Here is a 144,179-nt window from a genome sequence, read left to right as displayed (position 1 = left end):
TTCTGATATCTCACAAGACAGATAAATTTCAAATTATGTTTCGTATTTTAATTCCTAATCATGCCTTCTTCCAGTCTATGAGGACATGTAACAATTGTCATACAGCATTTTGTATGGTTTACATGAGTTAAAACAAAATTGGAAAGGAATTGTTAAGTAAATGCTGATAACTTTGTACTGTTACGCTTTTGAAAAGTTCTGAATCATAGACCATGAAATTAAATGTTAGTTGATTGATACATATTCATGTTATATTTAATAAGCTGATTAAAACAGCACCTTTGTATCTACAATCTTAATTCTTTCCTTCCCACTACTTAAACTGCCGAAATATTTAGTTAATTTTCCTTCAAAAAAGTCACAGTGTGTAGAGAGTAGATAAGGTATACTAAATGGAAAGTTGGACCGCATATTGTTAGTTAAGCAATATGTAAGATGAACATTAGAAAATAATCCCCCATGTGGTATGACTCTGAATCAGAGAGACCTAGGCACAAGAGCCACAGTGGAAAATCATTTTATTTTGTGCATTTGCAGTTGTTTTACAGAGTTTTTATTGATTCAAATGAGTGAGTAGGATTTTTCACTTTTTTTTTAAATTAAGGAAACAGAATTTTGCATTTAGCATTATATGATAATTTGAAATGAGTGTATGTACCCTTATTCTTTTTTTTTTTTGAAGATTTATTTATTTATTTTAGAGAGAGTGGTATAAGTGGGATGAGGGGAGAGGGAGAGAGAATCCCAGCAGACTCCCTACTGAGCGCAGAGCCAGACTTGGGGCTCAGTCTCACGACCCCGAGATCACAACCTGAGCCAAAATTAAGAGTCACCCTTAATCGTCTGAACCATGTAGGTGCCCCTGTGTGCCCTTTTTCTTAAAAAAAAAAAAAAAAAAGCGAGAGAGAACAAAAACGTGAGGAAATCGCAGTGTGGCATTATTTTAAAGGTTTTCTGCTCATGTATTGTTCAGCACAATCAGAAGAAAAGAGTTCTGGTCAGCCATAGTTGGGTAACACCCAGTGGGTGAAAGCAGGGGAGACTTGCAAGTCCATCTGCCAAAGGAACCTGCTGAGTGGAAGGAGATGGTCAGGAGAGGGCCATGTGTTTGTGGGCACAGTTTGCGGAGCACTTTGTTCTGTTTAATAATTGAGGGATAAAATGAGTTCTTCGGTTTTGGCCACTGTGATGGGAAATTTGAGTTTCTGGAGCTAAAATGCACGAGGAAGAACTGAGTGAGAACTGGTATTCATTGCCTGTCTTGTATCAGGGGAGTGTTAAGTGTGTGTTGCTTCATGTAATCCATTCTGCAACCCTTAAAACTGGTAAATTAAACCCCATTTACCAGGTGAAGACAGTGAGGCTAGGGTCGGTATACTAATGTCTTCGAGATCCATCAGTTATAAATTGGCACAGGATGGCGAATTAAAGCTCAGATTTGCCTAATTCTGAGATCTCTGTTCTTTCTACTTACCATGCTGCTTCTCAAGATATTTTATTTAGTTCAAGTGATTTGCTTGCTTTATGGGCATTAACTAATTTGACACATTTATCTGAACCTTGGGTTGTTAATAGAATTGCCAGATTTTTTTTTTTAAAGATTTTATTTGTGGGCGCCTGGGTGGCTCAGTTGGTTAAGCGACTGCCTTCGGCTCAGGTCATGATCCTGGAGTCCCGGGATCGAGTCCCGCATCGGGCTTCCTGCTCGGCAGGGGGTCTGCTTCTCCCTCCGACCCTCCCCCCTCTCATTTGCTCTCTCTCATTCTCTCTCTCAAATAAATAAATAAAAGATTTTATTTATTTATTTGAGAGAGTGCTCGAGCAGGGGGAGGGGCAGAGGGAGAGAGAGAAAACCCCAAGCCGAATCCCCGCTGAGCACAGATCCTGACTCAGGGCTTGATCTCTCAGGACCCTGAGATCATGACCTGAGCCAAAACCAAGAGTCCGATGCTTCACCGACTTTTCCATCCAGGAGCCCCTTGAGTTGTCAGATTTAACTTTATAAAGAAAAATGTAAGTTAAGTTTACATTTCCAATAAACGATAATTTTTTTAGTGTGTGTTCCAAATAGCATATGGAACACACAGTAAACATTTATTCATTATTTATCTGAAATTCAAATTTAACTTGGCATCCTGTATTTTATCTGGCAATCTTAATTAAGAAAACACTGGCATTAAGAGTTAAATGTTTACACAGCACTTTAGAATTATCGTTTTAAGCGATCTCTCAAATTGGTGTATTGAGGTTCTTTTTCAGGGGGAGAGTGCTGATCGTTGCGGCTCTCACTGGACTGCATTCCTTAGGAGCATATACATCAAGTAGCACCTAGAGATGTGGGTGATCATCAGACATGTCCCCACCCTCCTGTTTTGGTTACTTTTGTCTGTCTGTCCAGTCTGGGTGCTTCAGAGCTCACCGATGTGCCAGTTATACAAATAATTGCTACTGCTTATGAGACTTTACTGTTTCAGGCACTGTTCTCTTCACGTATTAAATCCATTACTGCTCTCAGCCACTTTATGACAAAAGTCCTATTATTACCCTTATGTCACAGATGAGAAAACTGAGGCAGGAGAGAGTCCAAGTAATGTGTTGGTGGCAGGGCTGGGCTTGAACCCAAGCTCTGGACTCGGACTTGTAACCACTATTTACTATTGTTTCTGGAAGGTAATACTTCTGAAACCACAGGCAGAGCTTCTAGGAAGAAGGTCTTCTAAGTGTTTCCGTGTTAGATGCCATCCACTTTAGTATGATTAATCATATAAAACATTTTATGAACTATCTTGCAAAAGTAGACACCTCACCACACTGTTTCCCATCCTTTTTTCCTTCTGGTCTATCCTTATTGAAATGGATGTTCCTGTCCTTAAATACTACTTGAGTATATGAGATGGTGAGTGGTTTTCCTCATTGCTGCATATTTTACAATTAGCAAGTCATTTAGAAGCAGTATTTTCCAGCTTTTAAATGGTTTCTTTTAGAAACTCATAATTTGCCCCACATTTGCCCTGACCGTAAGGCTAAATAGCCTCATATCCTAAGAGTAACTCCTCGAAGGAAGTCACTTTTACTTTTACTTCTAATGGTTTCTTTCATATTATAGACACTTTTCATTTTTTCAGACCACTAAGCCCTGTTTGGGGAAGACGTAGTAGGCCTAAAGTGTCCTACTCGGTGTGAATTGATGCTCATGGATGGAGTCCTTAACAAGGGAGGGAAGTAACTTTAGCCCAGATTTAGAAATTATTGTGGAGGTTGATCTCACAATGGCAGGTGTCAAATATCGAGGTATGCACGTCTTTTAAAGGGCATTTAGAAAAGCAATATAGTAAGGGGTCACAATTGGACATTATACATACAGCTGCAGGGTGAACAAAACCCCAGCTGTCCTAACGGTAATGCAGATGGCTTCCGTGGTGTGGGATAGAATTTCCAGTGAGGGCATCTTACACGGGTTCAAAAAGTGCTGTATCTCAAACAGCTTCGTGGACGTGAAGCTGATATGCTTTGAAAACTATTAGATGACACTGAATCACCTGGGAAAAAGGTGAGGTGATTCTGGAAACCTGAGTTCAGAAGCATTTATAGGATTCAGCAGGCTTCTAGGTTTCCAAAGACTCACAGGTCTTTGGAAAACCTCAGCTTCATCTTTGAGTCTCTCTCTCGTCTCTCGGGAGCTTCAGTAAGTTAGCATCTTCTCTTCATTTTGCCTCCTTGGTGTCATAAACGTTTTCCAGCAGAATTTTTGCAGTGGCCTCATTTCCTGTTTTCTACTTTACCATCTTCGTCTATCCTTTACACTCACAGAACACTCATTTTTGAAAGCACAGATCAAAAGACCTTAACTTCCTTCCTCCTAGATTTTCAGCAAGAATCAAAAACAGTTTAGAAGATTTTCGGTGATCTGACCCCCACTTCTGTTTTTATTGCTCTCTGTACTCCCAGCGTGTAAGCTGCCACGCAGCCATACCCACCTGCCTTCTCCCTGAAACTGACACAGACCTTTGTGGTTTTGTGTGTTTTCCACATGCTCTTCCTTCTGTTTGGGAACTACCACCTTTTTCCTCTATCCAGATGATGGCTATTCTAAGAATCTCTCTTCTGTCCTCCTGGTAGGAATCCACCACTTCTATATTCCCACGGCATTTCGCTCATATTTCCACTGTGGAATCTGTTTTCATTGATTAGCTTTATTGCTTTGCCTTATTAGAGGCTTGGTTTGTGTTTGAATGAATAAACTGGAACAAGACGTTGGTGAAAACTCTTTCACAGTTTATCAGGGCAGGGGGAAACAAGCTTGACTTATAATGGAAATGTTGGAATTAAAATTAATCAGCAGCGGATTTGAGTTATGATAATACCAGTTAAGATGGTGCGTGATACCTTAAGTGTAAGAGTGGCTATTGTAGTCAACTATGGAAGGATTTGACAAGTGATGGAAGAAACCTGTTGATCATATGTTGATAGACAATAACTTCATTACTAAAATAAAGAAGCTTTCTTATTTTATAAACCTTTATATTTGTTTCTTAATTTGAGACTATTATGTTAAAACAGAAGTAACCTGAAGCTTAAGTTATAGTTTTTACATGTTTATTATCTGGATATAATTATTTTTGATTCAAAATTTACTATGCTCTCTTAACATTCAGTACCTATTTAACTTTGAGTAGAATAAATGTAGCCATTAAAAAAATCATTATTGTAGCAGTTAAAATCACAACAGTGTAGCAATGATTTGAGGGGATGTGTGTTTTATTTATTTATTTTTTATTTATTTTTATTTATTTTTTAAAGATTTTATTTATTTATTTGAGAGAGAGAGAATGAGAGAGAGAAAGAGCACAACAGGGGGGAGCGGGAGAGGGAGAAGCAGACTCCCGCTGAGCAGGGAGTCCGATGCGGGACTCGATCCCGGGACTCCAGGATCATGACCTGAGCCGAAGGCAGTCGCTTAACAAACTGAGCCACCCAGGCGCCCCCGAGAGGATGTGTGTTTTAAATTATCTTAGGGCTGACAGAGCTTTTTTAAATATAAAATAGAACCTTAAGAGATAATGACCAAAGATTATTAGGTTAGCATCAGAACAGACAATGAATGCATTAGAGCTAATTGTGTATGTGTGCAATGTCTTTTCCTTTTGGTTTCATTTCCAGTTGGAGTAATAAATTTGTATTTATATTTCATATACCTTTTTTCCCCTATCCTTTTGGCCGTGCATTTCATTCATCTATCACATACTTACTGAATTCTTGATGGTGTAGGCTTCATACTAGGTGCTGGCTTCATGAGAATTCAATGCTTTGAAGTTCGGGTTATAGGTTCTCAAATTTGTAGGAATTGGGGCAGAAATACCTGGAGGTCCTCAGGCCCTTTGTATAAACATTTAAAAATTATAAATCAAACTGATACATTGCTAAATAAGGATAGGTCTTTTCATCCTGCCTTGAGAAATAGCACCATTATCAGGAAGGCCATGTGTGGGTTGAGATCGATCAGGCTCCAGTTCTCTACTGGAATGTGTTGGTGCATGTGGGAAGAGCCAGCCTATAGTAGCCCAGCCCTGTCTCCCAGAAATGGCCCTGTCCTAAACAAGGCCCTCCTTTGCAGACACTCCAGCACTCTTCCCACACCCCTGCAAACTGCATTCCCCCTGCCCATTGCTCAGGCTAGGGAGGTTACCACCTGCAGGTCGACTTCCCTATAGAAAAACCTATAGAAGGCCCTTGGTGGGCTCTAGAAACTGGCTTGAGGCTGTTTGAACACAGATTTCTGGGCCCTGGTACTCAGAAGGGCAGGTCAGGGCAAGTCAGGGCAGGCTCTGGTTGGGCAGGTTCTTTGCTTTGGGAATTTATTGTGTGAAAAGAATATGGTCAGAGGACAAATAGGAAGATCCCTCAAGTGACCAGGGCTCAGGAAGGGATCCCCTTGCCCAAGTGCTAAATTGGTGCTGTGTATGCTCTTGAACCAAATAAAACTGAGTGTTCCTTGAGAGGATCAGAGTGCCACAAAGTCTTTAGATTTTGAAGCAAGATCAAGAGTCAAATTTTAAAAAATAGTGTTTTGTCAGTGAACAATTACGAGGTGCTTAATTGTTCACAAGCATTAAAAATAAGCATTGGGTTGTCAACTTTATTAGGCTTTATATTTTAAAACTTAAAATTTTTTATGATAAAATAGTGATAGCAAACTTGGAGTTATGCCTGCTTTAAAGAACTTCTAATTATGTATTCTTTGTTTTAGATATTTCCCCACTTACTTAAAAATGGTGACTAGCTGTTTTATGGGTTGAAGTGTTGTTAGAGGGGAAAAAGAGTAAATGGAAAGGTATTCTTCGTGCTATTCTAGCCCTGGTTCAATTTCCAAGTGTATTCAAGGGAAAGAAAAAGGCTGTGAATTGACCACTTAAGTAAATCAGTTTGCAACTCAATGTCCTAGGATTATTAAATCCAGAGGTAGGAATATAATTTTATGTCACAAAAAATCATCCCATACAACTTTTCATAAAATACTGTCTTTCTGATTGGTCTTATGTTAATATACAATTGTAGTTTTACAGTAATTGAGGAAAAGAAAGAGCCAATTCAGTGTAAAAGGGAATACTTGATTATTGTATAAGAGCAATAAAAGCTAATTTACTGTTATATTACTCAATATTGAAAGCTGCAAGAGGCTATCTTTTAGTTCATTCTTCATTAATTGTGTTATATTTTAGTGATATTAGTATCTATTATAGATGAGTTTTATGGAAGGCTTTTAAGTTGACATCTCAGCATGTATTTTGGCTCACGTAAATATCTTTGACATATTTTCTGCATGATTGTTGAAGGGCAAATGAAGTGTTGAAGGCAACATGGATTAATCAGTCACTGTGATTTCTTTATGAAAACTCCTATGATAAACTATTCTTTGAAAGGGTCTTAGCTAATAACAAATTATAACTGATGAAAACAAGTAATTGTACTTAAAAAAGAAAAAAAAAAAAACTGTTACTTATTCAGCTTCATAAAGACAGTTTCTTCTAAATTTGCTTTCTATGCTAGATTACTAGAGTTTTATTATTAAATTAATTTTGGAGTCATTCCATTGTTAATAGCTCTTTTCTTTTATTGAGTTAATAGCCAAATAATTAGGGCTTAGTTTTGACCTTTGTTAAAATTTAGGTAAAACACCTATGTGTGATGTCTTAAAGACAATAATTTGCACAGAGCCATTTCAGGAATTTACATGGTCCTCACTGCACATGTATAATAAGAGCATGATGCAGAAGGAGAGGTCACTTCCAAACATTTGATTTTAGCTCAGTCTTGCAATATGGAGGTAGATACATGTTAAATTAAATATTATAATGGTCCTTGGTAAAATAAATTCTCCCCACAGTGCAATCTTTGTTTTTCGGATGGTAATAACCCTGATTTTTTCTAGGGCTAAATTAGTTTGCTAGGGTTGCCATCCCAAAGTACTACAGACTGGGTGGCTTAAGCAACAGAAATTTATTTCCTTACAGTTATGGAAGCTGCAAGTCCAAAATCAAGGTGTCAGCAGTGTTGGTTTCTTCTGAAGGCCTCTCATCTTGGCTTGCAGATAGCCCCCTGTCTTCGCATGGTCTTCCCTCTGTGTATGTCTGTGTCCTAATTGCTTTTTCTTGTAAGGACATATTGGATTAGGGCCCACCTTCATGACCTTATTATACCTTAATCACCTCTTGAAAGACCCTGTCTCCAGATACAGTTGCATTCTGAGGTATTGAGGTTTAGGATTTCAACATAGGAATTTTGAGGGGACACAATTCAGCCCTTAATAGGGGCATAGAATGAATTCTTTGCAAACCAAAGTTTTGGGTTACCAATATGTTTAAGATGTGGAACAGTTTATTTAAATGTTTTAAATAAATGTGCCCTTTTCAAAATTTAGTTGTTAGAAATATCTTTTATTTCCTCTTTTACCTGTTTTGATTGTAGAGATGGGGAAGGGTCCATTAAAGACTGATGAAGGTGATAATAATAATAGCAACTAACATTTATCAAGTCCTGTGTTATATCCTGGACTCTGGTCTGAGCACTTGATGTTTTTTTGTCTTGGATGTTGGCATGGTCAGCATTAGCAGCGAGTTGGAGCATGCTAGGGGTAGGTTGGCTTTTCTTTGCTTGTCCTTGGGAATCCAGATGTGGATCTTGGCTTTGCGGTCTGGGGCAGGAGTCCCAAGTTTGTACCTTTGCCAAGCAAGATGGGATTCTTTGCAAACCACTATTTCATGAGCTATCTTTGAATTTTCTATATAGATAGGCTTTTTATTTAAACATGGAAAAGTTAAACTATCCATGTAGTATTCTTTGGTGACTTTAAAAATAACTTAAAGGTGTCCCAGATCAAGAAAGTCCTCGTAAAGAATATTTTACACTGAATTCCTCTTTGGCTTCTGGCTTCATACCTGTCGCTTTGTACATGCTCACTAAATAACTATGGAATGAATGAATAGATTTTAGTTAAAGCAAAAGGGAGAAATACAGAGTGTCAGTGCCCTTTTCAGAAGCTCATATTTACATTGTCAAAATAGTTGCATTGTCTTCTCTGCCCTAGCACATTTTATTATCTTCCAGCTATTACAGTATATTTCAGATATTAATTATAAACAAAAGAACTAACCAGTTGACCCCTTAATAGTTTAGTCTCCCCACATGTTTGAGGTTTGGAAAAAATAGAGCAGTAGTTTAGCCTGGTTGTATAGAAACTCCTATCTCTCTATAAGATTTCATGGATAAGAGGTTGTTCTTTGGAAGGTCCACGTGGCCAATAGATAGCTGGGTATGATTTTGCCTCAGCAGCTCATCATGTTGCTTTAATGCTCTGCCAGATAGGGCTATGCTTGGACCTATGGGTCTTGTTAAAAATGTTTCTTTATAGGGATGGGGCACCTGGGTGGCTCAGTCAGTTAAGCGTCTGCCTTCAGCTCAGGTCATGATCCCAGGGTCCTGGATTCGAGTCCCGTGTCAGGCTCCCTGTTCAGCGGGGCATCTGCTTTTCTCCCTCTGCCTGCCACTCCCCCTGCTTGTGCTCTCTTTCTCTCTCTCTGTCAAATAAATAGAATCTTATAAAAAGATGTTTCTTTATAGTGAAATTGCAAATATCTTTAGATAAAACTTCCAGGATATTTGAGAAAAGTCTGAGAACTAAGTCCTCAGTATCTACAATTTTCTTTTGAAAAAGACTTGACATACATGTATACACTTGTGTTGTTTGATTAGTGTCAATTTGTGCTTCCAAAAAATGGAATAATTTACAGCCTTTGGAAACTAATGCCCGTTCTTGGCAGAATTCTACTTCTCTGTATTCATAATAGTGCTATTAATTACCTTACTGCTTTGCTGCTGACTTTTAGATATAGTTTATACTTTTCTTTTTCTTAATTTAACTTACTAAAATGGGTAGGGAGTTTCAGATGTGGTATGAAGGGATACAGTTTTCATTACATTATGAGTAGTACTGCCAGCTTGTTAACGCTGTTCAGATTTTTAGAATTAAAGCAAATTCCTTAAATTAGAGATAAATTATAAATAATTGAATTCAATACTATAATTACTAAGCATAAATAAATGCTTTTGGGCCTCAGGTCATTTTTCTCATTTTTTCCCTCATTTCTATCTGAATTTGTGCAGTTTTCAGAGTGTTTTGTCATCAGTGACTTTTTGAGTTTCGTATCCATTGAAATGGAATTTCACCACTTGAAACATTTCTGAAATTTTTAAATGTGTCTTAATATGAATGAAACATCTAAGGGTATCCAAAGGTGATGCAATGGAATGTGACTGAGTTGAAATCAGACATATGAATCAGACCTTTGTTGTATATTTGTGTCTTGATTTAGGTTGGTTGAAGACTTTTGATGACTACTTTAGAGAGATGACTCAGTATATTTTTAATAACATGGTCATCAAGCTGAAAGAAGACTCACGGAGAAAATTTATGTGGTCTGAGATTTCTTACCTTTCAAAGTGGTGGGATACTATAGATAAGCCGAAGAAGGATGCTGTTAAAAGGTTTGTTTTAAAACTGTTTTTTTGTTTGTTTTTTTGTTTTTGCAATTTGGTAATATTAAACATTAATTATACAGTGAAACAAGACTTGAATTTTTAGAAGGTAAAAATTCTTAGCCTTATATCTGAAACTAAAATATTTCTTCACATCCTTTTTTCCCTGATTCTAGTTCATCTCTGAAAAAGTGACTTGAAACTTTTCTGTTGAAGTCCTTATGTTCCAACTTTGTCCCGGAGATTGAATTATTAGGTCAAAGGGGCTTAATATTTTAAATGGTTTTTGAAGCATATAATCAAAGTGACCCTTGGAAAGATTGTTTCAGAGTATTCTTCTATCTTCCATATAGAATTGTACCAATGTCTCTGCCTAGTTGGCCACCAGTATAATTTTTTTCTAAAACTTTGACCAATTCGATGGTTGAAATATTTTAATTTGGATTTTTGATTACTGATAATGTTGCATATTTTCTCAGTGTGGTATGATGAGAGAATCTGTTCCCTATGTGTCCCTCCCTTCTGCTCCCAAGAGTTTAAGGATTATCATAGCATGAATTGCTTTCTTTTATTTATTTAATATCACATATATAGCACTTACTGTTTTAATGCCTGTTCTGAGCACTTCACAAATGATAACTGATAATCCTCGCAGCAGTCCTGTGAAGTAGGTACAATGACTGTCCTCGTTTTACAGATAAAGACACTGGTTGTCCGGGGTCACCCAGCTGGGACGCGCCTCGCTGGCGTGCCATCCGGGGCCGCCTGTCCAGCCCCACAGGCTCTTCCCTCCCATGCTGTGCTCTGCTGCTGCCCTAAGATGTAAATTGTCTGGTTTTTTTCCTACTTATTTGAAGTGCCATCTTTGTTGTATTTAAATATGCATTGATTTCTGGGTTTTCTGACCTCTTTCATGGACTTTTCTGCTTGACTCTGATTGTCGTGGCTTTAAGATCTGTTTCATTAATGGGCAATTTAAATCTCCCTTTGTCTTTCTTTGCTGAAAAATTCTTTTAATGAGTGACCACTTAATTTTCCCAAGGAGCTTTAGAATTAATTTGTTAAATTCTTCCTACCGTATCAAAAAAGAAAAGGATTTTGATGGAAATTGACACAAACTAATTTAAAGATAATTTGGAGGGATTTGGTTTTCCATCATTATCCATCAGACTTTTTTTTTTCCTTGATAGGGCACAGCATTCAAAAACTTTGCTAGTGATACACACACACACGCACGCACACACACAGAAGAGATGGGAACCTAATAAAGATGCTGGTAGAGATTTATGTATGTTAGGTGGTTAGAAATAACATAAATGCTACAATAAAAGACCTGAAGTTTATACTTGTAGACGTGGATGTCAGAAAGAGTACAGATTTTGAGTTAGTGCAAAATGGTAGAAAGTGGGTTATCTGAAATCTGACAGGAAGTTTTTTGGCATATGTGGATGATTGTGAACACAGACAGTGAATTGAAGTAACTGGTAGACCTTGGAGGGTGTGTGTGTGTGTGTGTGTGTGTGTGTGTGTGTGTGTGTCTTGTGTATCCCTATGTGGCTGGGTTCAACTGGGTGCAGTTTTCTGCCTTCTTCACTTCTGTTTCTCAGGGACAAAATTTCACTTAAGCAATACAAAATTTGCTCCCTGATATAATCATTCACTTTGGAATAAATTTTTTTGAAACAAGCATTTATAGCAGAAATGACTATACCTATTTTTTTTTGCCACTGTTCCCCTGTCAGCTCCCTTTTATTTTTAGGGATTTTATTACTTTTTAAATTTAGTACATAAGGGTCTGTGCCCGATCTTTGCTTACTAGCTCATTCGGTCATGCATTCTGCAACTGCCCCAATGGATATCTCCAATGGGGCAAGAGCGACGAGGTTTGGACACTCATGAGCTGAGTATTTCTTTTTCTTGATCATAAATTCTAACTCTCACCACTGACAAATAATTATCTTTTCTCCTTTTAATAACTAAAATTACTATAACTACCACTCACTTGTAGTTTGTTTGGATTTGCCTGATCTCTGTGCCCTTTTTACATTAGAGGGAATTCATTTAGAACAGTAGTTCAAATGGTTAGGCCCTGGAATGAGGCTACCTGGGTTCAAATTCTGGCAACTCCCATCTATTGTGTGAACTTTGGGCAAATTATCTAACCTCTCTGTGTCTCATTTTCTTTGTCTAGTGAGGATAATATTGGGACCTTTTTATTTGGTTTTTATGAAGATTGAATGAATACAAATAAATGCTTAGCCCAATGCCTGGCATATTTTAAGTCCTTAATAAATATTAAAAGCTCTTGTTATTTTAGTTTTTGTCACTTTGAGTCTTTCTCTTGGACACTCAGTGTAGAACTTTAGTTCCGAAGTCATCCTTTTTTTTTTCTTTTAATAAAAGAATTTAACTGTAAAATATATGCTTTCTTTCTTTTTTTTTTTTTTTTTTTTTTTTTTTTTTTTTTTTTTAATTTTTTTATTCTTATGTTAATCCCCTTACATTACAACATTAGTTTTAGATGAAGTGTTCCATGATTCATTGTTTGTGCATAACACCCAGTGCTCCATGCAGAATGTGCCCTCCTAAATACCCACCACCAGGCTAACCCATCCTCCCACCCCCCTCCCCTCTAGAACCCTGTTTGTTTTTCAGAGTCCATCGTCTCTCATGGTTCGTCTACCCCTCCGATTTCCCCCGCTTCATTCTTCCCCTCCCGCTACCTTCTTCTTCTTCTTCTTTTTTTTTTTTTCTTAACATATATTGCATTATTTGTTTCAGAGGTACAGATCTGAGATTCAACAGTCTTGCACAATTCACAGCGCTTACCAGAGCACATACACTCCCCAGTGTCTATCACCCAGTCCCCCCATCCCTCCCACCCCACCCCCCACTCCAACAACACTCAGTTTGTTTCCTGCGATTAAGAATTCCTCATATCAGTGAGATCATATGATACATGTCTTTCTCTGTTTGACTTATTTCACTCAACATAATACCCTCCAGTTCCATCCACGTCGTTGCAAATGGCAAGATCTCATTCCTTTTGATGGCTGCATAATATTCCATTGAATATATATACCACATCTTCTTTATCCATTCATCTGTCGATGGACATCTTGGCTCTTTCCACAGTTTGGCTATTGTGGACATTGCTGCTATAAACATCGGGGTGCACGTAGCCCTTCGGATCCCTACTTTTGTATCTTTGGGGTAAATACCCAGTAGTGCAATTGCTGGATCATATGGTAGCTCTATTTTCAACTTTTTGAGGAACCTCCATACAGTTTTCCAGAGTGGCTGCACCAGCTTGCATTCCCACCAACAGTGGAGGAGGGTTCCCCTTTCTCCGCATCCCCGCCAACATCTGTCGTTTCCTGACTTGTTAATTTTAGCCATTCTGACTGGTGTGAGGTGATATCTCATTGAGGTTTTGATTTGGATTTCCCTGATGCCGAGCGATATTGAGCACTTTTTCATGTGTCTGTTGGCCATTTGGATGTCTTCTTTGGAAAAATGTCTGTTCATGTCTTCTGCCCATTTCTTAATTGGATTCTTTGTTCTTTGGGTGTTGAGTTTGATGAGTTCTTTATAGATTTTGGATACTAGCCCTTTATCTGATATGTCATTTGCAAATATCTTCTCCCATTCTGTCGGTTGTCTTTTGGTTTTGTTAACTGTTTCCTTTGCTTTGCAAAAGCTTCTTATCTTGATGAAGTCCCAATAGTTCATTTTTGCCCTTGCTTCCCTTGCCTTTGGCGATGTTTCTAGGAAGAAGTTGCTTCGGCTGAGGTCAAAGAGGTTGTTGCCTGTGTTCTCCTTTAGGATTTTGATGGACTCCTGTCTCACATTGAGGTCTTTCAACCATTTGGAGTCTATTTTTGTGTGTGGTGTAAGGAAGTGGTCCAGTTTCATTCTTCTGCATGTGTCTATCCAATTTTCCCAACACCATTTGTTGAAGAGACTGTCTTTGTTCCATTGGACATTCTTTCCTGCTTTGTCGAAGATTAGTTGACCATAGAGTTGAGGGTCCATTTCTGGGCTCTCTATTCTGTTCCATTGATCGATGTGTCTGTTTTTGTGCCAGTACCATGCTGTCTTGATGATGACAGCTTTGTAATAGAGCTTGAAGTCCGGAATTGTGATGCCACCGGCTTTGCTTTTCTTTTTCAATATTCCTCTGGCTATGCGGGGTCTTTTCTGGTTCCATACAAATTTTAGGATTATTTGTTCCATTTCTTTGAAAAAAGTGGGTGGTATTTTGATGGGGATTGCATTGAATGTGTAGATTGCTCTAGGTAGCATTGACATCTTCACAATATTTGTTCTTCCAATCCATGAGCATGGAACGTTTTTCCATTTCTTTGTGTCTTCCTCAATTTCTTTCATGAGTATTTTATAGTTTTCTGAGTACAGATCCTTTGTCTCTTTGGTTAGATTTATTCCTAGGTATCTTATGGTTTTGGGTGCAATTGTAAATGGGATCGACTCCTTAATTTCTCTTTCTTCTGTCTTGTTGTTGGTGTATAGGAATGCCACTGACTTCTGTGCATTGATTTTATATCCTGCCACTTTACTGAATTCCTGTATGAGTTCTAGCAGTTTTGGGGTGGAGTCTTTTGGGTTTTCCACATAAAGTATCATATCATCTGCAAAGAGTGAGAGTTTGACTTCTTCTTTGCCAATTTGGATGCCTTTGATTTCTTTTTGTTGTCTGATTGCTGTGGCTAGGACTTCCAATACTATGTTGAATAGCAGTGGTGATAGTGGACATCCCTGCCGCGTTCCTGACCTTAGGGGGAAAGCTCTCAGTTTTTCCCCATTGAGAATAATATTTGCTGTAGGTTTTTCATAGATGGCTTTTATGATATTGAGGTATGTACCCTCTATCCCTATACTCTGAAGAGTTTTGATCAAGAAAGGATGCTGTACTTTGTCAAAAGCTTTTTCGGCATCTATCGAGAGGATCATATGATTCTTGTTCTTTCCTTTGTTAATGTACTGTATCACATTGATTGATTTGCGGATGTTGAACCAACCTTGCAGCCCAGGGATAAATCCCACTTGGTCATGGTGAATAATCCTTTTAATGTACTGTTGGATCCTATTGGCTAGTATTTTGGTGAGAATTTTTGCATCCATGTTCATCAGGGATATTGGTCTGTAATTCTCCTTTTTGATGGGGTCTTTGTCTGGTTTGGGGATCAAGGTAATGCTGGCCTCATAAAATGAGTTTGGAAGTTTTCCTTCCGTTTCAATTTTTTGGAACAGTTTCAGAAGAATAGGTATTAATTCTTCTTGAAATGTTTGGTAGAATTCCCCTGGGAAGCCATCTGGCCCTGGGCTTTTGTTTTTTGGGAGATTTTTGATGACTGCTTCAATTTCCTTAGTGGTTATAGGTCTGTTCAGGTTTTCTATTTCATCCTGGTTCAGTTTTGGTAGTTGATACATCTCTAGGAATGCATCCATCTCTTCCAGGTTATCTAATTTGCTGGCATAGAGTTGCTCATAATATGTTCTTATAATTGTTTGTATTTCTTTGGTGTTGGTTGTGATCTCTCCTCTTTCATTCATGATTTTGTTGATTTGGGTCATTTCTCTTCTCTTTTTGATAAGTCTGGCCAGGGGTTTATCAATCTTGTTAATTCTTTCAAAGAACCAGCTCCTAGTTTCGTTGATCTGTTCTACTGTTCTTTTAGTTTCTATTTCATTGATTTCTGCTCTGATCTTTATGATTTCTCTTCTCCTGCTGGGTTTAGGCTTTATTTGCTGTTCTTTCTCCAGCTCCTTTAGGTGTAGGGTTAGGTTGTGTACTTGAGACCTTTCTTGTTTCTTGAGAAAGGCTTGTATTGCTATATACTTTCCTCTTAGGACTGCCTTTGCTGCATCCCAAAGATTTTGAACAGTTGTGTTTTCATTTTCATTAGTTTCCATGTATTTTTTTAATTCTTCTTTAATTTCCTGGTTGACCCATTCATTCTTCAGTAGGATGCTCTTTAGCCTCCATGTATTTGAGTTCTTTCCGACTTTCCTCTTGGGATTGAGTTCTAGTTTCAAAGCATTGTGGTCTGAAAATAGGCAGGGAATGATCCCAATCTTTTGGTACCGGTTGAGACCTGATTTATGACCTAGGATGTGGTCGATTCTGGAGAATGTTCCATGGGCAGTAGAGAAGAATGTGTATTCCGTTGCTTTGGGGTGGAATGTTCTGAATATGTCTGTGAAGTCCATTTGGTCCAGTGTGTCATTTAAAGTCTTTATTTCCTTGTTGATCTTTTGCTTAGATGATCTGTCCATTTCAGTGAGGGGGATGTTAAAGTCCCCCACTATTATTGTATTGTTGTTGATGTGTTTCTTTGCTTTTGTTATTAATTGCCTTATATAATTGGCTGCTCCCATGTTAGGGGCATAGATATTTACAATTGTTAGATCTTCTTGTTGGATAGATCCTTTAAGTATGATATAGTGTCCTTCCTCATCTCTTATTACAGTCTTTGGTTTAAAATCTAATTTGTCTGATATAAGGATTGCCACCCCAGCTTTCTTTTGGTGTCCATTAGCATGGTAAATGGTTTTCCACCCCCTCACTTTCAATCTGGGGGTGTCTTTGGGTCTAAAATGAGTCTCTTGCAGACAGCATATCGATGGATCTTGTTTTTTAATCCAGTCTGTTAGCCTGTGTCTTTTGATTGGGGCATTTAGCCCATTTACATTCAAGGTAACTATTGAAAGATAGGAATTTAGTGCCATTATATTGCCTGTAAGGTGACTGTTACCATATATTGTCTGTGTTCCTTTCTGGTCTATGTTGCTTTTAGGGTCTCTCTTTGCTTAGAGGACCCCTTTCAAGATTTCCTGTAGGGCTGGTTTTGTGTTTGCAAATTCCTTTAGTTTTTTTTTGTCCTGGAAACTTTTTATCTCTCCTTCAATTTTCAATGACAGCCTAGCTGGATAGAGTATTCTTGGCTGCATATTTTTCTCATTTAGTGCTCTGAATATATCCTGCCAGTCCTTTCTGGCCTGCCAGGTCTCTGTGGATAGGTCTGTTGCCAATCTAATGTTTCTACCATTGTAGGTTACATATCTCTTCTCCCGAGCTGCTTTCAGGATTTTCTCTTTGTCTGTGAGACTTGTAAGTTTTACTATTAGATGTCGGGGAGTTGACCTATTTTTATTGATTTTGAGAGGGGTTCTCTGTGCTTCCTGGATTTTCATGCCTGTTTCTTTCCCCAAATTAGGGAAGTTCTCTGCTATAATTTGCTCCATTATACCTTCTGCCCCCCTCTCTCTTTCTTCTTCTTCTGGGATCCCAATTATTCTAATGTTGTTTCGTCTTATGGTATCACTTATCTCTCGAATTCTGCCCTCATGATCCAGTAGTTGTTTATCTCTCTTTTTCTCAGCTTCTTTATTTTCCAGCATTTCATCTTCTATATTACTGATTCTCTCTTCTGCCTCATTTATTCTAGCAGTTAGTGCCCCCATTTTTGATTGCACCTCATTAATAGCCTTTTTGATTTCTACTTGGTTGGATTTTAGCTCTTTTACTTCTCCAGAAAGAGTTTCTCTAATAACTTCCATATTTTTTTCAAGCCCAGCTAGTATCTTTAAAGTGATGATTCTGAACTCTAGATCTGACATCGTACTAATGTCCGTATTGAGTAGGTCCCTGGCAGTCGGTACTGCCTCTTGTTCTTTTTGTTGAGGTGATTTTTTCCGTCTCGTCATTTTGTGCAGAGGAGAATAGATTAATGAGAGAACAAAATGCTAGCAGAGTAACCACGTCCCCAGAAAATATACTCTAAACAAATCAGAAAAGACCTGAAGCAGTGGGATAAGAAGGGGAAAGAGAGAAAAAAAAAAAAGAAAAAAAAAGAAAAAGATAAAGATAAAAACAACAACAAACAAAACAAAAGAACAACAACAAAAGAAAAACCAGAATGTGATCAAATATGATCTATATGGTATATAGATCAGTGCCACACACTAGATTTGGGGTGTGTTTTGGTCTTTTAGAAGAAAGTGTCTCCCAAAATTTTAAAGAAAGAAAAACTTATATATGTACAAAAATAAGGGTTGATATGATGAAGGGATGGAAAATGACTGTAAAAATGGAAATTATAAAAAATTTTATAAAAGGAATTGATAAGAAGTTGTTTGAAAAAAGAAAGAGGATTTAAAAAAAGAAAAAAGAAAAAAAAAAAGGGAGAGGATGTGATCAGGCAGGGGAATAGAGAACACCATATACTAGAGATTTAGGGTATATTTTAATCTGTTAGAAGAAACTATCTCAAAATTTTAAAGAGAGAACAACTTATATATATAAGCCAAAAATATGGGTAACTACTATGAAGGGATAGAATATGACTCTAAAAATGAAAAATAAAAATGTTTTTTTTTAAAAAAGGGATTGATAAGATGTTGTTTGAAAAAGGGAAAAAGAAAAATTCAAAAAGAAATAAAAAGACAAAAAGACAGTTAAAAAAAAAAATTAACTTTAAAAGACTAAGGAATCATGGTAAAAAAGCCGTGAATTCTATGTGCAGCATTCCCCTAGCGCTGGAGTTCTGCCGTTCTCATTGATCGGTAAACTTGGTCTTGGCTGCCTGTTCTTGCTGATCTTCTGGGGAGGGGCCTGTTGCCGTGGTTTCCAAATGTCTCTGCCGGAGGCGGAATTGCCCCGCCCTTGCCCCCTCCCGGCTAAGTCATCTGCTCAGGTTTGCTCTCCGGGGCTTTTGTTCCCTGCGAGCTTTCCGTACAGCTTTGGAGGCGGAGAGTGAAAATGGCGGCCTCCCAATCTCCGCCCCGGAGGAGCCGAGAACTCGGGCCCGCTCCTCAGTGAGCCCCCAGAGAAAAGCCGTCAGTCACTCCCGTCTCCCCGGTCTGCAGCTGCACTCCGTGCTCAACCGGCCTGCGACCACGCGTTTCTATCTCTGGCACCGGACCCGGTCTGGAGTCTCCAAACCCAGCAGATCCCTGCGGTGCACTCCCGCGCGGCTCCTCCCGGGGGAGGAAGGTGAGTCTCCCCGGATCGGCCGCTTGTTGGGTCCCTGCTGGAGGAGCAGGGGCCCGACTGTGCCGCGGATCACGGTCAATGGCAACCCCGAGCTGAGAGCCCGCGCCTGGGCTCCGCCTCTGCAGCCGGCTTCCCTGCTCCGATACCTGGGAGCTCTGCCACACTCGGGCACCCCCGGTCTTTCTGTGACCCCGAGGGTCCTGAGACCACACTGTCCCGGAGGGTTCCACCCCCCGCTGAGCCACCAGAGTGACGTCCCTCGGCGGAGCTGACTTTTAAAAGTTCCGATTTTGTGCTCCGCGGCTCTATCACTTGCCAGAAGCGGCCGACGGAGGCCCCTCCCCCGCCGTCTATCCTCCCGAATATCGCCTCGGATTCACTTCTCCGCACGTCCTACCTTCCAGAAAGTGGTCGCTTTTCTGCTGAGACAGTTGTTGCTCTTCTTTTCTTCGATCTCCTGTTGAGTTTGTAGGTGTTCAGAATGGTTTGATCCCTATCCAGCTGAATTCCTGAGAGGAGACGAAATCCAGGTCTCCTACTCCTCCGCCATCTTGCTCCGCCCCCCTATATGCTTTCTTTCTTAAAAAAGCTTTTTAATGTATGCTTCAGTGAAGATAACCTTCCCCTCCACTTCCCCGCTCAGACATTTTTAGGATTTTAAAAATTTTATCCATGAAATTCTAAATTTTGACCGTGTATCTAGGTATAACTTATTATTAAACTTTCCATCTGTCAATTCAAACATATCTTCGGCTTATGTGTTCTGCCTTTACTATATACTGTTTTTATTTTCTCTGGGGATTAAATTTTCTAGTTATTGAGTCTCACTTTTCCACATGCATTTTTGATTTCTTTGTTATATTTACTGTGTTTGGGAGATTTTTCTTAAGGGTTTTAAAGATTTTCTTAAAGATTTTTCTTAAGGGTTCTTTTTTTCCCCCACTTCAGATTCAGTTCTTTGAGGGTATGAAACATGTTCTTTTCTGGCTTTGGTTTTAACTGTTTTTGTTTGCTTGTTTGTTTTTTACCCCTCAGTTCTGCATTCTTTATATGGTACCCTGTAAGTCCAAGTATTTTTGTCCTTTTTATTCATCCTTGAACAATAACAGATGTATATACACCTAGAATTTGTCCCAAAACAGAGAGTGTAACTGGCCTCAATTCCTTCCTGTTCTAACTAAATACTTTGTTTCCTTGTTGTGGGTGTTAGTTCATATTGACTGGCCAGCGTCCATTCCCCCTGGTTTCCTTTTGGGAAATGGCCTCTCACACATGTCAGATCCTCCATCTTCCTGCCTCAGGTCAGACTGGCCAGCTATAACCTGAGCTCGGCTAATCAGTGTATTACTGCCCAGCATTCTGAGTCATTAGAAAGTGAAACGAGGGTGGACAAAAGGAAGCAAGGGAGGCAGACGTAGAGGGAAGGTTGCAGGTCATCCCTCACAGCCCTGGTGCATTCATAAGACTCTTCCTGTCCTGGGACATGGTCCCTGTGTCCCTGTAGCATGTCCTCTCATTTTCTTCCAGCCCTTCGTTAAGCTTGGACTTGTAGTCCTCAGTTTTGTGTGTCCAGGAGAGTCTCCCACTGCATTTCCTCTCTGGAGTCCGCAGGTGTTGTTGGCAAACAAGAAAGCTAGCTGATCTATTCCCCCTCAGATCCTTTGTTGGAGAGCTGGATTCTGAAAGATTGCATGAGCATCAGGGACCCAGCAGCTGGAGAATATGTCCCTGTCATGAAAAGGACGAGGGGAAGAGAGTAGCTGTGGCTGTGGGAAGATGGGGAGATTTATGAAGTGTTTGTTCTCTGCTGGGTGAAGCTGCGGAGGCCAGGATTAGCTTTCTCCATTCAGCTTTCTCTTTTGTGACGTGTAAGCCAAGTAAGAGCTTTGGCCTGTCTGAAGGTCCTGCTTCACAAGAGTATAGGAGACTAGAGTCCAGCTACCTCCGAAGGAAAGTGGGCTTGCTGCCTGCTGCTTTTCGTAAGGTGAGGCCATGCTTGTTTCCTCCCAGGATGGCTGCATTAGGGAGCTACCCTCTGCAGCAGTAGGGACCTTGGGGTTGAGAGGCTTCTCTGTAGGATGAGCTCTCAAAGAGCCCTCAGGTTGAAGTATGGAGATAGTGATTAGTGTCTGTCCCAAGATACAGCTTTGCTTCAGTCCTTGGCCCTCCAAATTAGGGGCTGTTGCCCAAATCTCTCAGAGTCCTTTCTCTTTATGATTTGAGACTCCATGTTGATTCTTCTTGTAGGATGATGGCAAGTTAGTACTTGAATTATTTTAGTTTCATCTATGTAGTATCTGTCAGAACCACCGCCAATTTTATAGCATGAGGATAGTCCCCTTCTCCTTATTCTAGCTGGGTGCATATCTCTCTCTCTTTTTCTGCTCTGTTGGCCATTTTACTTACGTTGAGCTGTATGAAATTGCCGGTATTTCACCATTTTTGATGTACAAAAATAGCAATTTCATGGGATTCAACCTAAGATTAAGGATAGAAAATGGTAAGATGTGGTAAGGAGTGGGAATACAAATGAGAATCTAATGCTCAATTCATTGTCTTAAACTTCTTTTGACAGATGCTCTTTTGGCAGTGGGAAATATTCTGGAATATAGGCCTGATCTTGATGATACCATTTTGCTTGAAGAAAATATTGTTTTTGTTTGTTTGTTCTTTTTGTTTTGTTTTGTTTTAAGATTTTATATTTATTTGAGGGAGAGATAGAGCACAAATGGAGGGGCAGAGGGAGAGGGACAAGCAGACCCCTCTGCTGAGTGGGGAGCCTGACAAGCTCAATCCCAGAACCCTGAGATCATGACCTGAACCAAAGTCAGACGCTTAACTGATTGAGCCACCTAGGAGTCCCAAAGAAAACATTGTTTTTTATAGCAAAGTTAAGGCAAATGAGTTTTGTTTCTGGTCAAGCTTTGTCAGAGTTTTCTCCCTTCTTGGCATCATCATACACTTTTATTCACTTATTACATTTATCTGTGGAATTAGGGTCATAGCATTTTTTCCCCTACTTACTTAAACATAACATTCTTAGTATTTCTTGCCTAAATGTATGTTTTGGGGAAAAATTAATAGATGTACAGGTGTGCTTTCAGTATTTAAAATTCTGAGCTTGTACTAAATGGTGTTAACTGATAGAATTTTTTTGACTGCTAGTATAATGCTTATGCAGTGGCTTATTTTTTCCTTTTTGAAGATGAGTCTATGGATTCTATGTCTGTACCTAAATTTGCAAGCTATCTATTGCAGAACAGAACCTGTTAATTCCAGCAGAGTTCCATGTAAGCTTTTATTGTCCCTGAAGAATACCAATTGATTGTGGGAACTTAACAGAAACATAACTCAAATGATCCCCATAATCTATTCTAGCAGTGACTTGTTTGATTCTCACCCCCTGTGGCAGCAGTCTTCAGCTCTATAAGCTTTTAAAAATGAGAATCTAGTTAACTAAAGGGAGATCCATGCAAACAACATCTAGCCTTTTGTGTGTGTGTGTGTGTGTGTGTGTGTGTGTGTGATTCAAAGTAATTTAATCAATTATAGTCATGGTGCCTACTTGTAACACATATCCAGTGGATTTAAAAGAAACTTCCTCCCATTAAATAATCAACACATTTTCTGTCTAGGCTTGTTTTATTTTTGAAAATGACTAGGATGTTAACATTCTTTTTACTTTTTAGGCTTCATATTTGAATATTCTTCAGCTAAATGCAGTTAAATACTGCATGATGTTTATAATACATCAAAATGTGAATCCTTATTCAGAATCAAGCAGCTGAAACATTAACCTTAGCATTTCTTTTGACTAGCACCCAGCATATTACATACTTATTTTTTTCCCTCTGGGCACTGAGACACTGAAACACTTTTTACGGTGCATGTGCTCTTGCTGTTGAGACTGGTGTTCAGTGAAGAAGCTTAATGAGTTGTTGGAACCTAGAACAGTTTGTGTTCACCGAAGTCTTGACCAGCTTCTGTGTGGACATTTTGGTATGAAATAAGGCTTCATATGTGTGTGGGGAGGAAAGGTATCATCAGTGAATGGTTATTGAAGTGATGGTTAATGAAAATATTTTATCTTCAACACATTGCTGGGTTTCATTGCTTTGCCAAGAATGCACAATCTTTTTTTTTTTTTTTTAAGATTATTTGTTTGAGAGAGAGCGCATGCATGAGAGAGAGAGCACTAGCTGGAAGGGGGAAGGGGCAGAAGGAGAGGGAGAAGCAGGCTCCCCGTTGAGCAGGGAGCCCAATGTGGGACTTGATCCCAGGACCCCAGGATCATGACTGAGCTGAAGGCAGATGTTTAACAGACTGAGCCACTCAGGTGCCCCAAGAATGGAAAATTTCTAATCTGTCATTCTCTTACATCTTTTTTCCTAGGTTTATATTTAAGTGAACCTTGTACCCTATTTTCTTAACTATCTGTTTGCTTATTGAAATCAGAGAAATGGGGGCACCTGGGTGGCTCAGTTCGTTAAGCGGCTGCCTTCGGCTCAGGTCATGATCCTGGAGTCCCGGGATCGAGCCCCGCATCCGGCTCCCTGCTCAGTGGAGAGCCTGCTTCTCCCTCTCCCTCTGCCTGCCACTCTGCCTACTTGTGCTCTCTCTCTATCCCTCTGTCAAATAAATAAATAAAATCTTTAAAAAAAAAAAGAAATCAGAGAAATGGTTGAGATCACTTTCTTAAATAATACAAATCCAAACTTATTGATGTGCATTTCAGGTTTCACTATAAAAATGTACTTTTAAAGTTCTCATACAGGTTAATTTATTATACATTTTATACGGTCAAATTTTATGGTACTTGACCGAAGGCTGCTGTGAAATTTGCAGAGCAATAAGAAGTTACAGTGTGTCTTGTGATGTTCAGAGCAAATTGCAGATTTGGACTGAGTTTAGAGGCTAAAGATACATAGCATTTAATCAAAGGAATCAAAGCAATTCGCCGGTGTCTAAAATAATCTTAGTTCTCATAGTTGAAGCAGCAGCATATGTGTATTTGAAGAAGTACGTATTTCATCCCACTTCCTCCACTCCCAGTTTATTTCCAATGAGGCAGCTTTGTGCAGCTTCCACCCCTCAGCCACTCCGGCTGCTGGCTTCTGTCTACCTCACGGATACTGGCACAAGCCACGAGGGACTTCTCAGCTGCTCCATCCACTGGATGTTGGCGCCGTCCCCCTGAAGGCTTTCTTTGCAGCGTCAACACTGACCACTTCACTGTCCTTGAAATTCTTTCTTTCTTGTCTTCTCTGACCCAGAGCTGTTTGTCTCCTGTTTCTCTTCCTGCCTTGCTGAGCATGCCTTTTTCATCCCCTCAGTTTCCTCCTCTGCTCACTTCCTCCATGTCCCTTTCTCGCCTGTGGGGTCGTACCCCTTGCTTCTCCTCTTCATCCTGCAGGCTCATCCACACTGTTATTTTAATTACTAGGTGTTTGGGCTGCTTCCAGATCTAGAGTGCCAACCTCAACTTCTTTTTCCCCTATTTAATGACAATAGTAACAGCTAACACTTCCTGAGTGCTTAACGTATACCAGGCATGTTGTAAGCACTTACATGTATTTATCCAGTCAGTCCTATAGCTTTCTTAGGAGTTAAGATGAGTTGAGTTTCCTTATGAGGAAACTGAGGCAGGGGTGTAAAGGAACACACCTAAGATTCTCCAGCTAGTGAATAGGTCATGAAGACCAGAGCCAGGCAGCCTGGCCCCAGAATCAGTGCTGTTAAGTATTGTGTGCTCTGCCTTTTCCATCTGCCATTCAGGCCAAATCCAGTCAGTCCCCTAAGCCTTGTCACTTACTCCTCTTTAGTATTTCTGTGCTCTGGACCCCAGTTCCAGGCCCATTACTCTGTGTTTCCTGCTATTATGAAAACCTCCAGCTGGTCTTCCTGTGTCTAGCTCTGTCTCTTCCAGGTGTCCTCCATTCCTCCCACAGAGTTAGGTTTCTAATGTATCATTCAGTCCATGTCACTTCTTGACTTTAAAACACTTCAGTGACGCTTCAGTGTCAAAAGGTACAGACCCATCTCTTGTCTGGCACACACTGGCTCTTGCTCTGATTCCTCCCTACTTGTCCATCCCTCCCTCTGATCACTTCCTGCCTCACAGTCTATTCTTAGCCCTGCTGAGCTGCGTGGGTGTCCTCAGACACATGTTATTTCTTGTTTAGGAATTTGCCCATGAGTTGAGCTTAGAATTTTTTTTTTCCTTTTGCGCAATGGATAATCTCAGTCTTATTTATTTTTCAAGACTCAGCTGAAATATTACCTTATTTCTGAAGCCTTCCCTTATTTACTCCATCATTCATTCAACAAATACTGTGCTAGACTCCGGGGATACAGGAGATGAGGAAGACAGACCTGATAGTAGCAAAAGAAACAGTCAACAAAACCAAAAGACAACCGACAGAATGGGAAAAGATATTTGCAAATGACATATCAGATAAAGGGCTAGTATCCAAAATGTATAAAGAACTTATCAAACTCAACACCCAACGAACAAATGATCCAGTCAAGAAATGGGCAGAAGACATGAACAGACATTTTTCCAAAGAAGATATCCAGATGGCCAACAGACACATGAAAAAATGCTCAACATTGCTTGGCAGCAGGGAAATCCAAATCAAAACCTCAATGAGATACCACCTCACACCAGTCAGAATGGCTAAAATTAACAAGTCAGGAAATGACAGATGTTGGCAGGGATGCGGAGAAAGTGGAACCCTCCTACACTGTTGGTGGGAATGCAAGCTGGTGCAGCCACTCTGGAAAACAGTATGGAGGTTCCTCAAAAAGTTGAAAATAGAGCTGCCTTATGACCCAGCAATTGCACTGTTGGGTATTTACCCCAAAGATACGAATGTAGGGATCCAAAGGGGTACGTGCACCCCAGTGTTTATAGCAGCAGTGTCCACAATAGCCAAACTGTGGCAAGAGCCAAGATGTCCATCGACAGATGAATGGATAAAGAAGTGGTGTATATATATACAATGGAATATTATGCAGCCATCAAAAGGAATGAGATCTTGCCATTCGCAATGACGTGGATGGAACTGGAGGGTATTATGCTAAGCGAAATAAGTCAATCAGAGAAAGATAATTATATGATCTCACTGATATGAGGAATTCTTAATCTCAGGAAACAAACTGAGGGTTGCTGGAGTAGTGGGGGGTGGGAGGGATGGAGTGGCTGGGTGATAGACATTGGGGATGTATGTGCTATGGTGAGTGCTGTGAATTGTGTAAGACTGTTGAATCACAGAGCTGTACCTCTAACAAATAATACATTGTATGTTTAAAAAAAAAAAAAAAGCAGGAAGGGAAAAATGAAGGGGGGAAACCGTAGGGGGAGATGAACCATGAGAGACTATGGACTCTGAGAAACAAACTGAGGGTTCTAGAGGGGAGGGGGGTGGGGGGATGTGTTAGCCTGGTGATGGGTATTAAAGAGGGCACGTACTAAATGGAGCACCGGGTGTTACATGCAAACAATGAATCATGGAACACTACATCAAAAACTAATGATGTAATTTTGGTGATTAACATAACATAATAAAATAAAAAATAAAAATAAAATAATAAAATAAGGGAAAAAAACTTAGTATCACAATAAAGTGTTTGCTTCTATGGAAGCAAGAAGGGTGTCTTGGGAGGCTTCCTGAAGCAGGTGGTATTCAGGCTGAAACCTGAAAGGGGTTATAATTAGCCAGTTACGTAGGGGGTGGGGAAGGAATTCCAGGTTATGAGAGCAGAATTGTGATTATGGGCCAGGGATTATTAGCAAGAGCTTGGCATGTTCAAACACCCAGAAGAAGTTTATGAGGCTTCAGCAGTGAGGAGGAAGGTGTGTGTGCTCGGGCTGGTTAATGTCTGGTCATCAAGGAGATGCAGATTATAACTACTACAAGATTCTATCCCAAACCCTTTAGAATAGCTACAATCAAAAAGCCTGACAACACCAAGAGTTGACAAGAATGTGCAGCAACTGGAACTCTCATATTGCTAGTGGGGATATAAAATGGGACAATTGCTTTCTGAAAAGCCACCAAAGTTTTCCAAAGTAACACATACATAATGAGACCTAGGAGCCCCCTGCTAGGAATTTACCTAAGAGAAATAAAAACATGCTCACAAAAAGACTTGTTTAGACATTTTCATGGTGATTTCACACTGGAAACAGTTCAAATGTCCATCAGCAAGATAATAGATGAAAAAAGGCATATTCGTGCAGTGGAATTACTGCTCAGCAGTGAAAAAGAATGAATTACTGAAATACATGGTAAGATGGATGAATCTAATAAACGTGTTAAGCAAAAAAAGCCTGACAGAATAATAAATATTGTGTAATTTTACTTGATGAAGTCTAAGAGTAGCTAAACCTATCTATTATGATAGAAATGAAGTAAGAATGTCTTTCTCTTTTGGAGCAATTGAGGCGGGAGATAATTGGAAAGGGGCATGAAGGAACTCTCTGAGTTAATGGAAATAGTCCATATCTTGTTTTTGGTGGTGATTACAGGGGTATAAACACTTGTCAAGACTGATCAAACCAAACACACGTGTATTGTGTGTTGATATCTCAAAAGTCCTTTAAATACAGTACAGCCATAAACATGATGATAGGTCTGTTTATTAACATGGAAAGGTGTGCACTGGTATAGTATTAAGTAAAAGAAGTTGGTCAAAAACTGTGCCTACCATAACCCCTTATGCATTTATAGCAAGATAGTGAATAAATTTTTGAATTTTATTCTTTATTCTCATATATATTTTGATTCATTATGAATGAGCATTTTATTAATTTGTTTTGGAAAATGATAGAATGAAGTAATATTCACTATACAGTGAAATATTTAAAGACGATCCTCTCTTTTTTTGTCTTCTTTTTTCTTTTTTTTTTAAAGATTTTATTTATTTATTTGAGACAGATTTCATTCTTTTTTATGGCTAATATTCCATTATGTATATATATATATATATACATATATATATATATATATATATATGACGGCTTTATCCATTAGTCAATGGACATTTAGGGTCTTTCCATAATTTGGCTGTTGTTGATAATAGTGCTGTAAACTTTGGGGTACATGTATCCCTTTGAATTAGTATTTTTGTATCCTTTGGGTAAATGCCTAGTGCAGTGCTGGGTTGTAGGGTAGTCCTATTTTTAACTTTTTGAGGATACTCCATACTGTTATGCAAACTGCACCAGTTTGCATGAAGAATATCCTCTTATTAAAACTTAACAGAAATGGGGGTCCTTGGGTGGCTCAGTCAGTTAAGCATCTGCCTTCGCCTCGGGTCATGATCCCAGGGTCCTGGGCCCGTGTCAGGCTTCCTGCTCAGTGGGGAGTCTGCTTCTCCCTCTCCCTCTCCCTCTTCCCCCGCTCATGCTCTCTACCCCCCTTCTCTCTCTCTCGCTCACATCAATAAAATCTTTTAAAAAAAAGATTAATTGAGCCATCTAATATTGGAAATATTCTTAAATAACATTTCATGATTATTTTATGCTATAGCTATGTTAGTTTTCAATGTTTAGGAGAAATCAGTATAATATTTATAGTTTAGAAAAAATTTTTCATTTAATTAATGTGTTAATGTAAGTCCCAAGTGTATAAAGGGTACACAGTGAAAGGTAAGAGATGAACCACTCTTGTCTCTTCGCCATCTAGTTCTTCCCACAGAATGCAGCTGCTGTGAACTCTATTACAGATATACAGGAAAACATATGTACATATACCTGTGTGCAAATACATGTTTATTATGCAAATGATAGCATGGCACGCACATTGTGCTGATCTTTTTCTGAATGAGTCTTTTTTTATTGTAAAATATTCATAACGTAAAACTTAGCATCTTACTGATTTTATTTGTACCATTTGATTGCATTAAGTACATTCACATTGCTGTGCAGTCATAACTATCATCTGTCTCTAGAACTTTTTCATGATCTCAAACTGTAACCGTACCTGTTACACAATAACTTGCCATTCACCTTCCCCGTCCTGCCTCTGGCATCACCATTCTACTTTCTGTTTCTGTAAGTTTGACTACTTTAGGTACCTCATATGAATGGAATAATACGTGTCTCGCTTTGATTTCACTTAGCACAAAGTCTTCAGGGTTCATCCATGCTGAAGCATGTATCAGAATTCCCTTCCTTTTTTAAGGCTGAATAATGATATTTTATTGCATGAATATACCACATTTTACTTATCCATTCATCCATCATTGGACATTTGGGTTGTTTCTATCTTTTGGCTATTGTGAATAATACTGCTGTGAACCTAGGTGTTCAAATATCTGTTCAAGTCCCAGCTTTTAATTCTTTTGTGTGTATATCCAGAAGTGGAATTGCTGGATATGTAGTAATTCTATGTTTGAATTTTTGCAGGACCCCTCATGTTTTCCACAGCAACTGTACCCCTTTACATTGCCACCCACAATGTTCAATAGCTCTGCATCCTTGACACCTATTTGCTGTTTTTTTTTTTTAATCTAATTTCCATCCTAATGGATATTGTACCATGCTTTTCAATCTTAATATATCTTGGAGAACCTTTCAGGAAAGAAGAGCCCTTCTTTTTAAAGACAGTATAAAAATCTATTTTTTTGACTCTTCCCAGTGGGTGACCATGTAGTTTTATTTCTGGTCTTTTGTGAATGCATGGAATGTATCTTTATATTTAGTGTGTATAATGCTTCTGTTTATTTTTATACTTTATTTTTTGACTTAATTTGAATGAACATGTATAAAAGTGTATATGCATTTTACAATTTGATAGTTACTGCCAGAAATGTGTAACAATACCGATTTCCATACATCTTTGACCTCATAGTATGTTACACAACTTTTTGATCTTTCCAATATGATAAATAAAAGTGACATCTTGAAGTTTTAATTTGCCTTTCCTTATGAGTGAGGCTAAATTTCTTTTCATTTTGGGGAGGCCATCATTTCTGAAATATATGCTGCATATTCTTTGTTCACTTGTCTTTTGAGTTATTGGTATCCTTTTTAATAGGAACCCTGAGTGTTAAATGGTGAGGAAACTAGGTGTGACTCCTGCCCTCACGGAGCTTACAGTCTATGGAGGGAGAAAGACAGTAAACATATAGTGTGTAATTAAGTTTTGTGATAAATGTTATAAAAGGAAAGTTTTGGGCTTTATGACAGATAACTGTATAGGTGGCTGAGCTTTAGACGAGATGTGGTGGCTAGGAAAGGCTCCAGGTGGATCCACAAGAGCCGGTGAGGCAGGTGTTGGGAGGGACAAGATGCCAGGCAGAGAGCGCGTGGACAGTGAAATGAAAGGAGTGTGGCTGGAATGAAGTGAGGAAGGAATGATGAGAGAACACATTTGCCATCTGTCCCTCACGTTCTAAATCTTTATATAATTTATTTTAGAAAGAGAGAATGTGTGAGCAGGGGGAGGGGCAGAAGAAGGGGGAGAGAGAGAGAATCTGTAGTAGACTCTGCACTGAGATCAGAGCCTGACCTGGGTCTCGATCTCGCCACCCTGAGATCATGACCTGAGCTGAAACCCAAGTCAGATGCTCAGCCAGCTGTGCCACCCAGGCGCCCCCTCGTGTACTATAGTTTTAAAGACAGGCGTCAACAATATTCAGAAGTATACGATGAATATCCCCAATTAGTATTCTGTGAGGGGTCTTAAAACAGGTTTTATTTTTGTTCTCATATATTAGGTACTTCCCATGAAAGGCGTATGAATCAGGCACATGATAAGCAAATGTTTTTAGGCTATTAATTGATTTGTTGGGAGCCTCCATCTTTTGAATTTTCCACGTAACTAAATTTTTATTTAAGAATGAATCCCTGTACATCATCTTATATTATTTCATATTTCCCCAGATGTGTGATTACAAATTCAATTCATTTTCTCATGTGAAATTAATTTGTGGTTCTTTGAAGCTGGCTAAATGATGCATTTTTTACTACTAAGTTATCTGTAACCATTTCCGCATTAGGGAAAAAAGCTCTTTGAGTCTATCTTTCTATGTGTGACCAAGTTCCAAATGTGTGATGAGTCTACAGAGGGGAAAAAGTGACACTCAGAGAAAATGATTTGCAGCTTCGTGTGGTCAGCAAGGACATTCTTAAGTGTAAATTCTGCATCTTAGGCAAATTGAGCTGTGACAGATATGCTAAGCCTAATTTTGATCGGTTATTTTGTTAAGCTTATTATACCAAATTCCTAGGCAATGAAATAGTAGAAACAGAAATGTGTAATGCTGTTACCAGTGGTTACAAGTCAGCCATTTGAAAAAGTGAAACAGGAGTGTTGTTAATGTTGAAGTTAATGCCTGGTTTCCTATTTTCTGTATGTCTATATTCTTCTCTTTCCCTCCCTTTCCCTGTCTTTTCACTTTTGTTTCTAGATCTCATGTTTATTAGGAAATACGAGGAAAAGTGTACATGCAAAAATTTTGCCAGAAGCCAGTCTCTTGGCAGAAACGATGAATAGATCCAATGGAGTGGGCATGTCTTTTTCGATTTTGTATTCCTCTGGGCCAGAGAAATAGCTCAGTTTTGCTTGTTGAGCACTAAGTGCATGGACATTGGAAGCACCTGTATTCTAAGTGACTTTTTCTGTAGCTGTAGGTACTTCCCATTGCTTGATTTAAAAAAAAAAAAAATCAAAGTCTCAAATATACAGTTGCGGTCTGTCTTAATTTTATTTTCATCATGTTGCTAACAGTGGCAATTTATAAATATATAAATAATATATACTTAATATATAATATATATTTAATATATATTTATTTTATATATTATATATAAATAATATATATACAAATAAAAAAGCCACCTTTTTGTAGGCTACCATAGCCTTTCTATTATTGCTTATAAATATTTTTCTAAGTCTTTCCTGAGGTGGTGTTTCTGTAGACTGGCAGTTCTACTTTTTGTACTTGTTACTAAATGATGAAGATCATTGCTGTGTTTCTCAATCATCAGGTTAATGTTTTCCTCGTGTTTCTTTGGACCTTTTTTGTTTTTCTGTCATTCATGAGATACTTAACTGCATATATTCTAGAATACAGGCATATACATGGGAATTTTGTGCCCTTCTCTCTTCTGCAACTGCTGTGTGTGGGTTTCTGGTTTGGTTTGGTTTTGGTTTTGGGGAGTGTTTTTGCCTAACACAGTGAATATTTAATATAAGACCACACCTTCCTGCCTCTAGGAGTCTTCCAGTTTATCATCTGGTTTTCACCATTCTTATGTATAGACTAGGAAAACCAGGCAGTTCAGTGGAATAGGAGTACTCACCAACCTGATTGTTTGGCCAGGTGTCTAGTCATTGTTATATTGCTTCGTACTTCATATCATGTTTTTTTGTTGTTTTTTTTTTTCCGTTTGGTTTTTCTTCTGCTTGGTTAGAGACACTATCCTACGAAAAGCTAAAACCTGTGTCCTTTCTGGCCTGCGACTGTGACATTCATGCCTGTTGTGACCTATTCATATAGTTTTTCTTAAAAACCTATATGAGCATGCTCTTTCAAAGTATCAGTCTTTTGGCTTATATGACATAATAACTTGGCTCTCTTACAAGTTTGTTTTAAATCCCTCTGAGTGAAGCTTTTATAAATAAAACTATATCCCATTTTTTTCCAGTAATGTAATTTGCTATTTTAATCATATAAATATTTAAAAAATTTATTTCTCAGCTTTATATTCTGGCCCACCAATGTGTCCTTTTCTGAGTAAGTCGCAATTACATGGTAACTTTTTAACTGTAAAAATGCCTTTTACCAAGTGGGAGCGTAGGTTGCACCTCATTACTGCTTTCTAGAATGTTTCAGGCTGTTTGCACAGATTTATTCTTTTTATCTTTCACATTTCTTATTGCCTCTATTTCCTTTTATATTTTCCTTCTGCTTGGTCCTTGACTCTCCTTTTGATTGTTTTCTCCTCACCTCCTAGCTTCTCTGTTTCCTCTTTGTTTTAGTCCCTCCAAGCTTAATTTTTCTATCAGCCTTTTTTCTTGAACTTTTCATCTTCGGTTAGCTCCTTTGGGGTGTCTCACCATCCTATCGGACAGCCTTATCCAAATTTATATTTATGATCCCAAAGTGACCTCCCTTCTCACCTCCACTGTGTGTGTCACACTACGGTGCCGTTAGACACCAGGAATTAACACCCAAGACATACGTGCTTTCGTCCTTTGTTCTATTGCCAGTCATTGCCCAATTCCCATGGATGAGTTTTCATGAGACACCTCCTTTCTCTCCTTCCTCTTCCATATTTCCTACCACTTTCATATTTTTTAAAAAGATTTTATTTATTTCTCTGAGAGAGAGAGAGAGCAAGCAAGCAAGCAGGAGTAATGGGAGAGGGGCAGAGGGAGAAGCAGACTCCCCTATGAGCAGGGAGCCCGACACGGTGCTTGATCCCAGGACCCTGAGGTCATGACCTGAGCCGAAGACGGACACTCATCTGACTGAGCCACCCGGGGGCCCCACCACTTTCATATTCTGGGTCGTACCACCTCACACCCAGATTGTTCAGACCCCTTTCCACCTGGCCCCTTTCTGTCCAGTTTATTTTGCATATGTCTGTGAGCTTCATCTAATCTAAAACTTTCTGTCAATACTGACTTTGAGCCGAGAGTCTCGTTCAGTCATTCATCATTTATCTCACAACTGTCAGAGTGCCCCTTACATGCCACACACACTTCTCAGTGCTGGGTGTGGATAAGTGAGCAAAACAGCAGGTGCTAGGGCGCCTGGGTGGCTCAGTCGGTTAAGCGACTGCCTTCGGCTCCGGTCATGATCCTGGAGTCCTGGGATCGAGTCCTGCATCAGGCTCCCTGCTCGGCAGGGAGTCTGCTTCTCCCTCTGACCCTCCCCCCTCTCATGCTCTCTCTATCTCATTCTCTCTCTCAAATAAATAAATAAAAAATTAAAAACAAAAAAAACAAAAAAAACCCAGCAGGTGCTAGTCCCTGCTCTCTGGGAGCTTACATTCTGCTCTCATGGTGGGTGGGGTTGAGGAGGGAGAGGGAGGAGACATACATGGAAACGGAACAAGGTAATTCTGGTTGGTGATAAATGCTATCGTGTGAGAGTGTGGTAGTATGGTGGGAGAACTGATTTAGGTTGGGTGCTCAGGGAGATTTCTCTGGGCAGGTTTTATTTGGGCTGAGACATGAGGACACCTGGGACCAATCAGTTTGGGAAAAATAGGAGAGAAGAAAATAAGTAGGTAAAAAAGATCGTGGAAAACATTTTAATGCATGGGAGGCTTTTCATGCCTTCCCAAAATTGACAAGTCAGTCTTTAAGATAACCATTGCATTCGAATAAGAACTCAATACTGATCACAGACATCTGGGGCATCATGGGGAGGAGGAAGGGATAGATTGTTTACAAATGGACCTGGGGAAATTAGTTAATGTATATAGTAGGTATGATTCTTTGCTCACTTAGCTGTTTCTTGGAGTCCATTCATGCCTGGGGATAGGGATCATGTAGCAAAATAAAACTGAGATGAGAAATTCCATCATTGGAGTGTTTTTTTTTTTTTTAATTTTAATTTTTAGACTTCTTAATCTGTAATTTCTATTAACTGTTCAGAAGCAGCAAAGACTTTGTTTTGACCAATTTATTTCTGAAATTTTCCAAAAGATCTCTTTACTGGAGTGCTGAGATAAGGAGCCACGTTTCTATATTGATGGCCAGAGTTTAAATCCCAGATCTGTCCTGACATCTCAGGCTTCCACGTACTGGTCATAAGACTTAAGAGCTGGGTCTGGGCCAAGGCCTCCAGAGTGTGGCTAAATCTGGCAATCACCAGAAAGATAAGAAAGAGAACTGACTGGAAGCAGTTTGACAGTAAGAATAGGATAAAATAGCCTTGGATTTAGTTGTGTTCTTAAAGAAATGTGGGGGTTTTTTTGTTTTGTTTTGTTTTGTTTTTGGAGATTCCCAGTTTGTATATTGTTAAGTTCTTGATTTGGGCCTCTGAGAATCTAAGGTTTGACTGGACATTTGGGTTTTTTTAGGCACTATAATGAGCCATCATAGTGTCCATGTGAAATTATGTTAGTTGGTGATTCCCATGGCAATACAGGATTAAATTAACATTTAAAAATTTTATACAAGGAATTATTCATTCATTTTTAAAATTTGTGTCCATTATCCACTCTCTCACTGGTTGTATGGTTATGCACATGTTTGAATAAATCAGATGTTGTGTTAATGTAGTGGATTCTGTTATAGGCTTTGTAGGAAAACGTTTATCTTCTATGCCTCTGGGCTGCTTTAACAAAATTTGGCTTGGTACTCGGCTGTTCAGGGTAGGTATCCGGTGATGTGTATCCTTATTAAAGCTGCTTTTCTTTCTGGAATTCTACACAATTTCTCAAGCCATCTTACTGCAGACTGACAAGTCTATGGCATTTAAGGTGTTTGCTTAAATTCTTGACCTCTATACTTCCTCAGGTACTTCTTCAAATTTTTAATAGTCTGCGATTTTGTTTTTTTTTGGAGGAAGGGATCTTCTTGTAACAATTCAGTTGTTCCAGGGGTGGGGAATCTAGTTACCTTGTATGGCATTATGGCAAAGGAGTACCCAATGGACAGATAATGATAATGTTAGAGCTTTTCACTCAGTAATGTAAAATAAACTATATAGACACATTTTAACTGAATCTGGAGCAAAGTGCTTTATGATGTTTTCTGTATTCCCAGAGGCATATGTTATTTACTGGCTTTACCTTTATTATTATTACTTTTGTGTAGTTTGCATGATTAACTTACCATTGTCAGAAGGACTAAAATGAATATTGATATTCAATATAGGTATATTGAAACAAATATCATGCTTAAAATGACAGCCCTCCAGTAAACATTCAGGACATACTGCAAGTAAAGCACCTTGCTAGGTGCTTTGTAAGATTCAGAAATAAATCAGATGTGTCTCCTGACATCAGGATCTTTGAAGTTGTCTGGGAGATTATAACCTTATGAAAAGGAACTTCCAAAGTGACCTGCAGAGGCTTTGCCTAGGAAGGAAGGGTCACATACACACGCTTCACTAAGGATGTTTTATCACCAGGGCCCCAAAGTTGAAATTTATTCCCTGGTTTAAAAAACTTTTTTAGTAACTCATGTAAGTAATGGTTATACTTGCTTAAGGGCTGTCCCTGATGTTTACGCTATTTTAAATCTTTTATTTGAACTTTTCTTGTATATGTTATTGTAAACTCCTATATTTATTTTCTCTCTAGTTTGCTACAGAATGGTCAGTTTGAAATTGTGACAGGTGGCTGGGTTATGCCTGATGAAGCTGCTCCACATTATTTTGCCTTAATTGACCAACTAATTGAAGGACATCAGTGGCTGGAAAAAAATCTAGGTATGTATTGACGTCTTTTTCCTTCATTTGGACTACTTTGGGCAATTAATTTTGGGGAACATGAGATGAGGCTCTATTTTATTTTTTTTAAATAACTGATTTTCCCAGTATTTTTTTTATCCTTCATTAATTTATGATGTTTCCTCCATCATAAGCTAAGTTGCATAAATATAATGTGGTCACTTTTAGTGTCATCTACTTTGTAATCTATTATTTTGTGTACTGTTTTTATTAATTTTTAGAATAATTTTCTTCTAACAGTATCCCATTCGGTTTTTAATTTTATATTAGTTAAGACTGTTGGTTAGAAGAGGCAAAAACCTAATTTACTTGCCAAAGAAAAAGAAGAACAAAAGGAAGGTATTAGTTTTGTCATTGAGAATTCAAGAGGTACGGTAGGTTCAGGTAAAGTTGGATTATATTGTTTGGACAATATCTCTTTTGGCTCTGCTTGCTTGCTTGCTTATTTATTTATTTATGAGAGAGATAGAGGGTGGGGGAGGGGCAGAGGGAAAGGGAAAGAGAGAATCTGAAGCAGTCTCCATGCCCAGCATGGAGCCCTACTCGGGGCTTGATCTCACAACCCTGAGATCATAACCTCAGCTGAAATCAAGAATCGGATGTTCAGTCGACTGAGCCACCCAGGCTCCACTTGGCTCTGCTTATTTTTGCATGGCCTTAGTCTTCTCCTGGTTCTCTTCACATGGTGAGTAAGAGGGCCATAGGCAACTAGGATTCTCATCTTCCCAGTCTAATCAGTAGAAGTTTTTCTTAATGTCTTACCTAATTGTCTCACTTTGGATTAAGTGCATAACTCTGAGCCAGTTTCTGTGGCCAGAGGTGTAGGGGCTGAAATCATCAAGCCCTAGTCAGTTTATTGGAAATGGTCATGCGGGAGAGGGGTTTGTGGAAGGCATGGTCCGCTCTACTGGAACCATGTGAATAGGTCCTCCATGGGAAAGAGGGATCTTGTTACCACAAGACATGGGGAAGAGGACACTGCCCTGATAAAACCAGGTGTTCACTACAACTGGTAAGAACATGGGACTCATTTAAATCTTTGCAGTACCTAGTATTTGCATCCTGCAATGTGGTATGTAATTCTTTTCAAATATTTCATATCTGAGTACAATTTTGTAGCATTTAGGAAATCCAGGTCCCCAGACACCAGCCAAGGGCAAACCTTCCAAGCAAGACCTTTCTAAAGATAGCACTTTCAGACCTCCTGTGTTATCTCTTTTTTGTGTACAGGCGTGATATCTGCAGCTTATTCTAGTAACAACAACAATCACACCAATGATATGGCAAAAGAAAAAGTAAAGCAAATATGTTAATAATTGGTAAATCTGGTGGAGGAGTTTATGGGAGTTCTTCATATTTTTCTTAAACCTTTTCTTTTAAGTTTGAATTATTCCAAAATATAAAGAAAGAATGAATGGGGATGGCAGGGATTTTATCTCTAACACAGAAAAAAATTTTAAATAGGAAAAAAATAGAAATGCCAAGAAGTAAGTCCAATAAAAAACATCTATCCTTACCACACAGATACTGTGGAATTGTTTCACTGTGTTTAAACTGTGTAAAAACAATGTAGTTTATGCTAATCACAGATGCTACTGTGATCATGTATTGAGTTCTTTTCCTTCTGGAAGTCCAGAATCTTAATATGTACTGCTAGGCTGAGGATGCCTCCATGACCAGCCCCCAACAAATACCCTGAACGCTGAGTCTCTTCAGGAGCTTTCTTGTTTGATAGCATTTCACTTTTGTCACAGTTGTTTCAGTTATCACAACATGGAGGGATTGAACCCATCCTTTGTGACTCCATAGGGAAAGGACTGTTAGAAGCTTGTGCTTGGTTTCCCGTGGACACTGTGCCCCCTGTGCCTTTTCCCTTTGTGGATTTTGCATTGTGTCCTTTCACTGTAATAAGTCATAGCTGTGAGTATGACCATATGCCGAGTCCTGTACATTTTCTTAACAGCTCACTAAATGGGGGTGGCAGACTTAGGGACCCCCTACACAGTGCCACTTTTCTTAAATAATTATGTTCTAAACCAGGAATATTTCTTTTATAAACTTCAGTTTGGGGATTTTTTTCTTTATGTTTAGCTTTTATTGACATATAAGTTCTATGCAGTGCAACATGCAAATCTTAACTATAGAGTTCAAGTTTTGGCAAATATATATACCCAGTTAAGCCACTTTTTCATCACCCCCGAAAGTTCCCTCATCCTCCTCAACTCTCCTGCAGCCAACTGCTCTCTGATTTCTATCACTGTAGATTATTTTTGCCTGTTTCAGAACTTCATATATATGGACTGACTCCTTTGGATCCATCAGTTTTTGCTCAGCATAAATTTTCTTCTTAAAATTGTGTTGTCTCCAATATCATAAAATTTATCCACCTAAAGTATACAACTCAGTAGTTTTTAGTCTGTTCACAGAGTTGTGCAACCGTTGCCACCCTCTATTAGAACATTTTCAACATCCCCAAAAGAAATCTCTTACCCATTAATAGTCACACTCCTTTCTTGACTCCACCCTTCCCTGCCCCAGGCCCATGCCACCACAAATCTACTTTTTTTTTTTTTTAAGATGTATTCATGTATTTTAGAGACAGGAGAGAGTGTGGGGGGGGGGCAGAGGAAGGGCGGAGGGAGAGAGAGAATCCAAGTAAGACTCCCCTCTGAGTACAGAGCCTGACATGGGGCTCAATCTCATGACCCTAAGATCATGACCTGAGCCTAAATAAGAGTTGGACGCTTAACCGACTAATCACCCAGGAGCCCTCTCACCTGCTTTTTGTGTGGATGGATTTGACTCTTCTGGACATTTTACATACACCGAATCATACAATATGGCCTTTGTAACTGGCTTCTTTTACTTGGCACGATGTTTTCAAGTTCATTCATGTTGTAGCATGTATCAGTGCTTCATTCCTTTTTATAGCTGAATAATACTATTTTGTTTGGAAAGACCACAGTTGTTTCTCCTTTTTTCAGTTGCTAGACATTTAGAGTGTTCCCCTTTTTGGCTACTGTGAATAATGCTGCTATACACACTTGTGTAAGGTTTTGTTTGTTTGTTTGTTTTTTTGTTTTTTTTTTCCCCAGCAAATATATTTTTTTAATTTAAATTCAATTAGTTAACATATAGTGTATTATTAGTTTCAGGGGTAGAATTTAGTGATTCATCACTTGCATATAACACCCAGTGCTCATCACATGAAGTGCCCTCCTTAATGACCACTGTCCAATTACCCCATCCCCCTACCCCACACTAGCGTAAGTTTTCGTGAGGACATATGTTTTCATTTCTTCTGAGTTTATACCTAGGAATGGAATTGCTGGGTCATATGGTAGCTCTGTGTTTAGCATTTTGAGGAGCTGCCTAATTGTTTTCCATAATGGCTGCACCATTTTACATTCCCCCCCAGCAATGTATGAGATTTCTAATTCCTCTACATGTGCAACATTTGTTATTGTCTTTTTTATTTTAGCCATGCTAGTGTGTATGAAATGGTCCCTCATTGTGGCTTTGACTTGCGTTTCCCTAAAGACTAATGATGTTAAACGTTTTTTCATGTGTGTATTGGCTATTTATATATCTTCTTTGGAGAAATGTCTGTTCAAATTATTTGGCTATTTTTACATTTGGGTTCTTTGTCTTTTTATTGTTGACTTGTAAGAGTTCTTTGTATATTCTTGACGCTAGTTTCTTGTCAGACAATGATTTGCCAATACTTTTTTCCATTCTGTGGGTTGTTTTTCAGTTTCATGAAGGTGTCCTCTGATGCACAAAAGCTTTGATTTTGATGAAGTCCATTTTAGTTTTTCTTTTGTCACTTGTGTTTTGATGTCACAGCTAAGAAACCATTGTCTCACCTAAGGTCATAGGATTTACTTTGTGGTTTTTACCTAGGAACTTTATGGTTTTTAGCTCTTACATTTAGATAATGGACACATTTGAGAAATGGAATATCTTTTTGTAGCTTTGGCTGCATTTTGTAAATTCGTGTTCTGTTTTGTTTTTTAAGCAATTTAGAACAACAGCATGTTGTTTTGGATACTTTATATTTGGTCATGGAATGCTTTTTAAATTGTTCTGTTTTTTGTTAATTTCTGCTTTTGTGACCTCTGTTATGCAAATATGATCATTATAAACCTTTTGAAGTTTGAGTTATTAAGATTATCTTTTGCCCAAAATATCATAAACTTTTTGAAGTTTGAGTTACCAACATTGTCTTTTGCCCAAAATACCTGTTTTTCTAACTGTTCCCTGACTTTTCTTAAGCTTTAATATTAAATGTACTTGGAATAATCCAGTGACTAATTATATTATTCATATTACTTCTGTTCTAATTTTTAAGTCTGTTAGGTTTGTCAAAAATTGAGGGGTGTATTTTATTCTTTTTAATGACCATTTCTTGTCATTTTTCCTAACAATTTTTACTCTATTATGTATTTTGATAATCTTGCTTGATGGCACAAAATCTTTTTCATGATCTTTCCTGGTATTATTGGCAAACATACCCTTTATAAAACTTTGGCGCTTTTTTATGCTGCGCTTTTACCTAAATTTGCCCCTTACCCCTTTTAAAACTGTACTTACCATACCAAGGAAAACCCTAGTGGGATACTGGGGTCCTTTCTAGGTCTCTGCCTAGCTCTCACCTCCTTTCATGTCAGAGTTTTAAAAAATATGGTTTACATTTTTCCTTTTCTGTATCATCACCTCCCAGGGACTCTTAAGTCCACTGCAGCTAGGTTGCTGCTCCTGTGGATCATGTGAGTTTGATAGGGAAAACATCCCTAACGTTGCTAAAATCTGACATCACTGTAGAATTTGATGGTGATTTTTACTCTCACTTGTAAGCTAATTCCGCCCTTGTTATTTGGGACATTGCAATCCTTTATTATTTTATAACTTAATTTTGATATAATTTCAAACTTATAAAAAGCTGCATGACAGCTGGGAAGGGCTCTTTCATATGTCCTGTACTTAGATTCATAATGCATGTTTTTCTGAACTATTTGACAGTAAGTTGGAGGCATCTTCTTTCTTTATCTTCCAATACTTCATTGTGTGTTTTCTAAGAAAATAAGGACATTTTCTTCTTAATCTCAGGAAACAAACTGAGGGTTGCTGGAGTGGTAGGGGGTGGGAGGGATGGGGTGGCTGGGTGATAGACTTTGGGGAGGGTATGTGCTATGGTGAGTGCTGTGAATTGTGTAAGACTGTTGAATCACAGACCTGTACCTCTGAAACAAATAATACATTATATGTCAAAATAAAAGAAGATAGCAGGAAGGGAAAAATGAAGGGGGGGGAATGGAGGGGGAGACGAACCAGGAGAGACTATGGACTCTGAGAAACAAACTGAGGGTTCTAGAGGGGAGGGGGCGGGGGGATGGGTTAGCCTGGTGATGGGTATTAAAGAGGGCACGTATTGAATGGAGCACTGGGTGTTATATGCAAACAATGAATGATGGAACACTACATCAAAAACTGATGATATAATGTATGGTGATTAACATAACAAAATTTAAAAAAGTTAAATTAAAAAAAAGGACATTTTCTTATATAACCAGAAGAAAGTTATCAAATCCAGAATGTTAGCAGTGATATAATACTGTAATCAAATTCATAGGCTATATTCAAATTCTCAATAGCATTTTTTTTTTTTAATAAAAGGTGCTTTTTTTTTTTTCCCTTTAAGTCCAGGATCCAACCATGCTCATGTGTTGCATTTAGTTATCACATCTCTTCAGTCTCCTTTAATCTGGAACAGCTAGCTCCTCAGCCTTTTTTAAAAATTTCTTGACCTTGATATTTTTGAGGAGTGAAGGACTTTGTTGTAGGAAGTCCTTTTATTTGAGTATGTCCATTTCCTCACGATTAGCTTCAGGTTGTTTTTCCTTCCTCTCCTCCCTCCTTCTTTCCCTCCTTCCCGCTTTCCTTCTTTCCCTCCCTTCTTCCCTCCTTCCTAACCTAAACCAATCTACTTTTTTTTCTTTTTAAAGATTTTATTTATTTGTCAGAGAGATAGAGAGCACATAAGCTAAGTTGCATAAATATAATTTGCCCCACATTTGCCCTGACCGTAAGGCTAAATAGCCTCATATCCTAAGAGTAACTCCTCGAAGGAAGTCACTTTTACTTTTACTTCCTAGTGCTCATCGCCAGAGCTAGCCGTGAGGACTGCCCCCCATCACCTCCCACAGTGGACGTGACCATGTGGGTTGGGGGGTGCTCACTGATGAAGCCCCAGTGCTCAGTACACAGCAGGGACCCCCGGTCCTCTGCTGAATGAGGGAGGAAGGGGGGAAGGAGGGAGGGAGGATGGGAGAAAGGGAGGGAGAGAGAGGGAGGGAGGGAGGGAAACCACAGAAGTTGGGTCCATCCATCAGGAGCCCTTATTTGGGGTGAGGTCCGAGGGCATCACAGCCTGGGCCCTGGATGGTGGCTCAGGTCCTCCCAGTGCTGACCTTCCTTCTCCTTGGCCCTCTGTCATCCTGGATCCTCTCCACCTCCTCCTCCTCCAATTCTGAATGTTCCCAGGAACAGGGTAGCAGGAGGGGTCTCAGGAGGGGCTTCCCGGATCCTGTGCCCTGAATAACAATGTGACAGTGGCTACAGGACATTCTATCATGAGGACTGGGACTGTGGATCCCATCCATCTCCTTGGGCATTAGCGTTGTTCCATTCCCTGCTCTCTCCACCACTGCTGTGATAAACACTCCTGAAAACACATCTGTGAAAAACCGAGCCAGAGTTTCCAGGGGTTGGTCAGAGGCCAAGCATGCCAGGTGCTCCTGTGGCCTGGGATGGGTGCTGCTCACTGTTCTCCCAGACAGGGGTGCCTGTCACCCTTCTCTCCAGGGTACCTGCAGGGGATCTCCGCTTCCTCACGTTCTCCCCAGACCAGACACCTTGCAGTCTGAGGGTGACCAGTGCTGCCTCCATAGGGTTTCCTTTGCCAGAGTCCTTCCCCGGGAGCTCCCTCATCTCTGACTCTGCACGTGCCTGTCCTCCCCCCTTGGACTTGCGTGCGTTTGGTGTCTGTCCTTGTGGAACCCAGTGACTTGGTGTGTTGTTTGGACAAGAGGCATCGGAAACCTTTCTCTGGCCTTGGGTTGTGAGCAATGCTTTTGCCCTTTGTGGTGTGTCTTCCAGCTTCTGCATTTCCTGGTTTCTGTGTGGGCCACAGGAGTAACCAGCCGTTTCCTGTCAGGGGTCAGGCTGTGGTGTCCCAGCAGGAACGGGTGTCTCGGCCCCAAGATTGTGCCCATAATTCCTAAAGCGGCCTCTCTGATTACATCTGCTCTGTAATCAATCGGGGATTTCAATATCGAATAAGGGAAATTTTATGACAAACAGAAGAAAACGAGTCCCCTTTGAAAATAGGTGGGCAGACACAAAGGCTCCTATTGCATGATTCCACGTACAGAAACATCCAGAACAAGTAAAAGAATAGGGAGAGAAAGCAGCTTAGGGGTTTCCAGGGTCTGGGCTGGGGGCGAAATGGGCAGGGGGGCTTCTGGTTCGGGGACTCCTTTGAGACATGAGATATTCCGCAGCAATCTTCTGGGGTGTGGTGGCCCAGCGTTGGGAATGTACTTATGCTCATCACATGTTCAGTTGAAAACAAGTAATTTTATTTAAAACAAATAATAAACAGTATACAGAACATGAAAATGAGCAATATGAACCAGAACAATATGAACCAGAGAGAAAGAACATAGGGGGAGGGGATGAAACAATCTGGCGGGGCGTCGGGGTCCGGCGATGGACCTAAGGGTAATTGTACAAGGAGCTCTCCCCGCAGGGCTGTGGGCTCTGGATGTGGCTCTGGGAGCCCTGCGGGAGCAGGAGTAGGGGCAGGGGTTGGGATAGGGGCAGGGCCAGGGGCAGGGCCAGGTGTAAGAGCAGGGCCAGGGGCAGGGGCAAGGGGAGGGATAGGATCAGCAGTCGTGGCAGGTGCAGGATCTAGGGCAGGACCTGGGTAAGGAGCAGGAACAGGAGCTCCGGCAGGCGCAGGGGCAGGGGCAGCGGCAGAAGGAGCAGGAACAGGAGCTCAGGCAGGGGCAGGGGAAGGGGCAGCAGGTCTGGCAGGGGTAGGGTTATGAGCAGGAGCAGGGTCAGGGACAAGAACAGGAGCTCAGGAAGGGTCAGGGGAAGGGGCAGCGGAGTCTGGCAGGGGGAGGGAGAGGAGCAGGAGAAGGAGCAGGAACCGGAGCTCAGGCAGGGGAAGGGGCAGTGGCTCTGGCAGGGGCAGGGGAAGGGGTAGTAGGAGGATCAGGAGCTGGGTTGGAGCAGTGGCAGGTGCAGGATCCAGGGCAGGAGCTGGGTCAGGGGCAGGAACAGTAGCAGGAGCTGGGTCTGGGGCAGGTGCAAGTTCTTCCTGGTCCACGTCAGGCTGTCCGTGGGTGGGTGCCGGGTCACCTGCCGGCTCCTGGTCTCCTGCTGAAGTCGCAGCCACCACCCCTCCGTCCAGAGTTGCCGATGGAGTTGGAACCGGCTCTAGCTCCTCAGGTGGTGGAGCAGCTGTGAGAGGAGAAAAGCTCACCCCGAGCCTGCTCTCCGTGGGCCTTTGCAGAGACAGAACCCAGCCCAGGGCCTCCCAGAGAAGCCGCAGCCAGGAAGGAGCCCTCCCTGGGGTGTCTCCCCGACTGCAGTCCACCCGCTGGATGCTCTGCGCCCAGTCTTTGCTCCAGGCCCCACACCAGCCTCTGGCGGCTCGTCCCTGTGGGGCCAGCACCGACCCATCCCCACACACCACAAACACCCAGCCCCAGCCTTCTCACCCTCGGGCTCGGTCTCCGTGGGCTCCGGCTCCTGGACCACTGTCCGGTGACCAAGCACCTGGGACAGTGGTCGGGGTGGTGTTGGAGGTCTTGCCCGGCAATCCCCAGCACTTGTTTTGGGGGATGCCTGTGGGGTCAACCCCTCCGTCAGGGAGGAGGGCATGTCCGCCAGCTGCCTCGGGAGGTCATCCGTGGCCTTCTGCAAAGACAGGGACCGGTAGCCGGCTGGAGGCATCACAGCCCTGCCCGGCCATCCTCACTGTCCTCCTGCCCAGTCCCCCTGCTGCTCCCAGATCAGACACAGACCTGTGAGTGCACAGCCCTGCACCCGGGATGCAGTGACCCATCCCTGCAGGGCTATCGGGATAAACTCTGGGTAGAAGGGGCAGCGCCCCCACACCCCATCCCACCCAGCCAGCCTTGACCTTGAACATGACCTGCCCACTGGGAATCTGACCCCTCATCAGTCTGCTCCTGCTCAAGGTGGCCCCACCCCGCATGACCCCTTTTACACACACACACACACACACACACAGACACACACGCACGCACATGCACACTCACGCACACTCACACACAGACACACACAGACACACACACACGGAGGGGGGCCTGGGGCTGCACAGGCAGATCAGAGCGTGTGGGGCTGGGTGGCAGGCTCTGGGCCTCCTGGTGTCACCTTTCTGTCCTTCCGGCCAAATGGCCAGAGGCTGTGGGGTGCCCTGATTTGACATCCCCAGCGGGGGACAGTGTTTGCAGGGCGCTCTTTCTTCAGCCTGCAGCGTCCAGATTTGGGGAAGCAGCACCCGAACATGCTTTTTGTTGGAGGGTCTCCAAAGAAATGAGCTGGGCAGGGGGCTGTCTCTGGAATGTGGGTGCCTGGTTACCGGGGTTCCAAATTCTGTTGGGCTCCGTTGTCAGGGAAGTGAGGTCACCACTGCCTGGGGTCCCCTTACCCAACTTCCTCCTCACACAAGACCCCCGCCCGAGGGCCCCCTCCCCCGGCTGCTCAATGCTCCCCCTCCCCCCATGCCCCATCCATACAGTGACTCCCTCAAATGGTTCTAGTTAAGTTGACATTTCTAACCTGGTAGGAGTGAAGAGCAGATTGCTGCTGCACATCTTCAAGTGTGATATCGGTCATTTCATTTGGCATTAGTGTACAATGTATTTAGTGAATATCCACTCTCTACCAGGTAGTATAGATTGGTCTCTTGAATTCCGTGTTGACACCTTTTGAGCAGGGGCTTGGGAGTTAGGACAGATGCTGAATGGAAGACTCACACTTAATGTTTGTGATTCTTTCCTCTTATGTGTCATATGCATATACACACAAGATATGGTATATCTAGTAGTAAACCTTGGCATTCATTTAAATGATCACTTATCCTTTTCTATGCTGGTTGCCTAGGGGAATCTGATTGGATGCTCAGTCATAGTGTATCTTTCTCATATCTGATTTATATGTTTGGTTTTTTTCTCTTATTTTTCTTTCTATTTGATTAGTCTCATTAGACATGTATTTTTTTAATTATAACTAATAATCCAAGGTTATTTTTGGTTAAGTGTGGAATATTAGTAAATTATTAGTAAAAATTAAGTACTCTACTGAACGCTAATCTCAGAAAACTATGTTATGTAAGAACATTATGGTTATATTTTACTCACCAAGTTATTGAATTTTGCTAATAATTTAATATTTGCAAAGCAGTTTCAGAGACTATCAGTATAAAAAGATCATGTGAATTTCTAAATTTAGTTAAATGTTTTTAATTCTATAAAATACTTCGTTCCATTATTGATGGTCTTTGAGTTTCTTTCGTAAGTTTTTATATTGTGAATTGGAACTTCTCGATAACCCTAGAAATGAAAATTGGAATACTGGGTAAAAAGCACATTAGTCATTTATCACTGATTTCTTAAGCTTGGCATTACAAACATAGAGAACTACTCTGAGTTCTTCATCCGCTTATTTAATTTCATTTTTATAAGCCATTCCTCTTAAATACTTTGTATTCCTAGACTTCCTCAAATGGTACCCCGGTTCAGCATTCAGCAGTTCAACCCCAAAGGTTTTCTGCAGAATACTAGAATAATATGAAATATAAAAACACATCAGCACATTTAGTATTTAGCTGACCTTTGGACTCATGGGTTAGATCTGAGGAAGGTAGAAATCAAAAAAAGCTATTTGATCTCCAAAACTTTATCTGTTGATCAGCCCTGAGAAGGACACTGACAGATAGATATCCAGTTTATTGATGGCAGGTGTTAAGTGAGTTGTTTTTCTTCCGTTTGAAGAGGAACTCAGGTTCTATAATTGGTTTCATTCAAACTATTAATTTTTTTTATGTGTAATCAGGCAAGTTTAGATCAAATTAGAGAAAGGCATCTTGAGTCAAAGCCAACTTCAAAGTTTATATAGATAAGAAATCCTTATTGTCTTCTTGGACTAAATTATTTTAAAATACAGGCAATCTGGGATCCAGTGTCTATGGCCGGGCTTCAGGAGGCCATTGATGTTCCCAGTAATTTTATGTCAAAGTTGGTATGTGACTTTATTTCTCTAAGGATAATCCATTGGAAACCTGTGGGTTTTTCTCTCTGGTAAGAATTTATGAATATACTTTTTAGAAGATTTATTTATCCATTTTAGAGAGAAAGAGCAGAGGGGAGGGGCAGAAGGAGAGCGAGAAAGAATCCCAAGCAGACTCTGCGCTGAGCACAGGACCTAATGCGGGGCTTGATTTCATAACTTAGAGACCATGACTGAGCCAAAACCAAAAGCCTGGATGCTCAACCAACTGCGCCACCCAGGCACCCCAAAATTTATGAATATTTTAAGTGGATAATGAAAATTAGTATAGTAGTTTTAAAAAATCTGCCTTATAAATCATACTAACCTAGAATACAGGTAAAATATACAACAATTTCTTTTAACATAATACACTTTTTAATGAGTTGCCCCATTGTCCTTTTCTTAGTACTGTTCTTATTTTCCTTTTTCTTTTGTAGGGCTGAGATGCTTCTAGATCAGTACCGAAAGAAGTCAAAGCTCTTCCGTACTACAGTTGTCCTGGCCCCACTAGGAGATGATTTTCGCTACTGTGAACGCATAGAATGGGATCATCAGTATAAGAATTATCAGCTGCTTTTTGATTATATGAATTCTCATCCTGAGTATAATGTTAAGGTAATTTGAAAATATTTAATTATGATACTGTATTTGAAGTTGAGCCTTCATTATTAAATGAGGCTAAAACACAACAGCCTTAGTTTCTTTGTCCCACATCCCAATATTTCCTAGAATATGTAGTTTGTATGTAAGAGTGTAGTTCTTAAAGAGGAAAATTATCTAGTACTATAGTTGCATTTCTGAAGTTGTCCCTTTCCCCCCATTCCTACAGCATTAAAGAGACTTTACTTTTATGTAGTTGTAAATATGCACCTACTAAGTTGTGATCTTCAGTTTTCAGTGATGTCCTGTTTTTCTACCAGCATCAAAATTTGTTTCTCTGACGGCTGCATCCTTGTGATTTTAGTAATGTGATGGGCAATGCAGATGAACGTGTCATGAATTTTGCAAATTAATGTCTTGTGTCCAGAGAATACACTAGCATCTTTCTTAGTTGAGAAGACTTCCAAAATTAATCATTTACCTGTAGTTCTTTCTCTTTTTTTTTCCCCCTTTTGGAAAATTTTGAATGTACCCTAAAGTTTTGAGAACAACTTAAGTACCCTTCCCCTGACCCCTGCCTCCCCATATCCATAGCTCAGCTACCACATTGATCAACCCGAGGTCACTCTCACTTCAGCTGTGCCTCACTGTCCTCTCTCACCCTCTCCCAGGGATTATTTTGGAGGAAATAGTAGTCATGTAGTTTCATCTGTAACCATTTCATTATGTATCTAAATGATAAGGACTCTGTTTAAAAATACAATCATAATGCCACTATTATATCTAAAAAATTAACAATAATTCAATATTATCATATATCCAGATAGATTCAGATTTTCCTGATCACATACAGGCATTTTTTTTTAAGCATATGTTTCATGAGTCAGGATTCAAACAAGAGTCCTATATTAGACCCTATATGAGAAAATTACCCAATGTGTTTATTATATTCACATACTAACCTATGAGACAGTAGAATATTTGTGGAAATACTACAGAAAGGAAGAGATGTTACTGTTTAGGAAATTAGAAAGCTGATGATAGGTCACATTTTATGTAGGGAGAATTCAAGTTTATTAAGTAAATGTAAATAATATTAAATAGTTAAATAAACTTAAATAAAATGCCAGGTGTATTCAAGATACTTACAACTGAATTTCTACCAAATTATGAACTTTAGGTCTATGTTTAAATCATCTCTATAATCTCCTCAAAGATGAAGCTGATACACAAACATTTACTTAGGGGATGGCATATGCAGACGGGTATTTTATCCCTAAGTACATCTTCCTAGTGAATGGTTTTGAGATCCATAAAAGGATCTACCACTCATTCTAAAGAATTAAAGTACTGATTTTTGTATTTTACCTATTTCCTTCTTTGCCCAGTAGGGCAATTTGTAAAGTCACTTTAAAAAGCATCCAACTCTTGATTTTGGTTCAGGTCATGGTCTCAGGGTCACATACTTAAGATTTCCTTCTTGTATCATTTCAAAAGAAAAAACACTAACCATGATGATAGAAGGGAAAATAAGGTTACTTTTGTAAGATTTGGCAATGATTTGAATGAGCGGGGGGGGGGGGGCAGGGGGAGGGGAGAGAGAGACTCTCAAGCAGACTCTGTACTGAGTGCGGAGCCCAATGTGAAGCTCATTCTCATGACCCTGAGATCATGACCTGAACCAAAATCAAGAGTTGGATTTCTTAACCAACTGAGCCATCCAGGCGCCCCACAGTATATTCAATTTTAATACTGTATATTATCTTTAATATCCATTTGATAAATACATCACGATTTGTCCATTGTATTATTGATGGACATTTGGGTTGTTTCCAGTTTTTGTGTATTACAAATAAAGCCATTTTGAATATTTTGTGCATGTTTTTATATACATGTATGTGAATTTATGTGGGTATAAAATGGGATAGAAATTTTTGGTCACTGGGTATGCACATGTTCAACTTCAGTAGATATTGCCAAATGGTATCCCAAAATAGATGCACTAGTCGTTGCATTGTATGACAATTTCAGTTGCTGTACTTCCTTACTCAGATTTTTTGTTAGGATTTTTTTTTCATTTTTATTTTTTTATGATCGATATGATGGTTTTATTTTATATTTCCCTGGTAGTTAATGAATAGAACCTCTTTTCATAAGTTTATTGCCATTTAGGTATCCTCTTTTGTGAAGTGACTATTTAAATCTTTTGATGACTTTTCCTTAAATTGGGTTGTCTGTTTATTTTGTACCATTTATAACTCTTTTATATATTTTGGTTTGAGTCTTCCTTCAGATAAAAGTTATGCAAATATTGTCTCCCACTATGTGAGCCTGTTTTTTAATTTCTTTCTTAATGCTGTCTTTTGATAAACAGAAATTCTTTGTTTTAATTAAATCTAATATAACAGTATTTTCCTTTCCATGTCATGTTCTGCTTAAGAAACTTTTGTTTATACCCCATAATTATGAAAATACGCTTCCTATGAAGCTGTCCTCCAGAAGCTTTATTGTTTTACCTTCAATATTTAGGTCTGTAATCTGTTTGGAATTGATTTTTTTGTGAATTGTATGAAGACAGGGATCAAGGTGCATTTTTGCCCATATGGGTATCTACCACCATTTATTGAAAAGACCAGTGTGCCCACTTTACTGCAGCATCATCTTTTTCATTAATGTTGAGTGAAACTATTTGTGTGGCTCTTGTATAGACTCTATTCAATTTTGTCTATTTAGTCTCGGACTGTCTTAATTACTATAGTTTTAGAATGGATCTTAATTTCTGATAGCATAAGTCTTCTAATTTTGTTTTCTTTCTCAAGATTGCATTGGTTTTCTTTATAGTTCTGTATAGGTTTAAGATCAATTTTTAAATTTCTACCAAAAAAAGTTGGAATTTTGATTGGCATTGCATTGAACCTATAGATCAATGTGAGTACCGTTAACTTCTTTACAAATATTAGGCCATCCATGAATGTGGTATATTCCATGTATAAAAATACAGTTGACTTTTGCATTCTAACCTTGTACCCAGTAACCTTCATGCATTTCCTTTCTTTCTGGAATTTTTGTCACTCAAGTGTTGGCTGCTTTGATTGTCCTTAGATACCTTCAAACAAAAGCTTTTTTTCTCTCTGTGGTTTATCTAGTATCTGTTCTCTGTAGGATGTTTGAAGTTATTTTGTCCAAGCCAGAAGCTTCAGTTTATTATTTTCTTTTAATGAAAGGAAAAACCCAAGTAAGCAATTGAATTTAGATGGCTAAAAAATTGACATTGTACCAACCAAGCCAGTCAGTTTCCCATTGGTCATCACTTATTTAACAATTTATGTATTTTTCTCATATGTTGCTCTGATAGAGGAGTTTGATTATGTTTAAGATTAAGGTTATGTTAAAGATATAATTTGTTGCCTTTTGAAGTAAAAAACATCTACTTTTTTTTTTGGTTATTTGGAATACGTACTTTGAGCTACCAAGAGACTATAGAAAAATTCACTCTTAAATAATTTCTTTTGAAACTACTCTAGGATAGATACAGGATTATATATCAGTCCTTTGAGATTGAATTAAATTTGTGAGAATGCTCACCAGGCTACTTAAATGAATTTTGCCTGGGGCAATTGCCAAGAAGGAAATACTTTCATCTTGGCTAATACCAAAAATTAGTTACAATATTCTAAAAGGGTATACTTTGTTGTGAATATTAACTCTGTAGCATGCCACAGTTCCCTAAAATCTGAAACTGAAGGGAATTTTTGTTATCTCATAGAAATCCCTTTTTATATAGATGAGAAAGTGAGTCAGAAATTTAGATTGTTGAATATTTTTTACTTTTATCAGTATACTTCCCTGAGCTTGTCTGTACTATTGGGCCTGAAGTTAATGCTGTATTTCTTTGCATTTGTGACCCTCATGGTTATACACACACACACTTATATTCTGCTTCTTAGAATGTGTTAAGTGAGTAATAAATAACACTTAATTTTTGAGTACTTACTATTTGCTATTAACGTTTTCTTTGAGAGAGAGAGCATGCACTTTGGGGGTGCGGGGGCGTGGGGATGGGGAAAGGGAGAGAGAGAATCTTAAGCAGGCTCCATGCCCAGCACAGAGCCCAATGTGGGGCTCGATCTTATGACCCCGAGATCATGACCTGAGCTGGAACCAAGAGTCAGGTGCTTAACCAACTGGGCCATCCAGGCACCCCTGCTATTAACTTTTTAAAGTGCTTCACTTTAGTTAACTTATTTAATTCTCTGAACATTTTCTGGTAGGTACTATAATTATCCCCATTAGAGATGAGGAAACTGAGGCACAAATATATTAACTTGCCCAAGATACATTGTATTTGGTGAAGCCAAGATAAGACTAGGTAATATTATTGAAAATTGCTTTTCTGTGATGTAAACATAAGGATTTAGAAATAATTATCTATTTTGCTGTTATAAAATTTATTGTGTCACAGGTACATGATAACTTCTATTTGTCTTACTAATATCATCATGTTTCCAGCTGAAATTTTGCCTTTGCAATAGAAAAATGATAGCTAAAACTTAGACCATTATTTCCCAGTTGTGTTTCTAAGCATTTTACTTAGATCCCTCTTAGCTGTAACACAGACACAGAGACAATATATAAATATGCTCAAAACCACATTGTTAGGTAAATGGTAGAGATGGAATTCAAACCAATGCTATCTGGATCCAGGTTCTGTGCTGTTCTTAACCACTCTTCTAGAGTGCTACTCACTGTTTTTAACTACTCTTTTTTTTTTTCTTAAGATTTTATTTATTTGACAGAGACACAGCTAGAGAGAGAACACAAGAAGGGGGAGTGGGAGAGGGAGAAGCAGGCTTCCTGCAGAGCAGGGAGCCCGATGTGGGGCTTGATCCCAGGACCCTGGGACCATGACCTGAGCCAAAGGCAGATGCTTAATGACTGAGCCACCCAGGCACCCCTGTTTTTAACTGCTCTTAATTATTTTTCTGCCACATTGAATCAAAGTAGCTTTTAGTATCTGTGTGTGTGTGTGTGTGTGTATCTGTGTGTGGTAGGAAACAACAAAAATAGCATCTTAATATTCAAAGAAATACATTCCCTGTTAAATTCTCTGTTTATCTCTAAAAACACTGCCTTTTAATATCTGTTTACATGGTGTGGTATAATACTTCTTTTTTCCTTTGATTTATGGAATAGCTTGGGCTCATAAAAATGGATTTATGTTCTGGTAATTTAAATCATTAGTCAAAATACCTTTTCATTTGAGCAGTCAACCTTGCAGTTCTTGTCACTCTTTGTGTTTTACTTCTATTCAATGTTACCTGCTGGTAGAGAAATTCCATTATTTTAATGACCTGCTGTTCTTAAAGTCTCCCTTATGAGAGCTCAAGCAAGGGGGATGGGGAGGCCAGGGGAGTGTATGTGCATATGACATATGAAAATACTTAATGGTTAACCAAACTGTATGTAAATGTTTTATTTTTGCTGCTTCCTCCCATCTTTTATTCATCTCTGAATTATTCTATTCCCTGACCCTTGCACACTTTGAAATTCTGGAGATTGGTAAGGTGTTTTCAGATCCACAGATTTGTATATGTCAGTAGTTCTTCTAACCCCTTAGGGGTGTAAGTTTTATTTTAGTTTAATTTGGGACCTGATGCAAGTGAAAGAGCTACTGTATATTTTTCCCCCTGCTTTTGAGTTTTGTAAAATCTGAGCTAGAATTTCATCTTAACTGGAAAGCGCATCTTAAATATTTACTGTTAACTTTTCCTTTTAGTGCTAGAAGTAATTTTAAGGTAGAGATGAATAAGTGTCACTTTTTTTTTTATTAGATACAGTTTGGGACTTTATCAGATTATTTTGATGCACAGGATAAAGAAGATGTAACCATTAGAAAGAATAGCCAATCCATGTTCCCTGTTCTAAGTGGAGATTTTTTCACTTATGCTGACCGAGACGATCATTACTGGAGCGGCTACTTTACATCCAGACCCTTCTACAAACGAATGGATAGGATATTGGAATCCCATCTAAGGTACAAAATTTACGTTTAGAAAGCTACATTAATTATTCACCTTTTTTATGTGATCATAGCACATAGCATAGCATAGAGTTTTGCATAATATACAACATGTATGCAGTATTGGGATGTGTTTAATGTAATTGTGAAATTTTAATGCAATCAGAGCTATGTCTCCAGTGCATAATCAGATTATTATATGGGCTTTTGTTCTGAAAAAAGCAGTTTATCTGATTAGACTTTCTCCTGTATCTTATGTTTTATATGTTTCTAATTAATTACTGGTATTGTTTGCACACCGTGATAATATCCAGTGGCATTGTTATGTGTGTCTGCAGGTCAGTAGCCAGACAGACTAAATTGCTGGAAACAAGCAAGGGTCACAAGGAACAAACAGGGCCTCTCTGTGGCTAAAATGTGGGCCTCAAAGTACACAATCTAAAACTAATGTATTTTATATGTGGGAGAACTTCAGAGGCTCCACCTCAGTTCTTATTTATTGAAACATATTTCTGTAGGTGTGATTCTCTGCTTAGAAGAGCAAAACTTGAAAGAGATGAGAACTGATGGCGGCAGAGTGATTGGCTGAAAAAGCATAGTGACAGGGAGAAAGCAGAAAAGTCAGGAGAAAACAAAAACGCTCTAACCAGCGTTGTCCAGTAGAACTTTCAGTCACTGTCCAACAGAACTTTCTGCAGTGGTAGAAATCTTCTGTTTCTGTTTTCTGCACTGTTTAGTATGGCCACTTGCCACATGTAACTGTTGAGCACTTGAAATGTGACCAGTGTGGCTGAGGAAGTGAACTCTTAATTTCCTTTAATTTGAGTTGATTTAAATGTAAATAAATAATCACACGTGGCTAGTAGCTATCTTTGTGGGTCCTGTTGCTTTTTGGTAAGGATGAACCACCCTGGGGGCTCCTGGGGCTCTCTCTATGTGTGTGTAGCGTGGGAGCTTAATTCATTTTCAGGATGAGTTCACTTTCAGCTTAGTTCAGATCATGAATTCATGATGATTAATTTTCATGATGAATCTCAGTATTAAAAATAAAAAGTCATGTTATATCTACCTTCTTCTCCGTACTGGTAGAAATAGTACATTTTGGAAAGCCCTTTTATAAAGATCATGAATTTCTCCCAGAGTTGTACTTTGGTATAGTAGTGTGTTTTTTTTTATTTTTACTGTTTCATGCTGTCAGCATTATTTCAAAAGCCTGACCTTTGCCTTTTTTTTGGGATATTCACAAATGTGCCAGATGGATACATATTCCTGTATTTGTAATAAAATAGTATTTCTATATTAGAGAGATTGATGCATTCTTGCCCAATAGAATATTAATTCTCTATTATGTTACTCTAAACTACCTATGATAAAAACAGAGAAAGTACTAAGTAATGTAGAGATTCTTTTGGACTACTGCACTTTTTTAAAAGTGTCAACTATTTTTTAGTGACAAAGAGTTACAAATATTGATTCAATTTTAATTTATTGAACATATTTAAGGTGAAGTACTTAGTGTGAGTAATAATATATTTTGAAAATTCTGCTTTAAAATAAAATGACAAAAAACCATATAATAATGACAAATTTCAAAATATAATCAACTTACTTGAAAATAAGTTTATTGTCTGATTATAGATATTTCATCTTGATGCTCATTTGTAAAACATTTGGATAGGATAGAAGAGTATAAAGAAGAAAATATTTTTTAAACCCCCTTTTTACATTTTGGGATATCTATATGTATAGGTACTCTTTGCAAAGCCAGGAATATGTGCTATGGGTATAGATGAACATATATACACAATTTCTTTAATTCAAACTTAGTGTTTCTCCTGCCATGAATTTTAGAAAGATTAGAATTTAAAGGCAGAGATTATTTAGTATCTTCTAATTATTTCAAAATTTAAAACAATTCTTTTTTTTTTTTTGAGTACTTTAAATTTGTCCTTTTCCTTATATTGTGATACATTTTCAAGCTGCCTTGGTTTTCTCTCCATCCTTCTTAATATGTTTGGCATAAAGAACCTTCTTAAACTTTTTACTTCATCAAGCCATCTCTCTTTTTTTTTTTAAGATTTTATTTATTTATTTTTAAAGATTTTATTTATTTATTTGACAGAGAGAGACACAGAGAGAGAGGGAACGCAGCAGGGGGAGTGGGAGAGGGAGAAGCAGACTCCCCGCGGAGCAGGGAGCCCCATGTGGGGCTCGATCCCAGGATCCTGGGACCATGACCTCAGCTGAGGGCAGACGCTTAACGACTGAGCCACCCAGGCACCCCAAGCCATATCTCTTTTTTAAAGAACTTTTTCGAAACCTGTCTTGAACCATATCCTCTGATGAAAAAAATAAAGCATGAAAATGATAAGTCCCCATATTCTTGCTCAAAAACTACTCGTAAGCCCAAGTGTTTTTTCTTTAAAATAAACGAGAAGCGACAGCATATGTTTTATCACCTTTCAGTTTATATTGTTACTTTCCCTCTAGTTGTTGAATGTTCTCATTCAGCACAGAGACTAGCTGTTGTCACTGAGCTGTCAGGCCATCGCTTTCTGCCTCTCCTTCACTGTTAGTCTCCCACTCATGTGACCATTTCTGCACCATCTCTCCTTTAATGTATGTATGTGAGAGTGAATGGCTTTCTGGTGATGAAGTTCCTGGTATGTGTCTGGGCTGATCTTGGAGAGAAGAAAGGGCAGCAACCATTATCCACTTTTTACTGCTGTTTCAAGCTTTTTTTTTTTTTTCCACTATGTTATACATAAGTACACCTATCTCGCTGCCAGTGGGTACTGGCTTCTTTCCAGGACCATCTAGAACAAGCGTCCTTTATATCAATTTAGACATGATGTTCTCTGATGATTGATAATCTAGATATATTAGATGGATACCTAGATGGTTTTATAGGAATGTTTATTATCAATATCTTTTTTATCAATTGTGCTGAAATGTGGATTTTTTAAAAAATGCATGTAAAAATTGTATCAGTACCACATATTTTAAATAGTAAATGTTTGTTTTGAAATAAGAATTAATGACTGTTTTATACAATTAGGGCTGCTGAAATTCTTTACTATTTCGCCCTGAAACAAGCTCAGAAATACAAGATAAGTAAATTTCTTTCATCATCCCATTACATGGCACTGACAGAAGCCAGAAGAAATTTGGGACTGTTTCAACATCATGATGCTATCACAGGAACTGCAAAAGATTGGGTGGTTGTGGATTATGGTACCAGGTAATATAATTATTAAAAAGTGATTATAAAACAATTTTTTTTTAATTTTGGGTCACAGGCTTATATCTTTGATGAAATTGTTAATGTACATCAGACCATATCAATAATGACATCCCTTATAAGTATTGCTATAGAAAAACAACATCAATATTCAAAGCATTTTTCAAGAATTGTATTGAGAATGTACTAGCTGTCCTAACTTTTTATTGCAGTGCATTTCTGCAAATGGAGTAGTAAAACATTATTATAAAGCTGATTCTGTTTTCTCCCAAGTATAATGTGGTAATTGGGGTTACCTTGTTGACCAGGGATTTGGTATCAAATAAATCATAGCTATAATCCAAGGAGATAAAGAGCCATACTTGATTGTATAGCAGTTTAATTTCATCCTATTTCATATCCAGTTGTTCTCAGCCTAGAGTTTAGCCAGGAAGTAGAAGAACCTAGAAAATTTGACATATATAGATGATATAAGGAATTGGGATGAGAAGGGTTGGCTTGGGTATTGATATCAAAACCATCTTCAACTCTTAGAAGGTCTGTGAGATGAGTGAGGGAGGGGAAGCTCAGTTATTTTCACATTGCAGGATTGGAAACAGTGAGTACAGGCTTTAGCTCAGAACAGCAGGAGACTTTGTAAATAGTGCTTCCCAATAATCAAAAGGCTTACCTTTTGTGATAGTGAGATTTCCATCATCATGCCCTAGTTTGGGTAACCATTCATTAGGATCATTGTAGAGGAGATTCCTATGTTGGGGAAGGAGTTTTGACTATTATTTCATTATGGCTTAGTTATTATTTCTTCCAGATTTTTTTCCTATCAAAAATGGTGTACTTCAATAATATTTTAAAATTGTTAAAGTGTGCTCTGATTTTCTTATAATACAGATTTAAGAAGTGAACCTCTTTTTTTAATAAATGTTCTGTCCCGTATGTTAAAAGTGTATACAACATATAAAGTCATCATTACAGATTGATCCACAACTGATATCACTAATCATTATAAGTGTTAATTAAAATTTTAGTTATAGTATTTTGACTGCCTTTCTAGATATTTGAAAAACAAATTCTTGAGGTTTCATTAGTTGACTTGAATCCTTGAAAATATATTCATGGTAGCATCTTGAATATCTTCTCAGTTTTCTTGTGGCAAATGTATTTGGCATCTGTTGAGGTTGAGCTGGGCTTAAAATGGAAAACATTCATTGGCTGATAATGATAATTGGTTTTTCTCCCACAGAAGGCATTTTTTAAAATAAGGTCAGATCCTCCATTTTTTTCCTTTTCACCTGCTCCTGTCTTCTTGGTTTATTGAATTTAAAAGTGAGGCTTATATTCAGAAAAGAGTTCCTAAGAGGAAATGAAGAAGTCATTCTCCTATACTGTCTACCTGCTCTCTCTCTGGCTGCCATATTGAAAGAGACTTGGGTACAGGTCATTGAGTTTTTGCAACTGAACATTTTCTATCTCATAACCTTTCCAGAAGGGCTGTCATTAGTTCCTCCATATGTTTGGTTATGCTTTTAGCTTATAAAAACATCACCATACAAAATTGCATCTTAGAGAAAAAAGACAATAATTCTCAAATTATACTTGACATTTGTAAATTTGCTTTGCGAGCACTTCACACTTCATTGAGAAGTCATACACAATTATCAAGTCATTAGCATAGACATTTTAAGTAGGAAATTTCAAAACACAAGTTAGAGAGTTATAAACAAAGAGGCAGCTAGCATTGGGTGCTCTCTTGTTCTTAGACTGTTGACTGTTTATTCAAATGTTGGCAGAAGTGTCCCTGTGAACAAGTGTATGAGTTAAGGATTGCATTTGGCTGCTAGTAATAACAACTTAAAACTGAATAAATCCTATCCTACTTATTTTTATGCCACGTGGAAGAAGTCTGCAGGTCCCCAGTTCAGGTATAGCAGCTCTACAGTGCCGACAGGGGTCCAGACCCTTCTAGCTTTCTCTTCTGCCATCTAAAGGTGATTCTTACTTAGAGTACTGCTCTCAACAGTAGATTGAATGTTTATATAATTATCACCTGGAGAGCAAGAATACATCATGGCTATTTGAAGGTTAATTCTAATCATGGCATGAAAAAATGAATTAGAGGGGGACAGTGTTTGTGATGGATGTTCAGCCTAAAAGTGGATAATGGGGCTATGTGCAAGAGAAGAAATGGTAATGAGATCAGTTACAGAAATATTTAGAATTCTGCCTATTTCTATGTTGTAGTTAAGGTAGGTAGGAGAAAAAAATGAACAAAGGGTAAGTATGAGGGCCCATATGTATAGATCAAACTTCACTGACAAACATGATAGTATCTGCCTGAAACAGTAGTAATGATACCAGAGTAGAAAACTGTGATTTCTAAGTGATGGTCCGGTTCAGTGATAATAAAATACGGGCATGTTAGAAAATTAGAGGCTCTGGGAAATCCCACAATGATGAATTGTTGAAACATTAAAATTTTGCTTTACCCAATGTTTCCCAAACTTATTTACTGTGTTTAGTCTTGTTTTGCTTTAAACAGAATGGCTTTATGCATCCTGAGAAAGCATTTGGGGAATACACTACCAGTTCTTAGTGCTTACCTCGTTAGAAGACTGTGCATGTGCCTTTAGGATACAAATATTGATGTGTGGCATTCCCTCAGTTTAAGCTCCAGTGCACTGTAATACATATAAGGTTTTAGCTGATGGAGAACATGACTTTTTTTTTTTTTAAAGATTTTATTTATTTATTTCACAGAGAAAGAGACAGAGAGGGAACACAAGCAGGGGGAGTGGGAGAGGGAGAAGCAGGCTTCCCGCTGAGCAGGGAGCCTGATGCGGGGCTCGATCCCAGGACCCTGGGATCATGACCTGAGCCGAAGGCAGACGCTTAACGACTGAGCCACCCAGGCGCCCCTTCTTTTTTTTTTTTTTTTAAAGATTTATTTCACAGAGAGAGAGACAGTGAGAGAGAGAACACAAGCAGGGGGAGTAGAACATGACTTTTATTCTTCAGGTTCTGACAGCCTAATAAAGATTGCCATATAGATAAAAATAAACTTAAATCGAGGGGCTTGTTCCTATAACTGAATTGTAGTCACTCATATTGTCTTTTAGTCTGGTGAAAACACTTGTTATCACCTAGGAAAACATTTGAATAGACTAAGAAACTTAGCTGGATGATGGCCTGAACTCACATGCAGAAGACTTTAACACTATGTATGTATAACACATTTGCATAGTTAATTAACTTACTGATTGTGATCACTTACATCTTTGAAAGTAATCTCAGTGCTCTGCAAAAAGAAGTTATTTTTAATTCTCTTAAACATTTTTTTGTCGTTGCATGCCAACAAAAATGTTCTTAACATGTAGGTCCAAAATTGCGTCCTGTATTGGGGAAAATAATATAATCACTCTATAAACATAATAGATTCAATGGCTGATTGAAAGCATGTTTAGCCAAGTTTTTCGACAGATTTCTTCAGTGGCTTTACTTAGGGTTACCTGTTCTATAAAGCTTTAAAGAAACAAGATGGAACTTGAAAAAAAAAAACCTTCAAATTCTTTTCCCACGTGTAGTGCTTCAGCAATAGTTGATACTGTACCAAGATTATATTCCAGAATTGATCTTGAGTAGGTTGATTCATACGCATCTCTTTGGTTCCTCAGACATAAAAGTACAATTGGAATACAATTAACAATTTTAATGACCAAGAAAAGTAACAAGGAGAAAGACAATTTCATTATCCAGACCTGTGAAAACTTTCTCTTTTTTTGAACAAGAACATGAAACTAAAATCAGCAAAATATTTATTTGAAGTTTTCAGGAATTTGAGTTTTTTGAAGTATGTATACTGAACGAATATTCTTGTGAGTGACAGTTAATCTCATGCTTTCTTTTGCTGTTTCAACATTTGTTAAAGAATTTTCTAAAGTAAAGGACCAAATCACTTTTTTGGTAACAAAGCCTTAAAGCTATTGGAGTGATCATGTTGAATATTCTTAGTATTTGGCATGATACTTGTAGAAAGTATCGGTAGTTTGATTAAGCTTACACGTTTCAGGTGTATACAGAAAGTTTTCTATTTTAAATGAATCCTTATTAGTGAAATCTTTTGACTAACTTTTTTTTTCCTAAGTACTTAGTTCTGGGCAAAGAAGAGTCCGTTCATTACAGCTTCATTATAGGTTTCACTTTGTGAATACAGGATGATGGTGGTTTGGCCATTATTAAAGAAACTGAAAATATTGTATACTGATGTTTGAATTGCTTCTCAGACCAGTAAAAAATTTTGGTTCACAGACTCTTTCATTCATTAACAAATTTGAAGAAGATAATTGGATATTCTGCACTACTTCTTATTTTGAAGGACAAAAACTCGTACAACTCTTACTCTTTTGATAACCTCCTAGACATGGTTAGTTGCTACCTTTTATATTATCATAAAAATGTGTGATTCTTTTGTTCTTGGTTCAGAAAAGGGGGTGAGAAGCTGAGTGAAAAGAAACCTTGAAAAATAGTGATTTCCTTATACATGATTTGAAAGAATTTGTATCATTTTATATGAAATACCTATGTGTCCTTCTTTCCTGTAAGTGTGTCTGTATTTGATTTATGGTGTATATTTTGTTCTGACTAAATCTAAGCATGAAAACTAATGAACTTCATTATGTGGAACATACAGCTTTGAGAACACTATTAATATGATACTGTAAGGTAACTAGACGCTGTAATTAGTTATTTTGCTTGGCTTTGATTAGAAGCCCCTGAATTGTCTTCTGGTTTCAGGATGAGCCCATGGAGCGCTGTGAGCAGTGCTCAGATGTGTGTAACAGCAGAGGAGCAGTTGAGGAATTAAAGACTAGCTATTAGCCCCACCTCTGTACCTGATTGCATGGGCCTGAAAAAGTTGCTTAACATCTGTGAGCCCTCATTCATTTTTCTGTTAGATGGGATGATTCCTGCCTTGGCTTGTATCGTGGTTAGGATCAGGGGAGCCAATGAAACAGAACATACTCTGAGAGGAAGAATATACTCTTCAGCAGCAAGGAAGAACAGTGGGAAAAAATGGGGGATTGCAAACCTCTTTAGACTTCGATTTGGCAACTCAGATGTTTTAAAACTGTAATATTTTATCATTAGAGTCTATTGTGAGCCATAGGCTTTGAAATTTTACATGTAATTGGAACTTACACATCTGGAATCAGAGATAGTAAGTTCAGTATTTTCATATACTGATGTTTGCAATCAAATTATGGTTACATATTTTCATGTTGAAGTAAAAAATCCAATAAATGGACATACATTGCTTAAGGATATGAAACCTGTGATACAAAGGTAAAATAGTGAAACTTTTTGCAAAATGATCTTTAGAACTTTGATTTACTTGGTTCCTAATTGGACTCTAGTAGTCCGTGTAACACATGCCGTACTGAAGTCTAAAGACACACCCATAAAAATGCACACACACAAGAATTACTTATTTTGAACTTTGATGGACCTTTATGTAGCTAGAAGGAGGACACCATTGTGTCCTTTTTAGGATTTTTGTAAGTACTATTACATAGCTAGTTTTGAAACTTAAGTTTTAAAAGTAAAATAAAAAAATTTTGTTTATTTTTACAGGATTTGAAACAAAACTCACAAGGTTCTCTACCACAAAAAACTGTAATAACACTGAGTGCAGAGCCAAGGTAAATACATAATTTCTCATACACTTTGCTACTGTTCTGACTTGACTTTTTTGCTTTTCATGTTTCTTTTCCCTAGCCAGGATATACTTTGAGGCAGTATTTTGTTTAATAAATTTATTAATTTAAAAAAATTTTTTGAAGAAATGGATTTTTCTCCCATGACTGTCATGTTCAATGTTAATAGTTAACACAGTGTTTGATACATTAATTGCTGAATGAACAATTACAACTATTTTTTTACAGATATTTGGTATGGGATCATAAATATGATTTATGATTATGTTTTTTCTTAACCCTTTGTTAACTTATCTTTTCATTGATCCCTGATCCCATTTTTAAAATGAAGGAAGAAACTTAATTATGAAAAGTTCCTACTATAAATTGCTTACTAGATAACTGTCATTGTGCTGGCCAGACTGTCTCATTTTGGCATTGTGGATTTATGTTAAGGCAAATGGGAAGGGTGTTCAGTTGACCTGAAAATGGGGCGATTAATTGGTGGCTGCCTCTGATTTATAAAGAAATGTTTTGTGTTTTTATTGGTAATCATTTAACCAAGTCTTCTGTTTTAAATGACCAAATATCACTAGGTCAGTACCCACTATCCCCAGATACACACTATATTCTTATATAATATAACTTTTTGCTATCTAAATTGAGAAATTTAGTATGTACAAATTGTAGGATAAAAAAATAATTGTAAAGGATAATTCATGATTTTAGGTATTCTTTATTAGAATTATTTTAAAATAAATGGAATCAAAGTATTACAGAAAATTTACAATTGCTAATAAAATTGACATTTTGGTTACTCAGAAAATAAAGCCTTAGTTTGCTAAATCTCTTCAGGAAGTAGAGACTTAAAAATGTATACAGCTCATACCTTAGAACAAGAAGACAGGTATTTTTTAGTAACACTAAAGTATCACTAAAGTAATGGTAAAGAAATCCTACATTTCTTTCTTTTGGCCAGAAAAAGAAGGGATTCACTGGAAAAGACAGTTTAAGTCTCAACTTTGAAGTCCTGTTGCAGGCTTAACAGCTTTCAGGTTGCCAAGTCATAAGAGAGTAATGATACTCCCATTACAAAATGTTTTCTTTGTCTTAAAATATGTAATATTTTGATGTAGTTGAGGTTGTGTGGCTGTTCCTTAACTATTTTGCCCCTAATAAACTCTGGTATTAGGCATAATCCCCCTTTTTCTATTTTGGTAGGGGAAGATCTTTGTTTCTGCTGACTGTAAGAATGCCTTATGCTTGCTATAAATAATTTATGCCCCTTCCCCACCCCATTAGTCTTCCTCTGGGTGAATGGTAGGGTGGGTGGGATGGAGCCCTAATGGGTTACAAACCCTATGGCTTTTCTTCTTCCTCTATTGTCCTTGCTTTAGCCAGGAGTAAGTGGTATTTTAGCTCTACTTATGCTGGAGGAAGAAAGGAGATCCAGGTGTATTAACTAAGAAGAAATATATTTTGAGCTTTAATATTGAGGAGTTTTAATTATACATCAACGTAAATAGCATTTTGGGGACTATTAGTAAAATGATTGCTTTCTGATATTTCCTTTTAAACAGTTTGTATTTAAATAGTGTTCTTCATCTTAATATTACTCCTTCACAGTTCTTTTCTACCAAATGTCAGTGCTACTACTGTTTCTGTAGTTAGGTGAATTGGGAGTACTTAGGATTGTCAAGTTCTTATTTGTATCTTTATTATCTGTTTTGTACTTGAGGACCTCATGAATAGAACTACTTATACTTCTGGTTTTAAAATCTATATTTTACTTGTTAGCCACAAATAATCTGAGCTGATCTCTCAACAAAATCAGAGAAGAATGGAGGAATGACAGTGGCCTTTAAAATGGAAGAATTTCATAGTTTTATTTAGCAGATACTGAAAGTGATATCATTGCACTTCTCAGTCTTGAAGTTGAAAGTTTCAGGAGTATGGTCATGAGTCTTTCTCATGTTCTTCATGAGTCCCTATATAATGATCTAAGGCTTAGCATTATTTTGGCGATAAGAATAATTCTTGTTTGAGCAACAATTTATTAATCTAAATAAAACATGCATTCTCAGTGAGAGAGACATCCTCCTTAGGAGGGTAAAAATTGGTTCTTGGGGAGTTTGAAAAAAAGTATTTTTTTAAATATATAAAGCATAAAAATAGTACTCAATAGTACAATAACAGATATACTTTTAAGTGTATTAAAATTGTATGGGGGGATGATTAACAAAAAATGTCTAAAGAGTCTTTAAGGAGTTATGTGAAAAGTCTGAGAAATACTGATCTAACTCACACAATTTCATAGCTATTTTTTTTTAAGTTTTTATTTATTTGACAGAGAGAGACACAGCAAGACAGGGAACACAAGCAGAGAGAGTGGGAGAGGGAGAAGCAGGCCTCCCGCTGAGCAGGGAGCCCGATGTGGGGCTCGATCCCAGGACCCTGGGATCACGACCCAAGCCAAAGGCGGACACTTAATGACTGAGCCAGCCAGGCGCCCCTAACTCACACAATTTCAATAATACATGTAAATGACTTTGATCATGCTGTTTGGCAACATTAGTTATAGCTATAACCTAACATAAGTTAGTTTGGGAGTCTTTAAAAAGGAGTGGCTAATCTGCTCATGGGGATGTGGTACATATCTGTGAGCCTGATTGAGTTCACAAGGTTGGGTAAGCTCTATAGTATATGCATTCATAGTCTTTATGTGGAAAGAAGGTATAATTGAGAGTTAAAAGTTAGGGCACCCTGAACAAGTCATAAATTTTCTAGCCTTAAATAATCCTTTAATGTACCGAGGTGTTTCTTTTCCTCCAAGGCCCAATTGTAAAAAAAAAAAAAAAAAAACTGTAGTACAAAGATTTACAGGATTAGGGACGTGGAGGACATAGAGGATGGAAGGTAAACTCCTAGGACAGGCAGGGATTTCAGTCTTCTTTCAGTGTTTAGTACTTGAGGCAGGATGGAAGCAAATATCACCGCAGCCCAGGACGCCAAATCATGTGTTTTGACAACGTGTGAAGGAACTTTTTTTTTTAAATGTGGATAATTTGAAATGCCACGGAGTATACAACTAAAATCTGAAACTTCTGTAAATCTGAAAATTTAATTTTTCAAGTAGAAAACTTTTAGTTTGAGAGCAATTTATTCAAACCCATTACAAATTTACCATTAAGTGCTTTTAATGTTTAACAAGGCGTTTATTGGTAAGGGATTTTGGGCCAGAAAAAAGAAGGGATTAACTTCAAATGAAACCACCAACCATGTGGAGACACAAAAGAAGTCCTTGTTTTTGGGGCTTGGGTGACTTTAGAGTATCAAACAGATATTAAAAGTACTCAGTTCCAGAAAAGGCACTCAGTACCTCCATTGTCATGTGCTTGTTGTAATGGTTCTTCCTGGATGGCTGCCCAGCACCTCTAATTTAATTTCCTCTTGTTTTCTCCATGTGTGCTTTCTTTTTGGATCCTAATCTTTATTAATAGCATCATTCTCTTTTTGGTTGTCTAGGTGCTGAAAAATAGTCTTTATATGGAAAGCAGGTACAATTAAGAGTTAAGAGTTAGGACACCCTGAACAAGTCATAAATTTTCTAGCCTCTAGAACCCACTTTGACTTCTACCTTTTCTTGTTCTTTTAAGTTTCATCAGCTGGAAAGTGTTTTGGATTTTCCCCTCTGCTCACCTCTGACATTCTTCGTCTCCTGTCTTCCTATTACTTTCTGGTTTTAAGGCCTCTATTATGATTTTTTTTTTTAAATGTTTTACTTGAACTACTGCAATGACTTCCTGCTCTTCTGTCTTCAGTTTCTCTCTGCCCCTGATTTATTGCATGTATTTGTCACAGGAATCTACCCATAGCGGAACGCAAGAAAGACACCTGGGTGGAAGCAGCAAGGCTTCTAGGACCTAGCCTCAGAACTCCTAGAAGGTCCTTTCCACTACATTCTTAGTGAAGCAAGTCACTAGTGTCAGCCAAGATTCAGGGGGAGGGAATTATTCTCCATTACTTGAAGGGAATGATGGCAGTCATCTTTGGAGACGGTCTACCACAGTTTATCCACTGGCCACTACAATTCACATACAATTCACCATGTGCACAATATTCCACCTCCTCCCATGATGCCAAAGTGCCATCCCATTATGGTACTGGCCTCAAATTTTCATCTAAATCAGATCCAAAATGACTCAATCATGTAACTGGGAATTGATGTTTTCTTATTTCTCTCAGTATAATAATTATTTGAAGTTAATTCTGCTAGACTGTAAACTCCTTGACAGTAGGAACTATTTCTTTTATTTATTTCTCCCACCATGCCTGTGGAATTGCAGTCAACATAGTAAGAATTGAATAAAGACTTGTTGAAATACAATTAATTACTGATTGAAGAGACTATTAAACTTCAGACACCAGATATGCGTAGACATTCTATGTGAAGATGTGGTATCCTGGTATATCTTCTCTCCAAATAGTTCTTTCATCTAGTATTTGGAGTTTGGATGCCAGAGGGCTTCTGAATACACTAAATAATACTACAAGCAAAAATAAATAACAACTCAAAGCTTTGAATTTGCTCAACATTTGGACAACTGTTCATTGGAGATTATAGAGTTTCATACCATGGGACCTGAAAAATTTTAGGTTGCCTCTCAGCATCATTGCATTCTTACAGAATTACCTTTGTTGAGATTGCTTTCTTGAAGGCTCTTTAGAATGGGTGGGTTCAAAAGATACTCCCAAATATCTAAATGAGTTGACTTGATCAGATGACTTTTTTTCTTTTTTAGATTTTATTTAAATTGAAGTTAGTTAACATACAGTTTATTATTAGTTTCAGAGGTAGTATTTAGTGATTGATCAGTTGCCTATAACACCCAATGCTCATTACATCAAGTGCCCTCTTTAATGCCCATCACACAGTTACCCCATCCCCCCCACGTCCCCTCCAGCAACCCTCAGTTTTTTCCCGGTAGTTAAGCATCTCTTGTGACTTGCCTCCTTCTCTGTTTTTATCTTATTTTATTTTTCCTTCCCTTCCCCTATGTTCATCAGTTTTGTTTCTTAAATTCTAGATATTAGTAAAATCATGGCATTTGTCTTTCTCTGACTAACTTATTTCACTTAGCGTAATACACTCTAGTTCCATCCACATTGTTGCAAATGGCAAGATTTCATTCTTTTTGATGGCTGAGTAATATTCCACTGTGTGTATGTATGTATATATACATACACATCTTCTTTATTCATTCATCAGTGAGTGGACATTGGGGCTCTTTCCGTGTTTTGGGTACTGTGGACATTGCTGATCAGATCAGTTTTTACACACAAGACTTTCTGTTGTTGCTGACTTAGAGTATTTGCCTGATTCTGCATTTTGTGTTTTTAATGTTGTTATCACAAACCATTGTTCTCACAGTAATTATCTATTAGTGTAATGGAATTCAAGACTTTAAATCATTTTTTCATCTGTTACCATATCATCAGTGTATTTTTAGACCAAATCACACTGTATCTAATCTTCCTACCAGTTGTTTAAACGTAAGTTTTAAATGAAGTAACCAAATTCACAGCCGTACAGTTACTGTTTGGAGTGGAATTTCTAGGGAAATAGAATTCTCACCATTCAGATTCTGGCAGTGTTATTTATTATAATATAGACCTGGTAGAGTCATTTATAGCTCAAGAACTGAGCTGAGATTCCGCTACTTGAACGAAAGTGGTTCTAATCTGAGCACGTGGCGTCTCCTGAGAGAGCTGTGAACGTCACGATGCACCTTACTTTGTACCTGGTGGTTTTTCTTCGGGGAGCTGGAACAGTGTTAGCAGTGATAACTGTGATGAGTAGTGTAAGAACTGTGCTTTATTGCTCATGGATCGTAACAGTGTGAGCTCAGATCTTGTCATGCACTAGAAAACTAGTACAGAAATGTCTTCACATTAGTTAGCAGAAAAACAAATGTACAAAGTCACAGAGATTGAGGGTTTCTGTCCTTGATAATGAAGGGCTGCCTTTTAACATTATCCCAAGGGAATTTAAAGTAATAATAGAATACATGATTTGACTAGGATTTGACACTCTGGATCCTCTGCAGGTTCTGTTATTATGAGAGACTTTAGAACTTTTCTTTTAATGGGGCAATTGTTAACTGAGAGTACTGGAGACTCTTAAAAATAAAAAACTGAGTTCTAGTCTAGTAGAGGTCTGTCTGGGTATTAATAGCATAGTCTATTTAAGAGTTAATGCTCATTACTGGTTTTGAAGGCGTTCCTAAACTCTCCTCTGAGATGCTTTTTTGTTTAAGTATTTCTTGCTTGTGAAAGGTGTTTGTGTGTTTTCATCTATGTTGCATCTGAGTTACATTTTATTCATTTTGACTTGTTTCAAGATATAGATTGACCGGTTCTCCAATTATCCAGAAACACGTTTCAGCCTGTGTGTAATGTGGGATATTTTTAGAAAGGATGTCTCACCCAAAAGACTTGAGTAGAATATAGTACATTACTTTAAGTAACCAAAAACTTCCTAGGGAGTTGGAGATACTTTCAACATGATATATTAGTTAATTTTATGTTATAACTAGTTTTAGAGCAATCATGTCTGGATCACAACATCAAATAATCTTATCTGGTGTTTGCCATTCTAAATCAGTCATTCGCAGGCTTGTCTTTTGCCTGACTTTTTTCAAGGAGATATAAAGGTCTCTGGGGGAGAGAATAGAAAAGGCCCTACCTTTCCCACAACAGTCTCCCTACCCTTAACATTTCTATTTATTTTATGATATCAGAAATGATGAGTATTAATTCCAGAAATACTGTTTCAGCCTTACATTGACTTAGATGAATAACACCTATTCTATGAAAAAACAAAAAAGTTGACACTTTGTTTTATGTGATGGCAGACTAGGGACTCTGAGACTGACTCTCTCAATTTCCTATTAAAACTCATGAAAACAAAGATGATGATCAACAATCAGAGGAACACCAAATCTTGGTTTGACAGTCAGCCTATTGCCACAATTTAAGATATCCACAAACTATAAAGTTGATCAACTGGACTGGAAAATACAATTACTCACTGACCAGTGGTAAACAGTTAGAAATAATAGCTACATTGCAGGTCTCTAGAAGCAGGTGTGGAGATTGATTCCTTTTCCTTTTTATAATGTCTACCCCCAAAGCTTTGAAATTTGTGTACCTACCACCTAGAACAGAGAACTAATATTTTAATACAGGGACAGGGCTACTTTTTGAGGCTGTTAAGGAGATAAAGTAACTATTCTTTTCATTCTCTCTTCCTAAGATTTCTGTTAACCAATCTCCATTTAATTGGCCAACTAGATCAACTGATTCACTCCATTCCTTTTCTGTGCCCATGATAGCCTGACCTTGTCCCTAACAGGCCACTAGCTAGGGAAACTGGTACAATTCTCTCCCTCTGGTCTTTCCGTTGAATTGTATGATTATCATGAAACAATTATTTATTCCCAGATCAGTTGTTCTTGTTATTTTTCTTACACAATTTGATTAATTTTTATTTAACTGATGAATTATACAAAAGATTGTTTTTTTTTTAAATGAAGTTGGGTTCTTTAGAAATTTTCAACAAATGTGAGTCACTGGTGAGATGCCTAAAAAAAATTGGGAAGAAGTCATAAAGATGTAGAAGCAGTCTGTACTCATATGGCTTAATATTTTTTCAAGCGGTGAAATTCTTGGTCTGCTTTAGAAAAACCTAATCTGGAAACCATACATGATTAATCACATGCATGGTTATGCAGAAAATATGACACAGGACTCCAGTTAGTGGTCCCATAGTTAAACCAGAAGCTTTGCTCTTAATATCAATAGATTAGGAAATGTTATATATATAAGTATATATAAAACATATATGAAAACATGAATTATTAAGTCATATGTGTGTAACTTAAAATTGTACTACTTAAACTTTAACTTTCAAGTCAACTTTATCTCTTTCAGTTAATAGGTCTATTGCCAGCCTTAATCACACTTAAAAGAGGGCTTCCATTGTGTCTGTATTTCACAACCAATTTGGAGACTGAATCTGACAGAAATAAAATAGGCAGGTGCAGCCACTCTGGAAAACAGTATGGAGGTTCTTCAAAAAGTTGAAAATAGAGCTGCCGTACGACCCAGCAATTGCACTACTGGGTAGATACAAATGAGGTGATCCGAAGGGGTACGTGCACCCGGATGTTTATAGCAGCAGTGTCCACAATAAACAAACTATGGAAGGAGCCACGATGTCCATCAATAGATGAATGGTTAAAGAAGAAATGGTATATATGTGTGTGTGTGTGTGTGTATACACACACACATACACACATACACACACACAATGGAATATTATGCAGTCATCAAAAAAATATCTTGCCATTTGCAACGACGTGGTTGGAACCAGAGGGTATTATGCTAAGCGAAATAAGTCAATCAGAGAAAGACATGTATCATATGATCTCACTGATATGAGGAATTCTTAATCTCAGGAAACAAACTGAGGTTTGCTGGAGTGGTGAGGGGTGGGAGGGATGGGGGGCTGGGTGATAGACATTGTGGAGGGTATGTGCTATGGTGAGCGCTGTGAATTGTGTAAGGCTGTTGAATCACAGACCTGTACCTCTGGAACAAATAATACATTATATGTTAAAAAAAGAGAGAGAAAAGATAGAAGGAAGGGAAAAATGAAGGGGGAGGGGGGAACCGGAGGGGGAGATGAACCATGAGAGACTATGGACTCTAAGAAACAAACTGAGGGTTCTAGAGGGGAGGGGGGTGGGAGAATGGGTTAGCCTGGTGATGGGTATTAAAGAGGGCACGTACTGAATGGAGCACTGGGTGTTAATACGCAAATAATGAATCGTGGAATGCTACATCAAAAACTAATGATGTAATGTATGGTGATTAACATTACATAATGAAATAAAAAAAAAAGAAATAAAATAGGCAGAAACAAGTGGGGAACTGATGGTAGAGCACTGACCTAGGGAAGTATCCGTTCAAGGAAATTACTATTGACAGTGGCATGGGCCAGAAGGATACCCATGATAGTCTTTGCTGAAGAAAGAATCCCTCCATTTGTTCACCAGAGTTGGCATAAAACAATGAATATACAGGCATAGCCACCTTGGATGGTAGCCCTTTGGACCTTTGCAATCAGGCTGGCTCTATGCATGTGGACTTACATTCCTTATTATATATTTTATATATTATATAACTTACTCTTCTCCATCACTGCATTTTTCTTCCCCTCCTTTAGGCATTATTAACAAACTGGTTATTTAATTTATTTATTTCTTGCTGTCTGTCTCCCTTGCTAAAATATTAGCTCCATGATGGCAGGGAACTACCTTGCTTTTGAATCCCCTGACAAATCCCTTGCTTTTGAATCCCTTGCCAAATACTCGTCAAATAAACTAACTCTAGGTAAGAGAGGGGCTTTAATGCCAAAATAAAGACCAAGAGTACCTTTAGCATACACAGGGTCTGGATATCTGCTTCTGTGAGGGTAAGTAAAGGGAAAGTTATCCTAGCAAACCTTTGCAAAGGCTCTACAGAACGACAGAAAGTAGCGCTACATGAAGACTCAGAAGAACAATTTACCTTTTAAAATGATTTATTACAGAGACCAGGAAAACATTACAAAAAAACCTCTTTGGAGTTCTCAAAAAATTTGAGTCATGATCTCTAAGAAATCTGAAACGGGAAACAAAGAGCCGAGATGAAAAACTGGTGAGATGATACGGGGAAGGGACAAAAGGGAAGGTTATTGGTGGGGGCGCGATGAGTGAGCATCTTTACAAGTGATACTGAAGAGTGAGGCCGACATTGTGAAAGAGTGTCCAGTGACACGAAAGAAAAAAACCCATGAGATGCTTTGCAAGAATGCAGAGAAAAGGAAGAGGAGTGGAAACAACAGGAGAGAAGATGATTGGTATGCAGGATAAGATTTAAACAAAAGACAGTGATTTTCTTCAGGAGAAAAAAATGGAGCAGAGGCAATGATCAAAGACAGAACTGATGAAAAGTTTTCTGAGCTGAGAAGGTCTGACTTTATAGATAAAAGGGTTAAGCTCTGGGTAATACAAATGAAAAGAGGGTCACTCCTGTTATGTCTTGGTAACTTAGTCCAATTAAAAGGAAAGGGACATATTGTAGATGTACCCAAGCAGAAAGATATATACTGTGTAATATGGAACAAAAGCTAAACAGACTTAGGTTTCTTCTCTGTAATGAGAAGACTATAGAGTTTTTAAATCATTTTATACTCACAGTTATCTTTTATATGTGAAAGCAACAAAAAAAGACATTTTCAAATGTGAAAACACAAAATGAACCATGGGTACTCTTCTTTTTGAATATTTTCTTGATAAAGTCAACTCAGCTGACTAATATTTGAATCAAAAGTAAGAAGGCCTTGAAAATAATGAGACATCGTGAAATGCAGATCATGACTGGAAATTTGGTTACCGGAACTGAAGCTAGGTGTGTACTGTAGAAAAAGCTACAGGAATATAGATCTGTGACTTCAGATTATGTTAACATCTAAAAGAGGTGGAGAGTCAAGAGCATATAAGAGATCTTAAATAAGTAACTGTTTTGCCTCAGGAAGATTTAAAAGATAAAAGCTCCTGGTGAGAGTGATATTTCCTACTCAGTTGCCTTCATTTATTGTCCATGTACTGGTGACTCACCACATCCATATCTCTTCTGAGAAAAGCTTGCCAAGTTCTGCCCACAGGCCAGATAGGTAGCTCCATCGGGATGGTCCACCTGTACCTCCATTTCAGTGCGTATAAAACTGAACTCCTGGGGTGCCTGGGTGCCTCAGTCATTAAGCGTCTGCCTTGGGCTCAGGTCATGATCCCAAGGTCCTGGGATCAAGCCCCACATCCGGCTCCCTGCTCAGCCGGAAGCCTGCTTCTCCCTCTCCCTCTGCTTGTGTGTGTGTGTGTGTGTGTGTGCTCTCTCTGTCAAATAAATAAAATCTTTTTTAAAAAAAAAATTTTAAATTAAAAATAAAACCGGATTCCTACTCTCTACTCAAATATTCTGTGGTCCTGAGCTCCTTAATAAAATTTCAGCAGCATCATCCAGTTACCTGGGCCTCAATTTTTGAGTGATCATGTATTCCAGTTTTTCATTAGTGTCCCCTTCAGTCCCTGCTCATCTCTGTCTCTTTCACTTTCTCCTTGTCCCCAAACAAATACCAGGTCTTTTCATTCTACTTCCTAAACGTATCACAGTTTTGTCCGCTTCTCCTTAACTTCAGTACCAGTGCCCTCCTTTAGGTTGCTACTGTCTCTCCCCTGAGTGATGGCGACACTCCTGTAACAGGTGTCCGTCCCTCCCTCATACATTTGTTGGAGGAATTAAATAAGGTTACGTATATGAATTTTATAGTGTAGAATCTGGTACTTAGTAGGCATTTAACGGATACTAGCCATGATGTTTCAGCTGCTCAAAACTCTTCTTTTGTCCACTGCCCTAAGGCTAAACTTACAGACTCTTTAACTTGAATTATGTGTCTACATTTTGGTTTCTCTAGCATCATCTTTCACATTACCCCAGCCTGCACTCTGTGTTTCAGCCCTTCAACTATCAATTCTCTTAACATACCATGTTCTCTTACTTCTAGACCTTTGCTGCCTGGAAACAAAACAAAAACCCCCTACCAGCACATCCCCAGGCGCGCACGCACACACACACACACACACTCTCTTTGCCTGATTGACCCCTGGTTATCGTTTAGGACTCAGCTTAAGTGTTACATTCTCTGGAAACTTTTTCCAGTATACTTGAGTCATATTAGGTGTCGTTCTTGTATGCACCCATGGGACTGTGTGTCTAACCACTGTTGTCCCACATAGCACATGTATAATATTCCTATGAAGATGCTTGCTATAAACCCCGTGAAGGCATAGGTTGGGTCTTATTCATCATTCTTACATGACACCTAGCAGTCTGTCTAGAAAGTAACCCAGTAATACGTGCCAGGAGCGTTCAAACTAGGCATTGCACTGGAAAAAATCGATCCTGTGTAGAGATGAAGAGAACTGTGGGCAAAACCTTTCTCTCAGCTTTATCATCTGAAAAAATACTTTAAAAGACTTAAATGTTCAATAATAACCATCGAGGAATTGGTCAAATAAACTATGTTCATAAAATTCTATATAAAGTTAAAGAAGATGCCTGTGCTAGCATGTATTTTGTAATAAAGAGCATAGGATTGGTAAATTCTGAGGCTTAGCTTAAGTTTTTATGAAATCTGCCTTTCACATTCCATGGAGAAAATAAAGAAGACTCGCCTGAATTAAAGAAGTTATGAATGGTTGAATGAAATAAGAAGTACTTGGTATACAAGAGATGTTTGCTGACTGATCATTAAAAATTGTGGTAGAGAAGGTGACGATTATGAGAAGTTACGTGTAGTAATTGATAGGCAGTTAAGGACAGATTTAAAACTAAGCATCCCTCTGAGGAAAAGTATGTTTGTAGTGATCAATCTTTATGGGAAAATTTTTGCTTTAGGAGAATCATCTTGCATTCAGTATTACCTTCTTTTAAGATCAATAGGAGTTTTGGGTACTTCAGTATAATTTGTTGTGGGTATAGTGTTTCGCTTCAGATTGCATTCAACTGCATGTAACAAAAAGCGTGCTACATTGGCTTCCCAAGAAACCAAGTTTCAAAGTAGTAGGTAGTCCAGGCCTTGTGATGTGTTCCATGAGGTCATGAAAGGACCAGGCCCCTTTTACCTCTCAGCTCTGCATTAGCCTGTGGTGGTTCTCATGGTTTCAAGATTGTGCCTGGTTCTCCAGACATTGCATTGTGTTCCAGCCAGGAAGGGGTAAGAGGAGCAAAGGATGAAAGTTGTGCCACTTGAGTCTGCTGACTTTTATTAAATTGAGGATACAATAATTTTCTGGGAAGCTCCACTTGCTGAATTCTAATTATATTTCATTGGCCAGAACTGTGTCACGTAGCCACAAGCATGGAGAATCAAGGGCTTTTTTTTTTTTTTTTTAAAGCTACAATTACTGTCTTCCTGAGTAAAATTGAGTTTCTGTCAGGAAAGGAGAATATGGGAATGGCTATTGGGTAGGCAACTAGCATTATCTACTCATTAGGTTCATTAACTAGACGACTCAGGCCAGCTACCATATTTTCTGATCATGGACTACTCTTCCCTGCCCTCTTCCTCTCAGACTGGAGTTGTATTCTGCACACTGTGGAAACAGGTCTGTGCTGAATAAATCAGTCCTGGATGCTAGAAGCTCCTTAAAATCCTGTTCTCAAGACTCTCCTACCAGTTAGGTAGTAAAATCATATCTAACACAATTATTAAAGAAACAGATTTTCCATTTATTCTAAAACCAAAACATAATTAGATATTGTAAAATTAAGAATTGGGATAGAGATAAAGTAAAAGCATATATGTCCTGTTGGGATTTGGGGTATTCATATATAAAGAAAATATTCTTAAATGTGTACTGTTTCTTAGTGACCTATTTAGGGTCATGTTAAAAGATACTTATTCCTTGGTTCAGATAGTCAGCCATTCAGTGACAGATTTATTTTGTGTTCCTGCCTTTGTCGCACTGTGCTGGGATATGTTCATGTTCTCCTTCCCCTTTCATTTCTTGTGTTTTTTTGTTTTTTTGTTTTTTGTTTTTTTCTTTTTCTTTCTTGTTCAGAACCACAGATAGGGTGTCTTCTATAAGAAGTCTATGCCTTGGACTGCTTGTATAGCCTACCTTTAAATAAAATCCTCAATCCTTTACCTGAAATCTTTTGTGAATTCAGAATTTTTATTTTCTAGGAACATAATATGCATATATGGCATATTACTACATAAATATTTCAGTCTGGGACAGGGCTCATTAAATAATTTAAAATTTCTGAATATTAAGATCAAGTGGAATAAATAATTTTATGTGGCTTCATGTCAGTTCAGTTTAGGTTTTGCCACCAAATGAGTTTTGAAAAAACCTGATTTTCAGAATTTTTCAGATTTTGCAGATAGAGACTGTAGAGCTATATAATAAAGGTTTGGAAGAATTATGAAATAATTAGTTTAAAGTAATTAGCAAATTCCCTAATAAAGGCACAGTACAGGAGAAAGCACCATCACTCTTCTGACTTGCATTGGATTGTTACTAGCATCATGCTTAAGTGCCTCAACTTTTCCTCTTTGTCCAGCTTCCCATCCCTTCCAAAAATTGAAAAATGTCTGTCTTTCAAGAAATTTTTGCAAGTCAAGTGGTGCTGACTTTTCACCCTCTGTACCACATTCCCGAAGCACAGAGGTATTTAAGTGCTAACTTTTCTTCTTTATAAGAGTCCTTTCCTTGATTCTGCTTGTCGACTAGTGTTCTAGCTTCTTGAATATTCATTAGGCTTCCTCGTTATCAGAATTAAAAAAGAAATTCTTATTCCTTTCTTGCACCTCCTGAAAAAATACTTTTTATGGTTTTGTGTTAGGCAGTTTAAAGTTTATGATAGGCAGCTTTAAATAATATAACTATATTTATTATATATACATTTTTACTGTCACTTAGAGGTTTGAAGAAAATATTTATCAGTAGGCTACCATCATTCTCACATACTGATTTCTGAAAGATTTACAACGTGGTCAGAGTTTGTCTCCTTAGTGCTTTCAGGGCATGATATCTTAAATCATTCTTTTCATCAATTTTATGTGAACTTGAAAAGAATCTTCCTTCCCAGGCCCTTATAATTAGTCTACTGTGATTTTGTTCCTAGGTACAAAATTATTTTAGATTTTATTAGCTTTAGATTTTATCTGTGGAAGTGGCTGAACAGACTGCATTTAAAATGATAGTTTTAAGTTTTATTTCTTGAAAAGCAATGGCAAAGTAGTTATGTGTTCAGTGAATACCTGCTAAATTGCCTGGTTAGTCTGTGTTTTAATTGCCTTTTTATTGTTTATACTTTAAATCAAACTTTCTTAACTAGCTGTGTGGTTCTAGTTTGTTGTCAGATTGTTATACAGTGAATTAAGTTTATACAAGGTGTTGTAGTTGTGTGGTTTGTCTAATGAAATCAAAGCGATTTTGTTTGTTGCTTCCAACATCTTGCAATTACCTCATCAAGGATCATAATTGGGAGAGTGCAGAAGATGGAGAGGAAAAATGTGTGCCCTCTGTGTGTTGGATTATGATGAGATATTTTGTTACACTGTGAAGGCAGAGTTAGCATGGGGACTACCAACTGTAATTTGGGAAGGATTATAATCATTTCCAGTTATGATATTTGGAAATGCATAACTTGGTAGAACTTAAGAAAAACTTGGGAAAGGAGATGAGATAGTGGCAAAGAAAAGCTGACGTTAGTTTTGCTGTATCTGCCAGGTAATGCAAATCTTGAATGATCCTCTTCTGTTATTGCTGTAGTGCCAGAGGTTTTCCCCCCGTTAGTTGGAACTGTGTAATGCACCATGAAAGAGAGAAAGTAAATATCTGGACTACGAGTCATTTTTAAAAGTGATTTGTATTAGGGTTGGGCAGGGGGGAAGTGATGATTAAATGAGAGTCCTTAGCTGTTCTGTTTTGTTTTGTTTTCTGGTTTCTTGCACACTCAGTCCTCTGTTCTCTCTCTTCTTTCCTCCCCGTGTCCATCATGTCTTCTGAAATTGCTGAGACAGAGCTAATTAACTCAAAGCAGTTCACAGCATAGACTGAAGTGATATGGCGTATTTCAAAGTCTTCTGTTCTTCTGAACCAGATTTTTTTTTCCTTCTAAATGCAGATTAATAAAGCGTGCACTACAAGAGGAACAAGGAAAAGGATTTTAGTGAAGGTATCCCGATCCTGAAAAAGTCAGGAAGGGCTTCAAGCCCATCTTGGACTTCAGAACACTTCACAACTTTGTGGTAAAAGAAAAATTTTAAATAGAGCCTTTGGACTTATTTATTTCATCCTTATTTGGAGAGCAGCATTATTTTATTATTTTATTTTATTTTAGGCAAGAATATTGTATGTGAAATTAGGCTACTTTTCAAAGTAAAACATACCTGGGTTTTAGGGGTTTTTTGTAGGTGCTTAAAATATACTCAAAGTATTATAGGTAGTTGGATGGCTTGTGTGTTTTTCTTCAAATCGTGTTCTTTATCCCTTGTGACATTGTGTTTGCCTTCACTGTAAGTGATGTTTTCTCTAGTGTTTTGTATCTTCTTCAGTTGGTTCATTGGATTGTAGAGTAGAATGTCTTTCCCAGGACCAATACTGTGTCTAAAAGTGTTTTGAAAACAGAAAGTGGTTTGTGTTTTGTTGTTTTCATCATTTTACCTCTTATATGATGGCTCACTTGCATGGAGAGACATAGCACCAATATAAAGTTTTTTTTTTCTTTTTTTCTTTTCACCTGAAAAACCTTACACAGGATAGATTTCTGTTGTTGACAAAGATCTACAAAGGGAATACAAACATATTTGCCGTGTCTATCTTTAGTAACAAAACAACTTTATTTTACTGCATTAACTTTTAAGGTCTTTTTATTCATGAAAATCAGCCTGTTTATGTACAACGTGTTCCTCCAAAGTTACAGCATTATAGTTATTGGAGAAATGAAATTTTCTCCCAGTAGATGAAAATTACATTTTGATTGAACATCATTCCTTATGCAGTCACCCATAAATATAATGCCTTCTGCTGTCTTTTCAGAAAATGGCTACAGATGTGATTTCTGAATTGACAAGAAAATAGAACATCTTAATGTTTTAGGTAAAGCAGATGGTATTTTTGTTTAAGGCAAAACTCTCTCATAGTGAAAGCAACTTAATTGGTGACAAGACTCTTAGGGTCAGCCAAATTATGTACAGCTTTTGTATCTGTTTCTTATTATTGCTTTAGTACCAAAGGTCTTAGAATAGTTGGATATTTATCCTTCTTATTGCTGTTTTCTCTTATGCCCTTAAAATAGATGTAAGGTTTTTCAGGCCTGTTTTATTTATAAAAGTTGTAAAATTGCATGTTGATTCTACTTTGGTTATATTTTGGCTTTTAGAAGTGCTTTCCCCATTGCTGAAATATGTAGTTGTACTTTTGACAGTTAACGCCTTATAATATTGAGTTGTAGCTATAACGAGTATTTGCAGCAATAAATTCTGATAACATTTATATACTATTTCGTTTCCATACCATTGAGCTTTGGGCAGCTTTCATGGTCAGGTGCCTAAAAAGAGCACCGTATTGTGAAAGGAGCTCTGGACTGAGAGTCAGGGGCTCATTCTAGTCCCACCTCTGGCACTAACTAGCGTCATTTTTTTGAAACCTAATTCCATTTGCTACACGTGCTGGGAGAGAGGGATCCGAAGTAGGTGATAACTAGAGTTGCATCTAGCTAACAGTGGTTTTCTTGTCTGTTAACACCTAAATCGTATATAAAGCATTCATTTGGATAAACACTACGAAAGGAAGTTTTTACGTAGAAAACTCAGCTGTGGAAATTAAGCCAGCTTGTCCAATAACTGGGACATAGGAAACTATTTTCCAGAATAACACCACAATTGCAAAATGGAGACTTACTATAGCAATTCCTTTCCTACCACCTCTTATAAAGAGTTAGAACTTACTGAAAGAACAGCTTGTGTTGTCATTACAGCAGCTCAGGAAGGTAGCCTCGATTTCATCTCAGAGAAACTCCCTTAAACCGCAGTCCTGCCATTGGAGGTGATTAGAAGGTTTCCGAGTGAAGGCTCTTTATGGGGTGAATACAGAGCACTCTGATGAAGCAGCAGACCGAGAGCCTTGGGGACATGGGGACTCTGATGGGACTCTGAGTGCTGCGGACGGCCCATCTACTTCTAGCGCACACACTGGAGGGAAATAGGACCACCCTCCTTACCTGCAAGGTTCGGTTCCTTGGAGCCTGACTGCTTGAATTTAAATCCTGGCTCTCTCACTTAAGTGGCTCTGTGTCCGTGAGCAGGATACTGAACCACTCTACACATCTGTAGATAGGTATGATTCAGGATGTCACAAGTTAGTTGTGAAACTGAGCGGAGTTAATTCAAGTGAAGTACCTCCTGAATGCTAGGCAGTGTTCCAAAGGCAATTTAAGTGCAGCTGCTGGTGTAGTCGGTATTGTTGTTATTACCATTTTGGCTGAAAAACTCTATACCACCTGCTGAGTCAAATTTACTCTGAGTTAAAAATAGCAAAATTATTTCTTTATGGTAAAGTGCTATTTATGAATTACTGTGTTGTCTATTAATATTATAAACAAGCATAATTCTCTACTCAAAGTAATATTTTCTAACAGACAGCTTTCTAGAATACTTACTTAACAATCACATACTTTTCATCTAAACCAAGAACTTGGATTAGAAATATTTTGTGGAATCCTTGGATTTGAGATAGAAGGTATTCTCAGAAATTAAATACTTAGTTGACAATAGCAATTTTAGGTCCCGCTACCGTACTGTTTCATGAAGGGCAGCTTCACATTTGCTTTTGAATCTTGTCCTTGCAGAAATGGCTGTTCATAGGATGATAGATTCGTAATATTTTTGTCCCATAAATTTTAAGAAATATATTTCCTATAGTTAATTTAAGAAATTAACTATAGGAAAAAAATGCTGAAATAATGTGTTAGGAAGATCAGGTAACATTTATCCCCTACTTGTATTCAAATATAATCCTAATTTTCATTGTAGAGAAAAAGAGTGTTCTGTTCCTTACTGTTCAATTTTTTTGCCTCTTAGATGAGACCGTATTTGCTACTTAATCAACTGGAAGCTTTCAGAAAACATCATTTTTTATTTTTCCCCTTACAAATATAAATTCCATTGTCTGGTAATTAAAGAGAAGCAAGACTGTTATTATACAGTTTCTGGAGAAACTTTAATGGGGAAACAGTTAAATATTTGCCTACTTAAGAAGGCCTCTTTTATAAAAATAGAAAGGTTTTTAAACTGGGAGGCCTTGGAAAGTATATGAAAAATCTTGTGCATGTGTGCATGTCTCCAGGGAATGCAGTCTGTGTGAGGTAGTCAAAGATTAGAAAATAAACAGAATTTTAAAAGGCTAGGAATAACCACCTTAGTCACTGTAAGGGACTGTCAATCATTTGCTTTTCACAAAGTACAGGTTCAGGGTTTTCGTTGTTTTCTTCGTAGTGTTTGCTGTGAGCACCTGCGCTGAGACCGTGGGGTTGGGCACATCAGGCCTGGTGGTCTGTGGATGAGGAAGTGGGAAGGCATCCTCCCTGGCAGGGATGGTCAGACAGCTGGATACACTTTATTTCAGTCTTTGCCTGGGCCCAGGTCCAAGGACCCCAAGTTTTCCTCATTGATCTTTGCCCCTCTCCACCCAGCCCTCAAGATTTTCTTGTATGCATTTGGTGGTAAAAAGTCTTTGTGCTACAAAACCACAGCTTAGCCCTCATTTTCAAGAGGAATAGTATAACCTGATGTGTTAGTCTCCTCCTGCTGCTGTAACAAATTAGCACAAAGTTAGTCTCTTAAAAAAAGCACACATTTATTGTTTTACAATGTTGGCGATCAGAAGTCCTAAGTCAGCTTCACAGGCCTAACAGGTTGGCAGGGCTGGTTCCTTCTGGAGGCTCTGAAGGGAGAGTCTGTTTCTTTGCCTTCTTCATCTTCTAGAGGCCACCTGCATTCCCTGGCCTGGGGCCCCTTCCCACATATTCCAACCTCTTGCTTCTGTTGTCATGTGGCCTTCTTCTCAGTTGGACCTTCCTATATCTCTCTTATAAGGATCCCTGTGATTATATTGGACTCAACTGGATAATCTAGGAAATCTCACCATCCCAAGATCTTTAATTTAATTGCATCTGCAAAGTCTTTTGCCATATAAGTTACTCATAGGCTCTGGGGATTAGGATGTGGACATCTTGGGGGAGGGGGGAATGGTAAAGTATTCTGTCTGCCATACCTTGAAACCTGATTTTTGTATTTCCAATGGATAAGTAGCTCCTGAATTTGGGATAATTAATTAAAAAGCATCAGGATAAATCTGTGTGATGTTCCTCAGGCACCTCAAATTCAAGAAGTCTAAACCTGAATTTATCACCTTCATCTTAAAACTTCCTCCCACTACCCATCCTTAGGTGTTCGATCCTGGTTATTGGCACTCCTATCATGTCTACCCCCCCCCCAACTGGAAACCAGGAGGTGTAGATTTTTTTTTTCTTCTCGTTTTACTCGGCCTTCTCCAAGGAATCCAAAAAATCCTACTGATAAGATATCCTGCCTGTTTCTCAGATTTGTCCCTCTTCTTGTATTTCTATCACTCCTGTAACTTCGGTCTTCACCTTTCCTGCCTGGGTTATTATAGCTACTTGGTTGGTCTTCTGCTTTTAATCCTGACTCCTTAAATTCTTCCTCTACCTAGCAACAGGAAATATCTATTCAAAATGAATCTGACCATGTTAAACCTTCCAGTCACTCCCTGTAACTTATATAATAGGGTCTGTGTCCTTATAATGATTTCAAGACACCCATTCCTCACTATGACTTGAGATTTAGCTCCCTTTCTAGCTCATATATTGGCGCTTTAGAGGTTCACTTTACTATGTAGATTTTAGTGGTATTGGATGGCTTGTATGTCCTGAAAATAACATCCTTTTTCTTGTATCTGTGCTTTTATTCTGATAGTCAAACTACCTAGAGCATATTTCCCTATTTTCCTTTACCTGGCTATCCCTCCCTGCCCTACTTTTTAAAAAGTTGCTTGTTTTTGTTGTTGTCATCATATTTTCTGATTACTTTAAAAATATGTACTTTTTGTAGAAGAGGGTTTTACATCCAGAAGTATTAAAAAGTAGTTGCAGAATATTCACTCATAATACCAGAATCTAGAGGAAGTACCCTGTTAATAGTTTAACTTCTCTTCTGCTGAATGTACTCTGTTGTTAAATATATCTGCAGAATTCTTAGTTTCAAATATTTCTCCTTAGAGAATTTCATTCTGTTTAATTTTAATGTATTAAGTTTCTGTGGTGAAACTCTTCATCCTTTCACCTACTTACGGAAAGTCTTATCAGTTAAACTCCAGTATCTGGAGCATGTGTAGTTCTCATTCTTTTGTCTTTTTCTCCTTGGTGTTTAATCATGAGGCTCTGTCTTCTGGGATGTCTCGAAATTTTGTATTAAGTGGTAGACATTGTGTATGAAATTTATGTAGTCTCCAGAAAATATTTTCTTCTGGAAAGCGTTCAGTCTTCCTCTAATCAAGCGCTGTGCTAAACTGAGGCTAATGCATGTCTTGTTCATCTAGCTCTCCAAGTTTTCAGCTAATAGTCTTGTATATTCTGTGGGCCCTACTCCCTGGTAGGTTCTGAAATGTCGTGAGGGGGCATGTGTGTGGCTCAGTTGGTTGAGTGTCTGACTCTTGGTTTCGGCTCAGGTCATGATCTCAGGGATGGAGTGCCACGTTGGCCTCTGCCCTCAGAGGGGAGTCTGCTTGAGATTCTCTCTCCCTCTCCTTCTGCCCCTCCCCCCCACTCTCTCTCTCTCTCTTTCAAATAAGTAAATCAATCTTTACATAAAATATCATGAGATGTCTCTGCTCTACCTTTCATCAGCTTTCTGTTGAGGGTTTAAGCTTCCCTTTCTGTAGAGCAGTCCAGTATTTGCCATGTGTACTGATGAGAAAGCTACATGTATACTTGAAGCGTCCTGAGTCCTCACCAAATGCTTTTCAGCCACTCTGCTCCCACAGTGACCCTCCTCTAGGCTTTGCATGGAACTCAGCCATTCTCAGGCTGAGAATTGGCATGCCTCAGGGTAAAATGGCTAGAGAAGAAAGCTCACGTCTCTGAAGTTCTTTGCACCCCTTGGCAGTGTTCTCTGTTGCCTGCAGATGATTACCGCATCTCTCTGGGTTTTCTAGTTGGCCGGTAGAAGTGGAGCTCTTGCCTGTCAGCTCCTCCGTCTCTCCGAGAGCCGTGTCTCCTAGAAGCTGAATCAGCCCTGATTTTTCAACTTCAGTCTGACAGTTGAAAAAGGTTCACTTTCTCTACTTGTATCTGTGCTTTTATTCTGATAGTCAAACTACCTAGAGCATATTTCTATTGATTTCTAAGAGCACTTTACAAATTTCCCAAATTTGATTTTCTTTTCTTTTTGGATTCTTTAACCTTATTTTTAAGGTAGGAAATGCTTAAGCTTTTGTTATCAATTCTGCTAGCCTTTCACTTCGCTATTTTTGTACCGTTACGGTTAGAGAGACCCTTTGTGCCACAGAGGACATATTTATCTTTTTCTACTAATCTTGTATCATTTTTAATGTTTCTACATTTTTTTAATCTAGAATCAATGTTGGCATATTGTTTTAATGTGTCTGTTTAACCATTTGTCTTTCCTATTATTATAGGTATAGAATTGTTTTTTGCTCTTTCTCCCAACAAAAGGATTTCAGTGAGATTTTGATTAGCATTGCGTAAGATTCATGAATTAATTTTGGGATAGTTGGGGTTTTTCGGCAGTCTTTTATTTTTCTCTCCTAGGCAAGTATGTCTCTCCGTTTATTCATTTTTATGTCTCCCAATAAAGTTTTGTCATTTATGCAGTCATTTTGTGTAAAATTAATTTCCTATTTTGAATACTCTCCTGATTCTTAATCATCCTGCCACCTTTTTGTGTGCATCACAAGATGCTCTGTGCGTACCTTTGTCTTATTACCTACCCTATTGTATTGAACTTAACAGTTTCCGTCTCTCTCTTCTAGATTATAGGTGCTTCCACGACAGGGACTATGTAATCACATTCATAAGTTTGTAACTATACAAAACAGGAGGTATCCTTCTCTCTGTCCTTTTATTCTTTTTAAATTATTCATACACCACGTGGTTACTTTGTACATGTGTGTATTATATGCACCTGTGTGTTTATTTCCCCCCTCCCATGTTATCCGAACTCTTGTTTCAAGGAATCTTTGTTATCACATACGTAGTTTAGTTAATTTCTGTCATTTAGATTTTTATATGCCTTACACAGAAAAGCATTTAAGGCAGCTCAGTGACCTGGGTGAATTAAAACATTCACTCCACCATCCAGTGTGATTCATGTACCAGAGTCCCTGGTCAGGACGCCAGGAGGATTTTGTGAGGAAAAGGAGAGATTTAATTGCTCTTGGGATTCTACTTTGTGTCAGGCCTGAGCTATGTGATTTTCCAAACATTTTATCATTTAACTCCAATAAGAGTCTTATATCCTGATTTTATAGATGAGGATATTAAGGCTTGGAGAAATGAAATACCTTGCCCAAAGCCTCTCAAATTCTAAGGCCCGTTGTGGGGTTTTCAGCTTGAATTCGTTCGATTCCAGAACCCAGGAATCACAGAACTCTGTGATTTTTGAGACCTGTCATATGTCAAAATGGCTTTTTGTTTTTAATATCTTGATTCTTTTCCCCTTAGTGACTAACATTGTAAGCATTATGTTTTAAATAGAGAAAACTAGGTGGACTATATCAGAAAGACTTCAAGTCTAGAAATTGAAATTTTTATAAACATATAAATCTGTATATTTCCACATTCAGAAAATTCTCTAAGTTTACTACTTTTCTTTAGATTAGGCTCCACTGATGAGGCTACTTAGGGAAGATGAATATATTCTTATTTGAAATGAATTTTTTTACTATGTTGTCATTGATTAAGAATCAGACACACTGAGCTCTAGTCTGCTTTATTCTTAACTTTCTCTGTGATCTCGGATCTGTCATTTCTCCTGTCTTTGAAAAGGGGTTAATTATATAGCTTGTCGACCTTAAAAGCATTTTTTTGTGGAATTAAAATTATCAAAATGAAAATGATCTGATAAAATTATAAAACCTCATACCAGTAGGCATATTTATAAATGATACATTCCCCTAGTGGGATTTTTGTGCATTACTCATTTATCAACTATTTGTTGAACGTTATTCCGTGTCAGGTACTACACTAGGCACATGAAGTTACAATGATTTTTCATATGACCTGGTGTTTGCTTACTTGATTTTAAACTGCACTTAAAGGGGACTTGCAGATACTTCTCATTTTTATCTCCCTTACACAGTCTTAAATATATGTAATGCTTTTTAAATGTTTTCCTTGAATAGTGTTTTGCTTACCTCATGTCGTGAGGTCATAAGATGAGCTCCTTAGTATATATTGCAAGATTTTTTCTGTTCCAATGTTCCAGTTTATAAATTTTCTTTTACAAATATAATATATTGAAATGCAAATGGCTTTCTGTGAATCCCAAAGAAAGAGGCTCCATGAGGATCTTTGGCATCAGTGAGGAAAGAAAATTCTCCACATATGAATTTGGAACTAAGGAAATTTCTACAGGAAAGCCCAGTTGTCAAAAAAGTACTTAATGAGCTTGACCTGTGAATAAAATGATTAAGAAGATGGCCAAGGGGGTAAGGTCAAGTTCAAAGCCTTATTATCGCACTTTTTTGCTGGGTGAGTCTTACCTGCATACCTAACCTCAGTTTCCTACCTGTTCAGTGGGAAAGATGAAAGGCTGTACCTTATAAGTTGCCTGTACAGGCCCAAGGGCTGGGCCGCACAGACAGGAAGCATGCTAAGTGATAACTCCAACGTCACTCTGACCATGAGGCATACTCCTTCCACTCTGCCCTTCATCCAGTCCTAGAAGGAGGTCCATGTGCTCCTAGACTCTTGTTCAGAGTTGGCACAAATTAGATTTGCCTTAAAGAGAGAGTGCCACAGTCATCTTTTTTAACATGGCATGAATCATTTCTACAAAAGGGATGAAGGAATTCTAAATATACTCATCCTCGATAGAGTCTTCAAGGACAGAACCACATTTACGATGGAATTCTAGTTCTTCCATAAAATGATTCCCAATTTGACATAAAGCATGTAGATGTCCTTTCATTTTTCTCTCAAAGTAGATCATAGTCTGTCACCTAATTTGATGGGCAGGTAGCATATGAATGCTTTGCCTCTGTGAGGTGAGGGTTGTTCCTTGTACACAGAGAATTGAGATCATTGCTCTAACCCCAGGTTAAGGGGGCTAGTATCGTAATGAGAACGAGAAGGCTGGATGTCACCTGGTGATAGATGACAGGAGGAAGCTAATGTAAATGTGGGGAAAATCAAGGGGGAAAAAGTTCACAGTTTCCTTTACAGTTACTTACAAGGTAAAATAGAAATTAACTGTCCCCATTTTTAGGATATAAGTATTACTCTCCTCTTCTTTAGTGTGAATCAGATATTATTAATTTTCAGTAACTGAGTTTGATATTTAGGATATTGAAACCTGTTGGTTTCATTCACAGCTGATGGGTTTAAATGGACTCCTATTTAGGGATGTTGGCAGTATAACAAATATTTGACTACCAAACATAATAAAAATGAACATTTAGTTAATTTTTGATTGTGTACTTATTTCCAAAGGAAAATATTTCATATGTGATTCTCCTTTCTCTGTACTCTACTTAAAATGTATGTAGATGAGAGTTGTGTGTATGTCAGGTAAATTTATGCTGTGGTGCGCTTGAAGAACATGGTGTGAATCTCTAATTATGTTAAAAAAATGATTTTCTTAGTGCAGCATTATACTCATTATATACTCTACACATTCCATTTTTGAACAGATTCCTGGCATGATAATTATATAATCATTCAGTACAGTAGAAACATCATTATGGTCACATACTAATTAGCTACTAAAATGAAACAAAACAGAACCTAGTTCACAGCTTATTATAAAAAGTGATTTAATATTATATAAAACTAAATGTATGGTTAAAATTATTATTTGCTTTAAATGTGAATCTTTTTCCCCTATGGGACACGGGAAGGAATCTGTGTTCTGGATGCTTATTACCTAATTTATTGGTTGGGCACATGTTACATTTTATTATCAGAGCCCTTATGACTAGACCTGTGTAGTAGAGCATCCAACAAACCTGCCAGTAGGAATTCTAGGCTCAGTACCTGGATGTGCCTCAGGGCTTCTGCAGAATCAGGATACTGGCCCGAGTCTTCAGACCATATTATCTCTAAGCCTCTGGGAACATGGGGTTAAGCAGTAAATCACTCATTTCTGGGATGCTGGCTTAAACATCTTTGGTGCTGAGGATAGGTGATTCTCAACTGTTTTTCTTCTCCACGTTGCACATTAGGAATATAGTATTGTCTTGCTGGTAACAATGAATCCTGGCAGTTGTGATTCTCCAGGTGTGTTTGTGATGGGACAAGTCAGGTGACACGTAAGCTCTGGTAGAGGGCAGTAGGAGGGCACCAATAGGTTGGCAGATCCTTCAGGTAAGTCTGTTAGCATTGCCCTCACTATTCTTTAGAATTGCTTCTGTGGATAAAATAGGGTTTTACCCAGTATGTCAAGACTTCAGTGTCCTTTGTAAATACGTTTTTGACTACACAGCTTCAGCCACTCTTCTCTCGCACATCTATGGAATCTCGGTGAACATAAGTGGTGTAAGCTAGGTTGTGTGATCCTGATGCATACTATAAGCCATTAGGAATTAGAGACATTTTTATTGCTGTGTTGTCGCTTTTGATATCTCAGAATACTATTTCTGTCATAAGAGCTTCTCCCGATAAACCCTTTATAAGTCAAACATTTTATAGATTTTATGTTACATGCTCGCTCTTTTCTTTTGTGTTTTCCTGTTGTCCTTCACTTTAGTTTTGACCACTGCAAGTATTAGTTTTACTTCTTATGCGATTTGCAATGCAATTGAAATACACAGAACACACGTAGAATAAAAGAGCACGACTACGCTTTCTAATGCACTAAATACACAATACTAGCTGGTGTCTGCCATCTTTGATGTAGCTGCTATGGGTCAGGGGGAGATGGGGTTGCTATTTGACTATTCAGTTCTGTGGTCCTGCAGTTACAAAATTGTATAGGAAACCAAAATATTTCAATCAAGAAAATATTCACTAATGAATCAGTGAGTTATATTATTCAAACATCCTCTTTGAAATATCTTTTGATTTATTTGAAGATAATCTGATTCAAATTGATCATAAAGTAAAATCATAAATCTTTCAAAGACTCTGTTTCATGAAGTCTGTGATATGATGGTCTAGAACATTTCTGCTCAGAGGCAAAGCCATGAAACAGTGAGGATCTCCAACTAAGAATTCTTTGAATATCAAAGAAATTAAGAAGAGGACTTTAGGAAAAATGATGAAGTCCTTGAATATTTTTTACAAATGTAGTTATGTTTAAAACCATCCTATAAAAATTAAATGCATGAAGGTGTCATAATGTGCTAATATAAAATATTGTTGGAAAAAGTCTGCCAGAAACTCCAGTTCATTCATTTTTTTTGCTCATTCTAAGAATTGCATGTAGTTTTAAATAATTGTCTAAACTTATTTTAATAGTGTGTGTTGTCCTTTTTCTAGCTAGGCCCAGTCAAATCTTTTTTAGCACTATTTGTATAAAATTTTAACACCCTTTTTAAGTGGAGCTACTTGAAATGATCTTTTTTCCAGAACCAACTCTCTTGGGGAATAAGGACCCCATGTATATAAAATAAATGTGTGATTCTGCATGGATAGCCATACATTTTTGTTGTCTTTTAGTGGTCTAAAATGAATGTCAGGATTTTAATTGAAATTAATTGTGGCTAAAGTACAAATAGGCAATGTATGTGTTTTCTTACTCAGCGAGCTTAGGCAGGGATCAGGAGATTAGTTGGATCAAGCTGATTATTTTAGAAAGGCTAATAAAACCATGTGTTATATAGGTCATTTTCTGGGCCATGGAAATAACTTTATTATAGTTCTCTTAATGTCTTCCATTTGTATAACATTTTATTCTTAGAAAGTGAATCATTATTTCATTACCCTTTGTAGTGTGTGTTATTTGTGATGAAATTGCGTGTTCTCCAAAAATTTTACCAGAATGTGTTCCTTATAAGTCCTCTCCGTGTGTTGACTCTATGTCTACAAGCTGAGTCTTTACACATAGTGTAAAAGAAGTAGAAATACTGTTTTAAGACCCGAGTAGTGAAGCAGCTGTTTTTGCAGGTATCTTGTGGTCTGTAATCCTTCAGAACAAGACCGAATCTCAGTGGTCTCAGTCTATGTGAGTTCCCCCACAGCACAAGTGTCTTCTGCTTCCGGAAAGCCTTTGGAAATTCAGATGAGTGCAGTTTGGAATACAGCAACTACTATTTCACAGACAGCCTATGAGGTACGTTTTCGCCATAGAACTTAAAGAGGCACCATTAAAAAAGCATAGCCAGTATGTAGTTTATATATGTATCCATGCTCCCTTTGAGTCATCACATTGGTGTATGTGAAGTGGTTAAAGTTGTGGATACCAGGGGATTTAACTGACCAGTTAAATGACACTAAAGGAAGAGAGATCCTGTGTGTATATCACATGTTATTATTAGTATGTTATTAGCATGTATATTGTATATCTTTGTAAGTATTGGAACTTTTTCCTGAAGTAATGAAGTCATCATTACCTAAAAAATTTTGAAATTCTTTGTTTAACTCAATTCAGTAACAATTATGCACACTGAAGTTGAGATAAATAACACCTTTTCTAAATAACTTAGGTCCTTTCAGCGTTTCATTGCAAAGGTGACGTGACACACCATAAAAGAAGGACTTCCTAAAATAGAGGAAGGTGCTTTTTACCTGAGATACAACTGTGGAAAGCCTGGCCTGAAGTAATAGACATTTTTGGAGAAAATTTCTTAAAGTAATATTAAACTGGACCCCCACATCACTAGAAAAGTTGAATTCTTGGAGTCTCGAGTGCAAATTAAACTGTACTTCTGAAGACGCAGCCAAAAGCTAGGAACTCTAAATGAGAATTACTTTTCTTGTTAAAAGCCATTGCTGGCTGCTTTCATAAATTCATAATCCTTTAGTTAGAAAGGAGAAGATAATAGAAGTTTTGGTCAGATGTTACAGGAAACAGCCTATCTAGAAAAGGGAGGAATAGCTCCTAGGAGGCAGAGGTCACGACTTACAGTGTGTGTGCATCCTCTGTGCTTTGTGCATTGTCTGCTGGACCCCAGGCATTCGATGGCCACTGTTAGCCTGCCTAATATTTATAGTATTACATTTACCACTTTTATTTTTAATGTACTTGAAACCATAGTATAAAAAGGGTCCTGATAATTAGGAAAAATCGTTGTTCACCTAAAGCTCCTACCTTCATGAAGCATTTTCTCCTCTGAGCATCCATTAAGAGCACCATCGGACAATTGAGGTTGCTCGTATAATTTCATATATTGAATGAAAGCATTCATGCCTTTGATAGTCCTACCAACCTGAAGTTATTAGATTCCCTGGATAAACGGAAATGTGGATACTCTACCCATAAATTCTCAAAACATCTTTAAAGTAGAGTATTAAATTCTTTTTAAAATACGGTAGTTTTTTTGTTGTTGTTCTTACTAGATGTATAAATCCTTTTCTTTCAGTAGATTGCATTTCTCTTTAAAAAAATTCTCTCCTCTGTCTTTTAAAGATCTCCTTCCTAGTGCAGATGCCACCACTCGGACTGAAAGTGTATAGAATTTTGGAATCAGCAAGTTCAGACCCACATTTAGCTGAGTATGTGCTGCATAATGGTAACGTAAAAGATAAAGGAATTTTCAACATGAAGAATGTAAAAAGTACTGAAGAAGATATAACTCTAGAGAACTCCTTTGTTAAACTTCGGTTTGATCAGTCTGGGCTTTTGGAGGTATGTTCTGAATAGTTTCCAAATTCATGGAAGGCTTATCACTTTTATTATAATATGTGCAGATTATGTATGCAGAGGGGGGAAAGTCGATGCAAATACTCTGGGAGAAAGGATGGATGAGCTATATGTATCTGATATATGTGGTCCACTGTGACCACTTGCTCCTAACAAGGGTGGTCTGTGGGTGGTGCTGCTCCGTGAACTGTTACTGGTCCACAAGATAAGTATAGAAGCTGTAATGGTTGAGAAAAATGTTTGTGGAAACTCTGAAAGCACAATGACACAATAAATTCATGCCTACTGAATCTAATAATAAAAAGTTTGAGTGTATATTTGGTATATCACTTTAAATTTAATTTTTCTAGTAATTCACTCTTATTGTACTTCACAAAAATATTGGTCCATGCATACTGGAAATAAAAAAATAAACCTGCTTCTTCAGTACAGAAAGTTTGAGAAGCACTGGTCCACATCTCTTAATTTGTGTATCTCTTTCTTCCTTAATGAAGTGTGTTCTTTTTGTTTCTATTGTGAAAGTTTTAAATTCTAAGTATTAGCTATAAAAGTATACTTTTAAATATGAGATTTTGGGTGTTCATCCAAGAATCGTGAACATTAGAGGCTGAATGTTAGCATTTTTCTGTCTGTCTTGAGGTTTTTTGGTGTTTTTTTTTTTAATCAACATATACATGGAACCAGATGCAACATCATTAAAATCTTAATATAGTAAGTTGCTTTTAAACATTGTTTTTATCCTTAGGAAATGATAAATAAAGAAGACAGTAAACATCATGAAGTAAAAGTGCAATTTTCATGGTATGGAACCACCAGTAAAAAGGACAAAAGTGGTGCCTACCTCTTCTTACCTGATGGGGAAGCCAAGGTAAGTGCCAATGAACTGAGCTGTGAATAAGCATTTATTGAAAGAGTAATGAAGAAAAAAATAAGTTCATCTCATTATTTTGTCATCTGTTAGGTATAGATGAGTTGGTTCCACTATTATATTTCCTTACTGACACTTGGCAATCGGTAGTCGTGAGTGTTAGGTAAACAAATAATTTTTCAGGGTTGGAATTCATTAAGGTGCTACAATGAACAGTTGCTCTCCATGGAAAGAAGCCAGATTTGTTGGAGGGTTCAGGTGCTGTTGTGGTGTTCTGTGTGGCACAGCACATATACAGAGACAAATTATCTAGCCATAGGAGAAAAATAAATTGTCCAGTGGGCCATTTTTCTCCTTAACTTTCAGCACTTTAAAAAACAAAAAAAAATTTCCCTCCCCTTGACTGTAAAGGTGTAATAATATATACAAATTTTGGCACATTTTTGAAAATGCAGAAAACTGAAGAAAACAATAAAATTTACCAACTATTCCAAAGGCCATGCAAACCACTGCCAACATTTTGATGTATTTTTTATTGTCTTACTATGCATATCCCTTTCTCCCCCATTTTCACTGTTGTGACAGTGCTCACAATCAAATGGTATATTCTTCGAAAACACATTTTCAATATATACTGTTGTGATTAAAGGTCTGAGGGTCCAATGTCTAACATGGTGACTGTATTTGATAACACCATATTATATGATATGCTGAGAGAGTAGAACTTAAATGTTTTCACACACACAAAAATGTATATATATGTAAAAAAAAAAAAAAAGAATTTCCTATTGTTGCATATGTAGATTTTCTCCCAATACTTCACTACTGTAACATTGTGATAAGCTTTCTTTGTAGCATTCTTTTTATGCAGTGATGATTATTTCCTGAGAATAACTTTCTAGAAGAGTTATTTTGTGTCAGTGGATGAGGCCTTTAAGACTTGATACAGGGGCGCCTGGGTGGCTCAGATGGTTAAGCGTCTGCCTTCGACTCAGGTCATGATCCTGGAGTCCCGGGATCGAGTCCCGCATCAGGCTCCCTGCTCGGCGGGGAGTCTGCTTCTCCCTCTGACCCTCCTCCCTCTCCTGCTCTCTGTCTCTCATTCTCTTTCTCTCAAATAAATAAATAAAATCTTTAAAAAAAAAAGACTTGATACATACTGGGGCACCTGGGTGGCTCAGTTGTTAAGCATCTGCCTTCGGCTCAGGTCCTGGTCCCAGGGTCCTGGGATGGAGCCCCGCATCAGGCTCCCTGCTCTGCGGGGAGCCTGCTTCTCCCTCTCCCACTCCCCCTGCTTGTGTTCCCTCTCTAGCTGTGTTTCTCTCTGTCAAATAAATAAAACCTTAAAAAAAAAAAAAAGACTTGATACATACTATTTCTCTGTCCTCTAAAGTGACTGCATAAATATTCGCTCCCACCAGCATTTTTGAGAGTAGCTCTCTAATATACCACTCCAAGCACTGAGAATCAGTCATATCAAAAGCTTTACCTATAATAATGGGTGAAAAATATTTTACTGTTAAGTTTTTGTGATTATTAGGGAAGCTAAACTTCATACATTTATTTCTCTCTCCTATATCTTTTGTGAGTTTCATATATAAGTTCTTTGACCATTTTTCTACTGGTATGACTTACGGATCTATAAGCATTCTTTATATATGGTAAAAATTAATCCTTTTTCCTATATACTGCAAAATGTTCCATCAGTGTGTCATTTAATTTAATTATGTTATGCTGTTATAGTATTTTTTTTAATTTTTGTGTAGTCAGTTCTGTATTTTTTTCTTTAGAACATCTTCCTTTGCTTTTCTACTTATATAGGTTTTCTCTACTTCAAGACAAGTTAAATATTCTCCATATTTTGTTGCCTAGAAACCTGTCTCCTGCAGAAGTTACTGTTGTTCTTCAATTTCGAAAAACCTGTTAACTGAAATCAAATAATAGATTTTATTTTATTTTATTTTTTTAAAGATTTTATTTATTTATTTGACAGAGAGAGACACAGAGAGAGAAGGAACACAAGCAGCAGGGGTGGGAGAGGGAGAAGCAGGCTTCTCGCTGAGCAGGGAGCCCGATGCGGGGCTCGATCCCAGCACCCCGGGACCATGACCTGAGCTGAAGGCAGACGCTTAACGACTGAGCCACCCAGGCGCCCCAAATAATAGATTTTAAAGAATAGCATTGACCGTTCTAAGGAGTCTAGTTTTTTGTTGTTTCGATTTTTTTTTTAATCAGTGAGGAATTAAAGGTAAACTACAGCTCATAGTAGCCGTTCTAGGAAGGGTAGTGGATCCTAAGTATAAGCTGTATCAGTCTGTTCTCTCTTGGACAAGAATTTGGGTTTTGGGTTGTTTGTTTTTTTTTTTAAGATTTTTATTTATTTATTTGAGAGAGAGAGTCAGAGAGAGGGCACAAGCAAGGGGAGCAGCAGAGGGAGACGGAGAAGCAGGCTCCCTGCTCAGCAGGGAGACCGACGTGGGGCTTGATTCCAGGAACCTGGGATCATAACCCCAGCCAAAGGCAGACGCTTAACCGACTGAGTCACCCAGGCACCCCAGGAATTTGGTTTTGATTGACTGTTCTTATACCAAAGAAAAAATGAAAAATAACAATACTTCTGGAATATTATGCATGGACAATTGTGACTAATTTATTTAAAATTATTCTATCTTTAAATAGCTCTAATATTAAATTAAAAAACCAAGAGAATTATCATATATTTACAAAGAGAAAATAAAAGACTATCAGGGAGGCAGGTGGGTGCATCAGAAACAGGTAGGAGCCCAGAAATCCCCATGCCAGCTTTCATCTTCTTCCCTTACTTTTTAGCTATATGGTAAAATTAGGTCCAAGAACTTTGTAAACTCTTAATGCATTATATTAATTTCAGAATAGTTTTTCTAGAACCAGAGAGGTACATTTGGAAGAAAATTTCACAGTTCTGAAAATCTGATGCTACTTAAGTAGTTCGCAATGCAAGCCTAGCTCGTCATGCCATTGTTGAGCTTCTGCAGCCTGTAATGCTTAAGAAAATATAATTCCTTCAAAAAAAAAGAGAAAATATAATTCTTCATAAATGCTTTCAATGTGTTCCTATGTCACAGAAGTATGTTCTGTTCCTGATTTTTCTTGACAACTAGATTCGAAATGACGAAACCTTAAACCAGTGGTTGCCATAGTTTTTTCAAGTTTGTAAATTTGCTTTATATTCAGCTAGTTCTTTCTAGTAAAAGGGCAGTGTGTTTTATAGACTAGTAAACCTAACTGTGATTAAGCAATTCTCTGAATCCTGCTTTCTGTTTGCTTAGATGACTCCCTGTGGTCATCCTTGCCACCTGCCCGACCCCTGAACATTAGGGGGCCACGGTTATAATAAACGTTTGCCTGGGAAAATGTCACTGCTGTAGAATGAATGGTATTTCTAATAAATAGCACATGGACAATATAGAAGGGTTTTAATTAGAAATTTTTATAGCTGGGAGGGAATGTTTGTAGATCACCTAGGCCAGTCAAGTTGTAAACATTTTTATTTTCTATTTTCAGCACTTTTTGTCTAATGAAAAACCTTATACTCCATTTTTATAGCATGCGCCTGTTCTGATACCTTGTAAGGTTTTGTTTTCACTTGAGATTGCAAATATCAGGTGGTATGTATTTGCCATTTGGGAAATGATAATAAACATCCCTTGGAAAAGTTAAAAGCTGAAATTTTTTCTTAAAAATGTCATTTCCTCCTCAGCCTTATGTTTACACAACACTGCCCTTTGTCAGAGTGCAACGTGGAAGGTTTTACTCAGACGTGACTTGCTTTTTGGAACATGTTACCCATAGGGTCCGACTGTACAACATCCAAGGTAAGAAAACAAAGCAATAGCTGTGAAACATGTACTCTGGTTCTGGAATTCTTTGTGTGTCGTTTTTAATAAACTAGCAATTGTTTTTTTTTGTGTTTTTTTTTTGTTATGTTATGTTAATCACCATACATTACATCACTAGTTTTAGATGAAGTGTTCCATGATTCGTTGTTTGTGCATAACACCCAGTGCTCCATGCAGTACGTGCCCTCTTTAATACCCATCACCAGGCTCACTCATCCCCCCACCCCCTCCCCTCTAGAACCCTCAGTTTGTTTCTCAGAGTCCATCGCCTCTCATGGAGCAATTGGTTTTTGAACATGGTATTTATGGTGGTCTTTCCTAAACTTGTCATTATACTCACTGTGTGGTTTAAAAATATACTTAGCCTTTTGATAATCAGAAATGGTAAAACATTTAACTCTACATATGTATGTTCTTTCCCTATATATATCTCCTCTTACGTCTCATAATATTTGTCTTGGTCATGAGTTCATTAATTGGAATCTTTATTTCTAAGATCTAAAAACAGTGGGGTTTTTTGTTGTTTTAATTTTACAAAATGGGCATTCTGTCAATTACGGCTTTCAGTTAGTAGATCATTGACCGTCTCTGACATGCACACACACCCCCCACGTATAGCCTGCCTTAAATATGGAATGTATTACAATAGCAGGTGTTACTGGAATTTAACTTTCTTTTAAGAAAAACGTTCGTTACTAGTTCTTTCTGTTTACAAGTCTTTACCTGGGAGAGTATAAAATTGGGCGATTGTTTATTGCTTTTAGGATGGGACTGATGAGCAGCATCTTTATCAACCAAGTGACAGTAAATAGGCTTTTAATCCTCTTAGGGACTTAACCATGGGCAGTGGTTCTTGTCCTTCCGTAGGATTTGGATGGAGCCGTGGCTCCCAGACACCCTCAGAGTTGCACATTTATGTTGGTTCATGTTGAATTCACTTTTTTTAGAATGGGGTACTTTTCCAACCACAAATTTAATCCTAGTAACCAGACCACTTAACCATGGTATCAACTCTCTTAGAAAAGGACCTCATAAAAATGCCACTTTAGATTCTTCTTTGCTGTTAGCTAGGCTGAAAAAGTTAGAAAAGGAAATATTGTTTCCTTGAATCCTTATACCAGTAGATAATAAAGCGTTTGAAAACTAATGATAAAATATATGGGCAGGCGCTGTTTGCTTTTTGGGTTTTGTGGGGAAGCAAAGGGTACTGTGTTCAGGGAATGTTCACTCTGCTACCTACAAGAAAGTCTGAAATAATCTTTTATTGAGTTTTATTGAGTTTTCTAAAATCTCTGGTAAGCCAGAAACAATATTTTTGACCATCCTTTTCTACTCTTGCATAAGCCATTGTTCAACATCTCTGAGAGCTCTAAAATTATACCTTCAGCTACGGCCAGAGGTTTCATTTTATGGGTAGAAAGTAGCATCCCCATCACACAGGAGATGTGCTTATCTGCTTTTAGATTTGCTTAAAAAACTGTTGCTTGTAATGGAATGTTTCTTCCTTGAGTACAGCATGGCCCCCACTTTGGCCCAGGCCTGTGTCATCAAGCATGGTTTACTGTTGTTTTTCCTTAGGTCTACTTAGGAGGTAGGCTGTGTGACAGAGTTCATGCTGAAGCAGCTCGCCAGAGAATTCCTACTTCTCAGTCAAGTCCGTTTGCTTAATTGCTTTTCTTTTTGTTTAAATGAGTCTGTCACCATCATTGCAGCCTCAGAGTTTTCGCAGGTTGTCCAGGGGATCTGGAGCTCATCACAGAGGATGGTTTCCGTAAATTAGAGGGCCCTCTTCTGCTGCTGTGACTATAAGCTTAGTTTGCCGTCATATCCCAGTGGTTGATTTGGAAATTAATAGGCTCTGACTTGCCTGTGTACTCAACCCAACAAACATGCATTTACCAGGCCCTAAAAGCTTTTCTTTTCTCCTCTTTCCTTCTCCCCAGCTAAGCAGTCCAAAATGCCCAATGGCTGACTAGTAGCCCCTTTGCAGAACCAGGAACCACCAAGATTTAACTGCCTCCCAGCCCTCCAAGGTGACAATGCCAGTGGATTGGTCAGTTAAGAAAGAGAAGTTGTTCTCAACTGGACGCTTAGAGTATTAGCATAACAAAAATAATAATAATAAAATAAGAATACAGACCTCGAATTGCCTCTGGATGTCACAATGGGTGGAATAAACAGGGTGAAGCATTTGGATGAGATTTCTGTAGCTTGAAAGCAGAAAGCTTCAGAAGTTGGTGGGAAACGACAGATAAATAAGTTAGGTATAACGTGAAGTTAACTTAGAGTGCTTCTCCAGATGGGTTTTACTGTTCTTGGCTTGGATTGAACCTGAAACCAGCGTGTATAACCATTCGAAGTGACATAGCAATCTTTATTTTTGCTCTCTCAAGCCCAGAGTGTTTATATTTTTTGTTTTTTTCCAACATGAAAGCAATCGCTGGGAGATGGAGATACCAGTTCACCTGAAAGGCTTTCATTCAAACTATACATCCTTCTATGTTTGTATCTGAGCCCCTCTCAACAAATCTCCCTCTTGGAAAAAATAAGCCCCGTTGTGGAGAGAGAGCCTCTTCTCAGTCGCCTTCCTGACCTCCCTCCATCTGTCGTTTTCTTTCACATACCGGTGCATGAAGGCTCAGGTTGTCTGGATCCTGGCTCATTGGGGTTTTAATTAAATCACTGGTTGAAACCTAAGGAAGAGATGTGAGGTCTTCAGGGTGTTTGGATGTCGACGAGTTCAAAGTGCCTGAATGGGGTCTGGTTATGCTGCACCAAAGCAGCCATACTGTGAAATACTTGAAAGCTCTTCGGTGTTTTAAACTTCAGCCTCATGTAAACCAGGTATCTGGGTGATTGATCAAAATCCATGGACAGGATGTAGCTTTTCGTCTTAGGTGTAGAGAAAACATCAGCCAACTTCCATGCTTTTGTCGAGTGGCTTGTGTTTAATATTTCTTGAAAGAACGTAAATACCTACTTTCAAATTTAACTTTCTAAATTGTCTTTGGATGTATGCTAATTGTGCCCCCTTTAAATAAACTGACCAGATGCAGTTATTCGGATGAGTATTAATGAATAGAGCCTGTTTGTTGTTAGTACCAAATTTATGAGCCAGAAAAAAATGGGGCTTGGGGGAGAGAAACTATTAATATTTTATGATTAGGTACTATAATGGTATTAGGTTACTAAACCATTAATTATACAAAAGATTTTATTACCTCTCAGCAACAAGGATAAAGAAACAGAAAGAGTTGATATTATGGAATATCTGTCTTTATTGAGAGTCTATATTAAATGTTTCAAATTCAGTTTACTTGAAATATTCTTTTAAAAAAACTAAAGTAATACAAACCTGATAAAGTATCCTTAAATTCCTCAGTCTCTATTTTAGTTACTCTTTGACCGTTTTCTCCCCCAAAGTAACCTTTGGCTCCAATTAAGCTTTGGGAGAGAAAACAAAAGCAAGAACAGAAATCAAACAGCACTTCCCAGATTATAAAAACTGTGTGGTCATCATTGATTTTGCAACAAACTGAGTTGGGAGGCGTAGGTTCAACCAACTTTGTTTTTTTGTTTTTTGTTTTTTTCTTGGTGTTTTATATTTAAGTTTTAGTGTCTATTTGTGTTCTCTCCAGATTCTGAAAATGGTCAGAGGTGCAGTTTAGAGTCCTCTCTTAACATCATTTAAGCTATTAAAAAACACTCTTGTGTTTCTTTTCATTATTGTTCAAACATTACATTCAAAACGTTTCTAGAAATATTAAATTAGAGGAAATCTTGTGCTCACTAGCTTTAAAAGCTCTACAAGATCAGAGGGATTTGAAAGAGTTCTAATGCAACACAATGTATCGCCTTCTATCAGGTTAAATAAGAAATCCATTTTGTAGCACCCATAATTTAATGAAATGCCCTTTTGGAACTATTTTTTTTTTAATTTTTCAAAGATTATATTTAGTTTGTAGAAAATAACATTTTTCTGGAGGAAAAGATGGGAGAAATGAGGATTAATTTTTCTTGCACTATAATCATCTTTCATTAAATTGAAGCTTTTCGTGTCACTAAGGCTACTTTAGCTTTTTTTTGTTAATCTTGATTTGGAAGATAGAATGTGATACAGGCAGAAACCCCTGTATCCCCTTACGTTATATTTGTTTCATCACAACAAGTGCATACCTTGCAGTGACATCATGATCAGTAAGTGACATTTGCTAGCTGTGGCTTCATTTGTCTTTGGAGTTGTAATTATTAGACTTTGGTGCCCTAGTTTTTTGACATCAACAGCTACTTTGAAGAATGAGGTTGCTATGGGTTACCAGTGTGTCCTGTACATTTTCACTAGCACAAGGTTCAGGTTCCAGATCGGTTAAAATATATACCTTCAAGCTTCCCCCCGCCTCTCCGCCCCAGGACTACGTTCTCCTAGGCGGGTGTTTGTGAATGAATGAGTATGTGTGCAAACCATGTTTCAACCCTTAAGAGAAATATCTAAATGCAATACTTTTGCCTATTTTCCACCAACATACTATGAAGTACTATATGTAATGGATCTTGCTAAAAGAAAGCAAGTAGCCTGGAGGTAAAATGTAATGAACTGCCATCAAAAAGTATGGAAGAAAAGACTTTCCTTTGGCTGCAATGACTGAGTAATTTCCTTGCATGGGCACATTTAGCATTCAAAAAGAGGTCGCTTAGTTTTTCTCTGTTTTGAATATGTAATGTGATTGGATTCATAACATGACCCTTGACTTTTAGAAAGTCAAAATGAACTCCATCTAGTTAAACACATAAGAGAATCACACTGGGAATTAGAGGTCTGAATCCTCAGTTGTGCCTTGAAGCCAACCAGTGACCTTGAGTTTGTCCTTAGATTTCTTACGGACTCAGTTTCTTAAACTGTAGAAAGACTAGATAGATGGGCAATTAGGTATAACCATTAAAGAGTCTTCACAAAACTTAGTATTACATAAAGTCTCTGTTGTGCTTAACTCCTTGCTCCTAAATTCATCTTCTAAGGATGGTTGAATCTGGGCCTTCCATCCCTGGAGTCCTCCTCCTTGTAAACAAGGTCTCAGAGCTTCACTGAAGTTGTTTTTATTTCCATGAAAAGATTCATGAGGATATTAAAATGATTTGCAATCAATCTCTCATTTTTTCCCAGGACTGCGTTCCATATTTAGTTTAAGAGTAAAAAGCATTAAGTAAGTTATGGCTAGGCAGACTTAGGTAATTCAGACATTTTTGGAATACCATAATATGCAATTGACTGCTAAGGATTTTTCTTTCCTGTTAATTGGAACTTTTAAAAATTGAAATAAGTAGCTATGTGTTGAATCTGATTATTCCCTACAGGCATGAAAGAGGAGGTTATTTTAAGGGACTATAAGCACATTCTGGCTACACAAATTGAGAACTCAGAGGTTATCTTGGGGGCTCGTTGACAGCAGCTGCTGTGTTGAAAGCATAGCTTCTTAGCAGGGAAACATCCTCCCCCACAAATAAGTGTTGTACTAAACTCAGATGAAGGGCAGGGGGATGGGAAATATAGGGGGAGTATGGTGGTTAAGAGCTCAGACTCCAGAGTCCACGTACCTGCATGTCATCTCCAGCTCCTATCCCAGCTCTGCCGCTTACTAGCTAGCTGCTTGACCTTGCGCAAGTTATTACCTCTCTGTCCTTGGTTTTGTCATACTGAAAAAGGTGACAATAATAGAATCCACCTCACAGAAGTGTTGGAAGATTAACTGAGTTAATATACATAAAGCCTGGCACATATTAAGTGTTGTGTCTCCTTAAGAGGTTGTGTAGGCTTTGGGCACCTGGGTGGCTCCGTCGGTTAGGCGTCTGACTCTTGATCTCAGCTCAGGTCTTGATCTTAGGGGTTGTGAGTTCAAGCCCCACATTGGGCTCCGTGCTGTGTGTGGAGTCTACTTAAAAAAAAAAAAAAGAGGATGTGGGCCAGATGAATTAGACATAAGTGTTACAAAAGACAGTAGCCATTGAGGGTTGGGGGTGTTGGGGAAGATTTGATAAAGGAAGTGAGCTGTTGAGATGCTATGTCTTAGAGAAATGTCATTTATATAGGCAGAAAGGAGGGAAAGAACATTACAAAGCGTGAAGTGGGTTTTTTTTTTAATCAGACTCCTTTGTTCCTATTAGAATTTGAAAAACTATTACATATATTTAAGTTGGCATCTAGTTTTTATACATTTAGAGAATTGCAGATGTTTTTTTCTGGAATATAATAAATATTGACATTTTAAAATAAACATATCCAGTGAGTAGCAATTTGATTTCCAAATCATGCATTTTTAAAAAGGCCTGAATAAGATCTTTAACAGTCAAATTTCACATCCTTATTTTCTCCTTGAACTCGTATTTCCATTCTACTTCCACAGAATTTTATCTTAATGTAATATTTTTATGCTTGAGAGTCTTGTTATTCATCAACCTTTCATTACTCTTATGAAATACATATGTATGTGTATATTAAGTTTAAAAATTCTATCATCCTAAAAGTAAGTATTAAATTTTTTCTGGATTGAGTTATAAAGATTATTAGTAGTATACAGTTGATCAAAACAGTCCCTGTATAGGGGCACCTGGGTGGCTCAGTCGTTAAGCGTCTGCCTCCTGTATATTGCCATTTTGGTCATTTATTTCATGAACTTATAGGAAACTTTTTGCTCAGTGGATGAATCGTTTCTACCCTTTGTATCCCCATATGTTCATGTATCCATTGGTGAATGTTACTTATTGCTAGAATGAGATAGGTTTCAGCATCGATTTTCTTCTTAATTTTTGTTTTTATAAAGGTAAGGCCAAAAAATGATGTTACCATAATTAGGTGGGAATGGAAGGAGTTCTATTATAAGAATGTCATTCAGTCCCTTGAACTCCTTATGAGTTATGGTCCATAAATCACAGAATTGTCTATTGTCAAACTTGAGTTTCAATCAATTATTTTTAATGATCTACTGCCTGACAAATTGATTAGATACACCTTCAGTTTTGTTGAAGGCAAACAATAGAAAATCACACGTTTTGGAAAATATTTGTTACCCAGCCTTTAAAGTTCAACCAAACACCAGTATTGCAAATTGTCTCTGTTCAGCGTCCACTGGAGTTAGGATGAATGAGTGGTATGCTACTGATTCTTTTTTGTTAATTCAAGAGAAGGAACGGTAAAAGTGTGATTTTAAAAAAAAAAAAAGAAAAAAACAAGGAAGAACTGCTTGCCTCCATAGCAAGATCAACTTGAGAAGTAAGAGTACACAGAATCCAGGCTTCCTGCATTAAGCTACCTTGGAAAGGAGCATGTTTGGGAGAGCGGGAAGTAGGCAAGTTCAGAGTGACTGTCAGTGTGGAGAGTATGCGAACAGACCATTATGAGTATTCTAGCATTCTTCCCTCGCTTGTCCTGGCCCAGCCCCAGCTTGGATCGTTGGGAAGGGAACAGGAAAGCTCTACAGTGTTGTGAGCTGTTTTATTCACTCCCCATGGAAGTGCTTTCGTTAGATCTTGTCTGTTTTGGATTTAAAAAAAATGTTACTGATGTAGATGTTGTATTCCCTCCAAGAGAGAGCTTCCAAAAAACCTATTGTTTCTTTTTTTTTTTTTTTTAAGATTCTATTCATTTATTCATGAGAGATAGAGAGAGAGAGGCAGAGGCAGAGGGAGAAGCAGGCTCCCAAGGAGCAGGGAGCCTGATGCGGGACTTGATCCCAGGACCCTGGGATCATGACCTGAGCCAAAGGCAGACGCTTAACGACTGAGCCACCCAGGCGTCCCAAACCTATTGTTTCTTAAAATCAATGCTTAATAGGACAAAAAAAAAAAAAAAAAGACAGCTTTCAGTGTTATTGTGTGTTTTTTTCTATTACTAGGTCTTCAAGTATATTGTAGTTAATTGGTGTCATCTTTAACCAAAAATTGCAATCCATGGAATCAAAATGCTCTACTTTTCCTATTATGCATTTACTTTTGTGTCATTTTAAGAATTACTGAAATGAAAAGCCTAAAATATGTAGACCAGTGCCTTGCTCATGATAAGTTGATCAATAAGTCGTAGTAGTTATTTATCAAGTGCTTTAGAAATGAAACGAAGTGGTGCATCATCATTTTCTTAAATTCAAGACTTGGAATGAAATTACTCAAATTTATATTCATGAAAGCAGATGTTAAAATTTTCACTTGTGGAGAAATAGTCAATATGAACATTTACAGACCTGGAAATCAGCAAGTACCTCAGAGGATAAATTAGATCTTACAATGGATAGGCAAGTTGAATAAGTCAACATGGACAAAAAGGTCATCTAGTTATGGGAGTTATTACCATTTTTATTCTTGGTACTTTCAGATATGAGTACAGTTTTTAAAAATGATAATATTTGCTTTTTTGGAAACATCATCTCCATATTGTCCTACTAAATTTATCATTGTTGCGAGAATTGTCGTTTATGTGTTGAGTGAAGCAGTGTGTATTAGTTAATAACCCTAAGCGTCAACTCCTGGTTAAGGTGGGTAAGTTCGGGGGCACCTGGGTGGCTCAGTTGTTAAGCGTCTGCCTTCGGCTCAGGTCATGGTCCCGGGGTCCTGGGATCGAGCCCCGTATCGTGCTCCCTGCTCAGCGGGAAGCCTGCTTCTCCCTCTCCCACTCTGCCTGCTTGTGTTCCTTCTCTTGCTGTGTCTTTCTCTGTCAAATAAATAAAATCTAAAAAAAAAAATAGAATAAAAAAGATAATACTTTTTATGTATACAAATAATATATATGTATACTCTTTTGACAAAAGTGTCACACATTATAGTATATGTATATAATGTAAAATCCCTCTAGAATCTGTGCGTGGTCCCTATCCACTACTCAAGAGAGGTAATCAGATACCTGTGTGCACCCTCGGATCACTTGCATTCTCTCTCTCTATCTCCTCTCTCTCTCTCACACACACCTCTCTTGCATGCATATCTGCAGAAAGGTATAGTATTGTGTTTGGTTTTAGCAAAAAGTTCATCACACTGTACAAATGCTCCATTCACCTCTTGCATCAGATATCTTTCTTTGCCGGGGCAGAGAGCTACCTCATTCATTTGCTACAGAGCAGTCCAAAACGTGGATGTACTGGTTTTATTATTCATTTGTCTGTTGGTGGGCATCTAGCCTGTTTCCCCATGTTTCTACCCTTGGCACCAGTGCACAGTGAACATGCTTGTGCTTGTGATTAGTGTTCATCTTAGGTAAATACGTGAGATCACAGTGTCTTTAATTAGTATATATTACTTTATTGGCTTCTAAAGTGACCATGACATTTTTAAAGAAAAGATTTCGGATTGTTTTGAAGAAGTTTTGTATTCTGGCAAGCCTGTCCCATAATTATTTTTTATTATTTTTATTTTATTTTACTGATAATGTATTTGTCTCCTTTAGGTAGCACTTGCAGCATATCATCCCAGATCAGTACCCTCTCCCCTTCTGAAAAAATAACCTGGAGGTCTCCTTTCTACTTAGAGTCACTGCAAAGCTTCTCCAATCCATGGTCCCAAAGTAACTTTAACATTCTCTAGTGGTCAATTTGCCAGTGAGACGTGATGGCCGAGAGGCTTAGTGCTGGTTCTGTCAGCCTTGTGATCTGGGGCAAGGTATGTTCTCCTAGGCTTAGGGTCAGGATTGAATGAGTTACTGTATGTAAAGCATATGGCGGGGCATATGGTACATAGCGAGGACTCAGTAATTGTTGGCTGATTCTTCCATGTAGCTGCTGCCCGTTACTCAGCAAACACTATCTGCCTATTATGTGCTGGGAGCATAAAGATAAATAAGACATGGTCCCAGTGCTTGAGGAGCTTACATTCTAACATGCATGTGTTTGCTCAAAATCTAAGTACTTATTCCCTTCTTTCTATTTAAACTCTGTCCATGGCCTAGTTTGCTTTCCTCCCATGTCAGCTGACTTCTGCATCATGAAGGACAGCCTCTCACATCTTAACTCATTCTCTTTAATGGTGATTCAGCACCTACTACATCCCCAATTTATTGTTAAAAACTGGAATGCAGAGATGGTGTGTAAGACAATCTGTAAGGAGCTAACAGGCTCCAGGGAGGAGAAAAAAAAAAAAAAAAACTTCAGAGTTCTGCAAGACTCTTTCCGCTTCTCTATGATGGCTTTCCACCTGTGGACTTGCTCTGTTTTTACCTTGCATTGCCTCTGTTAATAAAGATAAATAATCTCCATTCTCTCTTTCTGGGGACAGAGGGTGAGCAGCAAGGGAGTTCTTAATTCTCTGTCTTTATCAATGACATAACTCTTTGGACTACGCTTGTTAGGTAGGAGCTGTTTTCTTTCCCAGGACTGAAGAAAAACCAGAGGGGCTTAGAAATTCCTGGCCATCCATGCCCAGGTGGAACCAATTTGGTAAAAGAACCTTTTGCTGCAAAGATTCTGCAGGTCACTGAGACCGATCGGTTCATACCCATGCTTCCCAGGGAGTTCTCCCCTCAATCCCATGAGCTTCTTTGGGAATGGCACACTTTAGGGAATTCTTGACCTAGAGTAGGAAAAGGTAGCAGTCCTTTATCCCCCTCACATAGATTCTTCTTTAAAAAGTAATAAATTACCTTTGATGACTCAGGGATACCTCCTTGCTTTGATTACCATTACAAGATTTATTTGGTTTGTTCATAATAAGTGTATTAGGTTTGATCTTACTTTAAAAGCCTGTCCTGGCACAGATGTCTTGCTGAACTGTGAATGGACATCGAGGCTCCTTTTAAAGGAGACTTAAGCAATTGTTGCCACAACCGGATCTGAGCATAATACTGAGCTCAAGAAAGATCATTTTCTCAACAGAAATAATTTATCATTGCCAGAGGTAATGTGAAATTATTTATTTTTTCTTGAAGCATGTTTTTTGTAAATGTTTTCCAGAGATACGTGACTTGAAATTAATGACACTCTCCTTTGTAAAGACTTTATTTCATTTCATGTACTCTATTGGCCCCCTGGGAGAATATCCAGTCTAGAGAGGAGAAAACGGACGTGGTGCCAAACAGCCACGAATGTCTCCAGTAGATGAGGTGTTCGCCTGAATGCTTCATGGGGGACTTCATCCCTATGCTGTATTTTGTGTTTTTTGGCATCTTTGGTTCATTTGTGGAAGCTTGTCTGTTAGAATTCCATATACATTTCATTGGCTTTGAAAGATATTGGGGTTGACATAAACCTACTGAAAGGAAAGTTTGCATCGAAAGTAATACATTTCCTAGTCAAAGAAAACACCGTTGTTCTGGCATCAGTGGATGTGATTTTTGTTTTCTTTTAACTTCCCAGTAGTAGTGAAGCTATTTGGGTCAGTTATCTGGTAATTGTCAGAAGGAAAGTTATATGTATATTTTACTGGTTAGTGGTTCAGATTGGCCATAAAGTGGGAGGGAAAAGAAAAGGACCTTCTTCCCCCACACATGAGGTCATACTGCTCATCACAGCTTTATGAACATAGTAAGAAACTGAAGTCATCTCTGACTGAGGTTGTCGAGTTGGAGGAGTAACATCTCCCAGAAAAGAACTTCTGTGAGAATTCTGAAAAATCTGTTGATGGAGGCTTCTGCCCATTTAGTATTGTCAGCATATTACTATTGATGTCTTACAATTTCCGGTGTACTTCTCACATAAACCTATAGTGCCTCAGCTAGCTGCATTTTCATTATTTTCCACCATTCCCACCGATTCAAACTTCCTTCCTTTAACTGTTTGCTTTCATCTTCTCTAAGCCCTGGGGATTCTTCTTGGCTTCCAGAAAAAGTCCTCCTTACTCCCTTCTCCCACTCCCCATTTCTCTTTACATAGCCTTCTTTGTCTAAAGAGTGTCCTGGTGATCAGCAAGCTGTGACAGAGTGTGTGTGAGGCCTGGTGGGTAACGACTGACAACTGCAGGTACGTGTCCAGGGCTCTTAGAACCTTAAAAACCTTCTGCCGTATGAAATAGGATAGGGCCAGTCTTTCTTCCTTTGATTGCTTGCTTTCCTGATTGCTCTTTTGTAGAAGATCCAGTATCTCTTCTACATACTCAGTCTGTATTAGGAGTGTTGGATTTCTCCATAACTCCCCTCTCCGTCTCGGAAATAGACCCAAGGCTTCACTCAGGACCAGAAGATATAGTTAGGGTGGCATGACAGATAGAAATTAGTGAAAAGTTTAGGCTTATCCAAAAAAATAAATGTTTGATACATCTGGGACTTCTTCAAGCTGTCCTCTGCTTTATATAGCAAAGGACAAAATGAATCACTCCATAACAAGGGGTCCTAAGAGATACCAAACTCAATTAAAATTGATTTAACTTGGGGCACCTGGGTGGCTCAGTCGGTTAAGCGGCTGCCTTCTGCTCAGGTCATGATCCCAGGGTCCTGGGATCGAGCCCCGCATCGGACTCCCTGCTCGGCGGGAAGCCTGCTTCTCCCTCTCCCACTCCCCCTGCTTGTGTTCCCTCTCTCGCTGTCTCTCTCTGTCAAATAAATAAATAAAATCTTAAAAAAAAATTGATTTAACTTCTGGGGAGCTGTCCAGATTATACTCCACAAATACTAATATGATAATATCCATTTTAGCCATAAAGCATCTCATTGGATCTCGTTTCTCTTTTCCTAGATTATAGATCATGGGCAGTAATAGACTGTCTCTCGAACCAACAGAGTGTAGATCTCACTGCTTCAGATTTCCAGCACGGAAGGCGAGCCATGAAGAAGTAGGCTCACATGGCTCTGTTGGAGAATGGCCGTACACGTGACAGGCGGCCTGGCCTGGAGTGGGCTAACCTTTTCTCATTTAAAGTTCTCTTTTCCCTCCAGAACTCATTGGAGAATCATTTGCATCTTATATTTCATCTGCGTTTATCTCATCCCAAGCTCTTCATCCTTCTGTTGAGTTACATGTTCTCCGGAGTAAATGTTTTCTACTGTCTGACAGTGTAAAAAAAAAAAAAGAAAGAAAGAAAAGAAAGAAAAAGGTGAACGGTGGCACAGTTAGCATGAAAAATGGTGAAGATAGGAATAGAAAACGGGAAAATGTATGTCACTCTGGAAGTTCTGTACAGTATAAGAAAAGTGGAGCAATCAATTTCTATTAACATATATATTCTTTTAAATTTAGGAACAGACGGACAGTCTGTGGAAGTGTCCAATATCGTGGACATCCGAAAAGAACATAACCGTGAGATTGCAATGAGAATTTCTTCTAGCATAAACAGTCAAAACAAATTTTATACTGACCTGAATGGATATCAGGTAATTTTCCCTTAAAATGTCTAAGTAATAGCTGTGTTAGTGTGTAACTTTTATATATGGTAGTGGGCCAGTTAATTTTGGATCCTTTGAAAAATATGCTTAAGTTTACAAATTATTTCTAAAGGAAAACTGAATTTTAACAGGTACTTATAGGTTCTATATTCAACCAGATGTCCAAAGTTAGAACAGATATTTGAGAGATTGGTTTGTAGAGCATCTGATTTACGGAGGTAGTTTTTTCAAAGGCAGATTTGGTGACCATTTGCATGTTAAATGCCTTGACACCAAAATATATCTGAATTTGTTTAATAGAAAGGAAACATAATTAGGGATTGGTGGAGTATGTATTTTTCCCCTCATAAAGAAATGGTATGTGTGTATTTAATTTATTACATATATACTTTTAAATGTATAATGTAATAATGGGCTCTTTTAAATTTCAGGAAAGCTCTTTCCCTCTTTTTATCAATAATGTATGTGTATTTACCTTTATGCACACACTTGTGTACATATACATAGACAAAGAAATGCAAGCACATATATAGAAATGTGGGCAGGTATGTATTTAATCAAAATGTTCACAAAATAGTTTGAAATAGTAATGAGAAAATTGACTCAATCTTTTTCAGATTGTTAGCTCTCTAATTTAATAGGGCTCTTTTGATTGTTACATAAATTTCTATATTCAGAGTATATATGTGTGACAACATAGCTTTGAAATACTACCACTAAAAACATTAGCATGTTTTTGAGACATTAGCATTTTAGAAATTTCTGGCTATGAATAGAAATAATTTCACAACAAATGCTTTTACTTTGTCTGATTTTCAACTGGGATGAGTGGAAGGGGTTGTGATAATTTTCTCTTCTACAATTTCCTGCAAAGGTTAAATTTAAACCTTTTCCAAAGCATAAAAATTGCATTATACACTTTGAATTTACATGTTAATTCTACCACAGCTGTTTGGTTTTCAAATGAAGCCCTGACTTTATGGTGATTCATTTTCCTTGTGTACAAAAGAAACTCTTTTCTTAAAATCTTACAAAAGCAATTATTTGTATGTGTGGGTGTATACATGAATGAAAAAAACTTAGTAAAAGTGAATAAACATGTGAATTTTCTTTTCAAGGATCGAGCATTTGAATAAATGGGAAAATATTATTTCTAAACTTCTAAATTTCTAAATTTATGACCTAAATATTTCTGCTTCTAAAATAGGCCATTTTTTAAGCCTTGGAAAGAGTAGTCCTTGAGCAAAACTAGAAATCTAGACCAACAGGTAGGGAGTGAGGGTGGCAGCCCTATAGTCATGACAGTGTGAATGTCCTTTTCAGTGAGTATACAAGTTAATTTGATTGGGAAGATCCAGATTGGAAAGGAGAAATGGAAAATTCTTTGAAACTCTCTCTTCTTTTTTCTTTCTTTCTTTTTTTTTTTTTTTTTAACATTTTGCAGTTGTTTCTTCAGGTTCATAATTTCCTGGGCCTGTGATACAAATTACCACAAAATGGGTGGCTTAGAACAACAAGAATTTATTCTGTCATAGTTCTGGACACCAGAAGTCCCAAATCAAGATGTCTTCAGGGCCACACTCCCTCCAGAGGCTCTAGGGAAATACTCTTCCTTGCCTGTTGGGGCTTCTGATGGGCTTGTAGACCCATCACTCCACTGTCTGCCTCTGCTGTCCCAGAGTCCCTGTCGTATTCTCCTTGTGTTGCCGTGTGTGTCCTTTCGTGTCCAGGTTTCCCGCTTAGAAGGACACCAGCCCTTGGATTAGAGCCCACCCTAATCCACTATACCTTATGTCTGTAGAGATCCTATTTCAGAACAAAATCACATTCACAGGTTATGGATGACCATGAATTTGGGGGACACTATTCAGTACAACCAGTAAGTTAAAGGATGCACTACAGGGTTGTTGTAAAGATTAAAGATCATATTTGTGAATGCCCGTACTTTGTCTCGTTATAATGGGCACTCAATACTATTACATTAACTTTGTACTCCTTTTCTTCTTGAGTGTCATGTCACACTTGCATGAGCTGAACAGGAGAGATGTCATTTTTATGTGGTGTGAATAAGATACCTCATAACAAAGTCTCTGTTTGATGTTTCCTCCTGAGGTTTGAGGGACTCTCCTCAGCCCCAACCAGCTTAGTGAATTTTCGGTCAAAAAATAAAATAATGTATTTCATGCATTCACATACCAGACCAAGAAAAGTTAAAATATGGAACTACCTACCTTGACACTAAACAGGAAGAATAAGCACTGAAGAGTTTTTAAATATAAATATTAATTTGATTATTTTAATGTAATATGTTAGAGGATTTGATAAGGGGATCTGTGGTATTTATTAAAACTGATTCAAGAATTATAAGAGAGATTTTTTGAAAGGGGATAGAGAGCTATTATGCTTAGCATTCATTACAAAAGCAGTATGTTAGATTTAGATGAGAAATGAATACTTGATACCTTTATAATTTGTTTTATGCAAATATTGGAAAGCTAGAAGACTTTTGTTAAGGATTTTTATTCTGAATTTAAATAGGAATGCCTATTTTAAGAACCTGGATAAGTTCTACCTTTCTCACCTAAAAGTTTTCTAAGATCCTCCTTATATTTTTTTTTTCATATTGTTTGAAAGAATGTTTTAATTCCTAAATTAGCTCTTCCTTTGAACAAGAAAGGAAGCTATACCTTTTTCTTTTTGGAAGAAACGTCATCTGTAGTCAGTACTAATTTTTTAAAGTACATCTGTAAATATCCCTTGATTTCTTTTTTTTAAAGTGAACTGTTTGGTCTTATAGATTCAGCCCAGAATGACGATGAGCAAATTGCCTCTTCAAGCAAATGTCTATCCGATAACCACAATGGCCTATATACAGGACACCAAGCATTGCTTGACATTACTCTCAGCTCAGTCTTTAGGGGTTTCAAGTTTGAAAAGTGGTGCGTGTTGTTTGGATTCTTTTTTGCTCTTACAAGTTTCAGTTCCAAATGTATAATTTTTCTGTTGGTCATATTATTAATTATCATCTTCAGACACCAGCTATTAGTTAATTTTGGTTTTGTGAGAATAACATAAAATAATGTATTTCTTCAATCTTCTGATGAAGAATGAGGGACCTAAAGCTCCATGAAACCATGGCTTCTTAAAGATAATTTTTCTCTCCTGATAGCTCATTGTTTGCACAAGCCTCTGTCATTGTCATAATGGAATGGCTGTGGAAACTCTCCCAGAAGCCAAAGAGGAGAGGGAGCTGGGGTAAAAGTTAGAAATTCCCAGAGTTGCCTAAGTTCGCAAAGGCGGGACGTAACAGTTCAAACCTAGGTGCTTCTCTGAATCGTATCGTTCTAGGGCACTTCTACCCGAAAGAAGAAAGGGAGTTGCAATGATACAGCTAGGCAGATAAAGAGGTGACAGACACAACTTTAAGGATTCCAAAAGATAGAACAAGATGGAAAGAGAAAATAAATCGTAAACACAGATTAATTTTTATAAAACCTTCTATGGAGAGGCGTATGTCCTTTATAATACATATTTTTTCATTATCATTTATATGTAGTCAAATTGCTCTTCTTTCTTACATATTAAGAGTTGCTAAGACAAATGTCTTAAGGAGCCAGGCAGATAATAAAGGTGTGCAGGTACCTGACGTACCCTTTGCCCCAAACCCACTTTTTTAATTGGGCATATACATACATTCCATATGTCCACCCACACAAAAAAGCATACTACTCATCTTCTTTTGTGGCTTTCATTACACAGACTCATGGGATGATGCCATAAAGACATTAACGCTGTTAGAAAAATAATAATGGCCTCACATCAGGGATGCAGCGGGGAGTGGTGGGGCTTCGGCAAACTGGGGCACACCATTCCCAGTGAACGGTGGGGCAGCCGCTGCTCAGCGCCAGGTTGTTGTCACCATGGGGAAAGGGGCCCAGGATTGCCAAATTTTTCTGCTTCTGAAGAGCCCAGGAGTCTGGAATTTTTTATGTTTTTATTTTTATTTTTTTTTGGAGATTTTATTCATTTATTTGACAGAGAAAGAGAGAGACAGCGAGAGAGGGAACATAAGCAGGGGGAGTGGGAGAGGGAGAAGCAGGCTTCCCAGGGAGCAGGGAGCACAATATGGGGCTCGATCCCAGGACCCCGGGACCATGACCTTAGCTGAAGGCAGCCGCTTAATGACTGAGCCACCCAGGCACTCCATATGTTTTGATTTTTAAAAAATTAAGTCAACTATTTATAGATTGGACAACTTCACATAAAATTCCTAAATGTGGTTTAGGGACAGAGGAGCTTTATTTCTCAGCTTGCCTTTGTCAAGGGAAGTGACATAACTGTCTACTCCATGATTGCTCCAGTCCTAATGTCTAGTTCCCTATTTAAGGACCCAGCTTTGAGAATTTAAGGCAACGTTTAAAAATGGGGGGCTCAAGAGTCACACCTGGCCCAGGTGCCCCTGCTACAGACAGCCAAGCACCCTAGCATTTCAGTACCTACAAACAGAAGAACAATTTGAGTACAGCCCAGGAGATTTACTGAGTGTCACATATTATGAGGGCTAACATTTGGAGGCAGGGAGAAGAGAGAAACTGCCAAGAGATTGATGTACTCATTTGGGTGTGACATGATCAAGCTCTAGATGGCCAATTCGTCCCAGTGCCTGAGGAGCACATTCTAGACAGTTGTGTTCTAAAATAAATATGGAGGTAGTAACAACGAAAATTCTGACCATCACTGGCAGTTTTATGTACTGGGTACCTAAATTGAGAAGAAAGAACTAAACAGAGTTGGATTGACTGTGTAAAAATGATAGTTATTAAAATATTTTATGTATTGCTCTTTTATGCCAAAAGATCATTTAGTACTGTAACAAATGTGAATGAGTGGATGGATGAATATGCATATATTTTTATGTATGACTAGGTTTTTTTTTAGTGTAAATATATGACTGTGGCTCTGGGTGGTTTTTTGCTTTGTTTTGGATAGGGTTTTTTGGTTTGTAGTCTCATAGCCTAATTCTTAGCTTACAACTTAACCTAGAGGAGGTGTGGAATTACTGCACAGCCAATGAAGGAACCAAATATGACCTCTTCTTGAACTAGAGGAGAGAGGATAGTTGATGCCACTAACTTAATACCAGGGAGGGAAGGGGGTACGTGCTGGGTGTCTCCAAATCCTGGGGTTTCTTCAGAGAATCACCAGATACCAAGTAACCAAAATGCTTAGTCTTTCAAATCCTTTTTAGATTCTACACATCTGTATTTGCCTTGTTACTCCAGGTGTGATGTATGTTTCCTAATGAACCTCGTAAATGTTTTTAAATTCCAGGTGCTACCACTAAAAATTTTAGAGGACATAATTTACTCTTCAGATTAATTCTTTTTAAATTTCACTTAAGTTTTGATCTGTCTCATTTTTAAATTTCTTACCAAATTTTACCAGACATTTATGAAGAAGAACGGAAATAAAGTCCTGTTTTTTGCATTTATCCTAGCTGTTTTGAGAAAGCCCTTGGTACTTTGGGCTATATGGATCTGTCTCCTTGGCTTAAATCAGGACCGTGCCTAAACTTATGTGATTGTCACTGGATGTTTGTATTAAATAACTCTGGCCAGTTTGTTTGTTTGTTTGTTAGGTCAGATTGAAGTTATCATGGATCGAAGACTCATGCAAGATGATAATCGCGGCCTTGAGCAAGGTGTCCATGATAACAAGGTTACAGCTAATTTATTTCGACTACTACTGGAAAAAAGAAGTGTGAATACGGTAGGAAAAAAATAATAACTCATACGTTCTGATGTTGTTTGTTCTTTGCCAACCAAAATTTGAAATTATGACTGTCCACTTTTTTTATGATTTTCAGTTCCCAGGATTGAGATATCTTTATAATAGGTGTAGCCTATATTGACAAAAAAGAGAACTTCAGTTACACATATGTCAGATTTGCATGTAGGTCATCTTATTTTTTATTTTTCCTTATTATGTAGATGTAAAATGTTAAAGAATCAGTTTGGGTGAGATTTTCTGAGATTATTTTGAAAGAAAATAAGAGTTGAATTTAAGAATAGAACTTAATCACATACTTAGATTAAGTTTGATTAGTAAAATTTATGGGAAACCTTAGTGTGCTTATTCTAGTCTTAGACTCCTCAATTGAAAATGGATTTACTTGTCTATCTTCTTGCTCAGTTTTCATTTCTCAAGACAAAACCTCAGCATTCCATTAAAAAAATCTGGCTAAAGCTCAGTTGGATGTAAACCAACATGACAATACGCCTCTTCAAGGCTACACAAAAGTCATCATCACAGTCCTCCGTGCTTTACTGATTTCCCACCTCAGATGATCTGTACACAGCCCTTTTTTTCTCACTCTGCTCTCCTTCTTTCTTCACTGATCCATTTCAGATCTTTTCTACTCTTTTTAGCTGGTGGCCTCACCATCGACTTCACATCTGACAGGGCTCTCTGTTCTGGGTATCAACCATCTCCTCCCACCCTTTCCTTCTTCCCTCATGTTGCAATAGAGACATTTTTACCTTCCTTTCCTCCCAGGCCAGTACCTCCACTTGTCCTTGCAACGTACCCCAGCGCCCTCCTCAGCATCATCATCCTCCTTCCCTCTCTCTGCCCTTCATAGCTGACATTTCCCTAGGAAAGAAACCCTTTCTGCAGGCTTTTAGACACTCTTCATTTTCTCCTATTAAAAATAAAAACCAAGGGCGCCTGGGTGGCTCAGATGGTTAAGCGTCTGCCTTCGGCTCGAGTCATGATCCCAGGGTCCTGGGATCGAGTCCCACATCAGGCTCCCGGCTCAGCGGGGAGCCTACTTCTCCCTCTGACCCTCTCCCCTCTCATGCTGTTTCTCGCTCGCTCGCTCTCTAAAAAATAAATAAAATCTTTAATAAATACATACATACATACATACATACATACATACCAAAAACAACCTCCACACAGACTCATGTCCATTTGCCCTGCTCTCCCGTCCTGTCTTCCACACCCAGTTGAGCCGCTTTGGAAGATGGGTTTATTTCATTGCTTCCGTGTCACACTCAACTCATTTCGGATTTGCTTTAGCTTCCCCCACCACACACACACCCTTGCCAGTGTCACGAGATCCACCATCTTACTTCACCTTGCAGCAGCATTCGACACTGACCATGTCACTTCTTAGAAGACAGTCTAGCCAGGGCTTCCGTGGTGCCATGCTCATCTGGTTTTCCTCCTAGCTCTCAAGTGGTTCTTTATCTCTCTGATGGTTATTAAGCCATTAAATGTCAGAGTCCTCAAGGGTTGGCCCCACGCCTTCTCCTTTTCTCGTTTTATATGTTCTCCTTCTGCAATCTCTCCTACTCCTGTGGCTTTGGTGACCACCTCTACGCAGATGAAACCCACACATATATTTCACCTCTTACCTGCAGACCCATCTACCTAGCTGCATCCTGCTATTCAGACCCGACATATCCATGATCACTCTCATGATCTCTCTTCCCTTCCCCCCAGACCTGCTCTTTTCTAGTGTTTGCTCTCTCGGGGACTAGTACCACCTTCCATCCAGTGCCACATACATAGCAGTCATCTCTCATTGATACTTCTCCTTTGCCTGCCCCTTTCTTAAAACAATGATCACCAGTGTTGACTATCTTATTGCCTAAATATTTCAAATCTATAAACTCGCTTATTTTGACCACCATTATCTAAACAAACATCATGTGTTTCCTGAATCATTCTGCTCTTCTTTTCCTGCCATATTTGTTCTCAAATCAAGTAAGCAAAGTGATTCATCTTTTCAAAATTCAATCTGACCTCACTGCTCCCTTCTTAACCCTCAGGTGTCTTCTCATTGCTCTCCTAATAAAAGCCAAAATCCTTCCCATGGCCTGAAGAGCCCCTCATGATCTGGGCCCTGCCTGTCCCCCAGCTTCATCCAGCATGACTCGTGTTATTTCTGCTCTAGGCCCACTAGTTTTCTTTCAGTCCCAAGTGCTCCCTACGCACCTGGGGCCCACAGCACCTTTGCATTTGTGGTTTCATTCTGTGCCCAGGGAACTCTTCATAATAGTTCAGGCCAAAGCTGCCTTGGTCAACTGCTTTTTCTTGACCAGGCCAGATCACCATCCTCAGTGCCTCCTCAGAATTGCGCATCTGTCCTCCGTGCATAGATGTGATTATATTTGATCATTGTCTCTCTCCTCTTTTGGACCATAACTTCATGAGAGTGGGGGCCATGTTCCTCTGCTTCTAGAATTGTTCCTGGTAGAGGAAGCACCCGATATGTGTTGCATGAATGAATGCACAAATGCATAAATGAGTGAGCTGTAATAGCGCATGGTGCCACCGCATTTATCCCAGCCCCTGCTTACTGCCTTGTCATACTCGGCATGTTCTCTTCCCCTGCTCCATTCCAGGGACTTGTCTGCTTCATTTTTATGTACCCCACAGGGCTCCTTGCCTATGGTAGCTATTCTATAAATAAAACACTGGTTGATTGAATGAAATGGCAACAGCTCATTAAAGCCAAGAATTCTTTCAGTATCTAGAATCTTTTAGGAAAAAAGATTTTAATATCCATTTTTAGATGTCAAGATTTAAACCAGTTCTTGGGACTCATGGTTTAAATCAATTACTGACAAGATAGCTTAATTTGAGGACTAAAACTGCACAGGAAAATCATTGTCTGAGTGCTGGCAGCTACTGTCTTTTTCTCCTCCCGAAAATGTCTCTGGCTTTTATGATTTTTTTTTTCTCTCTATATAGACACTAATTTGCAAAGCTTCTATTAACTATGGCAATAAGCATTTTCATGTCAGATCTATAAAGCTTTCACTTAGAAGTGAAATAATTTGTTTATTCCCATTCAAAACTCCTTGGATAGTAATTGATTGAAATTTGATCCAGTGTTTGTATAATCCTATGTTGGTTAAATTTTTCTTTTTGCTCAACTATAGATTCTTGGACTTAAATCAATAGTTTCTTTTAAATAAAAAATGAACTAGAGAAGAGAAAATACATTTTAATTTCTAGTGCAATTGATTAAAAAGGCATTTGATTAAGGAATGTTCCATCTCCTATAACTTAAACTTTGCAGAAAGTGTTTTTATTTTCAACTCAGACTCTCATGTTTAAGATGTCGATGGTAGGAACCATGGTGAGGAGACAGTCTCTGTACAGGAAGGCATTTTAGTAGAAAGTCTTCAGCCTGCCAGAGCCTCTGGGAGGAGTTATCTGGGTGACTAAGTGGAACCGAATCCTGTTCGTGAGTGTTCTGCAGAGAGGCAGTGAGAACAAGGACTGGAATGATAATTGCTGTGAGATGTGCAGATGCCCAGTGGGTTACTGTAGCTATGTGAGGTGGACTATCATCCATGTGTAATGACCAACGGAAGCGGAAAGTGGGAATTGTCTCTTTGGCATTGACCCTTTAGGTTTTGTTTCTTTGACACTTACTCCCTATCCCTTCCTGCTGAAGACTGCTATAGGTAGAGGGCATTGAACCAGGAATTAGAAGTGCTGGGAAGTGTTCAGGTATTACAGTTGTGTCATTTTACCTGTGGATACCAGTTCTTTACATGTCAGGAAAAGGAGCTAGGAGAGATCAGATGAAAAGCTCAAATGCTGACAGGACTCAGAAAAGTGATGGCATGAGGGAGGTTGGTCAGGTTTAAGGGCAAACGCGTAAGTGAGGTGACCCCAGGTCTGTGATGAGTGAGGACACATCCCACCAAGGAGCTACAACTCAGCTGCACTTGAGGGAATATGGGGGCCCAGGGTGACTTGGGTTTCCAGTGTTTTGGGTTTAAAAAAAAAAAAAGTTACCTGTTTTAGGGAGTTTTTTTGTTGTTGTTGACAATTTCACTGTGAAATCTCCTGGATTTTTTTTCTTTTTTGAGAGTTGGCCAAAAAACAGACAACTTTTTAATACCATGCAGACCTATCAAAACCTATCTGTAGGCAGATTTAGCTCACAGATCACCAGGCTTCACCTCTGCGCTAAATGAGATATATTTCTAAATCTTATGATTCATTAATTTTCATCAATTATTTCTTCTGTCTCTTTTTACCACATCCTTTCTCCTACTGTATTTTTCTCTCCTTTATTTATATTACATTTACTTGTTGATAGATTAAGTTTAAAAAAACATTTATCAAGTTCTCACCATGTATCAGGTCATACTGAATAAGCCAAAGTGACTCAAAATATCATCTCTTATTGTCTTAGATAATTTATTTAGCAAGTTTTGCTGTAGATGGATGGAAACCTTTGATGTTTAGGGATCAGATAACTTAAATGGGCTTCATGAAGGACACCATGGAGCCTAGCAGGAAGTTCTGATTTATAAAATAAGGGCTGGAACCCAATGGAGATCTCAACTTCTTGTGGTTTGGATCAGAATGTGCTATAAACTCTTTATAATTTCATACAGAATGCAAGGAGAAAGCTAGATCTGAACAGCTTGAAGCCTTCCAACCCACAAGGAACCAAATAATGTTTAGAGTAGTATATTAGTACTGCAAGGCTGGAGAATTCATTTACAGCTTAAAATTTCCTATAGCAAACATGTGTTATAAGCTTTGGGTTTATCATAAAGGTTACAGTTAAAAGATTACCTTTCCAGGAGATTAATCAAAAGGTGATAATTCACCAGCTAAATATCTTGTCGAGCCCCTCGTTGCTATAAACATGTTAAGAAAGTGCATGAATCATGGAACCTTCTGTGAGATTTTGTCCCACCCTGCCTGGCCAGCTTCCAGCAGCGTTATTTGTTCGTGGTGCTTTTATAGCTCTGAACCACAAATCTTCCCTAAACTTCTCTCCCTTATCCTGCTTAGGACAGTAAATGGCACAGTTCTTGAATTCTCGAAGCACTTACAGTCATGATATTGTTTCCTTTGACGAGACTTAGCATTAACATGTTTCTGAGTCTGAATCATTTTCTTAATCCAAAACTAGTTAAAGGATGAGACTCAGACATTTGATTGCAAAGGCAGCGGTTTCTTCTACAAGGTTGGGAGGATGTCTGGGGTGATGGTTCCCAGCACGTGTCCACAGAGCTGTGTCAGACTGACCGAGATTTGAGATTCACTCTGGGGGCTGTTAAGCTTTGGCTACCTAGGGCTCACCCCTGGAAATTCTGATTAAGTAGATTTGGGTTAGGGTTCGGGGATCTATGTTTAAAGCTCCCCAAGCCATTTTTATGTATGGTAGGTTGCAGGGGGGCACTGAGAGTCAAGGGAACTGGTGTGGTTGGGAGGAAGAGTATATATGCACATTACTGTTTGAAAGGTATACATAATCCATCAAGAAGTATCCCACCTATTCACTGAAGTGTCCAGGGATTCCTCCAAGAGCATAGAACAAAGCCAGAAAGCTTTCTCTGAATGTTACTTGACCTAGAATGGACTTAATGCCTTCTGATTCTGATACGGCAGGTGTCTTCTTTTCTGTTGGGATCTTTTATCTTTTATTATTGAAAAGTGATTTTGTCAGCAATCCTGACCTAGATTATGAAGTCCTTTGATCTTGGAGTACATTTAAAGTTTCCAGTTGAAACTGTTCCCTCAGTATTCAACAACATGCATTAAATTTCAGTATTGTTGGTGAATATTATTATATATGCTTTTTTAATCTTTCTTTTAAAAAAAGTGTGGGATGGGTGCATATTTTATTTACAAGTCATTTAGACCTTGTGTCAGTATCTCAGTATGCACTGTCCCTCTACTGCCTTTAATTTTTTTTCTTTCTCCATAGTCTGAATTGTAATGACATCTACAGTTCGCTGCTGGCAAGATGCTTGTCACTCTTTGCTCAATACCCTCTGTTCAGTGCTAATCTGACATTCTGAATTTTAAGCCCCGTATCTCCTATAAATCCTATCTTTTCGGCCAGATAAGTAGCCAAGCCTTTTATTTGAGCCCTGTATTGCAGAAAGGATGCAAAATCAGAGGATATCAGTGAAATGGACAGTTTAAAAATAAGATACAAAATTAAATTTGTTCCACATGTCACTGTTGATCAAAAAAACTTTCCACATAAATTATTTTCTCTTCTTAGTGTTTTTCTCTGTGTGCTCTTATACCTTAGGCATTATTGGTTAAGATTCTACTTAGTCATCGATTTAGTTAATTAAGTGTGTCATCTACCATATGCCTATTGCCAGCCCTGGCAGACTTGTTTAATGTTTGAACATGCAGAACCACTTGTCTTTAAGTATATACCATAGCAATGACTAAAGTACTTTTAAATTCTACTGAATAATTGTGTACTAGGTAAATATGTACTAACTATTATATAACATAATTTAACAGTTTCAGTTCAGTGGTAGTGATTTACCAAATTTAACAGATGATATAGGTATACTCCTTGTGTTATTTTAAAAACCTTATTTATTTTGAGAGTTTTTCCCCAAAAAATCCTGTCATTGGGTAACATGTATGGAGCATAGCTTCAGATCACAAGATGTTATGGTCTAGTTGAGTGTATAAATGAAACCATGAGTATATGGTGGGTAAAACCTGAGGGAGAAGAGATCACATTTGATGATGTGCAAGATGTGTGAATATTCCAGCCCATCTATTTAAGAATTTTGTGGTAGGTTGAGAAAGAGTTTCCATAAAATGTTATGCCTTGTCCTAAAATGATTTTTGGAAAATGTTATCAGGATTTTTAGTACTAAAGCAATGGAAAAAAGATCTTTCTAAACATGAGTTAGGTGGACACTGTTCATTTTCTTGTATTGCTTACAAATGGACTTGGTAATCTCTGTGTTGGCTAAGACTGTTATTTACAAAATATAAAATTAAAATATTTGTTTTTGTTTATATTTCTTTTCTATTTAAACCCTGTCAGGTAATTGCATTAATATTGTGAAAACTGCATATATATATATATAACACTTAAGCATTTCTGTTTTCTCTTTTTTTTTAATTTTTTTATTCTTATGTTAATCCCCTGACATTACAACATTAGTTTTAGATGAAGTGTTCCATGATTCATTGTTTCTGCACAACACCCAGTGCTCCATGCAGAATGTGCCCTCCTAAATACCCACCACCAGGCTAACCCATCCTCCCACCCCCCTCCCCTCTAGAACCCTGTTTGTTTTTCAGAGTCCATCATCTCTCATGGTTCGTCTACCCCTCCGATTTCCCCCGCTTCATTCTTCCCCTCCCGCTACCTTCTTCTTCTTCTTTTTTTTTTTTAACATATATTGCATTATTTGTTTCAAAGGTACAGATCTGAGATTCAACAGTCTTGCACAATTCACAGCGCTTACCAGAGCACATACACTCCCCAGTGTCTATCACCCAGTCCCCCCATCCCTCCCACCCCACCCCCCACTCCAACAACACTCAGTTTGTTTCCTGCGATTAAGAATTCCTCATATCAGTGAGATCATATGATACATGTCTTTCTCTGTTTGACTTATTGCACTCAACATAATACCCTCCAGTTCCATCCACGTCGTTGCAAATGGCAAGATCTCATTCCTTTTGATGGCTGCATAATATTCCATTGTATATATATACCACATCTTCTTTATCCATTCATCTATCGATGGACATCTTGGCTCTTTCCACAGTTTGGCTATTGTGGACATTGCTGCTATAAACATCGGGGTGCACGTACCCCTTCGGATCCCTACTTTTGTATCTTTGGTGTAAATACCCAGTAGTGCAATTGCTGGATCATATGGTAGCTCTATTTTCAACTTTTTGAGGAACCTCCATACAGTTTTCCAGAGTGGCTGCACCAGTTTGCATTCCCACCAACAGTGTAGGAGTGTTCCCCTTTCTCCGCATCCCCGCCAACATCTGTCGTTTCCTGACTTGTTAATTTTAGCCATTCTGACTGGTGTGAGGTGATATCTCATTGAGGTTTTGATTTGGATTTCCCTGATGCCGAGCGATATTGAGCACTTTTTCATGTGTCTGTTGGCCATTTGGATGTCTTCTTTGGAAAAATGTCTGTTCATGTCTTCTGCCCATTTCTTAATTGGATTCTTTGTTCTTTGGGTGTTGAGTTTGATGAGTTCTTTATAGATTTTGGATACTAGCCCTTTATCTGATATGTCATTTGCAAATATCTTCTCCCATTCTGTCGGTTGTCTTTTGGTTTTCATAACTGTTTCCTTTGCTTTGCAAAAGCTTTTTATCTTGATGAAGTCCCAATAGTTCATTTTTGCCCTTGCTTCCCTTGCCTTTGGCGATGTTTCTAGGAAGAAGTTGCTTCGGCTGAGGTCAAAGAGGTTGTTGCCTGTGTTCTCCTTTAGGATTTTGATGGACTCCTGTCTCACATTGAGGTCTTTCAGCCATTTGGAGTCTATTTTTGTGTGTGGTGTAAGGAAGTGGTCCAGTTTCATTCTTCTGCATGTGTCTATCCAATTTTCCCAACACCATTTGTTGAAGAGACTGTCTTTGTTCCATTGGACATTCTTTCCTGCTTTGTCGAAGATTAGTTGACCATAGAGTTGAGGGTCCATTTCTGGGCTCTCTATTCTGTTCCATTGATCTATGTGTCTGTTTTTGTGCCAGTACCATGCTGTCTTGATGATGACAGCTTTGTAATAGAGCTTGAAGTCCGGAATTGTGATGCCACCGGCTTTGCTTTTCTTTTTCAATATTCCTCTGGCTATGCGGGGTCTTTTCTGGTTCCATAAATATTTTAGGATTATTTGTTCCATTTCTTTGAAAAAAGTGGATCGTATTTTGATGGGGATTGCATTGAATGTGTAGATTGCTCTAGGTAGCATTGACATCTTCACAATATTTGTTCTTCCAATCCATGAGCATGGAACATTTTTCCATTTCTTTGTGTCTTCCTCAATTTCTTTCATGAGTATTTTATAGTTTTCTGAGTACAGATCCTTTGTCTCTGTGGTTAGATTTATTCCTAGGTATCTTATGGTTTTGGGTGCAATTGTAAATGGGATCGACTCCTTAATTTCTCTTTCTTCTGTCTTGTTGTTGGTGTATAGGAATGCCACTGACTTCTGTGCATTGATTTTAGATCCTGCCACTTGACTGAATTCCTGTATGAGTTCTAGCAGTTTTGGGGTGGAGTCTTTTGGGTTTTCCACATAAAGGATCATATCATCTGCAAAGAGTGAGAGTTTCACTTCTTCTTTGCCAATTTGGATGCCTTTGATTTCTTTTTGTTGTCTGATTGCTGTGGCTAGGACTTCCAATACTATGTTGAATAGCAGTGGTGATAGTGGACATCCCTGCCGTGTTCCTGACCTTAGGGGGAAAGCTCTCAGTTTTTCCCCATTGAGAATAATATTTGCTGTAGGTTTTTCATAGATGGCTTTTATGATATTGAGGTATGTACCCTCTATCCCTATACTCTGAAGAGTTTTGATCAAGAAAGGATGCTGTACTTTGTCAAAAGCTTTTTCTGCATCTATTGAGAGGATCATATGATTCTTGTTCTTTCCTTTGTTAATGTACTGTATCACATTGATTGATTTGTGGATGTTGAACCAACCTTGCAGCCCAGGGATAAATCCCACTTGGTCATGGTGAATAATCCTTTTAATGTACTGTTGGATCCTATTGGCTAGTATTTTGGTGAGAATTTTTGCATCCATGTTCATCAGGGATATTGGTCTGTAATTCTCCTTTTTGATGGGGTCTTTGTCTGGTTTGGGGATCAAGGTAATGCTGGCCGCATAAAATGAGTTTGGACGTTTTCCTTCCGTTTCGATTTTTTGGAACAGTTTCTGAAGAATAGGTATTAATTCTTCTTGAAATGTTTGGTAGAATTCCCCTGGGAAGCCATCTGGCCCTGGGCTTTTGTTTGTTGGGAGATTTTTGATGACTGCTTCAATTTCCTTAGTGGTTATAGGTCTGTTCAGGTTTTCTATTTCTTCCTGGGTCAGTTTTGGTAGTTGATCCATCTCTAGGAATGCATCCATCTCTTCCAGGTTATCTAATTTGCTGGCATAGAGTTGCTCATAATATGTTCTTATAATTGTTTGTATTTCTTTGGTGTTGGTTGTGATCTCTCCTCTTTCATTCATGATTTTGTTGATTTGGGTCATTTCTCTTTTTGATAATTCTGGCCAGGGGTTTATCAATCTTGTTAATTCTTTCAAAGAACCAGCTCCTAGTTTCGTTGATCTGTTCTACTGTTCTTTTAGTTTCTATTTCATTGATTTCTGCTCTGATCTTTATCATTTCTCTTCTCCTGCTGGGTTTAGGCTTTATTTGCTGTTCTTTCTCCAGCTCCTTTAGGTGTAGGGTTAGGTTGTGTACTTGAGACCTTTCTTGTTTCTTGAGAAAGGCTTGTATTGTTATATACTTTCCTCTTAGGACTGCCTTTGCTGCATCCCAAAGATTTTGAACAGTTGTGTTTTCATTTTCATTGGTTTCCATGTATTTTTTTAATTCTTCTTTAATTTCCTGGTTGACCCATTCATTCTTCAGTAGGATGATCTTTAGCCTCCATGTATTTGAATTCTTTCCGACTTTCCTCTTGGGATTGAGTTCTAGTTTCAAAGCATTGTGGTCTGAAAATAGGCAGGGAAAGATCCCAATCTTTTGGTACCGGTTGAGACCTGATTTATGACCTAGGATGTGATCGATTCTGGAGAATGTTCCATGGGCACTAGAGAAGAATGTGTATTCCGTTGCTTTGGGGTGGAATGTTCTGAATATATCTGTGAAGTCCATTTGGTCCAGTGTGTCATTTAAAGTCTTTATTTCCTTGTTGATCTTTTGCTTAGATGATCTGTCCATTTCAGTGAGGGGGATGTTAAAGTCCCCCACTATTATTGTATTGTTGTTGATGTGTTTCTTTGCTTTTGTTATTAATTGCCTTATATAATTGGCTGCTCCCATGTTAGGGGCATAGATATTTACAATTGTTAGATCTTCTTGTTGGATAGATCCTTTAAGTATGATATAGTGTCCTTCCTCATCTCTTATTACAGTCTTTGGTTTAAAATCTAATTTGTCTTATATAAGGATTGCCACCCCAGCTTTCTTTTGGTGTCCATTAGCATGGTAAATGGTTTTCCACCCCCTCACTTTCAATCTGGGGGTGTCTTTGGTTCTAAAATGAGTCTCTTGCAGACAGCATATCGATGGATCTTGTTTTTTAATCCAGTCTGTTAGCCTGTGTCTTTTGATTGGGGCATTTAGCCCATTTACATTCAAGGTAACTATTGAAAGATAGGAATTTAGTGCCATTGTATTGCCTGTAAGGTGACTGTTACCGTATATTGTCTGTGTTCCTTTCTGGTCTATGTTGCTTTTAGGGTCTCTCTTTGCTTAGAGGACCCCTTTCAAGATTTCCTGTAGGGCTGGTTTTGTGTTTGCAAATTCCTTTAGTTTTTGTTTGTCCTGGAAGCTTTTTATCTCTCCTTCAATTTTCAATGACAGCCTAGCTGGATAGAGTATTCTTGGCTGCATATTTTTCTCATTTAGTGCTCTGAATATATCCTGCCAGTCCTTTCTGGCCTGCCAGGTCTCTGTGGATAGGTCTGTTGCCAATCTAGTGTTTCTACCATTGTAGGTTACATATCTCTTCTCCCGAGCTGCTTTCAGGATTTTCTCTTTGTCTCTGAGACTCGTAAGTTTTACTATTAGATGTCGGGGAGTTGACCTATTTTTATTGATTTTGAGAGGGGTTCTCTGTGCTTCCTGGATTTTCATGCCTGTTTCTTTCCCCAAATTAGGGAAGTTCTCTGCTATAATTTGCTCCATTATACCTTCTGCCCCTCTCTCTCTTTCTTCTTCTTCTGGGATCCCAATTATTCTAATGTTGTTTCGTCTTATGGTATCACTTATCTCTCGAATTCTGCCCTCATGATCCAGTAGTTGTTTATCTCTCTTTTTCTCAGCTTCTTTATTTTCCAGCATTTCATCTTCTATATTACTGATTCTCTCTTCTGCCTCATTTATTCTAGCAGTTAGCGCCCCCATTTTTGATTGCACCTCATTAATATCCTTTTTGATTTCTACTTGGTTGGATTTTAGCTCTTTTACTTCTCCAGAAAGAGTTTCTCTAATAACTTCCATATTTTTTTCAAGCCCAGCTAGTATCTTTAAAGTGATGATTCTGAACTCTAGATCTGACATCGTACTAATGTCCGTATTGAGTAGGTCCCTGGCAGTCGGTACTGCCTCTTGTTCTTTTTGTTGAGGTGATTTTTTCCGTCTCGTCATTTTGTGCAGAGGAGAATAGATTAATGAGAGAACAAAATGCTAGCAGAGTAACCACGTCCCCAGAAAATATACTCTAAACAAATCAGAAAAGACCTGAAGCAGTGGGATAAGAAGGGGAAAGAGAGAAAAAAGAAAAAGAAAAAAAAAGAAAAAGATAAAGATAAAAACAAAAACAAACAAAACAAAACAACAACAACAAAAGAAAAACCAGAATGTGATCAAATATGATCTATATGGTATATAGATCAGTGCCACACACTAGATTTGGGGTGTGTTTTGGTCTTTTAGAAGAAAGTGTCTCCCAAAATTTTAAAGAAAGAAAAACATATATGTACAAAAATAAGGGTTGATATGATGAAGGGATGGAAAATGACTGTAAAAATGGAAATTATAAAAAATTTTATAAAAGGAATTGATAAGAAGTTGTTTGAAAAAAGAAAGAGGATTTAAAAAAAGAAAAAAGAAAAAGAAAAAAAAAGGGAGAGGATGTGATCAGGCAGGGGAATAGAAAACACCATATACTAGAGATTTAGTGTATATTTTAATCTGTTAGAAGAAACTATCTCAAAATTTTAAAGAGAGAACAACTTATATATATAAGCCAAAAATATGGGTAACTACTATGAAGGGATAGAATATGACTCTAAAAATGAAAAATAAAAATGTTTTTTTTAAAAAAAGGGATTGATAAGATGTTGTTTGAAAAAGGGAAAAAGAAAAATTCAAAAAGAAATAAAAAGACAAAAAGACAGTTAAAAAAAATTAACTTTAAAAGACTAAGGAATCATGGTAAAAAAGCCGTGAATTCTAGGTGCAGTATTCCCCTAGCGCTGGAGTTCTGCCATTCTCATTGATCGGTAAACTTGGTCTTGGCTGGCTGTTCTCGCCGATCTTCTGGGGAGGGGCCTGTTGCCGTGGTTTCCAAATGTCTCTGCCAGAGGCGGAATTGCCCCGCCCTTGCCCCCTCCCGGCTAAGTCATCTGCTCGGGTTTGCTCTCCGGGGCTTTTGTTCCCTGCGAGCTTTCCGCACAGCTTTGGAGGCGGAGAGTGAAGATGGCGGCCTCCCAATCTCCGCCCCAGAGGAGCCGAGAACTTGGGCCCACTCCTCAGTGAGCCCCCAGAGAAAAGCCATCAGTCACTTCCGTCTCCCCGGTCTCCGGCTGCACTCCGTGCTCAACCGGCCTGTGACCGCGCGTTTCTATCTCTGGCACCCGACCCGGTCTGGAGTCTCCAAACCCAGCAGATCCCTGCGGTGCCCTCCCGCGCGGCTCCTCCCGGGGGAGGAAGGTGAGTCTCCCCGGATCTGCCGCTTGTTGGGTCCCTGCCGGAGGCGTAGGGGCCCGACTGGGCCGCGGATCCCGGTTTATGGCCACCCCGAGCTGAGAGCCCGGCCTGGGCTCCGCCTCTGCCGCCGGCTTCCCTGCTCCGATCCCTGGGAGCTCTGCCACACTCGGGCACCCCCGGTCTTTCTGTGACCCCGAGGGTCCTGAGACCACACTGTCCCGGAGGGTTTCACCCCCCGCTTGGCCACCAGAGGGACGTCCCTCAGCGGAGCAGACTTTTAAAAGTTCCGAATTTCTGCTCCGCGGCTCTATCACTTGCCAGAAGCGGCCGACGGAGGCCCCTCCCCCGCCGTCTATCCTTCCGAATATCGCCTCGGATTCACTTCTCCGCACGTCCTACCTTCCAGAAAGTGGTCGCTTTTCTGTTCAGAGAGTTGTTGCTCTTCTTTTCTTTGATCTCCTGTTGGGTTTGTAGGTGTTCAGAATGGTTTGATCCCTATCCAGCTGAATTCCTGAGAGGAGACAAAATCCAGGTCTCCTACTCCTCCGCCATCTTGCTCCGCCCCCCCTGTTTTTTCTTGATAGGAAGAAGAAAAGAAGTCAGTCAGTTATCCTTCTCTCGTTAGCCACATAACTTCCTCTTTCCTGAATCATCCTGTCTTTACAATGACAGAAAAGATCCCCGTGCCCACCCTTCAGCTGCTAGGTGAATTCTCTCCGTTACTGTCATCTTTGCCTTGTGACATTCATCTCGTTAATCTGAGGACAATACAGTCAAAGGTATATCCCAAAATGTATCTATAAAGAATTACTTTTTTGTGATGTATTTGATATAAGGGGATGAGAAGCAGAAAGAACTGCAGCTGACCCTTGAACAGCATGAGCTGGAATTGCACTGGTCCACTTACACAGATTGTTTCCCATAAACACACTACAGGACTGAAAATGTATTTTCTCTTCCTTATGATTTTCTTAACATCATCTTTTCTCTAGCTTCTTTTATTATAAGAATACAGTGTAACATACATATAGCATACAAAATGTGTGCTGATCAACTGTTCATGTTATCAGTAAGGCTTCCAACCAAGAGTAGGCTATTAGTCGTTATGTTTTGGGAGAGTCAGAGTCATGCGGATTTTTGACTCGGGGGAGGGGGATCATCGCCCCTAACCCCTTGCACAGCTCAAGGGTCAACTGTACTGTGGGTTTTACTGCGCCTCAAGGAGCTGTTAAGAGGACTTGGCCTTTAGGCAAAATCATTCTACCTTTCATTTGACTGTTGCTGTGTAGTTTAGAGCATATCCCACTACTAATTTATGTTATTCCCGGAAAAGTTCTATGTGGTGAGAAGGTCAGGGTATATTATCTTTGTACAGATAAGAAAGCAAAAACTGGCCCTGGGGTCACATTATAGTAGGTGGGAGAACAGGCCGTAAGATCAGCTCTTCTGGCATTTTCCATTCATTTCTCCTTGTTAGCCAGTGTTTCTTGAGGAGTTAGAGAATTAAGAAGCATAGCATTTAATTATTTCTGTATCAGAGGCCTTGTACATTCATATCTTTCTCTTGAAAATCACTGCAACTCAGATGTTTGCATTGAGAAACCCAACTATTTAGAGACATCCAAAGATATACTAGAGGAAGAGAGGGGAAGGTTTTATTAGATTTGGAATTTTAATTCAGTTAGACTGCTTTTGTTTACATGTATGCCTACTTTTAAAGTCAGAGATTGCATTTGAAAAGAATAAAAATTAGACATTTGACATCATTTTTATCTTTTGTAGAGCTGTTTTGTGATATTGTGAATTGACATATGTGTAGCTACAAATAGTCTTAAGTGCTTAGGGATTCTGCAGGGAATGTAATAAATGGTCTGAGTATGAAAAGAAGAGAATGCTCATGTTGAAGACCACATAAGAAGAGAAAAATGTTTCGTTTAAGCACAAAGAACTAAAGCAAACCAAGTAAAGTAAGGATAAATGCCTGCAAATTGGGACATATAGGGCTTTTAAAACTGTATGACCAAGAGAAGGAACTTAGGCCTATGTAGGAATATCCATGAGGCTTATGATAATGAATTCAGGTGAACACAGGAGGCCTGCGCATATCTGCATGTGTCAAAAGCCTTGTTTGATCATGCGAACGAACCAGGATTTATTTCATGCCTACTACGTGCCAGTTATAGCTAAAGGCACTAGGGATACTGTCATGAGCAAACCAGACAATCACTCCTGCGTTTCTGAAGCATGGATTCTGGTGGGAGGAGAAAAATAAGAAAAAATAAGAGAAACATATAATGTGTTAGATGGTGATAAGTGTTAGGGAAAATAGGGAAGGATGGTTCTGGAAGATGATGCGAGTTTGCATAGTGTGGTTGGAAGAGGACCTTGCAGAAAGGGTGTTAATGGAGTAAAAATCTGAAGGAGGTTAGAGAGTAAGTGACTCATGCAGATTTCTGGGGGTAGAGTGGTCCAGGAAGAGTTACAAGCAAGTAGAAAGGCCTAAACGTGGGTGCCATGGTGAGAATAGAAGCTCCATGTGAGCTGGTCTTTTCTTTGATTCCTTGCTGCATCCTGTTGCCTAGAAGAATGGTTGCACATAGAAGGGGCTCAGCAACAATTTGCTGATTGAGCGAATCTCATGAGCTCTGTTTCTAGGATTCTGCTAGTCTTTTGTGGGTCAACTTTTTGACTCATGGAAAGAACACACCAGCGATGGATAGCCTCCCTGAGCTTTTCCTCTCATTAATTCATAAGCCAAAGGGAATGAGGGGATGGGGGGGGTGGTACTAAAGACTCTGAGCCTCAGGTTGCCACCTCTGGGCATGATGGTAGAGGACATTAGCAACCTAAGGATCTGAAGGCTTCTGGGGCACATGGCGGCCACTGTTCCTTAGCCTCGTTTCTAGATGACTCTTTCCCATGATTGTTTTCTGGAAGCAGATCCAGTTGTCTGGAGTCAATGAATGTTGCTATTCAGTTGGTTCACACTCTGAAGAATTCGGCTCCGTGTGGTCTGGTCTCCACTCACTATGTCCGCTTGGCTTCCCCTTGTTCCTCACACCCTTCAACAGGTGGCCCACCTCCACTCCCTGATGGCTGGCCGAGTGCCGACTCAGCTGCCCGTTATAAAATGGGGCTGATATCAGATCTGCCTGCTGCGGGTCTGTTGTGAGCAACACATAAACTAATGCTTGTGAAAGCCCTTTGGAAACAGAAGTGCTTTATAAACATACGTTGTCCTGATGGTGCTTATGGTACTTGCCGGCTCAGGTGCAAACTAGGGTTTTAGCAGAGGAAATAGAAAGCAATTTAACAATTTGACCAGGAAGAATAAAGGCTGAAATATTATGTGTAACCATAACTAGCACACTGGCACATGATCAGAAGTCGGTATTATTGGGGGCTGTTTTACTTTATCCTATCAATCAGTGCCAGTTCCTGTGTTAGTCTTTGACTCTTAGCACATATTTCTAACAGTTGGTTAAAAGCTCACCGGTAATCCAAGGGGATTGATTTGTCCATTCAAAATCACTTCTTTAAAGAATTGCATTCTGTCCCTTAACCTCTGATAATAGGAAAATAATCATTGAAAGAAGCTGACGTAGGTATTGAATCAAAGAAAGCTCGGTACTTAAAAAGGTGTCAAGTGTAATTTCATGGTTACACTAAAAGAAGACAAAAATCACTTGGAAGAAATCCAGAAACCAGACCTCAGCATTTTGGATTGTATCCCTATTTCTGTGTGCTGGCAGCTCCAAACATATAATAATGAATTGTTCCTCTGGAGGTTGCAAAGCATTTTTCCCATTGAAGTAGTGTGAACATAGCTCTTAGCTTCCAAGCCAGACCAGGGTCTCCACTGGCCTGTATGTAAGTAAGCATTTTCCTAACTACCACCTCCCACAAGAAACATGTCTGAGAACCACCTTCACACGATGGAGGCATGTCTTTGTTTCTGCCGCACCTCCTCGTCGGCAGCGGGATGGAGGAGGCCCCTGCTTGCCCAGCTCCCGGGTCACCGTCTGATGGTTCCTCAAGTTCTAAACGTCACATGGGCAGCCTGACTCCTCAGGGAGAAAGGGGTTATGGACTCGAGCAACAGTGAGAGAGGCAAGGTAGGGTTGGAGGTGTTGCTAACCCATCAAGGTGCTGCAGCATTTCCAGCTACCAGTCCTCAGAGTCCTATGTGTCCAGATCACACCAGGGAGATTTTGAAATAGAGAAGACTTACAAATTTCCCCATCTCTGATATTCTGATTCCCTAGGTCTGGGGTGGGGCAACTTAGGAATCAGTAATTTTCAAAAACTCTCATGATTCTAGAAATTACTGTTATCTCCATTGACTAAGTTGGGAAAGTAAAAGTTAGAAATTAAATGACTAAGATAAAATTACACAGTGGTACATGGCAGAATTAGGGCCCACATGCAGGTTTTCTGAATCTGGGTGCTGTACAGGGCCTCAGAGGGTGGCGTTTGACTTCTTAAGAGTTACTAAATCTGTTCCTCAGAGTCCAGTTTTTCAGGAATTATTCTGTATTGGTAGATGAGTTTATGGTTTTATATAAGCATATGTTGCTCTTATTTTATATGTTTTTGGAAAAAACTGATTGCATGTCATCTAGTTGCAGTCAGAGGATGATGGGAGCAGGCATCTCTTAAACCCTGCCTCGCAGCACCGCCGGGTGTGCCAGTGAAGTCCCGTCTAGCAGTGAACTGTCAGCCTTCTCCTCCTGGAGGCTCGGCCCCCCTCTCTTCTCTTTACCATCTCCTTTTCTTGTACTGTCAGAAGCTTGAGATATTAAAAAGAAGATTCTGTAAAGGCTTGAAAGCTGGGGAACAGGAGCACCAGTGAAGTGGTCGGGAACAGGAAAACCATGCCATCCTCAGGAAAGGGTATTGATTAGGGGGGAAGGGAGTCTTGGTAGAGAGGATGCTGGGAGAATCTCACAGGGGCATGGATCATCGGTCGGGGTTCTGTAGGCTGGAGAGATAGCTTCAGCCTGGAATGCAGACATTCCAGGGACCAGAAGGAATTTGATTAAGCCATTTAATTAAAGGCTTCATGGAGCCATGATGCCTTGATGTTTTGCACAATGATACGTTGTTCAACCTTTTTCTTTCCCCCAGATTATTTCCACCTCTTTTATGTTCAGATGTATTTTTATTTAATTCATTTATAGATATGTATCTTTATATCTGTATCTACTTCTCTCTCTGTGTATTACATTTAGCTCTATCTCTGACATTTTATTCTGATTTCTTGCAAATAGTTAAATATTATCATTTCAACATCACCACTTACTGAATAAGGTTTTCTCTCTCCACTTGTTTACACACCCCCTTTTCTTATAAGAGGCAGTTTAAGGTTTTTACTTCATTTTGCCTTTCTTAGAAGAATTGATCGGTGCTTTATTAATCTCCCTGGCTTCTGGAAAGGTGAAAATTGTGGAGAAAATTTCCTCGTTGTACAGCCCTTCACCTTCTCTGTTCTTTCTGTCATCTTATCTTGTTGATCGAAACAGGATAACTGTTATTGGACATTTTAATGAATGCCCTGGAAAATGAATTCCTACTGGTTACTTCCTGTCTCAGGACTTAAAATGCAGTGTGCAGTTTTCCCACCTTTCCAGTTGCCAGAATACAGGGAAAGATGAATGTCAGTCGGCATTTTCAAGGAATCTGGGCAGGTTGGAGAAATTTCTCCACCAGCTGTTTAGCCATGCCTTAATTTGTATGGACCTTAGACATTCTTTGAGGAGGATAGAGACACATTTCTCTTAGGGAATCTAGTCGAAGTTATGGCTTCTCTCTTCCACAGAAAAAAAGGGTGCACACATAACGTTGACTACAGTTTCCAGGAGTGTGCTTATCTGTGAAGCTCACCTTATTAATGAGCAAGTCAGATTTCTTTTGGTGTGAGATGGGACGGCCACAGCTCTCTCTTCTGGGTTCTCACCCATGTCGATGGAGGGACACTTGCCTGCTGCTCTGCTTATGGGACACTGCCGTGTGCATATATGATTTTCAGAATGGCTTTAAATCCCGTTTAAAATGGGGCGGGTGGGTGGAAATGACAGTGTCCATGCCTTCCTTTCTCAACTAATGTATGTTCTGATAAGTCGTGGTTTTAGGCTGCTGGAACCTTGGATTAAATACTCCCTTTTTCTAAGCTCAGATCAGAGAGTGAGCTCCTTCGGGTTATAGCCTTTTCTTCTGTTACATTAAAAGTGATTCTTTCTCTTTCCCCTCCTAGCGGGTGTCCTTGAGCGCCAGTCCATAGCTAGCGTGAAGGCAGGGGGGCGAAGCTGGTAGAGCACTTTGGAGTCCCGCTGCCTTTGTTTGAGCGCATCACCTGTGCTTACCGGCCAGTTTGCTTAGCACACAGCCCCTCATTCTCCCATTTGCCTCATTCGCAGCGTGGCCATGATAACAGGACACACCTCAGAGGTGTCCTAGGGATCAAATGAGTTAATGTTTGTAGAGCACTTAGAACAGTATCTGGCACGTACTAAGCACTGAGTGCGTGACGAATGAAGGTTGTCAACAGTGAGAGTTCAGTCATGAGCAGTGGTGATTGTTGCTAAAAATGAAATAAAATGTAGGCACTTTTTTTTTAATAAATTGGAGGTTGAATTTTATTCCCAAAGTAAATCTCGATGTCACCTTGACTTGTATTCCGTATATATTTTTTGAAAAGTTAATAAGATACCTAAAATTGTGTGCCGGGCATTATGCTGAGTGTTTTCTTTGTAAAGAGAGCCTTATTTAGCTCTCCCAGCAGTACTGTGAAGGTAGGCAATATTGTGCCCCCCTGTTACAGAAGAGGAAACTAGCTGACCTAAAGATGGTAGGTAGCTTTCCCAGGTCATGCAGCCAGTAAATGGTGTGCTGAGAGGCGCACCCCAGCATGTTGACTCCAGATCCCCGCCCAGAACCTTCTACTCCTCTTGTATGGAAACAAAGGGGAGTGAGAGTGCTGAAAATGTTAGGGAATACTCTGCCTGTTTTTCTCTTGACCACTCAGTTATGATGGGACACCCTCAGAAGGATCCACCATCTGTGGGAAAGGTCATGAAGGACTAATGTAGGGTCGGTCAGTGATCATTGCTAGTTGACTATGAGAAGGCATGCTTCATGATTGCGATGTTCATGTGCACTTAAATATAATAATACAAACTTGTATACCACCTCCACTGTTTCAAAGGCTGTTATGAGATGAATTGAGTTCTTCCGTGAGAAGTATTCTGTACAGGGTCCCACACACGGCAAGTGCTCAAAAAGTGTTAGCTGCGATTACTGTTACTGTCATTGTGGTTGGGACTTGATCCTCAGAGGGGCGCTTCACGAGTCTCCCGAGTTTTCTGAGTTCTGAGAGGTTAAATGACGTATCTGCAGACACAGGACTGGTTCGTGTGTTTTGCCCCCAGTCCAGCTGCTTCTAGCCTTGATGGCGTCGTTCTGCCAGCCGCACCATCTTCCGTCCCCCCCACCCCACCCCGTTGCCAGAGAAACCTCCCGGGCCCTGCTTAGCCTCAGAGCCACAGGTTGCTTTATCCCCTGGAAGTAAGTTCTGCGGTGGATTCTCCAAGTGACTTCGGAACACCCAGGCCTTCCCGAGGGGATTCAGTCTCAAATGTGATCTGAGCTGTAAACAGAGACACTTGATTTGAAGTTCACCTAGCATAGTGCTTGGTGCAATTTCAAACTTGGTCAATTTTCTTCCCTCCTCCCTCCCCCCTTTTTTTTCTGAGGTCCGGATAGTACTCATACATTAATGAATATAAAAACAGGTCTTTCAGAGTCTGTTTACTCTCCTCGAGTGAACAGCATCTTTTTTGCGAAAGTATCTGTTTTCTTGCATGCATATTCAAGTTAAATTCACAGTTTCCCTACTTTGAAAAACAGTTTTCTTGGAAATAAAATGACGAGACAGACTTTGAAACTGAAAAACTGCTGCTTTGCCTCAGGTATTTTTGCTTGAAAACTGATACTTTCATGAATATTTAATTTTTAAAAACTTGGACAAGATGATTGCTATTTCAGTTGGTGTTCTGGTCCTTACGAAAGTGATGCAGTTTTGGTTTTTAGAGAAAGTGTAACATTTTTCCATCAGTGAAAATTACTCTTTATGACTTCAATTTCTACTTTTGTATTGTTTAAATCTCTTGTAAAACTAATGGCAAAATTCCAAAGATGCTTCCTTTTGCTTTTTTTTTTTATTATCACCTCCAGTCTGGTAAAGGCCTCACACATTCATTATTTCAAGAGCAGATGTGTTGCAGGAATTTTCACAAAGCCGGCTGTCTGGTGGTTTTGTAAGGATGGTTTAGTGAGTTAAAATGGCTAAATGCTTCAGGTTATAATGATAAGTGCTTTTAAAAGAGCCTCATCAATAGACCATGTAAATAGTGAATCTGAATTGGGACTTAGTCATGATTTTGTTATGTTATGATTTTGATGCATAATTGTTGACATACAGTTTGGAGGGTCTCTGATTCCTCAGCTACAGAGTTATAATGTCACTAAAGAAAATTTGTGAATAAAAAATTAAGTGAGCTATTGGGAAAATAATCACCAGTACTTATCTGATAGATTACAATGACAGAAAGAATAATGGCTAAAATGTACCAAGGGCTTCCTCTGCTGCAGACACTGGGCTGAGTCTCTGTTACACAATTGAATTTCATCTCCATTTTATGCTACAGGAGAAACCAGGTTTTGCTAAAAGCATCTAGGAAATTGCAGAGCTAGGATCTAGATGTCGAGCTGCCTGACTCCCAGCCCAGGTTCTGATCCATTTTCTGTAGCTTCTACACCAACACATTCTGTCCTATAAGCTAAGCCACCATACCTCGTATTTTCAACGTCTTACTAGACGCCATGACTCCATGAAGAGGGGAAACCTGCATTAGGTCCATTTTATAGGCAAAGAAACTGATGCTTAGGTGATCAGTAACTATTCCAAGCCTATACACTTAGCACACGAGAGACTTGTCCTTGTCCTTCTGGAGACCTTATGTATGTCATAAATGAAGGATTTTTTTTTTTTTTTTTTTTTTTTTTTACTGTGTTCTTTTCATGCTCTTTTGGGACTGTGTGAAACACCTTGAAATTTTATTTTTTTATTTTTTTATTTTTTTTTAAGATTTTATTTATTTGAGACAGAGAGAATGAGAGACAGAGAGCACGAGAGGGAAGAGGGCAGAGGGGGAAGCAGACCCCCCGCTGAGCAGGGAGCCCGATGTGGGACTCGATCCAGGGACTCCAGGATCATGACCTGAGCCGAAGGCAGTCGCTTAACCAACTGAGCCACCCAGGTGCCCCATGATTTTATTTATTTGAGAGAGAGAGAATGAGAGAGAGCACATGAGAGGGGGGAGGGTCAGAGGGAGAAGCAGACCCCCTGCCGAGCAGGGAGCCCGATGGGGGACTCGATCCCGGGACTCCAGGATCATGACCTGAGCCGAAGGCAGTCGCTTAACCGACTGAGCCACCCAGGCGCCCCACCTTGAAATTTTATTAGAAAACATTGTCATATGATTTAAACTTGCTATGTTTATCATGTTGGTCCTGTGATGACTCAGAATTCCTTAAATGACTTTTTCCTCTCCCTTCAAACAAAATCTTAGCAGTACCACTGCAGAATACCAGTGTGAAATATCATAAAGCAGGTTATTCCAGCCAAGAATCCGAGGTGAGGCCAGCTTTAAATTGTTGAGGCACATTAAAGTCAAATCAGTGGTGAGAATGCTGACAGCTCCTCCTCAGAAAAGATGTCTCTGTGGCACATTTAAAAATCATATCCCCCAGTGAAGATGATTAAGAACTTGGACATATTCGTATCTGTGGCCACAGAGGAGAAAAAGGGATCATTTTCATCACAGGTCAGTGCTGAGCACACTGAACTCCTTTGAATAGCTGTCCCTTTCTTAATTCGTCCAAGGATTCTTAATTTATTTTGCTTATTATCAGAAGCGTCTCCCCCCTTGAGGAAACATAAAATTTATTAAGAGAATTGTAACTTAAAATATTCAGAGCACTCCTGGCATCTTTATTTAAATGGATGCAAGAAATTTTACTGCAAGAAAGTATATATTGATCCCTGTAGCTTACTTGTCATGTTTAGTATTTTTCTCTTTGCACAAGAAGAATAGCTTCTGTAATGTGAATTTAAATGATACATCAAGCTAATAAATGTGGTTGGCCTAGCAAGTGATAAGCATAACTAACTCAATTTAAATGTCTTTTATATAAAAATAATGAACCAGTGTATTAAAGATTAAAAATGTTAATGCAATTAGCAAAAATTAGCATTCAATAAAGAAGTGTGTTTCAGTTTTGAGATGGATGATACATCATTCAATGACCAGATAAGGACTAAATTCAGGTACACTTTATTCAGCTGGCGTGTATGTTAAAAACCAAATAAATAAAAATTAAATGCTTTATTTGCCCCTTTGCAACGACGTGGGTGGAACTAGAGGGTCTTATGCTAAGCGAAATAAGTCAGTCAGAGAAAGACAATTATCATATATAATCTCACTCGTATGTGGAATTTAAGAAACAAAACAGGATCATAGGGGAAGGGAGGAAAAAGTAAAACAAGACAAAACCAGAGAGGGAGACAAACCATAAGAGACTCTTAATCATAGGGAACAAACTGAGGGTTGCTGGAGGGGAGGGGTTACAGGAATGGGGTAACTGGGTGATAGACATTTAGGAGGGCACGTGATGTAATGAGCACTGGGTATTATATAAGACTGATGAATCACTGACCTCTACCTAGACATGAAACCAGTAATACACTATATGTTAAGTAATTGAATTTAAATTAAAAAAATGTAAATGCTTTATTTGAAGAAACTTTGATAAAACAGTATGTGGCATGTAGACAAAAGGACACGCAGGTCCTTGGGGACTGTGCCAGAAACCAGGGCATGAGGTGACTTAAAACATATTGTCACCTGCCTCCTTGTGGGGGAGGTAGAGGGGATGTAGCAGGTGTGACAGTGAACGTGGGACTGGAGGGGAAATGAATTTTCCTGGCTTCACTGCTAAATAAAGTGAGCATTTTTGGTTTGGGGACGCTGACTTTAAAACAGTGGAGTATACAGTAGTGTCGCTATTTGCCTTAATGTCGCTGTGGCGTCTTGTCACTCTATGCTCATCTGCAGGTGGATGGCAAGCATTCCGATGAGGCAGCCTTGATCCTCCACAGGAAGGGGTTTGACTGCCGCTTCTCGAGCAGAGACACGGGGCTGCTTTGTTCCACAACCCAGGGAAAGGTGAGCTGAAAAGTGGTTTTTGCTTGTTGATTTCATGTGCTTTGAAATCCTTGCTTTCTGCTAATCATTCTGACAATAAGATAATGTTTCATTGCCTCTTCGTGGACTCATTCCCCTCAGCTGCTGTAATTTAGCTCAAGTCTCTCCATCTTAAGAAAGCACTTTCTCAACCTTCGATCTCTTCTCCTTGTCAGCATCAAAATGCACGTCTGGAACATGGGCACGTGTAGGGGCAACATTCTCCTCCATTCCTAGGCCTTCCGTTGCCAGCTGACAAAACATCCTCTCCCCACCCCCCATCCCCCAATATTCCCTCCTCTCTCACACATGCTCATGTAGGATCTAGGTCCATGAAGTCTCAGAGGGGCAAAAGCAGGTTTTATAATAACTAAAGGTGGGGTGGGGTGGGGTAGGGAAGTGGTGACACTGGCCAGTCGGGGAGTTTCACCACGGCCCCGAAGCAACCTTACTTAGCTCCAGTCAGTTGTTGTCCCAGGGGAAATGAGGGTCTAGATCTCCTGATCAAGACAGATTTGCATAGGAGTCCTCGCTGTGCCAGCCAAACAGGTCTTCAGGCTGACCTGCCGGCTGCCCAGTTTTTCTGTCTCCTTTGAGCTGGTCTTTCTGATAGTTCCCTCAGGCTCTCCTTGGAAGGAAATGAACCTCCAGCCTTCTGCTTCTGGCTCTGAGCAGGTTGTGCTCAGAGAAGACAGCTGGATGGCACACAGGCAGGTCTGCCCCACGGGGCAGCTCAGCTGACCCAGCTCTTCTCCAAAACCTCACAGATAACCTGTAGATCAGACTTAAGAGATTCATTTCCAACCCTACCAACTAGAATGTGCATAGGGTCTGAAAAGGAGAGAAAAGACAATATGGTAGGGGGTCAAAATCCACTTAGGCAGATAAGCTTCTTCATTTCTCGTATCATGCCCTCCGTGGAATTGGTGCGAAGAAAGCACTGATGGTTTTGGGTTTGTTTTTCATGATATTTACGCTTCACCTTATTACTGATGATGTGAGTGTACTTGGTTGTAAGCATTTGTATATAGACATTAAGGCGTCAAGTTTTAAGGGGATTATATGGTCCAGAGAGACATGGGATGAGGGTAGTACTTTCTCAGCAACCCCCCAACCCTGAAAATGGGACTCACTGACATGAGGAGCCTGTGTCCTTTCTCTCAGCTCTTTGGGAACAAGAAGAACGACAACTGTTAGGTGTAAATGTTGGGTGTAAGAGGATACGGATGTTTTTAAAGCTTGCTGGCTCATAGATGTGTTTTCTTTTATTGAAAAAGTGGCCCCTGCACGTGATAAGTTCTCAAGAAATTCAGAAGAAGAATGTAGAGTGAGCTGTCCTCTCCTGGTTACACTTCTCCTAGGTGTCCCTCCCAGGGTGGTCTGTGTGTCCAGGCATGCATAGCTGTATCTAATCTCCTTCCTCTTCCTCTTTTTATCATTAAAAGGAAACTTCAAATACACTGTTTTACTCTCCTACTATTTTCCACTGAATAAATATATAGATGTGTTACTAATCTTTCTTCAAAGTTGACCTAACTGTGCAATTTTTTTTATCATTTATTTTCTAGATTTTGGTACAGAAGCTTTTTAGCATGTTTACTGTCGCAAGTCTCATACCTTCATCATTATCCTTGATGCATTCACCTCCAGACGCCCGAAATATAAGTGAGATCAACTTGAGTCCCATGGAAATCAGCACATTCCGAATCCAGTTGAGATGAACCTGGCTTTCAAATTTGGATTGGGAAGCATTGTCTTTTATACACTTCTTGGTTTGACGTGCAATAAGGAAGCACATTATTTTAGCTTCTGGCTACTGTGAGGACATGAATTCTGTGATTGTTATTATAATTATTATTATTATTTTTTTTTTTTTTTACTAGTACAGAAAGAAAAAAAAAAAAGCCATGCTATAGCCAGTTTTTCTTTAAGTTCCATCCATGAATCACCACCATCAGTATGAATCGATGCAACAATGAAGGAAGAAATGTCTAAAACAACCTCTCCACAGATTGTATCTCAGGTTAAATGCTAACTAACTATATCTGTGTCGGGAGTTGTGAAGAGATTGTTATAAGTATTCATGTTGCTGATCCTTCATTAGTTTTACAAAAATACCCATTTTTACCAAAATGGAATAAAAAGCTGAAGGGTAATAGCTAATGGCCAAAATGGTTGCAATTGTTCATACGCATTCGAAAAATTGTGTGTATTGAAATATGTGGAAAAGTGCAATCCATCAACCCTTATGATATCTGTACATCATTGATCTT

At 38.7% G+C, this 144,179-nt stretch overlaps 1 protein-coding gene across 5 annotated transcripts; it reads left to right on the top strand.

Moving 5' to 3' along the window:
- The first annotated feature begins 36,319 nt into the window (after positions 1 to 36,319).
- Positions 36,320 to 143,935, top strand: LOC135363079 (alpha-mannosidase 2-like). Of its 5 annotated transcripts, XM_064583775.1 has the most exons (16): positions 36,320 to 36,448; positions 48,274 to 48,451; positions 54,268 to 54,470; positions 57,514 to 57,696; positions 61,999 to 62,113; positions 63,322 to 63,389; positions 91,422 to 91,587; positions 92,884 to 93,102; positions 93,863 to 93,985; positions 97,725 to 97,839; positions 111,003 to 111,136; positions 113,946 to 114,087; positions 116,787 to 116,917; positions 131,188 to 131,382; positions 141,778 to 141,888; positions 143,475 to 143,935. In XM_064583775.1, the coding sequence occupies exons 2-16, from the start codon at positions 48,281 to 48,283 to the stop codon at positions 143,625 to 143,627; spliced, it is 2,229 nt and encodes a 742-aa protein (XP_064439845.1). In that variant the 5' UTR covers positions 36,320 to 36,448; positions 48,274 to 48,280; the 3' UTR covers positions 143,628 to 143,935. The 5 variants fall into 5 exon arrangements, with proteins under 5 accessions (XP_064439845.1, XP_064439849.1, XP_064439847.1 ...); XM_064583779.1 differs by lacking the exons at positions 36,320 to 36,448; positions 48,274 to 48,451; positions 54,268 to 54,470; positions 61,999 to 62,113 and adding an exon at positions 79,185 to 79,308 and having other exon boundaries at positions 57,564 to 57,696; XM_064583776.1 differs by lacking the exons at positions 36,320 to 36,448; positions 48,274 to 48,451; positions 54,268 to 54,470; positions 57,514 to 57,696 and adding an exon at positions 61,507 to 61,540.
- Positions 143,936 to 144,179: the final 244 nt, after the last annotated feature.

The sequence above is a fragment of the Mirounga angustirostris genome, unplaced genomic scaffold (genome assembly GCF_029215605.1).
Source record: "Mirounga angustirostris isolate CCGP_5_RB_7025 unplaced genomic scaffold, mMirAng1.0.hap1 SCAF_18, whole genome shotgun sequence".
NCBI classification, from domain to species: domain Eukaryota; kingdom Metazoa; phylum Chordata; class Mammalia; order Carnivora; family Phocidae; genus Mirounga; species Mirounga angustirostris.
This window is presented reverse-complemented; position numbering and strand designations above follow the sequence as displayed.

Excerpts from the sequence above, each read along its gene's own strand:
- LOC135363079 (XM_064583775.1), top strand. The coding sequence starts at position 48,281 with ATGCTTCTAGATCAGTACCGAAAGAAGTCAAAGCTCTTCCGTACTACA. Across the intron at positions 93,986-97,724 it reads TACCTGATGGGGAAGCCAAG|CCTTATGTTTACACAACACT; the intron begins GTAAGTGCCAAT and ends TTTCCTCCTCAG. Across the intron at positions 131,383-141,777 it reads TGAGGACAATACAGTCAAAG|GTGGATGGCAAGCATTCCGA; the intron begins GTATATCCCAAA and ends GCTCATCTGCAG.